The 144179-nt window shown below is 40.9% G+C and overlaps 7 protein-coding genes, 1 long non-coding RNA gene and 2 pseudogenes across 12 annotated transcripts; 7 read left to right on the plus strand and 3 right to left on the minus strand.

Annotated features, from left to right (window-relative positions):
- Window positions 1-6333: 6333 nt before the first annotated feature.
- On the minus strand, window positions 6334-7831 carry LOC131307665 (amino acid transporter AVT3B). Its single transcript, XM_058334295.1, has one exon. The coding sequence runs from the start codon at window positions 7682-7684 to the stop codon at window positions 6371-6373; it is 1314 nt and encodes a 437-aa protein (XP_058190278.1). The 5' UTR covers window positions 7685-7831; the 3' UTR covers window positions 6334-6370.
- A 1295-nt stretch (window positions 7832-9126) lies between these two features.
- On the plus strand, window positions 9127-22393 carry LOC131306303 (alpha-1,3-mannosyl-glycoprotein 2-beta-N-acetylglucosaminyltransferase). Of its 3 annotated transcripts, none has more exons than XM_058332455.1 (19): window positions 9129-9427; window positions 10597-10647; window positions 12027-12114; window positions 14374-14436; window positions 16223-16257; window positions 16410-16486; window positions 16579-16624; window positions 16790-16852; window positions 19095-19161; window positions 19244-19312; window positions 19407-19476; window positions 19580-19641; window positions 20077-20166; window positions 20263-20357; window positions 20862-20924; window positions 21026-21091; window positions 21159-21329; window positions 21748-21870; window positions 22001-22393. In XM_058332455.1, exons 1-18 carry the CDS (start codon window positions 9359-9361, stop codon window positions 21856-21858), a joined length of 1356 nt encoding a protein of 451 aa, XP_058188438.1. In that variant the 5' UTR covers window positions 9129-9358; the 3' UTR covers window positions 21859-21870; window positions 22001-22393. The 3 variants fall into 3 exon arrangements, with proteins under 3 accessions (XP_058188440.1, XP_058188438.1, XP_058188439.1); XM_058332456.1 differs by having other exon boundaries at window positions 9133-9427; window positions 21026-21064; window positions 22001-22359; XM_058332457.1 differs by lacking the exon at window positions 10597-10647 and having other exon boundaries at window positions 9127-9427.
- A 423-nt stretch (window positions 22394-22816) lies between these two features.
- Window positions 22817-35415, minus strand: LOC131306302 (protein NUCLEOLAR COMPLEX ASSOCIATED 4). Its single transcript, XM_058332454.1, has 15 exons — window positions 34841-35415; window positions 34630-34722; window positions 34428-34501; window positions 33358-33419; window positions 33157-33208; window positions 32602-32702; window positions 31400-31491; window positions 31112-31213; window positions 30233-30291; window positions 29973-30147; window positions 29077-29250; window positions 28109-28250; window positions 23660-23717; window positions 23409-23514; window positions 22817-23263 (listed from the first exon to the last, which is right to left on the minus strand). The coding sequence occupies exons 1-15, from the start codon at window positions 35261-35263 to the stop codon at window positions 23063-23065; spliced, it is 1914 nt and encodes a 637-aa protein (XP_058188437.1). The 5' UTR covers window positions 35264-35415; the 3' UTR covers window positions 22817-23062.
- A 7487-nt stretch (window positions 35416-42902) lies between these two features.
- Window positions 42903-43669, plus strand: LOC131307842 (uncharacterized). Its single transcript, XR_009194238.1, has 2 exons — window positions 42903-42968; window positions 43361-43669. It is a non-coding gene; the product is annotated as an uncharacterized LOC131307842 (long non-coding RNA).
- Window positions 43670-48296: 4627 nt separating this feature from the next.
- LOC131307837 (calcium-dependent protein kinase 5) lies at window positions 48297-55309 on the plus strand. Of its 2 annotated transcripts, none has more exons than XM_058334548.1 (9): window positions 48297-48513; window positions 48900-49739; window positions 50130-50273; window positions 50359-50511; window positions 51199-51314; window positions 52259-52426; window positions 53124-53348; window positions 54277-54422; window positions 54856-55309. In XM_058334548.1, the coding sequence occupies exons 2-8, from the start codon at window positions 48968-48970 to the stop codon at window positions 54397-54399; spliced, it is 1701 nt and encodes a 566-aa protein (XP_058190531.1). In that variant the 5' UTR covers window positions 48297-48513; window positions 48900-48967; the 3' UTR covers window positions 54400-54422; window positions 54856-55309. The 2 variants fall into 2 exon arrangements, with proteins under 2 accessions (XP_058190531.1, XP_058190530.1); XM_058334547.1 differs by having other exon boundaries at window positions 48346-48513; window positions 54277-54439.
- Window positions 55310-68822: 13513 nt separating this feature from the next.
- Window positions 68823-98006, plus strand: LOC131307841 (CMP-sialic acid transporter 4-like; annotated as a pseudogene).
- LOC131309073 (small nucleolar RNA snoR100) lies at window positions 72217-72313 on the plus strand (annotated as a pseudogene).
- A 3527-nt stretch (window positions 98007-101533) lies between the features above and the next one.
- On the plus strand, window positions 101534-104114 carry LOC131307833 (pentatricopeptide repeat-containing protein At2g03880, mitochondrial). Its single transcript, XM_058334542.1, has one exon. The coding sequence runs from the start codon at window positions 101671-101673 to the stop codon at window positions 103771-103773; it is 2103 nt and encodes a 700-aa protein (XP_058190525.1). The 5' UTR covers window positions 101534-101670; the 3' UTR covers window positions 103774-104114.
- A 158-nt stretch (window positions 104115-104272) lies between these two features.
- Window positions 104273-109212, minus strand: LOC131307839 (uncharacterized). Of its 2 annotated transcripts, none has more exons than XM_058334552.1 (4): window positions 108212-109212; window positions 107336-107473; window positions 105468-105707; window positions 104273-104758 (listed from the first exon to the last, which is right to left on the minus strand). In XM_058334552.1, exons 1-4 carry the CDS (start codon window positions 109145-109147, stop codon window positions 104645-104647), a joined length of 1428 nt encoding a protein of 475 aa, XP_058190535.1. In that variant the 5' UTR covers window positions 109148-109212; the 3' UTR covers window positions 104273-104644. The 2 variants fall into 2 exon arrangements, with proteins under 2 accessions (XP_058190535.1, XP_058190534.1); XM_058334551.1 differs by having other exon boundaries at window positions 105468-105716; window positions 108212-109198.
- A 10734-nt stretch (window positions 109213-119946) lies between these two features.
- Window positions 119947-123836, plus strand: LOC131307840 (uncharacterized). The gene is made up of 2 exons (XM_058334553.1): window positions 119947-120655; window positions 123186-123836. Exons 1-2 carry the CDS (start codon window positions 120144-120146, stop codon window positions 123367-123369), a joined length of 696 nt encoding a protein of 231 aa, XP_058190536.1. The 5' UTR covers window positions 119947-120143; the 3' UTR covers window positions 123370-123836.
- The last annotated feature ends 20343 nt before the right edge of the window (window positions 123837-144179 follow it).

The following is a 144179-nucleotide window of genomic DNA, read 5'->3' on the forward strand; positions in this document are numbered from 1 at the left end:
TCGGATTTGGCTACGGTTTCTTCCAACTTGGCCATTTTGGCGACCAAAGCGGCCATTTCCGGGCTTGGAGCGGGATTCTCAACCAGTGGTTCCTCTTGGCCAGCGGCTCCTTGCTCACGCCTTTCACCTCCTTCCCCTCCTGCTACCAGGGGAAGTCGCTCCTCGATTAGGGTTTGGAGATTGGCCATAGAGGCGTCGGCCTGGTCGGCTCTCTGTTGCATGATGGCCAAGTTGCGCTGCAGGTCGGCTAGGACGGTTGCAAGATTCGGAGGTGGGATATCCGCCATGGTTAGTACCTCTGTTTTAACAAGCTTGGGAGATGCTGGCGGAGATGGAGTAGACGGAGGGGACTCGTGCGGAGTAGTCGGTGGCGAATCCTCTCGTGACACAGTGCAGGCCAGAGCTTCCGTTGCGGCTGACTGAAAGACGAACCCCAAATCAGATCCTCAAACAGACTCGACGGACGGTCCCAAGTAGGTTTGGCTCTTGATTCTGGAATTCTGCTTTGACATCGGCATGACTAGACGGCAAAGTATAAGAGCTCAGTGACAGCCTGCAGTCATTTTATTTGAAAGAATAGACGGGAATTGAAAAATGATCATGCCAACGTCGTCAGTGTCCTCCTAGACTTCTAGAACTAGGGTGAGTCTGCTTCGCGCCACTCGGACAATTGCCATGGAATCCTCGGATTTTCTTTTCGACGGTGTATCCTTGATTGAATCGAATGTTACTAAGGGATGCCAAGACGGCCTAAGTCTTTGACTTCCTCCCCTCTCGAGGTTTCAAAGTTTGATTTTGGAACAACTCGGTGTAGATGTCATGATACCGTAACCGAAATGGCGTAAACAGCACTGTGCCGGAGCCTGGTGTAAGTGATTAGCACTTTTAACCCGAGCGGTGTAAGCATCATGCCATTCTCTCCGTTGTTCCTAGTTTTTCGGTTTGAAACCTCGAGGGGGTTTGAGACAAGGACTTAGGAAGTATCGATTTCCCGAAGTCTCATTTAAGGATTTGAAAATTCTGGTAACGTGCAACATCGAGATGCACGACTCGTCATCGGTCCAAGGCAAACGCCGAGTGGGCGCAAGACAGACTCGACAAAAGACATCCTAAAAGCCGCCCTAGCATGCTCCTACGCAAAACGATCATGAATGTATGTACAAGCATGCGGTAGGGAAAGCAGTAACACATATGGGGTTAGAAACACGTAATCCTACCCTGCGGGTTCCTGTCTTATGTTGAAAGGTTCTAATGCATTGTACGCGCTGTAGAGGCCGGTTTTGGCTTAAAGGGGTTCCTCTGACTAGAGCCGCGATATACCTCCCATTGCAACGCGTAGAGCAAAGCAAAGGTCGAACGGTAGTACGACTCATCATCGTCCAAGGTTGTTGGGCATTCGAGGACCCCGGGCTTCAGTAAACTGTGCCGGTTACCCAAAACACCTCAACGGGACTGACCAACCATCGATACGAACGGAGAACGCCGAAGAATGATTAAATGAGAGAGGGATGCAACGCTTTTGAAAACGAATGCCTTTTGAAGCTTGGCTCACTTTTGTTAATTGATACTCGTAAAAAAAACTACATAAGAGAACAATAGTAAAAGCCCCAGTTCAGATTGGTCGGATGCTGAGATCCTGTTACGTTACCATTCCGTTCTTCAGTAGCGCGGAGCGTACTGTTTTGACAAGCTTTTTGAGAATTGTTCAATTATGTATTAATCGCCAAATATCAATCAACGCAATGTCCCCAGCGGAGTCGCCACTGTGGGCACGCGCCCCGAAAATCGCTCGATCTTTGGGTGCCCTTTTTAAAGACTGGGCGCGGCCCTCTTTGGAAAAAGCGCGGCGAAACGCCTCGATTCAGAGTCGCCACTCGGGTTTTAGCGGTGAAAGCACCCAAGGAACCGAACTCGAAAACGTTTTTGCCACGTTTGTTTGATTTTGAAAAGGCGTAGACCGGTCCGTCGTCACCTTCGATATCTGAGGTTCGGGAGCCAGGTTACGAGAGGGGAAGGGTTTTATGGCACCCCTCTCGCCCAATCCGGAGATCGGTCTCTACTCAGGCAGTTTATAAAGCATTTGCATTTGTCTCTCATTTTATCATTTTTTAGCCAGTTAGGGCGGGGGAACAGTTAATGGGGGCGAAAGCGATAACAAATTGCAGTTTATGTGACAAAATGCCTATGAATGATTTGATTGCGATGCTAAGTATAGATTGAGAACAAGCACTGAGCATCCCGAGCAAACTGCAGTACGCTGTCACAAGGTGACGTGAGCAGATTCTGCCAGCATGCACTGGTCGAGCCACTGCATGGTGATACAACCTGCGCACGCCACATATAAACTGGCGTACTCCACTTGTTGGATCTCTCAGTCTTTGTTTGCAACCCTCTGGGCTCTGGAAAAGGACCAGCGCACACCCAGGGCAAACCACGCAGTTTAATATAGCAGAATATACACAGTCACAGACAAAACGAATGGCTTTAGGCCATGAAAGAAAGCAGAACACCCCAAAACAGTGTGGGACAAAAGATAGGCCTAGCTTTCGCTTCAGATGCAAGGGCCAGTCACTGGACCCAGAAGCCTACTGCCGTACGCCAGTATATTACTGCCGTACGCCACTTTGCCTTTGATTCCAGTGTTTGGCTTTGCATCATCTGGGTTCTGGAACATGACCAGAAGGATCCCAGAGGCCTTTACATGACAGAGATGAAAAAGATAGGATATTACCACTAAACAGTTCTAAATATGGAAAGCAGTAAACCGGTTATTAGCATGCTAAGGTGATCGACAGAAAGATAAAACAAAAGGAATGACGATCCATGATCCCCACGCCAGTTGTGCTCATACTGCCATGACTGGCGTACGACATGTAGGAACTGGCGTGCGCCAAGTATCGTCGCATACGATTGTTGTATTTTTACCAGTTCAAGGCCAGGACTAGTATTGTTTACCAGCCTGGGCCTTGCTGGTTCCCCTCAGGGGCCGAAAACAGAAAGGAATGCAAAGGTGGTATACCTTTTGGGTGTTGAAGTTTGAAGGTGGTTTAGAGCCTAGAGGTTGAAGATGGATGTTGTATGGTGACTGGATATCAGTGGAGGTATGTGGAAGTGGGCTTCTTTCCTTTCTCTTTCAATGGAAGAAGAAGAGAGAAAGCAAGAAAGGAGGAAGAAGAGAGAACTTCTCTTCTTAATGAGGCTAACCCCTTGCAAATGAATGCAAGGGGGGTATTTATAGAGGGGGAGTGACTGAGATCAGTCTGGTCTAAGGCCTTGTTTGGCTGTTTAAGGTAAGGTTGGAGCCTCCCATGCATTAAATGCATGGGACTTGCCTTGATGGGGGGTGTAGGAGAGAGGGGGAGCGGGCCTGGCCGATATAATCATCAGGGACATTGTGGCCGACGTCAGGGTGGCACAAAAGTCCCGCCCAAGTTGCTGAATAAAGTTGATTTGACTGGGTTTGACTGGCGTGCGCCACTATTAACTGGCGTGCGCCAGTAAAAGATGGGCCACTGGTCGATGACTGACACGTGGCAGGTGACTGGCGTACGCCTCCAAGACACTGGCGTATGCCAATTGGGTTTTGCTAGGGCTGTTTGGCTCTGGTTTGAAGGGTTTGAAAGGTGTTTTGAGAGAGGTTCGGGACGCTCAAAGCTCAACCACACCTTTGTCCTTAAACTGTTTTCGACTAAGATCATCATTGGGGAAATAAAAGATCGACAAATGACATTATCCGGACGGTCCAGAATGGGGTGTCTACACTGCGCTTTCTCCATGCTATGTCACGGAACAAAATGTATGTTTTACTGATACTTATGATCATCATATCTTGCCAGTATAGTGGACAGCCATATAAATATAGGCAAAAAGATAATTCCTAATGCAGTATCCTTCAAGTATAACATTACAAATCAGAAACTCAGATGGCTGTTGATTCATTTGAATAGGTACTCACAAACATTCACTTAGAATTCTCACTAAACTTGTTCAAATTCAACACGAATAAGAAGGATAGCTTCACAAAAAAAACTATTGACCAAGATAGCAGGTCAACTCATGGTGATTGTTTGTGTCTTCCTCACATTGAAACTATGGCTTCAAATCCCCAAAAGCATCAACATAGGACTCTACACGTATTTGCGTCTTGTAGGGAAGAGAAACTATTGCACCACACATAAACTCACAGAGACCACCCCCTCCACCACCACACCAAGAAGAAAATTTCATGCATTTCCACATGCATCATTAGTTCTGTACTCTTAAGTAGTACAATCAGGATAGTCCGTAATAATATATTGATGCACTTTAAAAGCTGCTCATATAGACAATATTGTTTCTATTGTGTTGTAATTAAAATGTGTTCACGCCTTTCTGTCAATCATTGGCTTAGTCTTCTCTCTCTCTTAGTCTCTTTCCTCCAAGAGCGAAACAAATTAAAGATTTGTCCTCCAAATTTCTGATCTCTCTACCTAAAATGACAGCTGATAATTGGGACCCTAGCCATTAATCCAAAAGTTCCTACGTCAAGTGGATAAAGTTTGGGATTGAAAGGCCTCACCATATAGATGTCAATTAGTTTTCAGCATGAGAAAATAGAAAAGACTGCAGCTTGCAGCCCTCCCTTCTATTTAAGCCATAACAAGAATCATCATTTGCTGTTCCTCTTCATTGGCATATCTAGAGAAACTACTGACCAAGAACCTAAATTGCTTAATGCATGTTAACCTTTCTTCATGCCAACAGGAATGGCTTCAGTTTTCACTTTTCACCCTCTTGGAAACTATGGCGTCGAATCTCCACAAACATCAAATATAAAGTAGGCGCCAAATGTGTTCCAATGTGCATCAATTCAATTCATTCTTTGTTATAAATGTCATTTGCATGTTTCCACTGTTTTATCAGCTATTTCAATTTTCAGATCTTAGTCGTGCCAACTTTTTTCTGTTTTATGTTTCTACCATACTTTGTTCATGCTACGTGATGGAACCAAATGCATGTTATACTGATACCTACAGTTGTCATATTTTGGCAGTACAGTGGACAACCAGGACTAAAAGATCATTCCTACTGCAGGACCCTTCAAGTATAACATATTGACATTACTAATTAGAAAATCAAGAGGCTATTGAATAGGTATCTACTATCTACAGAACAACACTTAGAATTGTCACAAACTCGTTCTTATTCCACATGAATATGAAGGTTTGCTTCACACAAAGAAACTATTGACCAAGACAGCTGGCACATCGCGGTGATCGTTTGTGTCTTCCTCGCATTGAAACTATGGTGTCAAATCTCCACAAGCATCAACGAATGACTCTACACATATGTGCATCTCATGGTGAAGATGAACTATTGCACCACATAGACACACCATCACAATGACCACCACCACCACTCCTAGAATAAAATTTCATGCATTCCCCTACGTATCATTAGTTATGTACTCTCATTTGGATGGGGTATTGAGAAGGGTTATTAGTTTTCCCCCTCCTAAAGTTATATACTCTCATTTGGATGGGGTATTGAGTAGGGGTATTAGTTTTCCCCCCCCTTAAGACTGTGGGCTCAGGTTTACAACCTGGTTTGGCAACCCAAAAACGCAGGAGTATTAGGTTTCCCCCCTATTCTCTTGTACCGACTAATACACCCTGCGGGGGGATTATTTATGGGTGGATTTTGGGGTGTTATTAGTTAATACCCCCGGATAAGGCCGAAATAATACCCCATCCTCCATTTCAACTACAAAACAACCTTATCCCCCCATTTTATCCCTCATCCAAACCAAGTACTATTTTATCCCCCCATTTTTAATACCTCATCTAAACTAACTACTATTTAATCCCCCCTCCATAAACATCACATCAATGTGGGTCATCCCTTATTAACCAATACCCCCTACTATTTTATCCCCTTCATAAATAATATCCCTAATCCTTATCCCGCATCCAAACGAGCACTTAAGTAGTACAATCATAAAGATAGCACTACCTACTATGGTTTGATGCACTTTAAATGCTGATCATATATTGATAATACTTCTTCAATTATGTCGTAATTAAAATGTGTTCCCGCCTTTCCGTAAAATAATAGACATTTCCTACTTCCATCATTTCATGCTATGAGATAGGGCAAAGTATATGCCAATGTCCATTCTTAGGGAAATCCTACTTTCACAACATGGTGGAAAACCACGAGTATTACTTTAACGCATCATCTTTAAATTCAGCATACACAATAGAAACCTGAGAAGGCCATTGAAAAGCTAAGAAAGAATTTATTTTTCTCCAATTCATTTACAAATAACAACAATGAATTAAAGAATACTCCACATTGGACCATGACAACCCACCTGTATTGAATCTCAAAATCATACCTTCACGGAGACAATTTCTAATAAGGAAGACCAAGTACCTGTAGCCCCAAGAACAGCTCCAAGAATAATAATGCCCATGTCCAAATAGAGTCCTTTCCACCCCATCTCATTCTTGAATGCAAGAAAATGGAACAAAGCAGGCAAAACAAAACCTAATGCACAACATATGCTACTCCCCACCAGCGACATGAAATCAGCGAAATTGGGGACAGAAAGAGCCACAAAACTGATCACCAAAACCAGCATCCATCTCATCCACAAGCAATACCTCCCATCCCAATACCTTCTCTCCATCACCTCATAAACTGGGTTCATCATCAACGGGAGGGTGAAGAACAAATTTATACAGAGGCCCAGTTGAACCAAAGTACTGAGCAATCCTTTTCCCAAGTTACCCGTGATTATATCTCTTGTGTCGTCACCGAAAGCAAAGTAACCCAGTGCTCCAAATGATCCATACAACACTGCAATGAACAACATGGTCAATCCCAATGTTTTTCCAAATTTCTTCTTGTCCTTCATCTCTGATTCTAGCGGTAAAACTAAGCCAACCCCTTCGAACGAGAACACAGCCACTCCCAAACCATAAAAGAAAGCAGAGAAACCCGTGAAGGCCTCAACAGCTGGCCTTTGCTTCACAACCGTCAACACCTCCTCAACCATCACAATCCCCATTGCCCCCACGTCGACAATGTCAGCAAATATACTCAGGGGGGCTAAAAGGGTCAAACTCGGGATTGCATTTAACCCTAATTGGAATGGGAAAACACCCCAAATGTAAAAGCTTTTGGCAGTGAATCCCCATATTTTGGGGGAGAGTCTTACATTGGGTGATGAATTGAAGAGAGAGGCTAAGGTGTTACCGATGAAAATGAGGTAGCCTATGCAGAATCCAGTTTGGGAGAGGACGACCATGAAATCGACGGTGAATCTGCCAATGGGGCCACAAACGGCAAAACCCAGGTCACCGAAGGAGGTGATGGTGATGTTTGAAGAAGAGTCCTCGAGTTTTTTGCGGGTGTGGATGAGGAGCATCATGCAATGGCAGGTTAGGGCGGCGACGGCGGAGATCATGAGGAGAGAGGTGAACCATCCGCATTTCATGAAGGTGTAGGGGAGGCCCAAAACGCCGGCGCCCACGATGGCGATGAAGACATTGGCGAATGCTTTTGATTGAGAGGAAAGAGGCGGTGGCGGTTGTTGTTTGGGAGACTTTCCCTGTAGAAGAAGAGGGGTGTCTTCTGTTGGGATGATACCGCCATCTGAGGATGTAGAAGCCGATTTTTTGTTGTTCATTAATCCCGTCATCTCCTCCCCTCCCCTCCCCTCCGAATTGATCTTTGATTCTGATATTAGTACTCAGTAGATAGATATAGGAGGAGCCGCGAAATAATAGGAGTTCAAATTTGCAGGAGGGACGTCGTAATGGAAAACTAAAATTAATAGTACTAGTAGTACTAAAAGATGCTTAATGTGGTAATTTGCTTTGCCCAGCCCGTGTTCATTTAAGCTCAATCTCCCCCTGTAACCAAACTTCGTTATTAGGAGTAAACACCCATTTTTGTGGCATTGGTTTTTGCATGTATTTCTCTTTTCCGCATACATATTGACCTCTTCTTTTGCTCTTCGTTTCGTTTGTTTGGATATTCTGCCAACATATTTTTTTCGTGGAAATTAAAGAAACATCTTCTCATGATCAATCAAATACTGTACTTTAAATAAAAGGAGTTTTATCAATTTAGAAAAAAATTAACGCATGGAGCTAACCTAAGTTATACTATTAAGAACCATTCCGATTTTGGCCTTCAGTCCGGCTTTTGTTGTCCACGTTCTGCGCAGTTTCAAAGTTAAATAAAAATATATAAACTATTCCTTAAAGAATACATGTGTATATTAAAAGTAACATTTCATTCCGTAACCAAGCAATGTCAATTTATGTTCTCCAACGCCACTAACTCTTTTGTATGCTCTTTACGTGTAATCTCATTCGGATCGGGACACTTTGTTAGGAGTACTCCAAACAACTATACCAAAATGTATGTATATATATACACACACACATACACAGAGTCCGGATCCCATAATTAAACGTGTTTTTTTATGGGTCTTGCTATTGAAAGCTCACTAAATTTCCATTAAGCTAAATAAAATGACAAAAAGCACCAACTCCACTACATTTTTAACACATTGTTTTATAAACTTTTATACATTTTTCAACTTTAACAAAAGTTGTATGAGCTCTTTTTTAGCATTTTTTTTACAAGCAATTTAATAATAACCTTATTTGAATTACATGAAACATGATATAAATTCGCAATTAACCACAATCGATATTTGCTTCTAAAAAGATTTGACAAACCAAGAGTAATGCTTTAGGTGTTTCCTATAGTCCTGCTAATCTGCTATACGTACCAACCATGAGTATATCGGTGAGGTATAGTGATGGGAATATAGGGTCCTTTCGGGATCTCACACGAATGGTAAGAGTAGTTCAATAATTTAAAAAAAAAATTTGAATGGATCCTCAGGAGTTGAGTTTTGTTCACTATACCCTCCTTCTTATTGGTGTTGAAATGATGTGAATCTCACCACAAAATAATATATGCTTACCAAAAAATATATTGCATGATAAGCATGACATCACTTTGTGGTGTGATCCAAACCATTTTAACCAATAAAAAAAAGATCATTTTCACCTCTCTTTTTTTAAAGAATGTGAACAAAATTTCACCCATCCTTTCCAGAGATGGTACTCGGGTCTGGTCAATTGAAGACTTGGGAGGGAAGTGTTTATTCTTAGCGTGAAGTCGTCGAAAACACAAGACTAGTACTTGTATGAGATTGCGGACTCAATCGGCGCGATCAGTCTCCGTTGAAATTAACCCAAGCCGGTTGCACTCCACAACATAAGTATATAACAAAATCTTGATACTATCATCCTTTGAAACTTTCGATCCACACTCAACCAGTAGAAAAAACAAAATGGTCAAATGGTCATGCGATTTCCGATACCTTCTTCTCGTTGCGGCGGTTGCATTCATCTACATCCAGGTCACACGTCTTCTTCTTCTTCTTCTTCTTCTGCTTTCTTTCTTTCATCCCGTTTGATTGCTTTTATTCTTCTCCTTTTAGGTGGTTTAAAGCCCTAGTAGTATAATACAAACTCCTACAGGTGTGTCGTTTTGTGAGATGCATACATATAAATTGAATCTGTTTATCATACTCAAAATTATGTACCATGGAGTGGTGATTGGTGATCGCTTGCGTAAACATCCTAAAAAATAGTCAACTGGAGTATGTAGCAGAGATAGAAAAGCCAAGACAAATTTGGGTTGTCTATTCAAGATTTGAATGAAATTATTTTTGCGTTTGGGAGCAATTGAATTCACACCTTGGAGTTGGAGTTGGTTCGATATTCTGGCCATACGCTACTCCCTTCTAAAGAATGCAGCTTTACACGGCTTGCGAATCTTACTATGCATTTCTCTGGAGTATCTGACTTAGTCCCATTCATAATTTTTGTGTGGATTCAGAATGATGCACAACACTTCATTTTATCCCGACATGTTCCAACATGGTCCTTGCAGACTTATAGCTTCCCATTTTCCATTATCAAATTTAGTCCATGGTCCTTGCAATTCAATATTATTCGCCATATCATTGTTGCATATTCCTGATAGCATGCAAGGGCAGCTCCACCATATGTTTAGGGGGTCCAACCGAACCCCCTGGATTTAAAAAATGCACTAAAATTTTGTATTTTTTTCATATAATTAAATTTCTGGTTTGTATTGTCGGCACTAAATAATTCTTCCATAGCCAAAGTAATTTAAATCTACTTAATTTTGTGAGTAAGTTGATAATATTGCTCAACAAAACAAAATAAACTAGGCCCAATAAATTTTCGACCACAATAAATTTGTTTATTTTATGTAGAGCTATCCACAAATTTTCTTTACATTTTTGTAACCACTAAACTAAAATCTTGGAGCCGCCCTTGATAGCATGACTTGTTGGTTTGTACTTTATGTTTGCATAATTCACTTGTGTAGTTGTGTGAGATTGTTTCATTGTGCATAAGCTAAGTAAATGTGTTTTTCCCCCTTTGCCTAAAGTCTTATTTTCTTGAATTAAAGGAATCAATTACATTTTTGGCTGTTATTGCTGAGCATTGCAACTTGTTTTTTCACTCTTCCTTTATTCCTACACTTCTTCTTCAGATGCGGCTTTTTGCTACACAATCAGAATACGCTGATCGGCTTGCTGCTGCAGTACGTATTGCCAATTACACTTCAAGCACAGCATTTTGCGTTGACCATTAACACTTTCAATTGCATGAGAATAGATATTGGATATATTTATGATGTTGTTATAGATCTCTTATCACTAGTTTCATATCATTCAAAAAACTCGCTACAACTTGAATTTACCAGCAAATTTTATTGCTTTTATATTCCTTGGCTCCTTGCTTGGTTTAGTACGACATTGTCATTAGTACCCCTTTACAAACTGAAGGGTGCTGCATTTCTCATTGTCCGAACTAGGTTTGGTTTTGCTTTTGCAACTCCATTTCCTTGTTGAATTTATCTTGGTTGTACTGTTGTTTGCATACAAGATTATGTTGTCATCCATGTGTGACTTCGATATTAGGTTAGTGCTTTAGGTGTTTGTGTAGTAAGAAGATGGTTATTAGTTTTGTGTATCATCAAGATAAATAGTCCTAGTCGACTAGACTAAATGAATGGCAATATCAGTATACGTTGCAAAAAAGAGCATGGATGGAGTAATCTTAGTACTGTACATGACTACATTTTCCAAAAGGCCTAGTAGTGCATAATTCTTGTCCAGGAGCCCTAGATGGTATAGGTCGTGTTTCCCAAAAGCTAGTAAATACCAGTACGTCCGGAAAAATATCATTCTTTCTGAAGTTGCTTATTCAAAGTCCATAGAGAAAAAAAGACAAACTTGTCTGAACCAAGGTTGTCAAACCAGGATACCTGTCGTGCATCATTTTCAGACTTTTTCTTATTTTACGAATTGTATTGGGATTTTTATCGCGTAGCATAAGATTCTTTGATAAGATTAAATATGAGTATGGTGCCGTGTATTGAGTCATGCATAATGCATTTTATGGGTATCGCAGAAAAGAGTTACTTGAGCATAAGATATGTATCAGTTTTACCTCTAAACATACCGAATAGGAAGATACGTCTTGTAACATATGTGTGTTGTGAGATTTAGACACAAGATATGTTTAGAGGTATGTATCGATTTTATCTCTGAACGTATCGAATCGAAAGATATGTATCATGACATGTAAGATGAAAACTGTTCTAAACTACAGAACCACAACTTACAAAAGAGGAGGTGAGTTTGTGATTTGGCTTAGGTCTAAGATCAGCATGGCTGGCCCTCGGCTGCTTATGAATTCTTGTCCTCATTTCCACGCAAACCATCTTAAGTCCGTACGTTAGCTTCTTATGAAGCAAAGTTACAGTGCATTTGTTTGAGATATCTAGTGATTACTTTTTGTTCCTTTTTTCGCTGACAGCTTCTAGGTGTCTTGGAATCTGTTAATCTGGCAAATCATCATTTGCAGGCATGCAAGTTGTCATGTCATTTACAGATAACTTATTTATGTTAATGACAGATAGAATCAGAAAACCACTGTACAAGTCAAATGCGGTTACTAATTGATCAAATAAGCATGCAGCGAGGGAGGATTCTAGACTTAGAAGGTATATTTGGGTATGCTTTTGTAGTCTAACTCTCTGATTCAATATCTTGCTTCCACCTGAAGGAAAGAGCTCTAAAAAAGGCAATATGGATCTCCTTCTAAGTAAGCATGTTTTTCTCTACAATACATTATACATCTTGAAGTGGGTATTGAATATTGATAAGCAGGACCTAGCCAATACTTTGACTTGAAATTAAGACTCCTTATTACAAAATTAACCTTTTCACACATCCACCATCCTATTTGTTTCGTCCATCTTTCAAATTTCGGATTTCTCAAAATTCATGTCCACTGCAAAAAGTAACAACATAAATTTCTTTAGTTTTCCAAAAATACTAAACGGTTATGTTATGAGCACTTCTTAAAGCGGGCATAAAGAGGTTATCGTGAATGTTAAATGCTTTTTATGTGAATGTGAGTTCACTAAATAATTTGTGATTGTGGGACAAAGGATGTTTTTCTAGAGATACCCTACATAAAACACTAATGATGTGAAAGTGAATGGAATAGATTTAGTGGAGAACTATGAAGTATCGCTTTAAATGTGAGATAAAACATGACACAATACAGATATGCCGATATGCAAAAATCTAAAAAAGTAGAATACAGATATGACCAAGATACATTTATAGAAAAGTGGTATTATAGTTTTTTTGGGATGATGTTACACAATATGCCTAGGTTGACGAATAGTGATGAATTGATTTAGGAATTTTGATTGAATTTAATAGCCATTAGTCAGACAATGGGGTATAGATAGACATGTGACAATCAGGATTCATCAATTCAAAAAATTATGAAACAATAGGATATTACTTCAAAATCGTATTCTATTCTTGAATAGAAATTAACCATAATATCTGAAAACTAATCTTTTAATTGGACAATTGTTTATTTAATATTCATACCTTTATACTCTTACTTTGTGGTACATGTTAGAGCTTGTTTCACATTGGTTAAGTATCACCTCTAAAAAACTTGTATATGAGCATGGCGGTCTCTCCACACAATGCCAATTGGTTTTGTATGCTTTAACATGGTTTCAGATTAAGCTTTCAGAGACTTCTAGACAAGACTCTCTTGATTGATTCCCCCCGTTATATGTGCCCTTGTGAACCTTGTTTTGCTATGATCCCTATGTTATGGATTCTTTGTTTATCTTTCCACGTGCGAGTCAAATGCCACATGTGCGGGGTGTGTTAGAGACTGTTCCACATTTGTTAATTATTTCCTCCAAAACACCAGTATATTAGCCTGGACAGCCTCTCCACTCATTGTCAATTGGTTTTGAGTTGGATGCTTTAACAGTACAAATGTTAGGATCTCAATTACATAAATGTTTCGATGTGTAACTTAGAGTATCCCATACTTCTTAAAATTTCAAGTTTCGCTATACATGAGAAGTATCAGATACGTATGTGTGAGTATCGGATGAGTATTAGTGTGTCAGTTACGGTACAGATTCAACAACTTCCTTGCAGAAGTATCTATGCCACATAGGTTGAGAAACATGGTTACTGCATTGGTTCTTCATAGGTTTGGATTATTGTACACTTTCTGGGTGCCAAAATTATGTGATGGTACATATATTACCTTCAACGTACTTTAGAGATGTCTATGTGTATATATCGACATAAGTAATGCACAGGGCACAAAGGTCTTGCAAGAAAATCTAAGGGAGATTTCATTGAGCTCAATATTTGATTTGATCGAGATATTGTTATCACCAAGTGTGGGAGAATTTATGCTTTTCTATATACCTAGTAATGAATATATCGGGATATTGAGTTTGGCAAGTGGTAATTTTCACTACAACTGATGGGCCACATTTATGTGAATCATTCATATAACAAATTTAAGTTGCAAAAGAAACATTGGAGTATGATGGACTATGCAGCCATCCTGTCCACTCCTTGAAACCGCCATCAGTTGTGTTTATTGCAGGAAGTTTCTTAAAACAGGTATTCTTATGTATCGACTTTGCCAGTGGTTACTCATTTGATAATCTTGCTTCTACGTTGTACCAATTACTTAAAAACCAATTGCATGGCTTTTACATTGAAACTCATTTCTGTCTTGCTTGTCTACCTTCTTTGTTCCATTTATCTTTTTGCACAATGGGTAAATTAGCAATACAGACCCGTTCAACTTGATCTGCACTTCTAGATTTCATATGGTGCTTCTTTTTATTAGTTGAGAAATAGTTGAGACATCCACTACTTACCTGGCCTCTATATCTAAGACCCTATTGTAATTCCAGAGAAAAGGAAGCTTCAAGACCATGAGTGCAGACAATTGAGAGCTCTTATTGAAGACCTTCAAAGTATGTTCTTATTAATAAAGGCATCTTTCTACCTTTCTATGCTTTTGGTGTAGTTCTTCCTCTTTGCATATAGTGTTCCTAGAACATATTTTTTTTGCAATACATCTTAGTTCAAAATGTGATAGGTGTCATTTTCCTTTGTCATGTTTCTCATGTAGTCTTTTTCCACATTCATCATAATTCCACATTCACATTTTGATTCACAGTTTGCTTCAAGATTCATAGTTTGCTTCAAGATTCATGCAAACATTGTTGCGTATCCATCAGTTAGTCTCTTGTCGGACACTCAATCGATAATGAATCTCTCAATTCACGATTTGCTTCACTATTCAGTTTGCATTGTAGACATATGGAGGTTGTTTGGTAAAGTTTTTGAGGGAGGTTTTTGGGGTAATTAGTGGAGAGAGAGAGAGAGAGAGAGAGAGTGGAGAGAAAACTTATTGGAAACGGTGCTGAGAGAGGGGGTGGTTTTGAGAATCCCATGTGAACAAAGCCATGTTGACTCTGGAAAGTTGGAACTGTCCGATCTGACAGATTCCGAATCCCATTTTACCCCTTTTTGTCATATAAGTGCTAGAATACATCTTCTGGAATTGAGTAGTGTGACAATCACTGATGCCCATGCATAATTTACTTTTCATTACGTTATTAGAGGGTTTAATAAGAACCACCAAGGCTGATTTGATTTTTTACCGGTTTTCTTTTTCAATTAACGAGGTATGTTGACATACATTTTCAAGGATGCTTAAATGAAAAATAACTTGTATCCATGAATAATCGGTTGTTATTTTGGCTGGAAAAAACATAGTTCTTTACAATGTGGGTTGGATTTGATCAATTGGATTCATAAGTTCCACTATTTGTCCTTTTATGTGATAAATCTGTTTCTGGAGAATAAGTATGCGAGACATCTTTTAAGGTGCTTTATGCCTGAACTTAAAGGGTTCACACCTAATAGCATGCAACTTTGAACCGTCTCTTCATCCCAATTTACATGTTAGGTAGGTGGTAAAGGCAACCAGGGAGAGAGAGAGAGAGTATCCTTTTAGGTGATTTTTCTTGGAAATTGTAATGGTGACACCTTTATCTGTGTTTTTCTTTTTGAACGACATAGGTGTAAACCTGACTGCTGGACTAGTCATAGGTTGCTCTTGTTAAACTCTCACCACTTTGCATTTTCATTCTACTAAAGTTTGTCTAGTCTGTCTTGTTAAACGAGACATCTTTTTAATTCTGCCATCTTCCCTTCACCCTGTGTACGAATTTTTTTCTGCACTGTCATAGGACTCATGGACCACCTAGTATGCATTGAGTGAGTGTATACGTGGTTATTTGCAGTTATACTTGCTGAATAGCTTCGCATACAACTGTACATTCTTGGGCCCATTTTCTAACAACTTAAGCTTTTGAGACAATTGGTGACATAAACATGGAATTAGAGCTTTGATTTTTTAGGAGGTCTTAGGTTCAAGTCTCTCTGCTTGCATGCTTATCCCCTTAGCTTTCTATTTCTCTCTATGTTTGGATGTTAGCATTTCCACGTGCCAGATGTGTTTGAAGGCGAGGGAGGTTGGTGAATAACTTGATACACAATATTGGGCTTTTTTTCCCTTTTGCACCATTCTTGATACAAGTTGCTCGGAGGAATAAGTCACAATTTTAGGTGTAGTTAGTCGACACATTTGAAACATGTCAGAATATCAGCCTGATGCAGTAGTTCCTTGCATTTGTATCTGTGTTGTTTTGTGTAAGTATGACATGACAGTTACTAAGCTTTCATGTGCAGGGAAAGGCCTTGAGAAAAGAACTGACAAAGAACAGGTTTGGATAGATTGGTGGTTTTCTCTCTCTCTCTCTCTCCACCCCCAGAGAAGTCATCATATCTAATCCTCTCTCTCTCTCTCTCTCTCCACCCCCAAATTGAGAAGTCATCATATCTAATCATCCATGCATTCTCTTTGCTGAATCATAAGGTTCCAGTGGCAGCAGTCGTGGTTATGGCTTGCAATCGTGCTGACTATCTGGAAAAGACCGTTAAATCTATCCTAAAGTATGTCTCATTATGGATATATTGTACTACTTCTGATTAAGTTGAGCACACTTCAGCTGACTCACTCGTATCAAATTCTTCATGTTATCTAGATACCAACGTTCTGTTGCTTCAAAGTACCCCCTTTTTGTATCCCAGGTACCTATAGTCGTAGGAATTTGTTTAACACTAGGTTGGAGTTGTTTAGTTTGTATAAATGTTACTCTTTGGGCTCAAATCAAGATGGACAAGGGCACAAGGCAACTAAAGCCTCATATTATTATTTTTCTTATGATAGGGATTTTTGCTTGTAACTTTATGTAGGATGGAGAAGATCCTGATGTCAAAAGCAAGGCTTTGAGTTACAATCAGCTAACCTACATGCAGGTAAGTTTTTAATATTCAGCACGGCATGCTGATGTCAAGTAGCATGGTTTTGCAAATTTTTATTGCCCTATGTTTCTGTCTATTAAGTCAATGCCATCAGATTCAGAAGCCATTTTCATTATTTTCTAATCCAATATGTTCCAGTTTGAAGTTTGATCATGAATGCAATTTCTTACCTGTTGGAGTGTGAGTAACTTATTTTTCTCTTCTTGATCAACTTTCTATTTGTATGTGTACAAAAAAGAAAAGATTCTCTTCTGATTGACTATTCTCTATGAAGTAGCTTTCTAGTTTGATGAGCAATTTAGATTGTGATTTGGAAAGTGATATCTTCCTAGCAGTTGTGATCGATAAAAGTGCATAACATAGGATGTTCAGACATATGGTATACTTCCGGGGACTTTTGGTTTAGCTCGTGTATGCACAACCATGCAGCCCCACACTGTGAGCTAGGTGTTGGCCACTCGGGCCCTTTGTGGGCATGTAGACTCAGGGCTTTAAATACCGGCCCTTATGTATCGTATCACTTATTGGTTGTTATGTATCGTGCCACTTATCACCCATTACATGACAGGATTTTGGACCTCTAATACCATTATTTACCTATGTATTGAGTGTTCATGTCAGCCCATATGAGGCCGTATCACTGATACCTTTATGTGTCTGAATGCCCCGATTTAGAACCCAGTGTAGACCACTCACATAAGTCTGACATCTCCCCTAACCCTTACCATAGGTAGAGCATCTGCCTGACTTCTTGTGGTTCACGCATGCAGCGCTGCCGAGCTACATCCCATTGACTTTCACCAGCACAACCGTGGCAAGGAACAGTAGGATCTCTGTTTGAGATCACCTAAGGACATGAGTTGGACGCTAGAGTTGACAGAGGGTGTCATGGCATGGTCCATCTTAAAGCGAGAGTGACTTTGACCAAGAAGTGATTCCTCGAAAAAATGTATAACCTAACAATGCTACTCCTTCTTTCCAGTCATTGCCCAGGGCACTTATCTTACTGACCCATTGCAGAATTGGTAGGTGAGAAACTCAGGTTGTCGAAGCAAGAGGATTGAACAACATTTCCTTTGGCTTAGGGCGATGATACAGTTGAGTTGGTACCACAATTGGACCACCTTGCACAATGGGTTCTCAGTGCATACACAAGGATCTCCTCCCACTGACCTCTCCATCAGGATGAGTGAAAGACTCTCCTATGCCTCTCTCCCTCTCTATCCTAAGATTGCTTTAGATTTCCCTCCATCTCTGGTAGCCTCTGGTCATCTCAGTGCGTACTATCTTCCCAGAGAGCTGTCATAGCCACCTTACTTAAAGAGCCATCAATTGCTAAGCTTTATTTAGTTTTTGTGCCCAGGTTGGTGGAGGGAATTGTCAAAGTGCTAGCTTTGATTTTAAAGGGGACTCTAAAATCAGCAAGTCGTGTGGAAAATTTTCCAGATAACCAAATTTATCGAGGTGACCATTGATCTTCAGTAAATATGGCATGCATAACATTGCTTGCATTCATGTATTCGCTAGTGGGTTGTGGTTGGAGTGCAATGCAAGAAGACACTCTGGTGACGTTGATGCACGCTGAATTTGTCCGAGCCAAATTATCCTTCAGTTGGGGAGTGGGGGATGTTGATCCAATACATTTGAGACCAACTTTTATTTAGTAAAGGTAGAAGTTTAGTTTGAAAAAAGAGGATATATTAGGATGATTCATTGTTGTTTTGATTTTTTACTTCGAGTAGGGTAACATTTTAAGTAAGAGTATGACCAAGTTGGGTTTGGCGGGGTTTCCTTTATGTGTTTAAGAACCTGTTGCTGGCTATATTTAAATGCATGTGGATTTTTGTTTGGTATTGGAAGTTTCCAACTGATATTTCTTAATGGAAGTTTAAGTGAAGCACACATAAATTCATTATTTTTTAATTGTAGCACCAATTGAAGATAAGTTGAGAGAGTATGTGATTTCGTCACAATGAAGACCATTTTGTTGCAGTAGTAGACGAAAGCAAGAGATTATTGTTAATGGAAATGCTAGAGGGAGGGGAAGACCTAAATTGACATTGGATTCTTTGGTGAAAAAAGGAAACCAAACATATAGGCCCTTGAGAAATCTGTAATTGTATACCTGGCTTTAACAGAATGGAAACTGGGCTTAGTTACATTTCAATTGGCTTAAGAGTTATCTAAACATAATGTTAATCAGGCTTCCTTGAATTCTAACTTTAGTTGGTTGCAGCACTTGGATTATGAGCAAGTGCAAACCGAGAGGCCTGGGGAATTGATTGCATATTACAAGATTGCACGTAAGGATTTCCTTTTCCTTAACCATTGTAAGTTTTTCTTCAAGATTGTCCTTGAACCTTGTTTAGATCCTGGTGTTTGTAGGTCATTACAAATGGGCGCTGGATCAATTGTTTAATAAACATAATTTTGATCGAGTTATCATACTTGAAGGTGAAACTACCTTGTTTTTGGCTATCTTTCTTTGTTGCTCTTTCGTTATTGGAATGAATTTCAGTTTGCTGAAATTGAATTTCATGGAATACAGATGATATGGAAATTGCCCCTGATTTCTTCGACTATTTTGAGGCTGCAGCCGCCATCCTTGATAACGATAAGTGAGTCCTTCCTTTGCTGCATTTCAGTATTTGAAGTTCTAATTCAGAGCTCGACAACCTTTAATTTATCATCTCGTATGCTATTGGCATGAATCCACAACAGGTCGATTATGGCTGTTTCTTCATGGAATGACAATGGGCAAAAGCAGTTTGTGCAGGATCCTCGTAAGTTCATTTTGAACTTTTAGCGCTTTATATTTATTCTTCAGGTATAGCTTAAATAGTAGTCCTGTAGTTGCTGGGACATCTGGATTTCTTTTCTCTTCATCAACTCTGTATTTCAACACGTAACTATATGCTTATCCCATACCCTCTTTCTCCAAAATATGAGTCATGTCAGTGTTACTCTGGAATTCTCAGTCTTTCTGAGATAATCGTTGCACTCATCCTTAAGGTATCTATTCAGCACGATGCGTATTTTATGGGCATTGTTCGTTGTTTATGCTTATCTGTTTCTTGACTTATATCTTGAAGCTAATATACTTAACACCAGCAGACTGATGAACATAACTCCCATTGACAAATGTTGCATTTTATGTTGATTATTTCTTGAAAAGTAAACTTGAAAAACTCACTGATATGCTTTATGATACTCTGCAGATGCGCTTTACCGTTCTGATTTTTTCCCTGGACTTGGCTGGATGCTGTCTAAATCTACTTGGGGTGAACTATCTCCAAAGTGGCCGAAAGCATATCCTTTTAGTCTACTGGGTTAAAGTTTGTGGTTGAAATTGCACGTATTCTTTATGCATTTGTTTTGAACATTTTCCTTGACAAAGAAAATCACTTACTGGGATGATTGGTTGAGGTTGAAAGAGAATCACAAAGGTCGACAGTTTATTCGTCCTGAAGTGTGCAGAACGTATAATTTTGGTGAGCATGTACGTATCCTTACCATTCTGCGTCAATGTTTAGAAGAAAATGTATCAGTGTTTGGGAGTATTATATGGAAAATTGCATCCGTGTTTGGAATATAACTTGCTTATCAAAATCCAGGCCTTTACTTAATGTTCGAATTGGAAATTTGGTCTTACACCTTTACATATATGCTTCTGCTATTCTATATCTTTGTGTGTATTCGTCACCACCTCCATGGTTCATTTTGTTGTTGTTGTATAATCGCACACATGGCATCCATGCATCCGCAGACCACCTTGATCTCATTTCCCTTCATCCGTTAAGATTTGTTTTTCCCCCTGTTGATTGGTACCTCCATTTACATTATATAGTCCAAGTATTCGTTTTTCATTTTTGCACTCCTTGCAGTTCCTCTGTTGCTTCTTAAAATATTTCTGGCATTTGACACTAAGTAAAATTCATCATTTCCTCTAGCTGTGTTTTCCATGATACCTAGCTTTTTTGGCCTTGATGTGATGTGCTTGCAGGGTTCTAGTTTTGGCCAATTCTTCAAACAATATCTTGAGCCGATTAAGCTGAATGATGTGAAGGCATGTTGATTATTTCTGTTTCACATTCTTTAAAATGAAAGATCTGGTATTAGTTTGTGAACATGCTTTCCACATTAATGATTTTTTACTTCTGCTGAAAGGTTGATTGGAAGTCTACGAATCTGAGCTACCTAATGGAGGTATATGATACATGGAATGATCACGTGGTGTGAACTCCTTTTTTTTTTTTTTTTTATGGATTTTTGCCATCTTTCAGTTTCTATTTTATTGTAGGACCAGTATGTCACACATTTTGCTGACATGGTTAAGAATGCGAGACCTATCCATGGAACTGATGCCGTTCTGAAGGTATCTAACATAGATGATGATTTGCGCATCCTGTACAAAGATCAGGAAGACTTTGAACGCATTGCACATCAATTTGGCATTTTTGAAGAATGGAAGGTAGTTCAACTCTGCATTCATTTATCTAACTGTCAACCAGTGATTTCATTTGTTTGTTTGTTTTAAATTGGATGTGGGACCATGGCACCTATTTCGCTTCAAATTTTCTACTTCTGCTCTTCTTATATGCAATGTTTCATACTGAATCTCCATTCAGCTATTCCACACTCTTGAAAATGACCAATGACACCTATTTCACTTTAAACTTTCTACTCCTGTAATTTGTAAACAGTATTCTGAAATGTGGTGTTTGTGGGTGAATTACTGAGTGAAGTTACATGTGGACAGAGATTAATGTACCTCGTTAGTGATTCGGTGCAAGTTTCCACCTAGATATGCAGTGTGCCTGATCTGCAAGCAGTTCTCATTTGTGTTTGAAATGATTTGCGCTGAGCCTATTATTTCCTTTTTAACCCAGGATGGTGTGCCAAGAACAGCATACAAAGGAGTTGTTGTGTTCCGATACCAAACCCGCAAACGTGTATTCCTTGTTGGTCCTGTATCTCTTCAACAGCTTGGAATTGAATAAGTCACAATCGAGGTTGGTGATTCCATGCTTTCCGTACTCAATTTTACTTGGTCATATTCTAGAGCCTACATATGCTTATTTTTCTTTTAGATGTTGATGGTGCTAATTGATAACCATGAATTTCATTGCACTTATTCGACAGGTTGAATTCAAAAAAAAAAAAATTTGACAGGTTTTGTTAGAAAAAAAAAACTTCTCAATGTGATTCAAACAGTTTTGCTCTGAAAACACGGAGGAAAGTCGTACACATGAATGAAGTTTGATAACAAGTTGGGTTCGAGATACAGAGCTGGCCGTATTTGCTATTGTTCAAGTTCCTTGACAAGCATGGATTGTCATTTTGGCACATGAAACACCGTATTGTAATAGATGAAGTTAATACCGAAAGGAAAATATGCATGATTTGGATAAATACGAGACATTTTTGTAGATTTTGGAAATTACTACGCTAGTTCCTGTTGACTACTCGTTCTTCGATTACATGAATTAACATTTCTACAACTCATACTTCAGTTTCGATACTACCAATTCAAGATCTCTTGTACTCAGGCTTGTATGATGTTAATTCTCAATGATATACCTCCCTTTTTTTTCCGATCGAGGTTGAACTGGAGCCTACGTTGCTCATTTCATTAGCAATTGTCGGATGCTTGAATAACAATCTCCCGATCAGATTACACTCAACTGATTCTGGTAACTAGTTACAACTGTTTGCTGGGTGTCGGTCATGCTAACTTGACATATATCCCTTAGGCAGACCATTATGACACTTAAAATTGAGAGAACCTAGTATTAATTACTTGAGATTCTATATCTTTTTGAGGGGGGCATGAAAGATTGCTACTTTTTTGTAAATAGTAAATTTATTGGGATGCCACCCGTATACAAAGAAAGCAAAGAATAAAAGGCCAAAAAGCCAACAATGCGAAAAAGAAAAGAAAAAGAGAGACCAATCATCTTCATTCTTATCCTCACAGAACAGGAATAAATTTATGGATTTCAAGAGTATTCAGCACTTTTGAACAACTTTCGCCGAAATTGACTGCAAAGGAGTTTCTGCTCTCTCGTTTGAAAGGGGGGAAAAACATTGCGCGGAAATATGGGAATTGTTAACATATAAGTAAACACCTTCCAAGCAGAAACAAGGAACTACAGACACGTACAATCAGTCAAAACTTGATAACAAAAGAGGCCAGCACTTGCCTCATGAACACTCTATTCGCTGTCGTTTTGCCAAAGCATGATCATGGTCTTCAGCTATGTCGACATTTATGTTGCTACCATTAACCGAGTTGTCAATTTGTTCATAGTTGAAAATCCAGCCAGGAAAATCAGACTCTGAGAACAAAGAGGTGGGAATTGCCTTGTAGAATGCAAGTGGTACCTGTTTTACCCTCCGTTTAATCTGCAAAGGAGTAACAGATAGCAAAAAATGACAAGACTAACATATCCACCACATGGGACTGTAACATTAATCCATGACACGAATGGAAAGCATAGCTCAATAAATCAAAGTTTTGGTGTGCGAGAGGGCAACAAGCAAAATATACCTCCTCTCTAAATATTGTTGCATATGAACCAGAACTGAAATCTTTAACTGCAAGTTCAGTTGTCTTCCTTCTCACTGTCAAATCATTCTCGAGCGATAAAACAAATCTAAGAGAAGAAAGTAGACATTGTCAAAAAAAGGAAGAGCTAGACAAGATAATGAGAGAAAAAAATTCGAACAAATGCATGTGTGTGCCTGAGAGAGAGAGAGAGAGAGAGAGAGAGAGAGAGAGAGATGGACGAAAGCATGCACCTTGAGACAGGCGGGCAGTAATGGTGACGGAGTGTATCGATCTCCCAAAGAGAACTTCCTGTCCAAATGTTGTCAATTCTTATTAGTACTGAAAACTGAATCCCCTAGAACGATATTTACATTCTACGTGTATGCCCTACTCACAAACCAAACTGACTTAAACGGTATCCTAAGTCAGTTTAGGTCTTCCTCTTCCCCTAGCCCGACTATCCACTACTATCATGTCACTCTTCTTAACTCTACAGTAAATATGTTCAAACCACCTTAATCTATTTTTTCTCAACTTATCCGTTATAGGTATAACTCCTACCGTCATCCACCTCAACATCCTCATTTCACCAACACTCATCTTACTCACTTGTTGCTTCTTAATAAGCCAACACTCCATCCCATATAGCATCACTGCCCCACACACAGAAGCCCAAATTAAACTTGAAGAGTATCGACCAGTCACCAGACCAATACGGCCTTTTTGGTCATGAGAGGATTAAATGTGCTCAGATAACCCTGCACATTCTTGACTTGGATTGCACAATTTGGTTTCCCAAAAAAGGTCCGGACTATCAATCCGGTGGGATTGCTAATACCCCAATTTGGGGGTATTGCTAATACCATCTTGGAGATGATATTGATAATCCCATCCCATCCTCTCCTCATTATCAATCCCTTCTCATTACCAATCTCTTCTATCAATCCAATCCCATCTCAAACAAACATAATATTAATAATCCCATCATCGAATCTCATCCCAAACATACTCATTATCAATCCCTTCTCATTACCAATCCCAATCTTAATCTCATCTCCTTACGAATCCCATCCATCTATCACCGTTATCAAACGGGGCCTCAAGGATCAACAAAACTCTTGTTCTAGCTACATTATTTATTGCCCTTCTTGACTATGCAAACAGATTGATTTCCAACTTAGAAGTACGAATGGGAAGAGGCGACAATTTAAGGTAGCAGATTAAAAAAAGTGCTTGCCTTCAACATTTCATCTGTTTGAAGCACCAAGGAAGGAGGTTTGATGATCCAAAAAAAAAAGAAAAGGAAGGAGGTTTCAAAACTCAGACAGAAGCATGAAGTGCACGTCTATATATTCAAGCTTTTTTTTTGTAATTTATATTCATGATGTACTTTCACTATGTCAATTCCCACTTAACTTTCGTTTTACAAAGGGCTTACATGGAGTTGCCTGCCGACAATAAATCAGACTGAGTTTCTCTGGGTTCAAAACCATCCTGGTTAAGTTTGGGGGTCTTATCACCTAAGAATCACAGAATGCCAAAACAGAACCATCAAACTTCTCTATAAGAACATATTTTGATGCAGTAGGATTTAGGGGTATTGTTGTCATTTTAGTGTCTTTAGTGTGTGTAGGGTTTTGAGTCTTTAAATAGGTAAGTTGTCTCTCATTTTGGTAGCTTTTGATTATTAAGAATATTGAATATATTGATTGAGACATAGTCTCTCCCTCTACCCTTTGGGGTTTATGCCCTTGAATGGGATTTTGTTCCTTATTTTAAATCCTTGATTCCCCTTTGATATTTTAATTGCATAATTTGGCATCAGAGCTTCTAGGCTCGATCCCCACCGTTCAACTCGCCGGAAACCTAAACCTCGCCGGAGTCTCGCCAGAACCCTTGCACACTTCAAACCCCTTCGAAATCCATAGATCTAACCTTTTCCAACCTATTTCAGCCTTCAATCAAACCCTAAACCTTCGAATCAACCTATTTTCACCTAAATCAACACACCCAAGCTCCGAAAACCCTAATAGCACCTATTCGACATGTTCTTACCCTAAATCGGACCTCTACCCAACAAATCGAGCCAGTTTCGAGCCTATATTGTCATGCCAGTCGTGATTTCGAGCAGAGCTGCTCTCGAACATCACGTGTAACCTCGTAGCTACGTAGCCGAGCCTATTTCGGGGCCTTTTCTCTTCAATTCCAACTCTAAGACTCGATTTCATGCTTCATGGGGCCAGATTCAGTGATTTCGGACTGATTTCAACCCATTTTTGCTGATTTCGGACCAGATCTGAGTGGGTAAGTGTCGAATCTTTACTTTCTTTGCTTGGTGGTTGCTAGATTGCTCCGTGGTGGTCGATTTGAGTGTGATTACTGTTGATCAAGTGTTTTGGGGTTGTTTTTGTTGAAATTGGTGGCTGAGTTGACTGGGTTTTCATTATTTGGGGTTGATTTGCTTGTTTGGAGTTGATTGTTGGTGTTGTAATGGATTATCGAGCTAGAGGTAGACGAGGAGGTAGAGGCTTTGAGGTGAACAATGGTGATGGCTTTGAGTATGAAAATGATTGCAATTCGAAAGATAATCGGAATGAGATTAAAGAGTTGAGTGAACAAGTTGCTACCTTGTATGATAAGGTGCGACGTTTCCAATGTCCGACCGAAAGGAAGGATTCCATTGCATTGGAAATTCGTTATGGTGCCCCGCATTGGGGTAGAGCAAATTTGGTTGGATTTGAATACACATCGGTGAACGATGTTGATAATGAACTTCCCAAGTTTTGTGGAAGCCCACTAGAGTTCATTGGTTGGTTGAACACCATTGAGAGTGTTTTCGAAAATTGTTGTGTAACCGAAGAAAAGAAGGTGAAATTGGTATCTACTTGCCTTAAGGGAAGAGCTTCTGATTGGTGGACAAAACTCAAAGTTAGTCGACAAAGGAGAAGCAAATAAAAGATTAGGGAATGGGGTAAAATGAAGAACAAGCTCAAGAAGGAATTCTAACATTTCAATCAACATCCCAATGTCGATTCCTTGACTAGTTTTGGTAGAGCAAGTCCTTAGGGGCTGTCCCAACTGAAAATAAATCTTTAATCGGCATGTTGGAGGCTATAAATCCATCACCTAACGGAGTATTCAAATGCTTCAAGCTTGGAGAACCATTTCTTGAGTTGAAAGTGGGTGAAAAGGCTTGTGAGCCCGTTCTTGATGCTCTCTTTGTCGATGAGGTGAAAGAACCAAGTGGTAATGATGATTATGAGTACACTAATGTTCCAATCTATGATGAGTATCCAAGTGAGGATATTCATGTTTCTATCTTTGATGAACCCTCGCATGAAGATGTTGAGGATGATCCCGTCTATGGGGCTAGAGGTGATTTAGATGGCGTTCCCATATATGACAAGTTTGAATAAGAATTTGGTGAGGATGAAGAGAAAGGAGGACTTATCCTACAGATCAATGAGTCTTTCTTGACACCTTTTGAAGATAGTGGGCAAGTTTTGGAGGCAAGCCATGACGTAGAGGAAAGTTATGACTTAGAGATTGATGATTACTTCCAACACCTGTCTTCCAAGTTATCGATAGAACAAGAGATGCAAGATGCACAAATTTGTGTTGTGGTTGTGCTCGAACAAGTTCCAAAGTTGCCGAAAGAGGGTGTAGACTACTTGGTGCTTGAAGATCCTTTGGGTATGGTTTTAACTCGAGCAAGCCTTGGGTATGAAGTGAGGTTGGACTTTTAGATGATTTTGATTCTTGGTGCGCGTTGGGAACAAGAGTCATGGCCTATTACTTTGATGTGTTTCTACACAAGAGGCATGCCAAGTGGGTGATCTATTTGCACATAAGGATGGACGCGGTGGATGTACACAAACGAAAGCTCGTATTGAAGATGGGTTATTGCATGAAGGTGACGTGGATCAAAGAAATGCAGCCACATGCCTACCTCGGAGCTGCATAATAAATACTTCTATAGTTCTATGTTTTCTTTGATTTAGTTGTCTTGAGCCTTGTTGTCCAACTTGAGTACAAGTTGTTTTCTTTAGAGGGGGTGTATGATGCAGTTGGATTTAGGGGTATTGTTGTCATTTTAGTGTCTTTAGTGTGTGTAGGGTTTTGAGTCTATAAATAGGTAAGTTGTCTCTCATTTTGGTAGCTTTTGATTATTAAGAATATTGAATATATTGATTGAGACATAGTTTCTCTCTCTACCCATTGGGGTTTATCCCCTTAAATGGGATTTTGTTCCTTTCTTTAAATCTTTGATTCCCCTTTGATATTTTGACTGCATCATATTTGCAGTTGCTTATGGTGTGAAAAAGAGAAGAGAGGCCATGACGAATAGTATCAAAGTGGTTGACCTGCCGCAAACGATACCTGAGAATTCCTCCCTATATAGTGGTTGGAGATGATACAACAAAGGGAAAGAAATCTGTAAGGGATGCCAGAAGGATGTATTGACCTGAATTTCAACAATGCTTGACTTGAAAGATGGCATGTGTTTGCCAAAAAAAAAATAGAGCACATGTTAAACATAGAAACCTAGGCAGGGTCTCTGTGCGTTTGTGTGCAGGTTTCATGGTGGTGCTGGTGGCTTGGAGGTAGGGGGAAGGAAGTCATTCACGCTTTTTTTTTAATAAGAAAGTCATTCGCGTTGATCATGAATGTTTGTAGAAGAATTTGAAGTAGAAACTTACTCATTGCATTAGTTTTTACAGGATCTGTCTCCTCATTGTTAAAATGGTCAATGCCTGGTTCTCTACTGCTAGTACTAGAGTCCTCTTGTTCACCATCCTTCTCCGCTTTTGAATCATCCCTAGTAATTCCATCACCATCCTCCTGCACAAGTATCATAATTCCCATGTTCTCATATAGTAGATATTGTTGATGCAGTAGAAGGGTATACAAAATGTTTAGTTTCAACTCTTGTGAATGCTCCACAATGCACATCAATCTGAAACGATATTCAAATGCTCTGTAGATATTGGAAAAATGCATGGTCCAATCTAACTGCAACAGATGTGAAGAAACTAAGCTGTTGTAAAACACGAAAAATCATTTAGTTGACATATAGGTCTTTATATTTGGCCGAAAAACCTGGGACAACATACAAGCCGGCAGGCTCTCTCTCGTAAAGCCAAAGACCCGTGGAAAGAAATTCAATATTGATTGGAAAAGTCTACAAATAGGTAAAATGAATTCCAGGTTAATTTTGCCCATTCTACAAAAAGTGTTACAGTATAGCCAAGCTGCCAAGGCACCATAAGGCAGTTGTTAAGCATCGACACACGCATTTGAAAGGGATGATGGGAAAAGGAGTTAAACTTTTTTTCTACCTAACCCGAATGTAATCCCATTCAGAAAATTTAGAATTTTTCCAGTCTAAAATGTTCCCACATTGATTGTCACTTGTCACTCAAAATGCAAGTTATCCAATGGAAATCCTAGAGAGAGAGAGAGAAAGAGAAGGAGGAGGAGAGAGCAAGGGAGTCACAGCTTATGATGGCAGCACATAAACATGATATCAAGGCCGTTCATTCACATGCATACCGTAAACATGATATCAAGGCCGTTTTCCAAAGATGCCAAAGACGAATTATGTTGATGCAAAAAGTTAAGATGTGCATTGTCCCCATAAATAAGAGTTCATGATGTAAGTGGCTACCCGATGGACCAAACAGTTGATTGATGGATGTCTCCGGAGAAGGTTGTGAATTAATGCAATAATGACCAATGCTCCTGAGGGAGGGACTGAAAGTGACAGGCTGCTCAATTTCTTAGCAAAAGCAGCAGCCAAGTATGCTGGAAGGAGTGGTGATTTCAGGCATGAATCAAGAAGCTGCAAAGTACATCACAGAAGTTAGAAACTCAGCATTCAGCCAAAACACTATATACTAACTCTTCCAAAAGGCAAACTTTCTTTTTTTCAATTTTCCGTGCTTTCCTCTATGCATGTGGATTACATCCAGGTCGGGACTGCAATTTCACGGCACTCTGATGCACTGTCAAGCAATGACATATCAACTTGGAGAGAAGAGAGAAGGAAATAAGCAATATACACTTTCACCTTACATTTTGTCAACTTCAAGTAATCCAGTGACAGGTTAACCAACATTTTCTATGAAACATGATTATGGCAAGACTTTGTTGTAACGTGTTTAAGGCGAACATACCCTCCAAAACCATTCCACAAACCAGGTTCCTTTAGTTAATATTGATGAACATAATGCAGGTCATTTCTCTTACACTTCAAGTTAAGCCAAAAGTATTTTTGAAAAAACGAAACCCAGTTCTTTCTTAGAGTTGGATGTGAAACCTACATATATACATATATATAAAAGGGCACATACATGCAAACACACACATGTGCACATATATATATTCCAAAGGGCTAACAAAAGGGGATCAAAACTTTTATTGACCATAAAATTGGGGAAAAAATTATCCCAAAAGAAACATGTAAGAAGTCACATTTGCACTAGACTGCTGATTGATGAAACAGGAGACCCGAAAATGGCCTATAAGCACCCAAAACAATTTATAAAACCAATGAAAGGTCACCTCAAAAAATTTTGCCCGGTGCTTCGTCATAAAGATGGAGGGCGCCAATAGTGCATAAAGCTTTTCATAGAAGTTAGGATACTCAAGACCATGCTGTGTCATAAGAATGTACAGGCTGCTTAGAGCCATGACACTGATAACACCGCCAATATCATAGGATCTTGTCAGAAAATCACTGCATATTGTCAGTTAACGAATAACATGTGAGTATACAATAGATCAGAAGACTATCAAATAAACGCTCTTGCATGGGGCCTCACCATAGTAGAATAGGATTTGACAATTGAGGAATAACTGCCTGATGAAGAGTAACAAGAACCTGAGCATCAGAAAATAGGCACAGAGGATAGGCAATCTCGTTAGCAAGTTGAGGAAAAGGCCACATGAAATAGGTAATTCACATGAATATAAAAGAAACACGAAAAGCGATACACGTTGAACATGAGTTTAGTTGGAATGAAGGATAATAGAGTAAGTGACCACATGTTTTAATTGGTAGGATAGGACCATTGAAGATACGGGGAGAGAAAATAAGCTAAGGAGGTTTGGTCAAACACAACGGAGACCTGTAGATGTAATCGTTAAACAGCGCGATAAGGATAATATAAATAGCAAGTAGCAACGCTTGGCGGGGAGACCCAAATTAACACAGGATGCGGAATGTAAAAGGAGTTAGTAAATTTAATGGATACTATAGCCCTTGATAAAGCAAAATGCAAAAAAGGATTCATGCAAGCCAACCCGAATTGATTGGTAACCGAGGCTTCTTTTGGTTTGGCTGAATATGAAGTTTTGAAAGAGTTAGATGGACCTCAATGAGATGCAAGGAAAAATGTTATTCAAAACTAACAATAACACAAAGCAATTTAAAGTTCACTGATATCTGAAGAATCTACTAATACTACTATAGATTCAGTTCAATATAAAACGTTTCATAAGAAACTGTAAAACGGTGTCGACTTGCTCACAAATTTACATCTGCCTCCAACATAAAGAAGCAGAGGAAACGGTTGGAAAGTCACAATCTACATATTCAGTTAGGAAAAAACCATACACCAAGTTCAGTTGGATTCAAACACTAATGAAAATTAGAAGACTATATAGATCCAGAGGCGAGAGAAGTTATTTTCATGGTTTACCTCCTTGTACACGTCAAGAGGGAGCGGTGACCTAAGAAGGGATATCCAAGCTTTAGTAAACTTTATCTTCATCTTTTTGGCAATTATAGCCACCGACAATACCTAATGACAATACCATCCTTATACATAAGTGCTAAAAAATAGACAACAAATCTTCATACATGAACACGGCAAAACATGTACATGAGGCAAAAAAAAGACAATTCGTAAGGAATTAGGTCCACTTGTCTGCAGTTATAAGTGATGGGAGAAGCAAAAAAGAGAAAATCTAATGATTGCACAATATACATTATTGCTAGACTTGTCTGTCTTGTGCTGCTTATCTTCTGCCTTTCGACGATTACAATCCTCCTTGAGATCACCAACTTTAATGAAAACTCCTAAGGAATCAAGAAACAGACATAAGAAGCTTTTTTTACAGAATTCGTCACAAAAAGAAAAACAAATCTGGTTCACTAGAAAATTAGAAGGAAAATTTAGAAGCATAAAGAACAAGAACCGTGAACTGAAACCAAAAAAAAAAGGAAAAGAAAGAAAAGTGAACTTGTTGTGTGCAACATAAACATAAGTTCACAGAAAATAATGTAAGCTTCCGATTTCAGAAAGGGAAGCATGAAATGGTAGAAGCAAAAAGAGAGGTAAAACTTAAGGCATGAGGCTGAAACCCTCATAATCAAGTAAATTTCATAGCTATGCCACATATGCTGGCATTGTTTACTCATGCATTGACGGGCATAGCATGCACGCGAGCACCCATTTTCTTGTCTGCATGCATGCACATTCAAATGTGTGTGCAACTCCGCTTGTCTGTATATGTTCAACAGTCACCGTTATTTGGCAATCAACTAATGATTTGTTCGCTTATAGTTCAATTAAATATTACGAAAAAAAGCTTGGAAGAAAAGACAATCCAGAAACAGTAGTTTCAAAAGCGTCTCATTTCTGGAGAGAGCCAAGACATTCCCCAAAGGCCTTGAAGTGTTGCATGCCCACAATAACAACAATTTGAGGCACCTGTATTTAGTCCCATTTGGTTTACATTGCTTATTTGCTTAAAATAAAAGCAATAAGCAAGATGAAAATAAGCAACTCAGTTTGAAAATTGCTGCTTATTTGCTTATTCTGTGTGTGGGTTTTCTATTTTTCTTGCTAAGCAATTAAGCATTTAAGATCCATCAAACGAGCTTATTGCTTATTTTAGGCAAATATACAAGAAAAGAAAAACAAAACAGACCCTTATTATGCAAATATCAAATTGAAGAAGCATCAAATCTTATCTGCACTTTGTTCAGGGTCTTCAGGGAGGTAAAGGACATGAAAAGTGAAATCATCTTCCCATCGAGTTACGAGCTATATGCCAGAACTTAATGATTTGATGCATTGTAATTATGTTTAATGAAAAGTTAGCTGAATCAATGGGAGTTGGAGAATAAATTAGAAAATGGAATGAGCATTAGAAGCTTCTATGTCAAAGAGAAGTGGGGAGTCACCTAATCCGTTCCACATCTCATAATCAGCTTTCTCGTCCATGCCTTCAAGAGAGGGGATGTGTGATAAAATATAATACATCCTGTAAGTAGTGAGCTCTACACTGCAATAAAACAGAAATTCAGATTGCACTACACATAGCTCGCGAAAACATAATTTGAAAAGGACATATCCATTAACAAAGTAAATTGGACATATTTTTATTGTATTTAACAGCCGAACAGAAAGAACTGTCTTCACTAATTGTCACCACGTTAATTTGTACATGCTGAAGTCAGCCGAGCATGTGCAAGTCTTTTGACAGCCAAGCACTATGTTCAAGTCTTTTTTATGTTGTCGAGACATGATTACCCAATCATTTTCAGGTCTTTTGACTGCTAAGCACTATTGTTTGCATAATACCACAGTGATACAGGCTTCCTCATCATATACCATCTTGGGAAACTAAGCATCATGTGATCTATTCCGCACCAAAAGTTGTGACAAAGCAAAGGAGAGAAAAGATCAAAACCGGTTAATCAGCAATGCAAGTGACATTTACGCAAGTAGACACTGACCTTGTTCTTGAATGACTTCTGTTACCGCCATCAGCACTCACAATATTATTGTCTAGTCAGGGAGCGAAGCACACATTTGTTAGTAATGTAAGGAGAAAGTAACAACTAACAAGAAATAATATTAGGGGAAACAAAGACCTATAAAAGGAAGTCATCCCCACATCTAAAAGTTGTAACAGAATGAACAAGCAGAATACATACCAGAAGTATCTATTGCCTCTAGCATTCGAGTCAGCTTTTCCACAGTGATGTAAGTAAAATACCTGCACCAGGAAGATGCAAGGTTTCCATCAACGATTTGGCATTTCAAATAGGGGCACAATATCCTCTACTACTTGTGATCGACACCAGTTCAACTGAACAGCAAAGAGAAGCCTAACATGGGACAGAACACACAAATCTGGTCCCCCTAGAGCACTTTACATATATAATTGTAAACGTAGGTATTTGTATACACGTATCTCAAGATCAAGAAAAATAGAAAGAGAACAAAATCATCTCATCGGAGCATGGAACCAAATCATCAAACAGAGGCATCTTTCCAAATCATCCAATCGGAGCATGGAATCAAGCCTGTAAAACAGAGTTGCTTGGACATTGGATGCTACTTTGTCTTTCCCATTGTAAACAACAAGTTCAGAGATGAATTCTACTGAATAAAAAAGAAAGCTAAACTAAGTGCAAAAGAGATAAGCCTAACAGGAGACAGAATACACAGATTGTGTCACTCAATAGCTCTTTATATGTATGCTTACATACATGTATGTATGTGGTGTGCACATATATATGTATATGTAAAATATATACATAAGATACAATATTCTCACATGCAACTAATCTAAGCATGGAAATAAGCTTGTAAAACAGAGTTGCTCGAGCATTGCATGCTACTTTGTCTTTGCCATGTGTAGAAAAAAGTCTAGGCACGGGTCTACAGGATTTTTATTGCATTCATACGAGGGTGTACTTGTGATAACACAGAGTCCTCTCTGTAAAATTTGCACTTTGAAGTTTGATAATCGAGTTTAAATTTATACAAATAAAGGTGTATCCTCACAGTAGAGGCTACACAATGCTAATGGTAGAGATAACAATCTAGCCATTAAGCCGATCAAAAAAATAACAATCTAAGCCATCAATAATCCTCCATAGGCTCTCCCAGAATGAAAAGAACAAGATTGTCTCGTAAATTGCACAATGTATTTTGATATACCACCGGCCTAAAGAAGAAGAAGAACGCTATAACAACTCAACAAAAGGTGTGTTCATACCGGATATCAATGTACTTGAAATACTTTGATGCAAGCAAGTCTAACACAACATCAATCCCTATTGCTGAGTGAACCTGGAAACAGAACCAAGATGAAAATTTAAGAATGGCATCCGACAACGATAAAAGCAAAGAAATACACAAAATTTCAGCTGAGCTGGGCTGTACCATTAAGTGAGGAAAAAAAATACACATCAACTTACAATGCTCTGAATGAACCTGTGGTATATGGCGGAGTGAAACCTTCCCCCATTACCCACCTTTACAAACTCCATTATCGTGTCCAAAACAACTTCCTAACAAAACGAATGCAAAAAAAATAACCGTATAATTGCCGCATAAAACGAGAAACCAATTAAAGAAGGTAAATTGAAGGGAGCGAAGAGCTGGAAAAGAGCAAAAGAAACATATTACTCTAAGAGCTTCGTCGGAGTGAGGAGAAGCGGAAATATCGAGAAGAGAATTGACAAGGTCATCAAACTTGGAGCGGAGCCAAGTGAGGTAGATGAAATCGGGGTCGTGTTGGGCTTGGGAAGAGGTGGTGGAGGAGGAGGAGGAGGAGGAGGAAGGAAGTTGTGGTAGGAGAGGAATGAAGAAAGACTGGAGGGAAAGAAGGGCTTCGAGGGCGTAGTGAGGAGGGGAAGAAGAGGAAGAGGAAACGAAGGTGAGGAGGATAGGAAGGTTGTTGATGTGAGCCCTGGAAGAAAGGAGCTGGTGTCCTAGGGTTTTGAGGTCCGACATACGGTATTTCTCACTCTTCCTCTTCTTTTTCTCCTCCTCCTCCTCCTTCTTCTTCTTCTTCTTCTCTGATGATACTAGTTCCACAACGGAAGCCATGGTTTTGGCCGTCGACGCAGCTGCTGCTGCGATGATACTACTATTACTACAGTAGAACTACAAAAATGCCGTCTCGACGACGGCGCGCAAGGAAGTTGGAGTTATAGTTTACGTGCTTTTGGATCTGTTTGGCAAGCTAGTAAACGTATCTTCTTGTACCGGAATAAAGGATCTCGTACCTTAGTAGGAGTAAAACCGTGCCCGCCTTATTCCTTTTTTTTTTTTTTTTTTCATAAACAAAAACGCCCACAGGGCTTTCCATTCTTCCTTTATTAGGGCAAAGAGAAAACAATTGTTGTGTGACCCCTCGAAACCGGGGTCCCTCCACTCTAGTGCCCAATTCCAAAGGCACTACACCCTCTAGTCCTTAATTTGCACCGTCTAAAAATATTTTTAACGATTTAAATTTTAAATATTATCCTACATGTATAAGATACTTACCTTACATGTAAAATAATTTAGATCATTGATTGTCCAACGGAAGACAAAGAATTGAACACTATAGGGTGTGTATTGTGCAGTGTCAAGGCACTACTACGGCCTTGGATTCGTGACCTCTCACCTCATTGACTTTTAGACAATGCTGCAACTTCAGTTAAAAGAAAAACGTGGTGACATGTCTTGCAACTCATGAAAATTTAAGACATTACCATCATTTAAACAACTTATATAAGAAAAAGATCATGCTATCGGAACTCAGAAGTCCATTGGGCTTTTATAAGATAAACAAAATGACCAAAAAAAAAAAATCAATACACTTTTTGTACACTTTCACATATTGCATTACATTTTTTCAACCTTTAAAAAAAAAAAAAAGGTTCCCTGAACTCTTTTTAGCAATTTTGATAAGAAAAAATTACATATCCTGGAAATCAAGTGCTTGATGGTATTCCTATTGACGTGTGGAAAAGTCTAAGTGACTTGGAGGTGACTTGGTTAACGAAATTGTTCAACAAGATTATTATGACTAGGAAGATACCCGACAAATGGAGAAAAAGCACCTTATTACCTATCTATAAGAATAAAGGGAATACTCAAAGCTGCAACAACTATAAAGGTATTAAATTGATGAGTTATATGATGAAATTGTGAGAAAGAGTTATTGAGTATCGTTTGAGGATGGTGACTATGGCGTTAGAAAAATAGTTTGGGTTCATGCCTGAAAGATCAACCATGAAAGCTATCTACCTATTAAGGAGATTGGTAGAAAAATACAGAGCAAAGAAAAAGGATCTCCATATGATTTTCATAGATTTAGAAAAAGTTTATGATGGGGTGCCTAGAAACATCATATGATGGGTTCTGGTGAGAAAATGAGTGACCAAAGGGTATATCGAGGTGACTAGAGACATGTATAAATGTGCAGTTACTACCATTAGATCACTAGTAGGGGAAACAAGTGAATTTTCAATCACCGTAAGATTACATCAAGGGTCAGCCCTGAACCCGTACCTCTTTGCCTTGGTATGGATTAATTGATTGGACAATTTCAAGAGGATATTCCATGGTGTATGATGTTTGCAGATGACATTGTCCTCGTAGATGAAAACCGCTAGAGGTGTTAATACAAAAGTAAAAATTTTGAGGGAAGCATTAGAGTCAAAGGGTTTTCGAATAAGTAGGAGTAAAACTGAGTATATAGTGTGCAAGTTTAGTGGTACCAGTAGTGCGCATGAAGAAAGAGTGATAATCTAAGACCAGGGAGATACCAAAAAGTGATCATTTTAGGTATTTAGCCTCAATTATTAATAGAAATGAAGAGATTGCTGATGATATAACTCATAGGATTCAAGTGGGGTGGCTCAAGTGAAGAAGTGCTACTGGTGTACTATGTGACAAGAGGGTATCCACAAAATTGAAGAAAAAATTCTATAAAACTGTCATAAAACCAGCGATGCTTTATGAGATAGAATATTGGCCTATTAAGAAATAACATGTGAACAAGATGAGTGTAGCGAAAATGAGAATGTTGAGGTGGGTGTGTGATAAGGCTAGACGATACATGATTAGAAATGAAACAGTTAGTGAGATGGTAGTTGTAGCACCTATAGAGAAGAAATTGAGGGAAAATAGGTTAAGGTGGTTTGGGCATATCTACGGTAGACCAAAAGATGCAGTAGTTAAGAGAGCGGATAAGATAGCTCTAAGTAGCAATGATACGGGGAGGGATAGACCTAAATTGACATTAAATGTTATTATACGCAAAGATATGAGTATAATGGGTTTGTGTAAATAAGTGGTCATTAACAGAGTTCAATGGAAAAAACGGATTCATGTAGTCGACCCCAAGTGATTGAGACGTAAGACTCGATTTGGTTTGGTTTGATTTGGTTCGGAAGCAAGTGCCAAAGCCTTTTCTCATCCTCGAAGCAAATACTAAAGCATTTTTCTCAAGATGACATAAAATGTGAATTAAGAAACAAGTGTATTTTTATTATAAAGCTCAACAAAACTATTGAATCTTGTATAGTCACATTTGAATTCCTTTTAGTTTACGTAGATTAATCAAGATTCCTCACAGCATGAGATTTGAGCTAGTCATTGTAGGGCAAGGCATCGACTATAATCAGATGATAATCCAACTTGCAATTCGTAAGATTGATCAGTGTGGACGTGGGTAATTCCATGTGCTCGGTGGGTTAACAGTATAGTGTGTGGGTCAACAATAGAATGTTAATGCCTAAGGCTATCCAAAATGGTATAATCAAAAGTAATAGATTTCTAAAGTTAAAAATATTGGTACAAAATATATTTCACAATAGTATAATCAAACTTGGCAACCTCCTTAGAAATAATCAAATTTTAGGTTTTGGATAACAAAAACTAGAGAAAATTTCAAAATGACACATGAATTTTGCACCAAATGTTACAGAGACACATGAACTTAAGTTTATTTCAATTAAATACATATACTAACAAAACCCTCAAATTTAGACCGCCGCCGTTATACTCGGTTCAAAAAATTACTGACGCGGCATCTCTTACCCGTTTAAGTGGCCTCATTGCACATGTTTTCAAAAGGGAATGATGCACCCAAACCAAACCCCTCTCTTTACCTCACGTTTTGAAGAAAAAATGACCTTAACCTAATTTATGAGTTTTAACCTAAATTAGGTTAAGGTCAATTTTTGAATAAAGACGAAAAAATAAGTTACTTAACTTTTCAATGCAAACCCACCCTGAGAATTCTACCATGAAGACCCGAATGAAACCCTAACTTTTTCTTCTTTCTGCTTGGGACCACAAGGAAAAGATAAAAATAATGGGTAACGTGATGGGTTTTTCTTGGGTGCATCGTCCCCTATTGGAAACATGTGCAATGGGGTAACTTAAATGGGTTAGAGATGTCATGGCAGCAATTTTTGGGATAGAGTGGACGGAGTATAACGGCAGGGATCTAAATTTGGGAATTTTGTTAATACAGGTGTTTAATTGAAATAAACTTAAGTTTATGTGGCTCTGTGACATTTGGTGCAAAGTTCAGGTGCCATCTTGAAATTTTCCCCAAAAACTAACAATCTTTTTCCAATAATCAAATTAGTAGAGCCTACATATTCTCAATCAAATATAGCAATCATTACATAAAAACGTTCTCTCTCTTTCCTTTTCCTCTCTCTTTCTTTTTCAACGACATTTTCAAAAGAGAAAAAGTTTACTAAAAAATTATTTTTAACTATTTTTATTCAGAAACATACAATTCTTTTTTTGAAAAACTGTATTGTTGTTAAAACTATTTTTTTTAAACTTTTATTATATAAACACTATTTTTTCAAAAGCTGTAGTTACCCATAAATAGTTTTTTAAAATTTATAATAAATTATTTTTATTACTTTCAAAATTATTTTAGAAAAACTATTTTCTATATTCAGAGATTTTAATTTTCTATAGTTTGAAAAAGGTGATGTGGCAAATTTTGGTTATCCAATTTTGATTATGCCATTGTGGATCTCTACATTGCTAATGTTAGCAATATCTTAAATGGAACAACTTTTGATTATCCATTTTTGATTATGTCATTGTAGATAGCCTAAGGAAAGGCCCGTTACCAATATTGGAAATGACAATTCAAGGAACATTCGTTTTTGGAAGCAACTAAAAAGGGTGGAGGAGGGAGCAACCGGTTATAGCAATCAAGCTCACATGGGCTTGGCCGTAAGAATTTTAGACTCGTGGCGGACTTCATGAGAGACTAATCACTCCATAAGTTTCTACATCCCCACCAAAGACTGGCTTTGGTTGGAACCGAAGGAAAGTGAGAGAAAATAAAGGAAAGTTAAAATTTTCCTCTCCAATTGTTTGGATTAGAGAGAAAGAGGAGATAAAATAAAGAATTTAAATTTTGTGAATAGTTCTCTCATTTTCTTTTCCCTCATTTACCATCATTTTCCAAAGTTTCACAGCCTGATTTAGAAAAGAGGACAAGGTTGGAAGGGGGTATCATTTGCAGGACACAAACCATGCACGTCTTGCCCAAATCACTTTTGGGAAAAAAAGTCATTAGCCACAAAAATGTAAAAACCAAATATTGCAGTCTGATCAAATCCAGATCCGAATTGAACCTTTTACCCAGAGTCAATTAGTCAACAAAATCATCTTCAGAGGATTTGACCTCATCGACATCCTAAATTTTACTCCCCAGAAGTGTCCCATGTTAATATGAAGGTAGCGGATGGCAAATGACAAGTGCTAGGTACTCCAACTGCCTCTATTTAATTGTCCATTATGGTTTTGCATATATTTTTAACGATTTTTATCTCTCGATGTATATTGCTAAAAATATACAATATGAATCTTGTTTAGTAGATCTCAATTTTTTCTATAAGACAATGATTTCATAAACATAGAACATGTTCGGATCATCACACACACACGCACGATATACGAGTATAAACAGTAAAGAAATCAACACAGAGATATACGTGATTTCTCAAAATCGGGTACGTCCACGGGAGCGAGAGCGACTGCTGTTTTTTATTATCACAGTATGGAATAGGGTTTACAACATAGAGTATTTATACATATTCTATTCTAACCCTAACCGAATTTTGCTTATATCCCAAAAATACCCGTGTACGATACCGTACCATATCGCGGGGGGTTACGCTCTCCACACCCCCCAATTACAAAACGCCTAGGCCTTTGGCCCAGTCTACTTTTATTGGATCATCGGCGATGGGCTAGATGTCGTCACTCCGCTCCGCTCGTTGCGCTTCGCTTCATTCGTTCCACTTCGCTACACTTCGGCATATGGCCTTCTTTCTAAAACTCCTTAGTATCTCTTCATACTTAACGTATGATGTCACGCCCTCGATTTTATACATAAATAAATAATTCATTTCGATAAAAGATCTTCGTGTAGCATAAATAGTACCCAAAAGATTTCTCATTCACTTAACTTTACAAACAAATCCCCAAATTTAAAGATTTACAACTTTGGCACTCTGGCCCCAAATAATCTTAAGTACGAGTACGGATAAGTTGATAAGTTACGAACGGTTTTATCAAAGAAATTTTTGGAATGAATAGTTATAGACCCATTTTTATCAAATGAAAGTCAATTACAAATATGTTTAAGTAACTAATGAGGTTAGCTTCAAAAAAGGTCTTCATGTCCAAGCACACGAATACACGCAGTCTATTGTCCGGCATTTTGTCCTGAAAAGAAAGATTAGGTTGAGCTACACTAGTCTAATAGGAAAATCTTTACCAATTTTATATGCAAATATGATGATAGGGGCAAAGAAAGAAGACAAGAGGATATGACTCAATCGATGAAAAGCAATCAACTATGGGTATGTAAATCATTCATTACGATCATTCCGAGTCATAGTATCATCGCATTAAACCATATAGTTCATAAGACATAAACATCTCTAACAATCCCGACACGAGACACTATCCCAAAATCTCCACTGACTGTATTTCCACCCTTTGCGTTACAGTACAACATCTCGAGGGTTACCGTATTGCCACCCCTTGAGTTACGGTTAACCCTAACAACTCAGACCATCGTATTACCACCCCTTGCATTACGAAATCCACTTGAGTCTCTGTATTACCACCTCCTGCGTTACGAGACTCCCTATACCAACTTCCGACCCACGCAACTACTATCCTATTCAATATGCGAGAATAGACCTTCCTATGGTCACACTCGTTCATGAGACTCCATGCGGTATGCCAACAATATCACATTTATACCACAAACATACTCAAGATACGTGTAATACCCGCCCCGGATATTTCGGTATTTCAATTACTTTTAATTGAACTATATGTTTTGGAGGTTAAAAACCGTAAGCGATAGAACTTGCGAGGGTCTTATAGGTGATTTGCGATTAAAACATAAGTTAACAATAGATCTCGCTTGCACACGATAATCTTTATATAGGTTTACAAATATCCTAGGGAGATATTTCTCCCCATTTTTCTCTCGTACGTGTATATATATATATATATATATATATATATATATATATAAAGAGAGAGAGAGAGAGAGAGAGAGAGACGGTTGGGAATAGGAGAAGAGAAAGAGGAGAAAAATTCTAGTCTTTTTTTCACGAAATTATTCAAGGTATCTAGAAAACTTGTTAATTTCTGATATTTTTACTAAAGGTTCAATAATGTATCTATTGTATTGTGTTAAATTTTCAGAATTTTCTGAGAAGTATGGAAAAAGATAAAAATTGTAAACCAAGCTGTGGTCGGATTCTTGTTTTTGAGCAGACAGCTTATAGAGCTACGTCTTTCATCAATTTTTTTATGATTAAACGATCCTCTTGGTTATGGGTCCTTTTGAGTTTGAAAGATTGATAAATTGGTGATGTTTTTGCATTGGAATTACTAAAAAGTATTAAGTATTCGATTTTTTATGAACTTTCGAACACAAACTATTCTGCTGGAAATTGTGTTCCTCTGCTCATAATTTTTGAGTTCGAGGGTGATTTTGACTAGGTTTCTTTATTGTGAAAAATCAGGAAAAAATCAGGGATGAATTTTGATGAGTGATTATGGTATGTACCAAATTTGGGGTTTATTAGATTCATATTCTAGGTGGCGGAATTTATAAGTTGGTGTGATCCTGCTGGATTTTGTATTTGTGGCTCCGACACGTATTGGGAAAAACAGTCATATCTTTTAGCTCGGGTAATGAGTTTGCACACCGATTTTTGATTTGGAAACTAGACTCGTATGCCTTTCGGAATATGTAGGGTTTGTGGCTTGTTTTGTCATAGGTTAAATCAATTTTTGGTTTGAAGTTGGTGGACGTTCAAAATCTGTAATTTTGGACAGTTGTGTGAGTAATTTCGGACGAGCATAACTTTGTCGTCTGGACTCTATGTTGGGCAAAATTTATATCAAAATTCATGTATCGGAAGTGTACTTTCTGACGGTGGTGGTCTCATGAACTAGTTCTAAACCTATTAAAGGTTATGATCATTCTAAGATAGATTGGTCGTGAAATATGTTATCTTTTTGGAGAATTGGGTGGTGTTTGAGTTTCACACCGTGGGACACTTTTAGGTATTGAGTTGGACATATTTTGTATCCATTAGACATTATTTAGCTTCTTGTTAGCTTTATAACCTTGTGCAAAGTATTTGTTGAATTCGTAACTAATATGAGTTAACTTGTGACTAGGTAAAGAGCCGGTCATTCGGGAGGTACCGAAATCTTAGTTTGGCATACTTCGGTCGACACAAAGGTGAGTGTGTTTGATATGGTTATGTTTAATAAGGTATTACATGGTGGTGATTGTATATCATGCTAATTGGGATTTAGCTAATGATATGTGTTTGTTGGGTGTTGATTGTACTTGCTAAAGGATTGTGGAGTGAGTTACACCATATCGTGGGTCATGCCGTCTAATTAACGGTGAATGGGAATGTGGTGTGCGGGGCACAATACCTTGGGTACACGGGATATGACAGACGTGCCACTGTATGTTGGTGTTTATACATGTGGTTATACAATTGAATACTTATGTTGAGTTTTGTGTAGTTTACATTCAAGTGAGATATTCCTTCGGGCTCTGTGGTATTTTATTGAATGTATTATATATCTCACACACTCTGATTTTTCTTTTTGGATTGCCAGGTCATAGGTGATCGTAGAGTTGGTCCACTACCGGTCGGCATTTTGGGAACACTTGGATTAGTATCGAGTGTTGGTGTTTTTGGGTCGAGTTGGTTGTAATGGGTCAAACTCTAATTTTTGTTAAACTCATTTTGTGACTAAGGTTGTCAAGTACTTTATGATTTCAAGTTTTTAATTATGTGAAGAACTATGTTAATGTTTAATTACTTATGTTGGGATAAGAGGCAACAACTTATGTACTATGTAAGTTCGTAAAATTGTTGACACCTTGTTTATGTTAAAGTTAAGTCTTCCGCTAGGGTTTTACTCTGTTTTGTGTATGGTTTGTCATTTAGTTGTTGTTCTTTTGTGTGGAATGCCACGTAATCGTGTCGGTGCGGGCCCACTTCGGGTGTCATTCCGGGGCGGGGTGTGACAATACGGTTTTAATCAAATAACCTATTATTCGTTCTTTACCAATGGGAGGCCAACGGAACAAAGATATCATTGAATAGTCATAGGAAGTAGATTGGACATGCTTGAGATAGTTTAGGAGGTCTCACAAAGGTGTTAGAAGTGTCAGGGGCTCAAAACAATCAACGAGGGATCAACAAAGTTCAAAACTATTTTCTGAGTCCTTGTTACCGGTACCTCAAAAAATAGGTATCGGTACCAAACCAATCAAGTGAGCAATCAGAGATCATGGTAACAGTACCTCAAAAAGTAGGTATCGGTACCAATGCATTACAGCAGACGATTTGCAGATTTTTGACAGATTTCGATAAGGCAATAAACAATGGCCAAGAACCAACTTTTACACCAAAATCAACACATATACATATAAAAGAGAAGAAGAAATCTCTACCTCGAGTCAAGAAGCAAAATCCAATGAATTTTGAATGAGCCCTAGCTCCAAGGGCGAAACCGAGCAAAATACTTTCTCCTCCGAACTTGAACAAACACAACCCGAGGCTTAAAATACTTAAGGAGGTTGAATTTATGGTGGATCTTGATGATTTTGGAGCTTGGGGGTGAAAGAGAGTGAGAGGCGGTGGAGAGAGAAAGAGGCCGGTGAAGAGGAGAGAGAGAGCCGAGAGATTGAAATGGAAGAAAATAATCTCCTACACATATTCACCCCTTTTTATACCCATATATCTATATATTACACTCACACTCCCTTAATCTTCTATTCATTCACTTCAATCCTCAACTCAATTAATCACTAAATAAACCATACTTTCTCAATTAGTCATTTAATAATTTTTTTTTTCAAAAATTAAAATTATCCGGGTCTCTACATATGAGCCACAATTCTAACAAAATATAATATATATCAAGAGATGTAAACTCTTGAAAATGCATGCAAAATTGTAATAGACAATTAAATAGGGTTGGAGAGAGTATATTTTCGGGCAAAATTTCACTGTTCTCCCCTGAGGTTTCTGACAAGTGCAAAGACATCCCCTGAGGCTTCTAAAATGATACTGCCCTCTCTTGCTTTTGCTGACAATGCTCGTATTTCCCCCTCCTGTTAACTTACTAGGGATGCCAATAACTTTAACAGTCAAATGACTAAAACACCTTTATACCAAAGGCATTCAAGTAGGCATTTGACTACTGATTTTTATGAACTTAACCATTGATTAAGAACTTAAACTCAAAAAATTGATTTGTACTCCCCTTTTTATATCACAACGCATAATATTAATGTAACAAGTAGGGATTTTTCGCACTTTCCTTAGGTTTTATAAGTTTCAAATTTTTGTTTACGCTTAGTGTTCTCATAGAATACTTTGTTTAATCTTTACTAGTATTAGTTTTATTTTGTATTTTTTGCTTTGACACATGGTTTAACTAAAAAAAATATTTAGGAAGAACGAGGATGACTGAATTGTGATGCAAATGGTTATCCCGAAATCAGCTTTTCCTAAATGGCAATATTAGGTCCAATACAACTAATTTTTTTACGTGATATGAAAAAATAAGGGATGCGGGGATATGGAAAATCAGAGCCAGCCTTGACTTCTTAGGGGTTTAAAGCAAAAATTTAAAATGAGACTATTTTGTTGGACTATTGTATAGGGTAAAAAAGTAGGAGGAACCCATAAAATCCAAAAAATATTGAAGGCTTGAAGCGGCTACAACATAGACTTTAGCTTATGATGGCTTTGTGGATAATCATTGCTACTTTTTCCGTTACTTTTTTAGAGTCCAGTATTCTATTTTGGGCTGTCTCTTAATAAGTGTCCATTTTGTAAAGTTAATGGGTAAAAGTTTGTTCATTTTCTATTTTGCCCCTAAAAAGTATATTTCATTTTGAAAAGTTAGTGAGTAAAAGTGTAATGATGATATCTCCATAGAGGGTAAATAAGGAAAGTGAAGGTAAAAGCTGATGTGAAATGTGTAATGATGATGTCTTAGACTGGTTAGATTGGGCATGGTGTGCAGGGTTAAGCCCCCTGTCAGATGCCGCCATCTCTGGTTGAGCCTCTTCTTGGTGCCTTGTTCCGCTGTAGTAGCTGATCAGCTTCACCTTGGCCGAATTGCCATGCTGTTAGTTCTCTGTGATGGTCTATCACATGATCGTTTGTGATCATGACTCTTCATTTCATTTCCTAACTTGGCGGGATGTGCCAAATAATAGTTAAGGTTCATGTAATCATTACTACCCGTTTCACTTCAAAGGATTCACCTGTTGTACTATCTATCCTTATTAATGGATAGTGCAACAGGGGTAAGATTCCAAAATATATGAAAATTTTGTTATTCCGATTAGTCTACCTTACTCTCCATGCGGGTCGTGCATGGGTTACTGCAATTTTTTTTCAGTCTTCTTCTTTTTCTCTTGGGGTATGCCCCTTGTAGGCTTTTTTAATTTCAAGCTAAATTACCCCAAAAAAAAAAATTGATGATGTCTTTTTAATAAATTGAAGTTACAAAGCAGGATACTTAAAAAGGGACGGAGAGAGTACAATTTTAGGATTTTTTTTGGGGTAAGTAACTTTAGGTATTTTTTGATGTGTCTGAATCGTTCTATTTTTGAAGGAGATTTTTCTTAAAGCGGTTAAATGAGGAGAAGTATAAGTTAAATTATTATTTTTGTTTTTTTTTTTTGGGGAGATATTCAAACTTCATGCGATGTCTTCTTTTAATATATTCATCTTCATAACTTTTGATCCCGCAACAGTATTCTTTTTCATGTTAATGTCGCATATGACATTTATAAATTGTTTTAAATATGTTTTTTGAAGAGAGTTTTAAATTTAATCCAAGCACGAGATATTTTAGAAATAAATAGTGGCCAATCAAGTGTTGGAGAATTTGATCATAGGTACCAGTATTACATAGCACATAAATAGTTTAATTTATTTTTCCAAGTAAATTACTAACCGGTAGCGGTGATTAATGGAGGGCAAAATAGATATGTTAGAATTGAAGAATGGTGATGTCATCATGAATCTACAACTTGGGAATACTATATTAGTATTGTCAGCAAAAGCAAGGGAAGACAACGTCATTTCAAAAACCTCATAGAGATCCTTGCACTTAACCTTATATTTTTCTGTTTTCTAGCCCCAAATTTCCTAATGCCCATTGACAACTGACAAGAGATTAATTAATACTCCCGTAGTAGGTTGGTTATATATTTCTGGTGGCATGAAATTTGGGATTAGATTAGTCAGGGGACAGTTTGGGCACCATGCAAATCCGATGGCTCTCGTCTCTCTCAACAGAAACACACACTATGAATGAATGAATAATTAAAGATTGATGACAAATTGCACTCCGAGATTTGCTCTCTCCCTCCAACTCCAACACAAAAAATATAAAAAAAAAGAAAAGAAAAGAAATAAAAAAACAATTACGTACTACAGTAAAACAGAACAAAAGACAAATTGAAATTTGGAGGTCCCCAAAATAAGCAGTGTCGTACTTTATAGACCTCCTCTTCCCATGTACTCGTATTTCAGAGCATCTCCAGCATTGACCCATTTTAAGACTCAAATTTAAAAATGGGGCAAAAATCATAAAAATCTCTCTCCAATCTTTGACCTAAACCCTTCCCCATTTTGGATTTTACCCATTTTTTTGCCCAAACCTGAGACAACTTTTGCCTTGACCAATTTCTCCAACGGCTAGTTAGAGAGAGAGAGAAAGAGGGAGATGTGTAAAATTTGGGTTTGATAGTTGGAGAAGTGTCTACCCAAAATGGATTTTTACCCAATATTTGACTCAAATTTGAGAAAAAATATGGATGAAGGCTGGAGATGCTCTCAATGATCACTTGCTTGCTAGTATTATTACATGAAGGTGGGAAAAATAATACAGCAAGTATTCCATAAATTGTCTTCTGGACAATCATGCAATTGAAAAGTTGTGATGAGGTAGGTGGTTTATGATCAAAAAAAAAGAAGAAGGTAGGTGGTCAGAAATTCATTCCTAAAAGCCGCCTTATTATAGTTATATATGAGAGAGAGGGAGAGAGATGGTTATTTCTCCAGTAATGCTACACGCACAGCAAATGTGCACAGATTTTATGCACAGATTTTTTGTGCAGCCCATTACGGGTCCCACACAAATAATCTGAGTCGTTCATTAAATGTAAAACATTTTTTCAAGGGCCCTTTCTAAAAATCAGCTAAATCCGATACTCATAGATGCTTGATTCAATCATTTAACTTTTCATTCGAATCTCAGGATAAAGAAAAGTTAAATGATTGAATCAAACACTATAGATATCGGATTGAGCAGATTTTTTGCGGGGGCCCTTGAAAAAATGTTTTACATTTAATGAACGGCTTGGATTATTTTTGTGGGACCCGTAGTGGGCCCCACAAAAAATCTGTGCACAAAATCTGTGCACATTTGCTGTGCATGTAGCATTACTGTTCTCTTATTTCTCGGCAACGCGATCTATATAGTAGTAGTAGTCAAAAGGGAAAAGCATGGCAAAATTATTATTATTAATACTAAATAATAATAGTAATAATAATAATAATAATAAACATAACTCAGAGGCCTCGTGAATTCAGATTATTATTAACGAATATGGAGGTGGAGCACTTTTTGCTTGTCGTCGTCCATTATTATCTTCTCCTTGTTCTTCATCGGCACCCTCAAACGTGATCTCCGCGACATCAATAACCACCGTCCTTCATTCACCCGACCCGCTGGTACTTTACTGGATCTATATCTCTTTCGCTTCTTTTTCCCTTGCACCATTTCCTTACTAAATCAAAGTTTGCTTTCTTTGTATTTTCATGTCTTCTTCCTTTCTTTCTGTTCCTTCTTCATTTATCCTACGATTACAATTCCCTTGTTGTACTAACATTTTTTCGATGAATCTTCATCTGCAATATTTTCTGCTTATATTTCATGTTTTATCACACCGATCTGATACCTCTAAATATAGATACTTCATTCATTCGATTTGCAAACATTGAAAAGAAGAAAACAAAAAGAATTTTATACCTGTTTTGTTTCTGGTTTTTAAATTCAGGCGTTATTTTTTCGTTTTTATTTTTGTTCTGAAATTCTTGTAATTGATGTGCAAACACAGAATGAGAGTGGAGCTCTGAAGTACATATATAGAGGAAAAAGGGGCGGGTGGGAAATTGTGGTTGTTTCATGGGCAACACATGCCGTGGTTCTTTTGGAGCGAAAGATTTTCAGGGCTACAGCCAGCCCGAAGACCAGTCCATTTCCAAGCACAACACATCTTCTAGCCACTCTAATTATTCTGACATTTCCCCCACCAGCTTCAACTCTCAACAGATCATCTCTCAGGAATTCTCCAAGGACAACCCCAAGAAAACCAACAATATTACCAATCCCCCTCTTGTTAGTTTCCCTAAAGACGGTATTATGAAGCGTAGCAACGATAACCAGGCTTATTACGTATTGGGTCATAAGACTGCCAACATCCGCGATCTCTACACTTTGGGTCGTAAATTAGGACAAGGACAATTCGGTATTACTTATTTATGCACCGAGATTTCCACGAGCATCGAATACGCATGTAAATCTATCTCGAAGAGAAAGTTGATTTCCAAGGAAGATGTGGAGGATGTTAGGAGGGAGATTCAGATAATGCACCATTTGGCAGGTCACAAGAATATTGTAACCATTAAGGGCGCCTATGAGGACCCTTTATACGTTCATATTGTGATGGAGCTTTGTGGTGGGGGTGAATTGTTTGACAGGATTATTCAGAGGGGACATTACAGCGAGAGGAAGGCTGCTGAATTGACAAAGATTATCGTTGGGGTTGTTGAGGCTTGCCATTCACTTGGGGTTATGCATAGAGATCTAAAGCCTGAGAATTTCTTGTTGGTTAACAAGGATGATGATTTCTCTCTCAAAGCCATTGACTTTGGACTTTCAGTTTTCTTCAAGCCAGGTAAATTCATAGAAAAAAATGTTACCTACCATTATTAAACTGAAAGCATATCAATTAACCGAACCAAAAGAAACTTGTGCTCTATCACATTTTAAATTCCTTAGTTGCATGAGTGCTATATTCCTTGGTTAGCATTGTCCATTTTCACTGGTATCCTTGAGGTCTTGTTGAATTTATTCGTGCATGCCTATTGGATGTTAAAAGCATACCATTTTCAAGTAAGACTGGACAGCCTTCTTCTTTCAAGTCAAATCTACTATCCCCAGATTGTAAAGAAAACATTACGTCAATTATGTGGTGTCCTTCTACAATTTTAGCTCTGAGTTTAGTGTTCTTTTTAACACACCGAGTTTTATTCTTGTAACCATATCTTTCTTGCTGCTTCTTCAGGTCAGGTTTTCACTGATGTGGTTGGGAGCCCATATTATGTTGCTCCTGAAGTGCTTTTGAAGCATTATGGTCCAGAAGCAGATGTCTGGACAGCAGGTGTCATACTATATATACTGCTAAGTGGTGTACCACCCTTTTGGGCAGGTATGAGTGGTTTGTTACCCTGTACGGACACTGTTGTTTCATTCTGCTTCCAATGTACTAAAATTTTATTATCCTTGGAGTTCAGAAACACAACAAGGGATATTTGATGCGGTTCTGAAGGGACACATTGACTTTGCATCAGATCCATGGCCCGTTATATCTGTCAGTGCTAAGGATCTAATACAGAAGATGTTATGTTCTCGACCTTCAGAACGGTTAACTGCTCATGAAGTAATGTGTATGTTCACTTTCCTTGCAATTTATGTTGAGCTATTATTTTGACCTTCTAATTTCGATTATATATGGAAGTTGAGCACTTTTCCGGTAGTTGCCTCAGGATTTGGTACTCCATCCGACCCATAGTTTTTGTCCCGATTGGGATTCCATGCCTTTTTCGAATAAAAAAATGCATTTCCATTTTTTTTAAAACATTGTTACACTGTTCAAAAGATCTCATTGATAAATTTTAAACGGTGAAAAAAATAAATAAAATATAATTTCCAGAAATGCATTTTTTTGGGTTTGAAAATGGCCCAGAATCCCAAGCAGGACAAATTAGGGAACGGAGGTCGTATGAAAAGCTGAGCAACAATCAGAACATTTTAGTGAGTACCTTTAGAGGGACCATCATAAGGAGCGTGATTGCTTAAGGATTGATAATCAGTTAATCACCTTTGAGTTTATGCTTAAATGACACCTTGTGGTGAAATAGCTGATGCAATCTCCGCAAAATCTATTAAAGGGTGTCATTTGCACTAAAGTTGTTTGCAGTTGGCAAAGCCCAGACCCCCTCATCATTGTTAAAAGAAAATCTCCAACCGAAAAGAGAACGAAATCAACTTCCTGAATAAATAAAGGTTTATAAATAGATCACTTCTAAATCTTCAATAATCTTCTTCTGATTACCTTTTTCCGGCATCAATAGGCCATCCTTGGATTTGTGAAAACGGAGTTGCTCCTGATAGAGCTCTGGATCCAGCTGTACTTTCGCGTCTCAAACTGTTCTCTGCAATGAATAAGTTAAAGAAGATGGCTTTACGGGTATGTCTGACAATACATAGTCTGTTCTTTGTTGCTTGTTGGTAATTTCTACCATTTGGGAGGTGGAATGCTAGTATCAGCCCCTGTTATTCTTCGCTGATGTCTCTCTAACCTACTTTGGACACTCAGCAGACTTCGCCATGTCTTAAAATGTGCAGGACGAGTTTAGCTTGCACAGTGCACACTATGATTGGGAATCCATATCTAATTCTTCTTTTTGTCATCTGGCGTGTAGCACATTTATAGTCCCATTACATGTATTTTTTCTGAAGTAAGTAAAAACCGTGCTATTTCTAAAATCTTGGATAAGTTTCTGTGGTAATGACAGATGCTTGTGAGAATGCAACAATGTGTGCGTGTCCAAACATCATGCATCTTGTTTAGTTAGGGGATCCAACTAAGTAATTATTGAGGTATTTGAAATCACCCATTTGTTTTTGCCTTGTGTACGAACCCAAAAGATGCTGCACTCCCCAAGCTTCTGATGTTTTGGATGATGTACTCTTTGACATGGTTGTGTATTCCGTGTTTCATTTGATAAGAGGTTTACTTTGTTGTCGAACAAACCTGCTCATCTCTAAGCGTGCTGGCTATATCTTTGTCAGCAGCAGCATTCTGTTTTCTCTTTTTGTGTGGTGTTATCTTAGTTCTGTGTACATTGAGAGCCAAATGTAGTGATTACCCAAAAAAGAGAGCATCAAATGGTGGCTTCTACAATTTACTTGTTTAGTTGTTAACACATTTTTATTGGTAAGGAGTCGCTTACATGTTTGCACACATAAAATATTTGATTTCTTCTGCTTGGGCTTTTCAGTCACGAATTTTGATCTTTCTAAAAACTGGAAGCATGAACCCATGTATGGAACTGTTAAAAGGAATTTAGTCTTTGAACTATGAAAGCAAGTAACAAAAAGTCCAACTTTTTGCCTGTTTTGTGTCATCAGGTAATTGCTGAAAGCCTATCTGAGGAAGAGATTGCCGGTTTGAGAGAGATGTTTAAGGCAATGGATACTGATAATAGTGGTGCCATCACATTTGATGAACTTAAAGCTGGTTTGAGAAGATATGGCTCTACCTTAAAGGACATAGAAATACGTGATCTCATGGATGCGGTAAGACAGTTGTTGCCTAGTATATTTGGTTTCTTTGCTCAATCTTTGGCATGGATCTGTTGTTCCTTCTTTCTTATCTTATTTTATTACAAGATTAGATGTTGAGTCACAGTAATGAAGTGCATAGCCTTAAGCTAACCCTCGCCATATAGGGTGACGGAAGCTGAATCATTTTATTGTGTTTCCAACAATTTTTGTTGTATACTTTGTCTGATGATGTTCTATGATGATTGAGTGAATTAGGAGCACATGCTGCAATAATGTGGTACAATGATCGGCTCTTTCTTGTATAACAGTAATTAACGCGATTAAGATCTTCTGTTAGGTATTGGATAATTGTATGGGGAAATTGGGAATGATTTTCGGATTATGATGAATTTTTAGGTAGTGGAGCCAGTTTTGGTCGCATTTTAGTAAGATCATGCCCATCTGCCTGACTGCCTCCCTAGACAGTTTTTTATGCTAAAAAGCATTGTGTAGCTAGAAAGTGAACATATATTGCTCTCCTTCCTGATGATGGTACAGCCAACATGATAGGCATCCCCATCTTTAAGTTCTTAAACTTGCCTTTCCTAGTCTGTAAATTCCCTTGAGGATTTTCGATATGAGGGGACTTTGACCAATGAGGTCACTGTGCTTGTTCTTTGTTGCACGTTATACCTTTTCTTTATAACTGAGCTGTCATAGTTGTGTCCAGGCTGATGTGGACAACAGTGGGACCATTGATTATGGGGAATTCGTGGCTGCAACAGTTCACCTTAATAAACTAGAACGGGAGGAACATCTAGTGGCAGCATTTCAATACTTTGACAAGGATGGAAGCGGTTATATTACAGTTGATGAGCTCCAGCAGGCCTGTGTGGAACATAACATGACCGACGTTTTTCTTGAAGATATTATTCGAGAAGTTGATCAAGATAATGTAAGTCCACATCTCTTGAGGAAGGGATCATTTTTTTGGTAACTGAGAACCTTATTAGAAAACACTGTCAAGAGGAAAACCCTCCAATATAACAGAGCAAAAAACCTATTTATGGCTAAGAAACAATTGCAGGAACCTTATACATAACTACAAAGAAATCATCCTATTGAGTAAAGATACAAATACGGAATATATGCCAGTCGACATTCCTACTTTGGGTAGCTTTAATTCTCACTTCAGGTTTGCAATGACAGAGTCAGGGGATCTTAGAATGCCCTCAAAAATTCTGTTGTTCCTTTCTTACCAAATGAAATAGACCATAGCAGCTAGAGCAAGCCTTCTGAGAATATTAGGAAAACCTTTCTTTTTTGTAACTGGAACAGAACCGAGCAGCTTTCTGGACCAAAGAGTAGGACCAGCAGGGATACAACTCAGCTTAGGAACATTGTTCCAGACTTGCTTAGAAAAGGAGCGCTCAAAAAAGCAGATGATCCAAAGCTTCACCATTCAGTTTGCAGAGGATCAAAGAGGAGTACTAAACAGCACACGTTTTTGTGAGGAGGGAATCATGTTCCTGTTATCTTGTATGAAGATATAGAAAACTGTTGCGAAGCTGTTCAAGAAGTACTAAACAGCACACCTTATGTCTGTTTCATTTAGGCTAAAATTTGTCGTGAAACTAAACTAGATTGACCAGACGGATCGTTGGATGTACTTTTAACATCTTTCCACACATCTTTCAACAACACGTTATTGCAGGTTTCAAACGTGTGTGACTCGTTTGTACGTTGCTTGCAAACAACTCGATATCTTGTATTGCACAAAATTGCATAATTATAAGACACCAAACATGTACATAATCATAGGGTCGGCCAATTGAGTTTCATCTTTGCTGAACTTTTGGATTCTGATTGAGGTATTCTTTCAGGATGGAAGAATTGATTATCAGGAATTCGTTGCTATGATGCAGAAGGGCAATGCGGGAATCGGAAGACGAACAATGCGTAACAGCCTGAATTTGAGCATGAGAGATGCACCAGGAGCTCATTAGCTTCTAGTTTTAGAAACCAGTTGGTACTTTTCAGCCATATGTAATTCAATCATCTGATTATCGGTTTTTTTAATGAAAGAGAAAAAACAATCCTGGCTGATTTCAGTAAAAATTACAGAGTCCTTGAATCAAAAACCTGATTGAGGACAAAGTTCAATGAGTTGAGTGTAACTTAGAGCACCATCAGGGGAACTGTGAAGGTGGTTTTGTTTCTCATAAATCTTTGCTTTGTTCTCACGTAGTTGAATTTGTGCTAAAAGAGCTTAAAGAAAGTTTGTCTGTTGAGTCTTGGAAGACAAGACCGGGAGCATTTTGCCATGGTTCACCAACTAATCAATTTCTCTGCATAAGTTTAATGTGTTCTCGGTTGGGGATAGTATTTGCACTTCTGCTTTAACTGCCAGTCAGTACTGTGAATTGGCGTGCAAAATCTCATAGATTCTTACTCATTTGCAGGGAAAGAAGGGAGATGACCTATTTGCGGATTCTCCCCTGCACATGTGCCCGCCATCACATGAGATTTGAGGGAGGTTAAGTTGAAGTAGAGTATAACTACTGGAGAATTGGGGTGAGCAGCTGAAAGCTTAAAAGTGATACAGCTGTTCGAGGTGCCTAGGTCATTATGTGTACAAGGTTTTGTGCTTATATATTTTTCGGAAGGAAGAGGTGGGGTTCCAAAAGGAGGTTTTGTGGCGTTTTCATGACACCAGAATTTTTTTTACATGTTTTCCTACTACCCAAGTGAGATTGTGAATTTGGAACTGTTCGCAGAGTTGTGTAATTATACTTGACGTACAATGAGTTCAATTCTATGAGTTGGGTTGGGAAGAAGGTAGTATAGAATCTCATGTCATTATATGAGAAAAAACAATCATATGCAGACTACCACCTATTTCTTTGTTGTGACCAATTGCTAGACGGTTGTCGGTTAATTCGGACTTGAGTTATGGGATAACGGCACATGCCTGGGGCTCATAAAGAGTTAAGTAAGCCGAGTACAAGTTCGTTTTCGCAAGTTCGTTTTCGCACGTAGGTTTTGAGATTGGGCTGTCCCATAAACAAGCATAGTTTGAATATTTTTTGCAGCTTTCAAACAAAGCTCTGGTAAGCTACTATTAATCGGTTTGTTTAGGTATGATGTTTTAAAAATTCAAAATACTCCGATATCGTTTGTGGTTGCTCGATTGAAGCTTGTCTAAGAACCACTTACCGAGTCAAACTTGATTATATTGTTTATAATAAAACGCGTTAAGTGTTTGTTCAGATGATGTACCGGTGAAGTAGTGATGCGCGCATTCTCTTCTTTTTCTTTTTGACAATTTTAAACCAAAGTTGACCAAATGTACTAGCGTGTGTCAACGACACTTGGTAGGTGAACTTACCCCTTTGTTTTTTTGAGATTTTTTAATTTGCGGTAGGCATGGTTAGATTGGAGTAATCATAGTATTATTTACACGAAAAAAAGAAGGATTATCCAAGGGAGTAGTAATAATTATACTACATGGCATGCACTCACTAAAATAAGTGTAAAATTTCCATGTTTATTTTGCTTGATTGATGATGATAATCTTCATTCTCCACTGACTCACGTTCGCCTCGCCGGTAAGGAAACGCCCAAGTTATCTTCATCCCATCTGATCTGGAGGTATTGGGCGGATGCCGGGTGTTTGTCTATTTTCTCGTTTGCAGTCGACGAATCGACTAAGAGTTGTTGCGTGTGTGTTTGCTGGAATGTGGGTGTCTGTGGTGGTGGAGTTTGGTTTCTTGCCGTATTTCAGAACTTCTCTGAAAGCAAACTTAATGAAGTGAATGGAGATGAAAGAAGAACAACAAAATGAACTTTATTATTCTTCGAGGTAGAAGTCGACCGATGGTGAGAACACAATCGAACAGACAGTTACGTTACAAGCTACTCCTAGAGCAAGAAATGTAAAGTACAGATAAAAGTAGAAGCCTTTGGGCGATTGATTGGGGGCTCTAAATATCTTCTGTTCTTGTATTTATAGGCTGTCTTCGAGTTGAAATACTTGAAATTCAAACCAAATGGAATTCCCTCCTTTGATTTGAATTGAGTGGTTACTTCCATACTTCCTTATCTTGCTCCACTATCTGCACGGGGCGGTTACTTCTCCATGATCTCACACGTTCCCAATGTTGTAATTTCTTCAACTGCCTGCCTGCATTAATTGTCTTGTCTACTATCTGTATGTAACTCATGCTCTGAAACGTGTTCCGGAGTTGAATATTAACCGTCGATCAGTCCATTTGATTTTCCTTAACAGGCTTCACATTGCATTTACATTAATTAGTCTAAAACGTGCTGACACGTGTAACATTTTGACCCAATCGATCATATTAGACTAAATTACTAAATTATGGTGTAAACAATGCCCCCTATTTACCTGAGTTAAAGATTAACTTGGGTAAATAATCCCTTAGTAACTCACCGCCTATATAAAGCAGAGTACTTCAAATTTTAGGGCACGAATTTGAGTTTCTTCTATACCAAAACCTTGAAACAACTCTCACACCAAATCCCTGAAACAGCTTTCAAACCCAAATGGCACCGAAATCCAAATTGAAGGTTTCTAGCGATCCAGTTGAAGATCCGACTACCGAGTCGGTAATGGAGGACTCCTTCCGATTTCCTGAGTCGTACCGAAATGGGGCTGATCAGAACACCCAAGTCCTGATTCCCGACGATAACGTCAGCTCTCACTGTATATTGGGTCCAGCTTTTTCGTCAACTCTTCCGAATAGCCTTCCAGAAGTTTACCCTGTGGTGGAACGTGATCCTCTTCTCCTACAACTTCCAATGCTTGAATGGTCAGGCTGGGGTAAGAACACTTGCCTTTGTTCCTGGCCTTATACCGTCGAAATGGGATGGGTAGACTGGGTAAGGCGTATGATGAAGTTTCTTTTCGAAGATTGGAAGACAATGGGAATTCGTGAGACAATCGAACTCTCACAATTTCCCTTAGAAATGAACTCTGAACTCCTAGCCGCTGCAGCTTGTTTCTGGTCCAAATCATCCAATACCCTAGTTCTGCATTGTGGTTTATTATCTCCAACAGTCTTGGATATTTCCCATTTGACCGGCCTTCCTTCCTTAGGCCGTGAGGTAAATGCTCTACTTTCTCCCGATTCATATGATCCCCCATTTATTGTTCCATCATCTGGGGTTAGTTACTCAAAATGGTTAAAGATTCACTATAAAGCCAAAGCATCTGGACCTTGCTTTCATGAGAAAGTCGCATTTTATCTATTTTGGATTTGTAGATTTCTTATGGCAGTTCCTGGGCTCAGGGTTACCAAAGAGTATCTCAATTTGGCCGTTCTAGGATCCCTGTATAAGGGCCTGTTTACCTTTGTTGACAAGAAGATAGCAGACTCTTATGGTGGTCCCTTTTGAATTTTTCAAGCTTGGTTATATGCATATTTTCCTCAGCTGAAACTTAAGCTAAATAATCCTCTTCGATCAGATGAAACCTTGCAAACATGCCGTAGCTATGCTGAACACCTCTTAGGTTTTCTGACTTAAACAGAGGAATCATCATTTCAAAGGTATTTCACTTTCTTCTATGAAGATAACAAAAAGAATTGGCCTATTTTCTATCCATTCGATAAATTCGAATATGCATCTGAAAGATTAAGGCCATGTTTTGAGGACATTCCATCAGCCTCTCCTCAACTTGTAGAGAAAATGACTCATTCCAAGCGGTTATTCTGGGCCAGCATCCTCCTTCCAAGGCTTATCCCAGTCGGTTTTGCCCTGAATAACACTCCTTTTGGAAATTGTAGTTTCAAAAATTATTCTCCCTATCAATTTGCTCGACAATTTGGCCTTTCACAAGGCATTCCCATGCCTTTCGTTCACCCAGACATTGCTGAGATGGCTTCAAGCAGGCCAACGATTAAGGCTAAGGACTCGCAAATGATATCCTTGATGGTTGGCAATTTTCATCATCGTGTGAAAGCTTTTCAATTTATTGACTTCAAGACCAATGGTGTGACCTTGCCTGCTTTTGATGAATGGTGGTCGACTATGAAAGCCCTTTATTTCAGTGCTTCACTTTCGGATTGCCTGTACAGGCTTGATCCAGAATACAAATATCTTCAGGACAAGGCTGGTAAGCAAAGCTATTCATTGGTTTTTAATTCAATTAGTTATTCTTCTACTAACATTGTGACATTGTTTCCTTGACAGAGGTAACAGCTCGACTGCCTGATGAACCTTCCAAGGCCGTTGTGCCTCATGCAGGAGCAGTCATTCCCATATCATCTGTACCAAGTGGGAATACCAGGAAAAGGAAAGCCGAATCAATCAAGGACTCTGAAACTGGGCCACGAACGCAGACTCTCAGAATCAAGTCAAGCGTGAACCAGAAAGTTTCTAAAAGTCCTTCCATTGATAGATCCAAAAGACAGGTCGATGAAGTCTCTACCCCCACGAAGCAATTGACAAGAAAACACACCAAGAAACAGAATTTGAGTGATAAAGGATTGACTCCAAGGGTACGCTTTCACCTTCTTCTTTTCCCTATTGATTCATACTCTTCATAAGCCTTTGTATCCTCAAATTTTCTTTCTTTTACAGAAAGGTAAGGGAACAAAAATTGTGAATGCTTTTGAAGAAATGGAGGAAGATGAAAATTCTTCAAAATCCTCACAAATTCAGAAGTCTTCCTTCTCAGTAGGAGAGACAGTTGACACTGAATTGGCGATTGATCAATATGAGTCTTTCGATACAGCAGTATCAGATCCTTTGGATCAAGCTGATTGGTTACCAAAGTTGCAAGAAAAACTGTTACATCAAGCAAATCCTTTGCTGCAGGACTACAGCTCTTTTCTGCAAATTGGTGAGGGCACGGTTTCGATGCCACTTGATACTGGGCTTGGTGTACATTCCACCCAACAATGCATTGTCACAACAAACCAACCTGCATCAGACTCAGCCAATGCTGTACCAGGGAGGAATACCACTGTTGACCTAACTCCTCAACAAACTCAGAAGATTGATTTGAATCAACAAGGTGACAGTAGGGAGGAATTGGCTTCTCCTCGGATGGCGGATGTACCTAATTCAGAGGCTCCACCAGCACCAATAGAAAAGGAATTGGAAAAGAAGGGACCATCAGAGGGTCCTGTCCAGATTGCCCACATTGCTCAAACCAGTCCTAACAAAGGAAGTGGACAAGGTGCAGAGGATGTAGCCTCTAGTCCTTCTGGTAATCCTTCTGGTAATCAAGTCATATCACCAACAGATGTGAATAATCCTAACCCTGTAAGTATTCCAAGGGTTCTTGCTTTAAATACATCCCCCCGTTCAGTGAACAAAGCTGCAACAAATCCTGTAGGCATGGAGGATTCGGCTTAGGCTAAGTCTTCAAGTGATTCATTAGACCATCTGATGGAAGAAATAGAGTCGACTTCTCAAGCCTTTCGATCTCCAACTGAGGTCTCTGAATCCAGTAGTTCCTTCTTTTTTCTCCAATTTAGTGAGGAAACTCAAAAAGAAATTCAAGTTTTCTTTGACTTCTTGCAATTTCCTTTTGAAGAACTGATGACAGTGAAGTCTACAGAATTCAGTGCCTGTGTTGAATCTTTGTCTCAAAGGCATGTCTTCCCCCTCAGGGAACAAATCATTTTGGAAAACTATGCATCATCACTGGGTGATAACATTAGCCTTTTCCGGTATTACCAGAAAGAGATAAGTCAAAAGCAGGAGTTGATTGGTAACCTTTCCAACCTGACGGTTAAGTTATCGAAAATGCATACTTATGCTTCGACTTTGAAGTCGAGACTTGTGGCCATTGATCAGGAAGAACGGGAATTGTTACATCGACTGGGTCAACTGCAATCTGAGAAAGAGCATCTTCTGGTAACAGCAAGCCAACTTGACAAGGACTTCAAACGTTTAGCAGAAGAAGGCAAAGGAGTTTCAGTTCATGTTTCTGTCGCTCGTGAAGACTTGCAAAGGAACAGGATTAAATGTGATGAACTTGTAATTAAATGGGAAGCTTTTAAGTCTTCCTTTCTTCATGGGTAACTTTAGTTTTACAGTCATCGACTAGTTTTGTCAGTACAAAATTGTAAGTACTATTTGTTTATTACCTAGTTTATTACCTATCAGCAGGTGGCATGCCAAAAACCATGAATGGCAATCGAACTAGTGTTAGGCCTTCAATAGCCCTTCTCTTACTTTTGTTTGGAATGACTATCCTTTTAACAAATTTTTGTGAATGTCCAAATTAAGGAATAAATCCACATAATTGGTTCGTATCCCTTTTACAAATGTAATTCACACGATCAAAACCTTTGATCCCTATATATCCGGATCGTGGGCGCCTATAATCATGGCATTACCACGTCATGATTCATGGCGACGTTTCCCTTCTACTTTTAGGGAACATGCATAGTAATTAATGACGGTTAAGTACAACAAATGATGCCGTTCTGTAGTAAACTAGCCGCCTTACCTTGGGAAACAACACTTGAGTGCCCACTAACCCTATCAGTTGTCACGTATCTTAATTTCCCTCGGGGCAACTGCCCACAACCCACGTCTTTAGACCTTCTTTGGTCTATAAATACCAACACTGAGTACAAGATCAAGCACTTGTGTTTCTACGCAATGGCTAACAACAGCTCTTCTACTCCTCTTTCTGCCCAAATCACCCCTGCTCACATCAAGCAGTTAGCCACTGAACTCTCGTGGGCACTCATGGAAGACCACAACGAGTGTAAACGAAGGATTCAGGCTATCCACGATCGAGTGGAGGGTATGGCACTTCGCATGGAGAAGATGGAGTCTGCCATTAAACTCGTGGTGGCAAACTGGGACACCATCGACTACAAGCCTCCTCCAATCGATCCTGCTGACATCAGGTCCTCCGTGGCTGGCACCTCTGGTCAGTGGAAAGAATAGCCTAAAGAATAGGCCTTCTTTCGTGGGGAAGTCCTGGTGTTTTTCTTTTAGATCTCGCTTGAGATCTTTTCTTTTGTAGTTTGGTCCCCACAGGGGTCTTTTCTTTTTAGGTTCCCGTTTTGGGTTCCTTTTTTTTTTGTTTTGTTAGATCCTTCTTGGGATCTTTTTTTGTTTATGGACTGCCTCTTGTAATGCTGCCTTATCCATGGGCAGCTTTTGACTATGGAATGAAATATTTTGTTTTAACTCATGTTTTCCCACATAGATGGAAAATAATGCTTTAAATATTTACCATTAATGGTCCTTTCGTGAAGAACCCCTTCGATTGATTCTAAATGATATGCACCTCCACGTAAGATTTGAGCAATACGGAAAGGACCTTCCCAATTTGGAGACCATTTCCCAAATCTTCCTTTTTTCTTTTTTGAATCTATTGGGAGAATTGTTTTCCAAACTAAGTCTCCGACTGCAAAAGATTTTTGTTTCACTCTTTTGTTGTAAGCCCTTTCCACTCTTTTCTTTTGGACTTGAATTTGGTTTAGGGCATGTAACCTTTTTTCTTCCAATCCATCGATGTCCAAATACATTGCTTCTTCATATTGCAAGTCTGGATCATAATGACGTGCCACCCTTAACGATTGAACATTGATTTCGACTGGCAAAACTGCCGCGTGCCCGTAAACTAATTTGAACGGAGTTACCCTACTACTCTCTCTTTGTGATGTTCTATATGCCCACAAAACTCTGGGCAACAGATCATGCCATTCTCTTGGGTTATCATCGATTACCTTTGCCAATGTGTTCTTTATAATTTTGTTAGTCGATTCGACTTGCCCATTAGCTTGGGCATAGTACGGAGTGGAATTTAAGATTTGTATTCCATACTTTTGTGCATACTGGACAACTTCTCTACCATTGAATATAGATGCTTGATCAACAGTAATGGTTTCCGGAATCCCAAATCTACATAAAAGATATTCCTCAATAAAATCAATCACTTGTTTCTGTGAAACACCTTTTAAAGGTATTGCCTCTGTCCACTTTGTGAAATAATCAGTTGCCACTACAACAAATTGGTGCTGCAATGAAGATGCTGGGTGGATTTCTCCTATCATATCGATCGCCCAACCTTTGAACGGCCAAGGTTTAATAATCGATTGCAATTGATGAGCAGGTATCCTTTGGATAGGTCCATGCTTTTGACATTGTTGGCAACTTTTAGCATACTGAATGCAATCAGCTCGAATGGTTGGCCAATAATATCCGTGTCTCTTAATTAACCATCTCATTTTATCACCGGCTTGATGGGCACCACAGGTTCCTTCGTGGACCTCTCCCATGATTCTCATCGATTGGTCTTTGCTGATACACAACAATAGTAGGCCATCAGAAGTTCTTCTATACAAATCCCGTCCTAGCAGAACATAATTAACGGACCTGCATTTGACAATCCTTTCTGCTTTCTCATTAGGATTTGTCAAATAATTCTTTATTGGAACCATCCAATCATCAGAAACATCAATTACCAATACATCCAATTGATTCTTCTCCCTCTCCATTGAGAAGGGTAAAAACCTTTTTTGAATTCTGATTATTTTCTCCGTGTCCCCTTCAGGAATTTCAACTCCTGAGGCTGCTTGGGCCATTTGATTGGCTTCACTATTTTGAAGTCTCAAAATATGCTAAAAACGTATCTCATCAAAGTTTTGAGCAAGACATCAAACTTTTTCAAGCTGCAAACTCAACAAGGGGTGATTGCACTTATAATGCCCTGTAACTTGTCGAATGATCAACTGTGAATCCCCAGAGACTTTCAAATGTCGTATATTCAAATCTTTTGCTATTTCCAAGCCTATGATTAAGGCTTCGTATTCTGCTTGATTATTTGTCAGAACTCTATTCTCGTCGAGTTGGAAAGAAAACTGCAACATTTCTCCTTTTGAAGATGTCAAGACAACACCTGCCCCAACTCCATTGTCTGTTTTTGAACCATCAAAAGATAATTGCCAAGGTCTAAGCTCCAAAAAATGCACCTCGAAGGTATCCTCTTCCAAAGATAGATTTGGATGCTCAGATAGGAAATCGGCCAAAGCTTGTCCTTTCACGGCCTTTTGAGGCACGTATTCAAAGTCATACTCGATTAAGGCTAATATCCATTTCCCTTGCCTTTCCCTCAAAATGGGCCTAGACAAGATGTACTTTATTATATCTGTTTGGGAAATAATATTTACCCTAGCTGGCTAAAGGTAATGCCTCAATTTAATTGCTGAAAAATATAATGCTAAACAAATCTTTTCAACGCATGAATATCTACCCTCACAATCATTTAACCTTCTGCTTAGGTAGTAAATTGATTGCTCTCGGCCTTGTTCATTATCCTGAGCTAACAGACTTGCAATTGAATGGTGTGTCGCTGATATGTATAGCTTCAATGGCTTTCCATTTATTGGAGGCATCAGAACAGGAGGTGTTACCAATGATTGTTTTAAAATATCAAAAGCTTTCTAATGCTCTTGTTCCCATTTGAAATCCTTTTCTGACTTCAATTTTAACAACGGGGAGAATGCCATTGTTTTCCCAGATAGATTGGCAATAAATCTTCGAAGGAAATTAATCTTTCCCAAGAACTGTTGGAGCTCTTCTTTATTGGTTGGGGCTTGTGCTTTCAAGATAGCATCAGCTTTAGGTTTATCAACCTCGATTCCTTTTTGATGCACCAAGAATCCCAAAAAGTGTCCTGCTGTAACACCAAATGCACATTTTAAGGGATTCATTTTTAAATTGTAACGCCTCATCCTTTCTAAAGTTTGTTCAAGATGATGTAAGTGCTCATCGATTGAATTTGACTTCACAACAACGTCATCTATATAAACCTCCAAAATTTTATGTAGAAAATCATGAAAAATCAAATTCATAACTCTTTGATAGGTTGCTCTTGCGTTTTTTAATCCGAAAGCCATAACCACCCATTCGAATGCTCCTATGTATCCAGGACATCTAAATGCTATTTTATGTGTATCTTCTTCTGCGATATACACTTGATTGTAACTGTGGGCACACGCCCCGGAAAATTTTTTATTTGTAAAATTGGGCGCGGCCCCTTTTCGGAAAAGCGCGACGAAACGCTTCGATTCAGAGTCGCCACTCGGGTTTTAGCGGTGAAAGCACCCAAGGAACCGAACTCGAAAACGTTTGCCACATTTGTTTGATTTTGAAAAAGGCTTGTAGATTGGACCGTCGTCACCTTCGATATCTGAGGTTCGGAAGCCAGGTTATGAGAAGGGAAGGGTTTTATGGCACCCTGTGGGCACGCGCCCCAGAAATTTTCGTTTACAAGAATTGGGCGCGGCCCTTTTTCGGAAAGCACAGCGAAACGCTTCGATTCAGAGTCGCCACTCGGATTTTAGCGGTGAAAGCACCCAAGGAACCGAACTCGAAAACGTTTGCTACGTTTGTTTGATTTTGAAAAAGGCTTGTGGACTGGACCGTCGTCACCTTCGATATCTGAGGTTCGGGAGCCAGGTTACGAGAGGGGAAGGGTTTTATGGCACCCCTCTCGCCCAATCCGGAGATCGGTCTCTACTCGGGCATTTCTTTGTAAAACGTTTGCATTTTTCTCTCATTTGATCATTTTTTTTTCTTTTTAGCCAGTTAGGGAGGGGGAACAGTTAATGGGGATTAAAACTGTAACAAGTTGCAGTTATGTGATAAAATGCTTTATGGATGACTTGCTTGCAATGATAAATATAGATTGAGAACAAGCACCGAGTAACCCGAACAAGTTGGAGCACGTTGCCCTGAAGGGACATGAACAGGATCCATACCAGCATGCACTGGCCGAACCAATGCATGCTGATAAGACCTGCGCACGCCACAACCCAACTGGCGTACTCCACTTATCAGATTTCATAGTCTTTGTTTGCAATCCTCTGGGCTCTGGAAAGGGACCAGCGCACACCCAGGGCAAACCACACAGTTAATAGAGCGGAATATACATAGTTACAAACAAATGAAATGGCTTGAAGCCATAAAAATAGACAGGAAACCCCCTAAATAGAGTGGGGACATAAAAGAGACCAAGATTAAGCTAAGATGCAAGGGCCAGCCACTGGGTCCTGGATAGCACTGCCGTACGCCAGTCTTATAAGACCGTACACCAGTTCACCTTTGATCTAGTACTTGGCTTTTGCATCTTCTGGGCTCTGGAACACGACCAGAAGGATCCCATAGGCCTTTTGAATAGACAAAGAGTGAGCAATAACTACCACATCTAAACAGTTCTAAGTATACAGAAAGCAGTAAACTGGTTATTTAGCATGCAAGGGTGATTGACAGGAAGATAAAGTACCAAAATTGACGATCCATGATCCCCACGCCAGTAGTGCTCATACTGCCATGACTGGCGTACGCATAGGAGTATTGGCGTGTGCCATATTTCATCCCATACGATTGTTGTATTTTACCAGTTTAAGGCCAAGACTAGTATTGTTTACTAGCCTGGGCCTTACTGGTTCCCCTCAGGAGTCGAAAACAGAAAAGAATGCAAAGGTGATATACCTTTTTGTGTTGAAGTTTGAAGGTGGTATTGAGATTGAGGGTTGAAGATGGAGGTTTAGAAGGTGATTGGATATCAGTAGGATGTATGGAAGTGGGTTGTCTTGCTTTCTCTTTCAATGGAAAAGGAGAAATAGAGAGCAAGAAGAGAGAAGAAGGAAGATGGCTCTTCTTAATATGGCTAACCCCTTGCAAATGAATGCAATGGGGGTATTTATAGAGGAGAGAGGGCCTGAGATCAGGGCTGATCAGCTGGGGTTAAGGGCTTGTTTGGCTAGTTGGAACAACAATGGAGCCTCCCATGCATTAAATGCATGGGACTTGCCTTGATGGGGGGTGTAGGAGAGAGAGGGAGCGCCTCTGCCGAGAGTAATCATCAGGGATACTGTGGCCGACGTCAGGGTGGCCACCAAAGTCTCGTCCATGTGGCTGAATAAAGTTGATTTGACTGGGCCTGACTGGCGTGCGCCAGTAATAACTGGGTCAACGGTCGATGACTGACACGTGACAGCTAATTGGCGTACGTCATCAAGGTACTGGCGTAAGCCAGTTGGGTTTTGATGGGGCCGTTTGGCTCTGGTTTGAAGGGTTTGAAATGGGTTTGATAGAGGTTCGGGACGCTCAAAGCTCAAACACCATTATCCTCGGATTGTTCTCGACTATAATCATCATTGGGGCAACAAAAGACCGTAAATAAACTAATTTGGAAAATCCAAAATAGGGTGTCTACACACCCCTCTCGCCCAATCCGGAGATCGGTCTCTATTCGGGCATTTCTTTGTAAAACGTTTGCATTTTTCTCTCATTTGATCATTTTTAGCCAGTTAGGGCGGGGGAAACAGTTAATGGGGGTTAAAACTGTAACAAGTTGTGATTATGTGACAAAATGCTTATGGATGATTTACTTGCAATAGTAAATATAGATTGAGAACAAGCACTGAGAGCAGCCTGAATAAGTTGGAGTACGCTGCCCCAGAGGGTCGTGAATAGGCCCCGTATCAGCGTGCACTGGTCCAACCAGTGCACGTAGGTAGGACCTGCGCACGCCACAATTAGACTGGCGTACTCCACTCATTAGGTTCCACAGTCCTTGTTTGCAATCCTCTGGGCTCTGGAAAGGGACCAGTGCACACTCAGGACAAACCACACAGTTAAAAGAGCAGAATATACATAGTTACAGACAGATGAAATGGCTTCAAGCCACGACAGAAAACGGAATACCCCAAAAACAGTGTGGGGACAGAAAATAGGCCAAGATTAAACTAAGATGCAAGGGCCGGCCACTGGATCCTGGGGAAAACTGTCGTACGCCAGTTGTAGACAACCGTGCGCCAGTTTGACCCTAATCCAGTGCTTGGCTTTGCATCATCTGGGCTCTGGAACATGACCAGAAGGATCCCAGAGGCCTCGTACTGACCACTATTTCCATTATTTGACACAGCTGGCATAGTATGGTACGTGTAATTGCCATGATTTGGCAAAGTTTGTGCAGTGCTGTATATGTGCTTATCATTGTTCATAACATGGACTCCTGTGAAACCATTCTGAGGATTCTGACCAGGACTCAGACTATTATTTTGACCATTCCCACTACTGTTTCCAACTTCATATATAGATGGAACATTCTGATAAAAACTGGTTGGCTTTATTGTGGATCGTAGAATAGTTGGGCCTACAAATGGTCCACTATGCACATTCATATTCGAATCAAATGTTGGGTTTGAATATACCTGTTGAGGGGCTTGTCTAGGCAAATCACCAAATTACAACTGTTTGTGGACTACACCATTCGCATCAACATCTATGATAGATGGGGGTGTAACTACCCTTCTCATTAGGGTAATCAATTCCTGTGCTGCTTCGTCTTCTGTGTTAGACAAAACCTGTGCCAACTGCTTGGAAAGGCTCTGTATATCCGTTGGTGCACTCAAGCCATTCCCTTGGCTATTCTCTGGCATCCTTTGTTCAGGATGTATCACATCGTTTTGGGTTTCCAAGCCTTCATTCTGAGGCTCTGTTGATCGGTCGTCTTGCTTTCTTGTTGCTGGTGCCATAACTTCCAAATTAGTAAGAGCCCTCTTTCTAGCGCCAAAATTGTTTGTCTATTTTCTCGTTTGCAGTCGACGAATCGAGTAAGAGTTGTTGCATGTGTGTTTGCTGGAATGTGGGTGTTTGTGGTGGTGGAGTTTGGTTCATTGCCGTATTTCAGGACTTCTCTGGAAGTAAACTTAATGAAGTGAATGGAGATGAAAGAAGAACAACAAAATGAATTTTATTATTCTTCGAGGTAGAAGTCGATCGACGGTGAGAACACAATCGAACAGACAGTTACGTTACAAGCTACTTCTAGAGCAAAAAATGTAAAGTACAGATAAAAGTAGAAGCCTTTGGGCAATTGATTGGGGGTTCTAAATATCTTTTGTTCTTGTATTTATAGGCTGTCTTCGACTTGAAATACTTGAAATTCAAACCAGATGGAATTCCCTCCTTTGATTTGAATTGAGTGGTTACTTCCATACTTCCTTATCTTGCTCCACTATCTACACGAGGCGGTTACTTCTCCATGATCTCACACGTTCCCAATGTTGTAATTGCTTCAGCTGCCTGCCTGCATTAATTGTCTTGTCCACGATCTGTATGTAACTCATGCTCTGAAACGTGTTTCAGAGTTGAATATTAACCGTCGATCAGTCCATTTGATTTTCCTTAACAGGCTTCATATTGCATTTACATTAATTAGTCTAAAACATGCTGACACGTGTAACATTTTGACCCAATCGATCATATTAGACTAAATTACTAAATTATGGTGTAAACACCGGAATGGCTGTTTGTTGATCTAGAAATGATCCTTCCAATCCAGGCCCAGGCCCAAGCCCAGGCCCACTCTCACCAAAACAAAACAAAACAAAACAAAAGTCTCAAGTTATCGGCTATACAGGTAACATGTTGGCATGACAGTAAAAAAGCGCACAAAAGCTATTGCTCCCTATCAACTTCAAACGGGAATCCAGAGAGAGAGAGATCCGGTCGGGGGACGAAGAAGCTCAAAGCTGCTGATTCGCCCCTATGGAGTATCGGAAAATTAAAGATCAGGTCTTTTTGCTACTGTGTTTTCTAAGCTGTTTTATTACGGCAATCAATCAACCTGTGTCTTATTTGGCTTGGCTTCCCATTATGTTAATTTCTCTCTGCATTTCCATTTCGCTTATCCGAAATCTCATGTGGTTCCCTATCCCTCCTGCATCCACCCCAATTCCACACTGTTTTGAGTCATTTTCCATTTTTTCAATGTTTAGGTTAACCTTGCCCAAAAAGAAAGGAAAAAAAGAAAGAAAGAAGCTGTGCAATAATTTCTGCGGATGCCGTACTTTTGGTTCACTGTATCACTACTACTGCTGAAGGTTGCTACCGATTCGTTCTTCTTTTCATTTACTTGAAACTTAGGTGCATGAACATGCCGGAATGTTAAATTTCCCTTGCTCTTTTGGTAATTTGGATATGGGGCCTTGATGTTTGTTTTAAGCATATTTAACTTGCCTTCCTTTTCAGGCCGATTCTTTTGAGCATATTTAACTTGCACATTTGTTTCCACCAATTCGTTGACGTGTGAGATTTTTAGGATAAAGACGGGGATGCAATTGACGTCGATATAGAAAACTTACGAGGAAAAGCATTTTCAGGTGGTATGTTTTCATTAGAAGCCAACCTTAAACTTAATGCCCGTTCAGTTATTTATCTTAAGAACTATTGACCTTGCAGTTCCTGTTAGTAATGTGGCAAGCTTAGGAAGCAGCTCTAGTGAACGATTGAAGTGGAAGCGCAAGTAAGACCTGTTAGACTATTTTAAGTTTTGGTTTGACCTAACTTTATTACTTATTATTTTCGAATGCAGGATTCTTAACAAGTATAAAATTATGACCACAAACTTTTTCCAGTTTTTGGTCATATTTTTCACTTTTTAAAAAATTCCTCTCTTCGGGATGAATAAACCCACCCTAAATGAAACATATCTATTTGCTGGAACAGAAAAGTATATTCATTGACCTTTTTTCTTGTTTGTTGTAGGTCAATTGTTACGCTTGCATTGACTGTTCTTACGAGTTCACAGGCGATACTTATTGTCTGGTCCAAGAGAGCTGGAAAGTACGAGTACAGTGTTACTACTGCTAATTCTTGGTGAGGAAATGATATCATCCATTGGAGATGATTCTAAGGACATGAAGTGAATTACCAATTTTTATTTTCGGATAGAATAGTTATAGATCAAATGTCCTAGTTTTGAAAATTGATCTTCAGCTTCACTGTTGTGGAACTAGGTAGAGGCTTTGAAATGTGCATTATCACTTGCTGGCTTGGTAAGAATATGGAGGAGTGAAGGTGTTACTGATGATAACAGGTCATTTGTCTCTTCTCTTCTTTTCTCTCTCTTTCCTCCTGTGGGCAGCGTGCCCTTGGAATTTCTGGATTCCAAAATGCAAGGGCCCAGATCGAGGGAGCGCGAGCGGGGAAGCAAGCGCTCGCAAAATACAGAGTCGCCACTCGGGTTTTGAAGGTCCGACACCCAAAGAACCGTATTTCGAAGCACTTGTTGCGCTGTTTGATTTGAAAAAGTTAAGGAACCAGTCCGTCATAACCATATCTGGGTTCGGGAGCCAGGTTACGAGAGGGGAAGGGTTTTATGGCACCCCTTTCGCCCAATCCGGAGATCGGTCTCTACTTAGGCATTTGCGAAAATATTTGTTTGCGATTCTGTTTGATTAATCAATTCTTTAGCCATTTAGGGCGGAGGAACAGTTTAAGGGATTAAAGCTGTAACATGTTTGCAGGATGTGAATGATAGCATGGATGAACAGTTAGTATAGGATGAGAACAGACTGCTGTGGGAGTTTAAACAAACTGGGAGGCTCCTATTTTGGAGTGACGTGCGTAGGAAGAAACCAGCATTCACTGAATGTGTCAATGCATGCTGTTTACTCCTGAGCGCACAACTCCAAGACACGCGCGCGCCGGTGAGCTCAAACCCACAGCTCTTATTCTCAAACCATCTGGGCTCTGGAAGAACCAGTGCACACCTAGGACAAACCACGCAGTTTATAGGCAGCATAATATACAGTTTAAAAGTTGTAAAGCCTTACAAATTAATAAAACACCCCATAAACAGTGTGGGGACAAAATAATGACCTAAAACTAAGCTACCTGTGCAAGGCCACTCACTGGTCAGAGGCATACTATCGCGTGACGGAGCCAGTCTGGCGTGCGAGGATGCGCCCTGGCGCTCTGTCGCGCGACGGAGTGAGTCTGGCACGCGATGGTGCGCCCTGGCACGGACCAGTGTTTGGTTTACACATTTCTGGGTTCCAGAACAGGTCCAGAATGATCCCAGGGGTACTCCAAAACAGAAGACATGCAAATTGAACTACGGCTAGCAATTTCTAACAAAGGAAAGCAGTAAACTGGTTATTAACATGCTCAACAGAGTGATCTATACACAAAATAAAGCACAAAACAGTAGGACACCAATCCCCACGCGGTCCATCGCATGCTGCACCGGAGTGTCGCGCGAGAGAGTGGGACCATCGCGCGCTGGTTCCTACCATGATGGTTTTTGAAACCTTGCCAGCTTTAGGACCAGAACTGGTATTGATTACCAGTCTTGGCCTTGCTAGCCCCCCTCAGGGATCAGAACAGAAAATAGAACAAAGGTAAGCTATACCTTTGGTTTTTGAGTTTGAAAGGTGTTGAGCTTTGATGTGTTTGAGGCTTGATTGAGGTGTTTAAGTGTTTTGAGGAATGTGAATTTGGAAGAAAAGCACTTAGAGCTTGTGCTTAGCCTTTCAATTTTTTGGAACCCCTTGAATGAAAGACCCATGGGGGTATAAATAGGGAGAGGGGGTGAATCTGGTTGGAAACAGAGGAGTTTAGCCAGTCCATGAGGCCTGGCTGAGGTTGCATTGGTGGCCAACTGTCCTCCTTCAGAAAGGTTGGTGGTAGGTTGAACCGTCGCGCGATGGTGCGCCCTGGCGCACTGTCGCGCGATGGAGTGAGTCGGGCGCGCGATGGTGCGCCCCGGCGTGGGATCGTTGCGCCCTGGCGCGCATCAGTAAGGTTTTTGGTTTTTGAAGTGGCTTAGGCTAGGTTAGGTTCAAGGGTTTTGCAAACACTCAAAGCTCAAACACGCTATCATTCCCGGGGTGTTCTTGATCCATTTCATCATCAGGGAATCAAAAACCGTAAGTAAACTAATCTGGAAGCCCAGATTGAGGTGTCTACACCTCCTCCATCCCACCCTCCTCCATTGGTGCTTTTCCTACACTTTAGTCTTTCAGAATTTTCAATGAAGGAAGCATGGTAATGTGCACATAAATTGACTTGGGTCTCTAGACTTGCCCTTTCGGCTTTGATTTGGGGGCATGGTTCTGCAGCAAAACAGCTATAGGGGGGCCATTGTTTCAGTGGTAATTTGAGAGCAGCCACTTTGTGCATATTGCCAGAGGTTAGGTCTGTCTCCAATCCTCCCACGCCCATACCCCCAATGGTTGGGGACTACACGGGTTCTGTTGTTATTGTTGTTGTTGTTAGTCTTTCAGAATTTGTAAGTTAACTTTCGCTAAGATTTGTTCTTATGCATGTCTTGGTACTATTAGGTTGAGTACAACATTGGATGAAGTTAGTGTTTACCCGATACCTGCAGCACTTTACCGCATAAAAAATTTGCTTCAGGTAAGCATGTAGGTCCTTCCTTTTTCATGCCAAGGAGGGCTTTGGTCTTCGTGCTTTCTGAAACCTGAAATTTTTCCGGCAGTATTACATCTTTGCTTATGTGGATGCCCCGGGTTATCAGATATTGAAGAACCTGAATATTATCAGTACTGGTGTGTTGTACCGAATTATTCTTAAGAAGAAGTAAGTCCTTGTGCTGTTTTGTGTAGGATTTAAGGTGTTTGTAGAAAAGATGGAGGGGAAGATGTTGAACAATTATGTTTTTCTGTCTCTTTAGTTTAACTTTCCACTATGACATTATTTTTACCCTTGGTAATCGACAATGAGCTACTTTTCCAACTACCAGTGCAGTTTGGCCCGACCCAAACTGACTTGGTTGATAACAGTGACCCTAATACCATCTGGACATGACCAGATCTAGCTAACGCTTTTGGGACAGACTATGCATACAATACAAATACTCATTTATCAAGGCATAAGCTAGAACTCATTACGCAATGGTGGCCATGACTAAAATTGGAGAACAGAAGGTTCCAAGAGCTTATCTATTTACCCTTAACAAGAAATAAACTCACCTACAAATCCTAATCGGCGTCAAGGTTTACCTAAATAGAAACACCTAAATGAACAGGACATTGAGACTTTATTTGATATTGTGCTTTAAGTTTTATTTTCTCTCAGGTTAAGCGAGATCCAGTGGGCTGCTTTCATTCTATTATGTGCAGGGTGCACTAGTGCGCAACTGAATCCTTCGTAAGAGCAATCCTTACCATCTTCTAATTGTGTTCCTAAGGGATTTCCAAATTTGCTTAGTTCAAAGTGTACTAAATGTTACCAACACAGTTTGTTCTAGCTTTTTTGGTACGTTAGCGCTGATAATTCTTTTTACGGCTGTTGTTCGATGGCATAATTAGGTAGCATATAGGTTGCAATTTGAAAGAAATGATATACACCTAGCTTGTGGCTTAATGATGATTGAAAAACCTTGAACTACTGTTCAGCTTATACCTAAAGCTTTCCTTTATGACTTGGAATATATTTGTTCTTTTATTTACTTGCTCTATAGTTTCGGATTGTTTTATCATTGAGCATTTGGTTTTGTGTCTTTATTTGCCCTTTCTTACAAACTTGATTGTTTGTGCAGTTCTGATCGAGTTCTTCAAACTCCTTTTCAAGGTTGGGTGATGGCCATTGTGAGTTTTTGATATTTTGAAGCTTCATCCACTAAATTAAAGAGAAAAGCCTGATTATTATTTCTTCATACTAGTTTTCAAAGTCTGTAATCGCTATGCAGGTCATGGCGCTTCTAAGTGGTTTTGCAGGAGTTTATACAGAGGTAAATCCTATATGCGTCCTGCTCTTCTTTTATTTCGTGCTGCTGGTCATGATTAAAGAATGATTAAGCGCTCAAATGAATTTCTCAGCCAAGCATATATGAACATGATTTTACTCTCAACTGATTACCTTAGTCTTGTTATTACGCTTGCTTTTTGTACTCTGCAGGCACTAATTAAAAAGCGTCCTTCAAGGAACATAAATGTGCAGAACTTCTGGTTATACGTGTTTGGAATGGGCTTCAATGCTATTGCAATACTGATTCAAGATTTTGATGCTGTCATGAACAAGTAATTTCCAGAATGGTTTTTACTTCTTATTCTGGTCTTGTATTTGACTATGATAGCCGCGCCAAAGTTCTGATTTCACCTTCAGCAAGTATTGGGTTAAACATTGTTTATTTTAAAAGCTTTACAGCATGGAATCCTATGATTGAAGTATATTGAGGTTTTTTGGGTGATAATTGGGATCCTTATCATTCAGAGGGCAACTTATTAGCCTTTCTTTATGCTTTGAGGTACTTCAAGACTTTAATTTGGACTTCACTGCCATGAAACTTCTAGAGAGGACTGGAACAAAAACTAAGTGGTGAATTATAAGGTGGTGGATTATAATGTGGAGAGAGGATGGTAGTTGTTCTCTCTCTGTTCACTCGTGTTTATAAGTTAGCAGGTTCTATACATTTTTGACATGTTTATCTATAATAACGATATTGTTAACCAGTCTAGGTCTCTGTAACAGTAATTATGTGAAGTAGTGTTTAGTTTTACGTTTTTCATGAGTAACTCATTTGTTTTACAGGGGGTTCTTCCATGGATACTCATTAATTACAACTCCCATGATTATTAACCATGCACTAAGGTAAGAACTATGGGTTGATATCATCCCTGATAGGTTGTTGTAGACACCCCGATCTGACTTCCCGACGTTTTACTTCGTTCTTCGGTTTCTTGATTCCCCGATGATGAATCAGGTCGAAAACAGTCTCGAGAACTTGGAATGGCTTGAGTTTGGCATGTGAGGAACCCATTCTTAGCCCTTAAACCCTTGAATCAGAACCTAGACCTTGGGTTTGAATGTCGCGCGACACACTGGGATCCTCGCGCGATGGTCCATTTGCCAGGTGGTGGTCAAAGTCAAAGCTTTGACCATTGACCCTCGCGGGGTTGGCTGGACCCTCGCGCGATGCTCTCACTATCTCGCGCGATGGTCAACACCTGTCATTTTCACCCGGATTGCGTGGTGGTCAGGGGGCTACAGGCCTATGTGACCCCGTTTTCGTCGGCTGAACAGCGTTCTGGGGGGCTCCCCTTGCACCACCTCACCCCCCATTCTCCCATCACCTTTGCCACCCCACTTCTCCACCAAGTGATTCTAACCAGCCTTGTTGGCCGGTTACAAGGCCTTGGCTAGCCACCAACTAACCCCTTTTTCTATAAATACCCCCCCCATGTTTCATTGCAAAGGGTTACCAATTTCTCTCCAAGAAAGAAGAAGGCAAACTCAAGCACAAACATCTCACACCCCACTCACTCCCACATAATCACCCTCCAAATCTCACCATCTCATCATTCAAGCCATCTCCAAGACACTCAAGCAAAGGTATAATATCTTTCTGCTCACTGTTCGAACCCCTGAGGGGGGCTGGCAGGGTCAAGGCTGGTAATCGATACCAGTTCTGGCCCTAAAGCTAGCAGGGTTTCAAGAGCTGTTACCTGGGACACCCTCGCGCGATGGTCCCATATACTCGCGCGACACTTCTGTCTGCGTGAGATTGGACCACGTGGGGAAGGGACCCTGGTCTTTAAGTTTATTATTGTGTTCATAGTCTTTTTAAAGTCTTTTAAGGAGCTTTAGCTCACTGCTTTGCTGTTTTGCATGTTGAAAATCATTGTTTAGCTTAGTTTATAACACCTCTTGGTTTGGAATGCTCTTGGGATGCTCCTGAACATGTCTCAGAGCCCTAAGTATGCAAAGCAATTCCTGGAAGTCCAGTCTGAACAATCGCGCGCCTGTATCACTCTGTCGCGCGATGGTTCTCTGTCTTCCAGGGACTGCCCTTGCATGAGCAGCTTGGCCTTGGCCTCTGTTTAGACACCCCCACTGTTTAGGGGTCGTGTTTTCATAATATTTCCATCTGTTTGCTGTAATATTGTTTACTTTCAAGTACTTATAAACTGCTTGGTTTGCACCTGGGTGAGCACTGGTCCTTCCAGAGCCCAGAAGGGGGTGAAATTCAAACCATTGGTGAAGCGTCAATACTCGCGCGAGTATATGGTTGTGTCGCGCGACGGTTTGCTTGCATGCAGATGAAATCACGCATGCAAGCTGGCTGTTTGTTCGTGCCAAAATCATACACAGTGCTGCCTTGATGTATGATCGACGTTTTGAACTTCATTCCATTTATTACTTGTCATCTCACTAATCCATGCCATATCTTATCACATCCTGCAAACATGTTACAGTATTAATCCCCGATTAACTGTTCCCCCGCCCTAATCGGCTAAAAATTGATTAATCAAAACAGAATCGCAAACAAACATTTTCGCAAATGCCTAAGTAGAGACCGATCTCCGGATTGGGCGAGAGGGGTGTCATAAAACCCTTCCCCTCTCGTAACCTGGCTCCCGAACCCAGATATGGTTATGACGGACTGGTTTCTTAAACTTTTTTAAATCAAAAAGCGAGGCAAGTGCTTCTCGAAATACGGTTCCTTGGGTGTCGGACCTTCAAAACCTGAGTGGCGACTCTGTATTTTGCAAGCGCTTGCTTCCCCGCTCGCGCTCCCTCGACTCGGGCCCCACGCGTCTCGGAATTCGAAAATTCCGAAAAGGGCACGCATGCCCACAGTGGCGACTCTGTTGGGGATCGAACCAATATTGGTCTATGCTTAGATTTTAATACACTTGAGAACAGTCCCACAAAAGTTTGTCAAAACGGTGAGCTTCGCGCTGCCGAAGGTTGGAGTGGTGATTTAACGGGACCTCGTGTCCGGCCAAATCAATCTGGGACTCTTCCGATCGTTCTCTTGTGTAGTTTCTTCTAAAGCATTGACTAAATAAAGTGAGCCGAATTTGAAAATGGGCATTTGCGAATTTGCGATTCTATTTCATTAAATCAATCTTTAGCATTCTCATTTGCATCGATGTGGGATAAGCCTCGTTGGATCGTTTTGGCAATCCGGCACGGTTTACCGGAGCCCGGGGACCCCGAATGACCAACAACCTCCGACGATGATAGGTCATTCTACCGTTCGACTGTTGCTCAGCGATTACGCGGGCAGCGGGAGGTATATCTTGACTTTAGTCCGAGGAACCCGTTACGAGCCAAAACCAGCCTTTTGCATGTACAAAGCACTAGAACTCTCCAAAATAGGACAGGTACCTGTAGGGTAAGATCTACTTGCATCTAACCCCCATATACTGTCTACGTGTTACTGCTTTCCCTATCGCATGCACTGTACATACATACCGCTTTGCGTAGGGGCATGTTTAGGGCGGCTTCTAGGTTGTCTCTCTTTCGAGTCTGTGTTATGTTTATTAGGACGCTGCTAGGTCCGATGAAGAGTCATGCATCTTTGCGGTGCGTGTTATTAGATTTTCAAAAGTCCTAGGATCAACGAGACTTTGGGAAATCAAAACTTTCTAAGTCCTTGTCTATATCCCAATTGAAGTTTCAAACAGAAAATAAGGAACGACGAAGAGAATGCCGTGATGCTCACACCACCCTGGTTATCGTGCGCAGCACGTACACCGCTCAGGTTATGGCACTGTGTTGCCTACGCCGCCTCGGTTAAGGTATCACGTCATCCACCCCAAGTTATTCCAAGTTCAAAGTTGAAACTTCAAGAACGGAAAAGTCAAAGGCTTAGACTATTTTCGACGTCTCTTAGTATTATTCGATTCAAACGAGGATACACTCTCGAAAAGAAATCCGAGGATTTTGGCAGCGTCCGAACATCATGAGACAGACTCGTCTATAGTCTTAGAGTCTAAGGGCGACACTGACGACGATGGCTGCATTATCACTAAAAAGTCTTTTGTTTAGAGTAAGGTTGCTGCAGGGCCCTTATTGAATATTTTCTTACAGCAAAGCAAAGCAGAATTCTGAACCATTGCGCCACCAAGGAAAGTATCGAGGCAGAAAGCCAAACCCACTTGGGAACGTCTGCATCAGAATTCCGTTCAAAGGCTAGTCAGGTTGCAAGCTCAGTCAGTCACAACGGAAGACTCTCCGTGCTCCCTGTTGGCCGCTTTACGATCAGGATCACCGTCAGTTCTCCAGGAAATTGAGTCTCCGGCGTCACCAACCTCCCCGTCCTCGTCAAGTTCATCCGGAACCTCCATTATGGCAGATCATCCGCAACCACTGAGTCTCGAAACCATGGTCATGAACATCCAGAACAGCATCGCCACCATGCAGCAAAGGGGTGCTCAGACTGATGCAAATCTCACTAGGCTCAATGACCTTATCAACACTCGTCTTCCGCCAGCTGCAAAAGTGGGAGGCGAGGTCGATGAGGACGACCATGCGGAACCAATCTTTGTTGAAGACCCTAACCATGCAGGGCGGATCATAATTCAGCCCAACCCGAGAGAGGCTCACCCGGAGGCTGCGAATCTGAACCTCGCTGTGGCAAGACCCGTTTTGGATCCTAACATGACTGCTCTCATGGCAAAGATCGTCAAGCTGGAGGAATCTGTGTCCAAGTCTGAAAAGATCAGCGCCGGGGGAATTGATTTAGATCGCCTCTGCTTGTATCCTAATGCTAAGCTCCCCGACAAGTTCAAAATGCCTGATCTCGCCAAGTTTGATGGGAGTGGCGACCCGAAGACTCATCCTATGGCTATCATGCCGCCATGAAACTCTTGGCTGTTGAACCCGAGGCCATGTCCCAGCTTTTCCCACAGACTCTCTCTGGGCCTGCCTTTCACTGGTTTTTGTCGCTCGACATCGCTAAAAGAAGGACGTGGGAAGACATCGGTGCTGCGTTTATTTCGCAGTATAGTTACAACTCCCAGCTCAAGATGACAACCCGAGAACTTGAGTCCACGAAAATGGAAGCTAAGGAATCCTTCGCGGATTTTGTCAAAAGATGGAGGACGAAGGCTGCTCAGATGACCGATCGCCCGAGTGAGAGAGATCAGCTCCGAATCATCTCTCGCAATCTTCAGCCTGATTATGCTAGGCATTTGGTTCTTGTCCAAGCCTCCTCGAACTTTGATACTTTCTTCGAATCTGGTATGGCCATCGAAGATGCGCTGCAAAGTGGGATTCTGTCGAGAGGGGAGCCTTCTAACCCTTCGAAACCAAAGCCTCGCGTCTACTCGGGGAACACCAATGCGTTGTTTGGCAGTGGGGGATCTTCCAACACAGCAACCAGCGGCACTAACGCCTCCTCTTCCAATACCGCCAATCGCATCGCCAAGATTAACCAGGTGCAAACCCCTCAAAATAACCGACCCCGCACTCAGCCCCGCAGTTTCTCTGCGTTTGAAGCTCCATTGTCTTCCGTTATGGAGAAGTTAATCCAGTCAGGGCATCTGAAACCCCTTGACCCGACTCCTCTGCCTAAGAACCCTTCACCCAACTTCAAAGCTAACCTTTATTGTGCCTACCACCAAGGGGCTGGTCATCTTATGGACTCCTATTTCCGTCTCCGACATGCGATTCAGGATCTTATAGATGAAGGGACTCTCCACGCTCCACCTCCACCTACTCAAAAACCAAACATCCTTTCCAACTCCCTACCAAAGCATAATCCTGCTCCCCGTATCAACCAAATATCCATCAGCTCCACTTATATCAACCCTAGCTCCATTATATTTAACCCCACCGACCATATAACCTCAACAGACCAACCCAGGCCGGTCGTGCCCATGCCTTCTCAGCCCGAAGCCGAGATCTTCTACATCCATCTTGAAGGACAGTCGTCCAATCCTAATGTGCCCCTCGCACGCCTGCAGAATGGAGCGTTTGTGTTCAACGCTTCCATCAGCGACCTGTTTCACCAGTCCATCCCTTCCGTGCAGCTCAGCTCTGCTTCTTCCTTGGACAGCCCGTATTTTGATATGACAGATCCAAACTCCTCTCCGAGTTTGATAAGCCGTTTTAGGTCTGCTGTCCCTCTTCTACCGGAACGGCAGGTTGACATGCAAGCAGTGGGATGGGCTATTGCCGATAATGATGATTATGCAGCCCCCATAATCAATGAATGGACGGAGCTAGAGTTAGACGGTTTCCCCCAGAACCCCGAATATGTCTCATTTAACCATGCTTGGTATGACGCCTGGATGGCTAATTATGAGGCAGACATGCTTGACCTTTTGGATGGATTCTCTTTGAACATGCTTTTTCAACAGCCTGAACCCGTTCTGCCTGAGGAGGAGTACTATTGGGATCCCGAGCCCGCGTGGCAGTTTCCATTAGAGTTTGACCTCAATCCTCTTCAAGGATACGCTCTGCCCAATCATGAGATTCAATTCATAGAAGAGGGTCTCGTTCAGGAGGAAACTCGCGTCTTGGGAGAATGCTTTCTCCTTTTTACTCTTGACAGGCTGGTTGACTCTGTAACTAACACTGAGTACGATCCTACATTTTACATCATTAGCGAGGAACTCTCGCGCCCCGCACCACCTTATCCGACCGAGGAAGATCACAGCATTATGGTTACGGACCTTGTTCCGCCAGCAGATCTTTGGGATGTTGATGATGTGGTTAATATCCAAGTTGGGTCCGAGGTTTGGACTGTCAACCGCTCTCTTGCCGATGGGGGACTCTGGGACGTCCCATTCATTGCTAACACGGAGCCCATTGGGGAGGCTGTAGTTGTTAAGGATCCAGATTTCTGGGAGTCGCTGTTGTGGAACGATTTAGCTGAAGACCTCGATCTAGGCATGGAAGCACCTATAGCCCCACCGCCATCTGACAAAGGAAAACGCAAATTGGGGGAAGTCCCTGCTGATCTTTGGGATGACCGTCAAGACCTTCAAGCGATACCCTCTTTAGAGAACGTTCTCAACGTTACGAGGAGTGGATGAATTTTTCAGCCTTCCAATCTTCAGGCTGGGAGCTCGTCCGACTCTTCTAACAAAAGGAACGAACCTTCTGCATTCTCAAGGTCTGCACTGTTTGAGGTACCTCCTAGCTCCCCGAATGAGGACATGATTCAGAGGCAGCTGGAGCGGATTCCTGCTGCTATATCACTCTGGGGACTAATCTGTTCCTCCCGCGAACATCATCAGAAGTTCTGCCATACTCTCTCTCGCCTTGAGATCCAACCGGATGTCACACCTGAAGCAATGATATCTATAATTCTCCCGCCTACTTCTAGGCACACCGTGGTCTTCACCGACAAGGATCTACCGATCGAAGGGGTTGATCACAATCGCCCCTTGCACATCACTGTTAAGTGTAAAGGGCTCTGGATTCCCACTGTTCTGATCGACAACGGATCGGCAATCAATGTTTGCCCGTTGAGAGTGGCTTACCGTTTGGGACTAGCCAAGAAAGACTTTGCACCTTCCAATCTGGCTGTTAAGGCATACGACAGCACTCGTCGCGTGGTCGAGGGCACGCTCGTGCTCAAACTTGACGCTGAGGGATTTGAGATGGATGTTGAGTTCCATGTGGTCGACATCCTCGCCACCTTTAATCTTCTGCTGGGAAGGCCGTGGCTTCACAGATCTGACATCATGGCTGTACCGTCTACTCTTCATCAGAAAGTTATGTTGGGACTCCCTACCGGTACTTTGACTATCTGCGGGGACTCGGGCATTCGCCCGCTTAAGGAAGATGGCACACCTGTTTTGGGGATTGCACACGGCGAGGAAGACGTTGATCTCGGGGGTTTCTCTTTCGACACTTTTGGTTCGATTTTGGCTATCAACGTGGATGGGGACTTCATCATAAGCTCTGTTGCCTTAGACATCATGAGGAGGATGTCCTATTTACCTGGTCTTGGTCTTGGGATTCACCAACAAGGGATCCCGGAGTTCCCTGCCTTTCCTTCCTGCGAGGGCCGCTTTGGTTTGGGGTACTCCTCCTCTACCAAGGATGCCAAAAGAAGGGAATGCACGGGAAAACCTCGATCTCTCTATGGTGAGCCCGACAGCTACTTTGTGCGCGAAGTGGGGAATGATGTCTACACCGGGCAACCCGAGCCTTTTGTCGATTCAGTCACTGGGGAGTTGCTGCCTGGGTTTGAGATTTTCGCTGATGACACTTGGTCCTCCAGTGATGAAGAACCAGTAAGGGCGGAATTCAAAAGGAAGCTTAGTCAGCCCAAGCTAAAGACTGATTGGCTGGTGTCTTTTGATCAAGGGAGCTTGGAGCAGCTGTTTTATGAGTTCTCCCAGGTGGGTTTGGCCAAGGAAGCTGAAGAGGCCGAGGTGTTCATGCTCGGTTCCGACGACCTCGAGGATCCCCTCTCCCTCATCACAGAAGCAAAGGGTAGCCTTAAAAATTGCATTTTCAAACCACGCCTTACTTGCATTGATGATGTATCAGAGTCTGACACTGAGTCTGTTGAGTCATTTGAGTCTAAGTCTAGCTCTGAGTCGGAGTTTGTGCCTCTTGGCCCTCCACGTCATGGCTTTTACTTTGAGTTTGATTCCCTTGTACTTGGCGACCCTGCAGGGTCTTATGAAATGAAGGAATCCTCTTCTGACTACTTGAATGATCTTTATATAAACTGTGTCGACCCCGACGATGAAGGGATAGATTTCGATGGGGACATTCCCAAGGAAATCCATGCCCTCATCGAAAGGGAAGACGAAAGGCATGCTCAGCCGTTAAAAGAAGAAATAGTCTTAATAAACTTGAAAGACGAGAATGATCCCTGAATGGTTCAAGTGGGCTCCACTTTATCCCCAGAGGAGCATCACGATTTCAAAGAACTACTCTCAGAGTTCAGTGACGTCTTTGCGTGGTCCCATCGAGACATGCCCGGTATCGACCCAGAAATAGTGGAGCATCGAATCCCCTTGCTTCCAAATGCCAAACCCGTGAAGCAAAAACTGAGGCGAATGAGGCCGGATTGGGTGCAGAAGATCAAGGAAGAGGTCACTAAGCAGATCGACGCCGGTTTTCTTATGGTTTCTCAATACCCCACATGGGTTGCCAACATTGTTCCAGTTCCTAAAAAGAATGGACAAATTCGAGTGTGTGTGGACTTCAGGGATTTGAACAAGGCAAGCCCCAAGGACGATTTTCCCCTGCCACATATCGATGTACTGGTTGACAATACGGCGGGCCATGCCCTGCTTTCATTCATGGATGGTTTCTCCGGATATAACCAGATTCTTATGGCGCCAGAAGACCGTGAGAAGACGACTTTCATCATTGAATGGGGGACTTATTGTTACTTGGTCATGCCGTTTGGTTTGAAAAATGCTGGTCCTACCTACAAGAGAGCCGCTACGACCATTCTGCACGACATGATGCACAAAGAGGTTGAGGTCTACGTAGACGACATGATTGCTAAGTCAAAAACTCGGGAAGGGCATGTTCCTGTATTGAGGAAGTTTTTCGAGAGGCTCCGAAAATTCCGCATGCGTCTCAATCCACAGAAATGCACCTTTGGGGTCACAGCAGGTAAGATGCTCGGTTTCATGATCACTTCGCGTGGGATCGAGGTCGATCCATCCAAGATCAAAGCGGTGCTTGAAATGAAGCCACCAGAGACTGAAAGGGGAGTGCGAAGCTTTTTAGGGAAAATTCAGTTTATCAGCAGATTCATCGCCAAGTTAACCTTAACTTGCGAGCCGATGTTTCGTCAACTCAAGAAGGACACCCCGTTTGTATGGTCGGACAGATGTCAGGCGGCCTTTATGTCCATTCAGAGCTATCTGCAAAACCCGCCTGTCTTAATGCCACCAGTGCCCGGAAAGCCCTTGATTCTATACCTATCCGTGAGTTCTACATCCATGGGATGCTTGCTAGCTCAAGAGGGTGACCAGGGAGTTGAGAAGGCCGTTTATTACTTAAGTAAGAAAATGGTTGGGTCTGAAGAGCGCTACACCGCTTTGGAAAAAACGTGTTGGGCTTTGGTTTGGGCCTCTAAGAAGTTGAGACACTACATGCTGGCTTACCCAGTGAAATTGATTTCTCGAATGGATCCACTCAAGTATCTGTTTGAGAAACCGGCTCTCACTGGTAAGTTAGCACGCTGGTTGCTCTTTCTGGCAGAATTCGATCTCGAATACGTCACGAGGAAGTCGGTAAAGGGGCGAGCCATTGCTGAGTTTTTGGCTGATCACCCTGTGGATGGACCGGAAGATGCAGATTTCGTGTTCCCAGATGAGGAAGTGCTAACAGTTGTCGAAGACGTTTGGACTCTTTACTTCGATGGGGCGGCCAATCAGAAAGGATTTGGGATCGGGGTTTTGCTAGTCGCCCCCGATGGTTCTCATATTCCGCTTGCATTCAAACTTAACTTCGACGTTACAAACAACCAAGCTGAATATGAGGCTTGTATCGTGGGAATGGAGGCTGCACTCACACTCGGCGTTGAGCGGCTCGAAGTTATCGGAGACTCCAATCTTGTTGTATCTCAGGCCAATGGGGACTGGAAAGTACGTGAAGAGGGGTTGAAACCTTATCATCAGGATTTGGAGGGGCTAATTCCTCGCTTTAACAAAGTGACTTTCACCCACATCACCCGTTTGAAGAACCGGTTTGCCGATGCCCTCACGACCTTGGCTTCCATGGTCGAATTACCTTTGGGAGTCAAACTCCGCCCAGTCTTAATCGAACAGCGGGACCGCCCCGCTTATCAATACGTCAACGCCATCGATGATGTTGATGATGGCCTACCCTGGTACCATGACATATGGAACTTCGTCGAGAGTGGTTCGTATCCGGCCGAGGCCTCCAAAAAGGATCAGACTGCATTGCGGAGAATAGCTGCCCAGTACGTCATTTGTGGGGGAAAGTTATACAGGAGATCTCATTGTGGGATGCACAAGCTCTGTGTCAACGGGACTGAGGCCGTCAGAATCATGGAAGAGATCCACGAGGGGGTCTGTGGCCCTCATATGAGCGGCGTCATGCTGGCCAGGAAAATCTTGCGTCAAGGCTATTTCTAGTCTACTATGGAATCTCAGTGCGTGGATTATGTGCGGCGATGTCACAAATGCCAAATTCATGCTAACCTAATGCATGTTCGGCCCTCTAACCTATTTGGCATGGCTTCGCCTTGGCCTTTCTCTGTATGGGGCATCGATGTCATCGGCATGGTCAGACCATCCGCATCAAATGGACATAGGTTCATCCTCGTGGCCACAGATTATTTTACTAAATGGGTGGAGGCCGAATCTTATAAAACCCTAACGGCGGTTCAAGTCGCTCACTTCATCAGGAAAAACATCATCTACCGATATGGGGTTCCGCAAGCGTTCGTATCAGACAATGGGAGTCATTTCAAAGGCAGGGTCCTGGAGCTCTTCGAAGAATTCAAGATCCAAGTCCATCACTCAACGGTCTATCGTCCCCAAACAAATGGTGCGGTTGAAGCGGCCAACAAAAATGTCGAGACAATCATCAAGAAGTCTGCGGAGTCCGCCAGGGACTGGCACGAGCAACTGCCTTTAGCTTTTTGGGGTTATCGAACGTCGATTCGAACGTCAACGGGGGCAACCCCCTATTCCTTGGTCTACGGGATGGAAGCAGTTCTCCCTATAGAGCTTGAGGTGCCGTCTTTGAGGATCATGGTGGAATCGGAACTCTCAGAATCTGAATGGCTCAGTGGGAGATTTGTTGAACTCATGCTTTTCGATGAAAGGAGGCTTCGGGCCCTGTATCATGTTCAGGGGTATCAGTGGAGAATCGCCCGAGCGTTCAACAAAAAAGTGAAGTCTAGAGACTTGGTCGAAGGAGACATGGTCACAAAAGAGATTCGGGTACCAGTTTTTGACCCCCGCGGCAAATTTCGACCTAAACGTTCCGGACCTTACATCATCAAGACCATCCTTTCTGGGGAAGCGGCTCAGCTCATTGATCTCGACGGCAACGAATTCAGCTCTCTGGTTAACCTGGATCAACTCAAACGATACTATCCCTGAGAGAAGCTCGTTGGGCCGAAAACCACAAGGGTGGGCGGTTCCAAGCAAAAATTAGAGCAAGCTTGCTAGACCGAAAACCTGAGAAGGCGGTTTAGGCAAAAATAAATAGGCATCAATCAAAGCTCGCTAGGCTGAAAACCCGAAGTGGCAGCACTAGGCAAAATTTAGAGCGTAAAAGGAGAGCTAAAATACTCGAGTGAACCCTAGCCTGAACTACGTGCTGACCTGATTCTCTGAAAAGGGATACGTAGGCAACCTCTCTGTGAGATTCGGTCACAATCCATCAACTTGATCCACGGTTTCCCATTACCAGAAGTTGACTCGATACTTGGGTGACACGGCGGTTCAACACTTGGATCAAAAGGGGAAAACTCTCGAACTTTCATTTTTATTCAAATTATAGCTTCTATTACACAGGCTGAGCAGTCTTAAAAAGAGTAAGCATAAAAACAGAATAAAGTGCTCGAGGCCTTAACAGGCTCACGGTTCATTCTAGATCATCAAGGTCCGTCAGGAGTCAGTTGTTGTTTTGTCTGCTTGTGATTTCCCTTCTTAGCCATGTTTGATATCGATGCGTAAGTTCCGTACTGAAGTCTGGGTCAACTCCTCCGAGTTGCCGCAGGCCCCAGTCGTGCTCATACCCCCTCAGATTCTGGGCAGTGAAAGCAGGGACTTGGAAATCTTCAATCCCAGCTCGGTGGAGTCCTTGGCTCATCCCTAGTTGACGAAGGATACGTCCAGGGATGTAGAACGTGAAGGCGGTCAGCCCAGCTATCACTACTCTCTCGAAACTTGCAGAACTCAAAGTCATGTCTGGAATGTTTAAAGCTTCATGCCGCCATGTGATCTCGTTCGGTAGCATTTCTCTCATAAATGCGCACCATTGATGCACAGTCATTTCCGGATAGATCATACCCCACTGATGCATTCGACCGGGCAGATGACGCCAATTTGCTTCCGGTGCTGTGAGTAATCCCAATTTGTCGGATAGCCAGAGTTGCAAGAGTAAAACAAGTGAGAAGTTACATAAAGCTTGAGAGAAAAGACAAGTAAGGAGCTTCGATATAGCCTTAGCTGAGAGATGAGGTAAAAACAGAACGTGTGAAAGCCGGAAAAAGGTGAGCTGAGTGAGAACTAAGCTAACCTGCAGTAGTAGTGGACTACCGCCGAACACGTCTGTTTGGCCGGAAGAAACCAAATCCAAACCTATGAGTGTCTCTGCCAGAACCAGTGGTACCACATTTCTCCGGGCGCCCATTTGAGCGGCGACGCTCACCAGCATGGGGTTGACTTGCCCATTTGGAGATACCAGTAAATAAGCAGCCAGCACGCCGATTGCCAGGGCAAATCGACGTCGAGCCTGCACGGCTATATTCTCTACGTCCCCTTCTGGCCCATACCACTCCATTAGGCGCATAATGTTGATTTGCCCTCCAGTTAGCAAACTTTCGGCCGCTCCTCTAGTAATATCAAGACTTGACTGTAAGAGCTTTGGCATGCTCTTCCTATAAGGCGGCACGACAATCACGCTCGAGGCAGCTCCTTGGAGGTATGCTTGGAATTCCTCCACGGTTGGGCACAGCTCGTTAATCCCAAACCTGAACACGTGAACCTCTGGATCCCAGAATTGTAGGGCTGCCCTCAGAAACTCGGGACGGACCCTCACATTGCGAAGGAAACGGAATGCGGCCAGCCCGTGAAACTGAAATGACAGCCAATCTCCAGCAACAAAGGCCGTGAGCCATGGGCTAATCAAGGCCGGAAGATTATTTGCCATTCTGCTTCTCGTGGGACTCTCAAACTGTGGGAGGAATGCCTTTCATTTGCAGAATATTGGCCTCTTTATAGGCAGAATGCATAGAGTGTCGTCCATTTCCAGTGCAAACATCCATGCCATGTGGCATTTTCTTCTTCAAAGTGAGGGCACCTCTGCACTGCCCCCCCCTCTGAAGTACTCTGAGCAGTTAAAGGTTGATGACGAGGCTTGGACGTCCAAAAATTTGAGATGGTCAAATAAAGGTGGCCTGGCACGGCCCAACCATCGCGCGACGGTCTCATTACATCGCGCGAGTGAGAAATATCCACTCCGTCGCGCGACATACTCACTCCCTCGCGCGATGGTTCAGCCTGCATTTTGACAGATTGCACCAGCTACTGTCCAATTTTGGTCGCTTCCTGTTCCAAGGGTTCTTTTGCAACTTTTATGGTTCCAGCAAGTCACTATGAGCTTATGCAACCATATCCAAGCATCGGATTCAAGATATTGCGTTTAACGAGGTTTTCGAGCCCTCAGTGGCCCGTTTCAAGGCCAAATGAGCATTTCGGGAGTTTGAAACTCGATCCGGAGGGTCGTGTCCTTTTCTCTCAGGCCGTACGGGTCATGATGACCTAATATGACTATACGGAGGTGTCGGTTTCAGTCCGGGACATAATAGAGTCATGTTTTCCCATCTCGTGTCCCTTTTGTGTCCTTCGTAAGGTTTTTGGGCAATTTTGCGTTTCGGGAGGTGTTTCTCGAATCCGTCGGCTCTCGTAGGTCATTTTGTATATACATGACCTCACGGAAGCGTCCCTTTTATCCGAGTTAGAATATTCTGGGTTTTGGCTTTTAAATGTCCAATATTCCATTCCCTCGTATCCTCGTATCCTGACCGTATCCTTGGGTACATTTTCGTTTTTCTCTGAGTTAGTTCTGTCTGTACGTATGTGTGCGTTTGTGAACAGTCTCGGTACATTATCAATGCAAGCATCGTATTAGTGGCAAGCGTTTATTTATTCTAAGTTCATTGCAAGAGTAAAATGAACTGAAAATGCAAATTTTATAGCTAATCCATATCTATCCATGTCAAAGTAAGGAAGACTACTGTGCGTGCGGTGCTTCGGCCGCTCGAAGTCATCATGTCAGCTCGGGCACACTCGCCCATCAAATCCAAAAGGCACACAGGCCCCAAAAACATGTATCATGTATCAAGGAAGGCACTCCGGCCTTCCACCTATCTACGCGGGCGCGCAGGCCCAAAAAGCAAAAATCAAAGATGTGGAAAGAGAAATGAGGCTTCTTAGTAGCCCTCACTCCTCTCCGAACCAATTGCCATCTCCGTCGTCGTCGTCGTCTCTCTCTCTAGGATCCTGTCTAAAACCAGGATCGTCGGCTGAGTCGTCCGAGCCGCTGCTGTCAGGCGCCTCCTCGTCCTCCTCTTCTTCTTCTCCCTCCTCTTCCTCTTCTTCCTCAGAATCCTCGGGCAGGATCAGCCGCTTCTTGCGGACCGGCTCGTCTTGCGAGGGCCTTTGGCGCATCTTCAATTGATATCTCTCCTCTGCGCGCGCCACGGCCTCTCAGGCCGCCTCCTCGCTCGCAACGGGTGGCTGTATGCCCCGCGTCTGTGGTCTAGTAGTAGGTGGATCCTGCTTGCTAGCTTCTTCTGTGGAGGCTCTCTCGCGCTCTTCCTCCTAGGAGCCGCCCGTCCCTGAGTCTGCATTGTAAAATTTTGCACATTTAGTATATGTTCTATGTATTGTATGTTTGCAGGCAGGTACAATCAATTTCAAAGTTGACGGCAATTAAAGTATACTATGTATCGAGCAAAGCATGCATATATCAAGTACCGAATGCAGGAATGTATCGTTTCTCTGAAGGATATACCTGAGATCTTTGAGCTGCCGGTGGTGGGTAGCGCAAGTCCAAAGGCAGGCCACTTGCCGCCCGCCTTATCACGTTTTCCAATGCGAGCATACGCCGAACGGCTTCGTTCGCCCACTCATTGGGCACCTGCAAGGATAACTTGAACATAAGTAATGGAGCAATATTTCAAGACTTTATGGAAGTACAATAATGAAGGGTACAATGTCTTACCGGCACGGTGACAGGCGCTGGCTCAACTCTGGCAGGAACTAAGTGTAGCTCGGCCGGATTACCCTGAGAATCCACCACAGCTATATGCCATGTCAACTCTGGTGGCCCACCCCTCACAGGTCCACTCGGACCCCGCCTCGCGCGACTCTCACCACTGCTCTGCCTCGCAGTGACGGCTCTCCTCTCCTCAGCAGCTCCGCGGGCTTGACTCCGGACCTCCCTGAACTCTCGTACTCTCAATGGCCCCGCCAAACGCTCCCTCTGGTAGACTGCATAGTCCATGCCGGGACGCAGATAGCGTGTCAAGTCGGTGTCAGGCCGCGTGAAGACCTCTAGTTCGGCCAACGTGTACTCCCCTGTGTGTGAGGCCCGTGGTGGAAGCGGTCCGGGCACCTGGAACCCTGCATGGCCAAGTGATTGGCGTGTCACTCGGTCACCCAAGTACCACTGCCAACCAAAAGCCGACTCCAGCAGCACTCTGCTCGCCGTCACGGCCCTGCTCCTGGCCAAGTACTCAGGCTCTGACTCTGCCACTTTCCAAGGATCCCACTCTACCTGCGCAAGCAAGCAATGCAAACATTGGTCAGTGACAGCATTAAAGCAATAAAAGGGATGCATATTTCTATTCGATAAAGTCGTGTCATACCTGTGAGGGTCGGAGCTCGTCTAGGTATATCCTGAAGCCGTTCAGGTCGCCTCGCCCTCTTTTCTCTCCCATATTCTTCTTGCTCCAGATATGAGCACGTGGGAGGATCCCCAAGTCCAAGCTCTTTGTCACTGGACGGCACATGTTCAGAACTTCATAGGCCCAGAGCTGCACAGTTGTCAAAAGTTCAAATCATTAGTACAATGCAGGAATATTTTTGAGCAGTTTATGTATTCAAACAGATAAGTACATAATGGAAAGTGTACTTTACTCTATTATGATCATACCTCCCAAATCCGCCAGTAGCCAGCAGTGCTCATCTCAGTCCTCGACGAGTCCTCCATGAAACCATAAGCTGCACCAAGCGCAGCTCCTCCCCAGTCAAAACGTGAGGCCGTCCTCAGATCCCTCAGTGCAGGCAAGTACGATAGGTGGACCTTGCTGCGCCTGTTCGGATACAGGGTGGCACCAAAAAGGTACAACAGGTACGCCCGGGCCATCTGCTCCGCCTCCTGCTCGGTCGACACCTCCTTTGCAAGGTATCGGGTGAACTGTCCATATCTCGCCATCCCTTCCTCAACCTTGGGCACCTCTCCCAAGAACCACTCCAGGGCCGCCTCGTCCTCCTGAATGCCCGAGTCAAACGGGATGGGGTCGCCTCCAACCCTCAAACCAGTGATCGCTGCAAAGTCCGTGGGCGTCACTGTCATCTCCCCGAGCGGCAGGTGGAAGGTGTTGGTGGTATCCCTCCACCTCTCTGCAAGCGCAACCAAGACCGCGTGGTCATTCTTGGCCCGAGTCAGGGTCTGTATGAACTCCCCAAAACCTGCCATATCCACCAACTGCCTCACCCTCTCCGGCAAACCCTGGTACAACGCCAAGGAGCTACAGGCGCCCCCGAAACCCCGAATGTCCCTCTGTCTCGCTCTCTCCTGCATTAGACACGGGAACAAGAAACAGGGGATATATCAGCATGTGAGGCTTTCATTCTCAAGTTCTAGGTAATCAATACAACTTGGCAGTAGATGGTTGGTTCAAGTTATTATGTCTCATGCATGGCATTCAACGTGAACCATAGTGTCATTATTTGGATCTACTTCAAAGGATTACACTACGTTCCTCGGCACTTAAGCACATGCATTGTATTGAATTTGCAATCACGAAAGGAAATGGAGGAATTTCAAAAATTTACCTCAGCCCAGCTGCTCGAAATGTGCGTATCAAACCCTCTGCCTCTGACACTGCTGTCACCCTGGGTCCCTACCCCCTCGCTCCAACCCGCTCCTCGGCCTCCGCATCTCTCAAAACCTCCTCCTCAGCGGCCCTCGCCCTCTCGGCCCTCGCCGTGGCCTCTGAAGCGGCTATCACCCGCTCTCGCTCCTCTCGAGCCTCTAACACGGCAGCCCCAATCATGGGATCCTCTTCCAGAAGCCGGGCTAATCTCTCGTCACTCAGGAACTCCGCAAGATCCTGTCTTGTGATCGGCCTGTGGTCCGATGACGTAGCCCCCGGCCGAAACAGTACCTCCTCCTCAGGAACCTCCGTGGCCTCCTCCTCCTCCTCGGCTGCCACGCCCTTGCCCTTCGCCGGGTCCCGCGGCGGGGTCTCACTTGGCCCGGTGCCATCACCACTACCGCCGGTATCTCTACCAAAACCACCACCAATCACCACCGAGCCTTCTACTGCCATGCTCGGATCCAACGGCTGAACAACAAGACCCACGGCCCCGACCTCCTCCGTCGCGCGACGGTCTGACTGCGTCGTGCGATGATCGCCTTCGCTACCAGTTTCCAGCATGCGGCCTTGTTTGCCATCACCGCCGCCCGCTACCTCTGCACTGGTGTCTACAACAACCCCCATTGCCGGCCGATCCTCTATTTCGACCACCATTGGTCTTCCCTCGTCCTCCGGACGATCAACTACTTCCCCGCTACCCCGAGTAACGCCGTGATCAGCCATGGATGATGATACGCACGTGGGTTTACTTGGTTTTTGGACGAAATCAAGGGTTGGAGAGGGAGAGTTTGAGAGAGAATAGCGTTGGAGGGAGTTCGAAACTGCTGTGAGCGGTTTTCGAACGTCCCCGTCGATTGTATGGGAGAAAACAGATCCGGGCCGGGTCTGGGCTCTTAACAGACCCAAGCCTGAACAGGTAACCCTCGCGCGACGAAGTGACTATGTCGCGCGATGGTTTGGTTGAACCTCCAGGCCCAATGCAGCTTCTGGACAGGCCCAATCATGCTTATCCACCCTTAAGAGCCCATAGGTTCTCACTTAGGCGCTGCAACAATTTTGGGGTTTATCGTGAGTTGATAACTTTTAATATCCAAGGCGCATTTATATCCCCAGCAGTGGTTTGCCCGCGTAAAGTCCGATTCAAATCAGCGACGATCTATCCGTCCGATTATCAAATCAGCGACGATCCATCCGTCCAATTTCAAATCAGCAACGATCCATCCGTCCAATTTCAATCAGCGACGATCCATCCGTCCAATTTCAATCAGCGACGATCCATCCGTCCGATTATCAATCAGCGACGATCCATCCGTCCTAATTCGAATCAGCGACGATCCATCCGTCCAATTTCAAATCAGCGACGATCTATCCGTCCGATTATTAATCAGCGACGATCCATTCGTCCAATTTCAAATCAGCAACGATCCATCCGTCCAATTTCAATCAGCGACGATCCATCCGTCCGATTTCAATCAGCGACGATCTATCTGTCCGATTATCCAATCAGCGACGATCCATCCGTCCGATTATCAATCAGCGACGATCTATCCGTCCAATTTCAATCAGAGACGATCCATCCGTCCAATTTCAATCAGCGACGATCCATCCGTCCGATTATCAATCAGCGACGATCCATCCGTCCTAATTCGAATCAGCGACGATCCATCCGTCCGATTATCAATCAACGACGATCTATCCGTCCAAATTCGGATCAGCAATCAATCTGCTCACCGATCCGTTGGTGCACGGTATTTGTATATACTTGTTTGCACTTTTCGTTTAAATCGGCTTTCGGGTGGATTGGATGGGTGTCTAGAAATCTTTGACGTTACCCGCACCAGCTAATGGTGCTCCGCGTGCCGTCAATGAGGGACTACTGTAGACACCCCGATCTGACTTCCCGATCGTTTTACTTCGTTCTTCGGTTTCTTGATTCCCCGATGATGAATCAGGTTGAAAACAGTCTCGAGAACTTGGAATGGCTTGAGTTTGGCATGTGAGGAACCCATTCTTAGCCCTTAAACCCTTGAATCAGAACCTAGACCTTGGGTTTGAATGTCGCGCGACATACTGGGATCCTCGCGCGATGGTCCATTTGCCAGGTGGTGGTCAAAGTCAAAGCTTTGACCATTGACCCTCGCGGGGTTGGCTGGACCCTCGCACGATGCTCTCACTATCTCGCGCGATGGTCAACACCTGTCATTTTCACCCGGATTGCGTGGTGGTTAGGGGGCTACAGGCCTATGTGACCCCGTTTTCGTCGGCTGAACAGCGTTCTGGGGGGCTCCCCTTGCACCACCTCACCCCCCATTCTCCCATCACCTTTGCCACCCCACTTCTCCACCAAGTGATTCTAACCAGCCTTGTTGGCTGGTTACAAGGCCTTGGCTAGCCACCAACTAACCCCTTTTTCTATAAATACCCCCCCCATGTTTCATTGCAAAGGGTTACCAATTTCTCTCCAAGAAAGAAGAAGGCAAACTCAAGCACAAACATCTCACACCCCACTCACTCCCACATAATCACCCTCCAAATCTCACCATCTCATCATTCAAGCCATCTCCAAGACACTCAAGCAAAGGTATAATATCTTTCTGCTCACTGTTCGAACCCCTGAGGGGGGCTGGCAGGGTCAAGGCTAGTAATCGATACCAGTTCTGGCCCTAAAGCTAGCAGGGTTTCAAGAGCTGTTACCTGGGACACCCTCGCGCGATGGTCCCATATACTCGCGCGACACTTCTGTCTGCGTGAGATTGGACCACGTGGGGAAGGGACCCTGGTCTTTAAGTTTATTATTGTGTTCATAGTCTTTTTAAAGTCTTTTAAGGAGCTTTAGCTCACTGCTTTGCTGTTTTGCATGTTGAAAATCATTGTTTAGCTTAGTTTATAACACCTCTTGGTTTGGAATGCTCTTGGGATGCTCCTGAACATGTCTCAGAGCCCTAAGTATGCAAAGCAATTCCTGGAAGTCCAGTCTGAACAATCGCGCGCCTGTATCACTCTGTCGCGCGATGGTTCTCTGTCTTCCAGGGACTGCCCTTGCATGAGCAGCTTGGCCTTGGCCTCTGTTTAGACACCCCCACTGTTTAGGGGTCGTGTTTTCATAATATTTCCATCTGTTTGCTGTAATATTGTTTACTTTCAAGTACTTATAAACTGCTTGGTTTGCACCTGGGTGAGCACTGGTCCTTCCAGAGCCCAGAAGGGGGTGAAATTCAAACCATTGGTGAAGCGTCAATACTCGCGCGAGTATATGGTTGTGTCGCGCGACGGTTTGCTTGCATGCAGATGAAATCACGCATGCAAGCTGGCTGTTTGTTCGTGCCAAAATCATACACAGTGCTGCCTTGATGTATGATCGACGTTTTGAACTTCATTCCATTTATTACTTGTCATCTCACTAATCCATGCCATATCTTATCACATCCTGCAAACATGTTACAGTATTAATCCCCGATTAACTGTTCCCCCGCCCTAATCGGCTAAAAATTGATTAATCAAAACAGAATCGCAAACAAACATTTTCGCAAATGCCTAAGTAGAGACCGATCTCCGGATTGGGCGAGAGGGGTGTCATAAAACCCTTCCCCTCTCGTAACCTGGCTCCCGAACCCAGATATGGTTATGACGGACTGGTTCCTTAAACTTTTTTAAATCAAAAAGCGCGGCAAGTGCTTTTTGAAATACGGTTCCTTGGGTGTCAGACCTTCAAAACCCGAGTGGCGACTCTGTATTTTGCGAGCGCTTGCTTCCCCGCTCGCGCTCCCTCGACCCGGGCCCCACGCGTCTCGGAATCCGGAAATTCCGAAATGGGCACGCATGCCCACAGTTGTTATCTTGCTAGTTCAGAATTCATTTTTGAAGGAGATTCACATCCTTTTCTGGCCTAGGAATACCCCAAATTTGAAAATTTTGTAGATGATTATAATCTCGCTTCAGATTTTGTCAGCTCACATTTAGATGGGATTTCAAAGTGTTTTGGTTGCATTGTTGGCAAATGTTTATGACCCTGTGCAAAGCATGGGATTATAAGACAAATACTGGGCCAAGAATGGAAAAATGGCACCATTTCGTAGACGTATTTGTGGTTTAGAGATCAAGTGGCTGTTGTGGGGAACTGATTCATTTATGCTTGTATTATTGAATTTGAGGAAACATTAATGTGGTTTAAGAACATTTAATTGGACTGATGGGGATCCGTAGTACTTGTGGAGACTGCAAAATACCATCAGACCATCAGAAATTATTCTTCACAAAGTGGAAACTAATGGCAGGTTTACACATGTTGTTGAATATCTAATTTTTTCTGGTATGTTTCCTTGTGTGTTGTTAATTGTGCAGTATATGCTGATATGTTATTATCCCCATGTAAACTAATTTGTTATGCATGCAGTGGCATTGCTGTATCAATGGTCATGAAGTATGCTGACAATATTGTGAAGGTGAGGATTTTCAATATCCTAGTCTGGATCAATTTTTTTCTGCATGCATTTTTCTGCAGAGTCATGCTTGGGCATGTACGGTCATACTTTATGGACAATAAAAGGAAGTTGAATGTATTGGCTGGAAGGGATAGCTTTTTTCACTTCAGTTTCATGTACCAATCAATGCTTTCCTTCCACAATATTGGCTTCCTGGGTTCCTATAAATTTACAGTGTGCGTTATTTGTCCTGTCTAAAAAATGATTGTATTCTTCGTGCGGACAGCAACGCTTGATGGGATTTTTCCTTGAGAGTATAAATCCGGGTGTAGTACACACCCATAGATAAGCCAATTAGGGCACTTTGATGCTGCAGCTTTGGCTTCATGTGGTGCGGTGCATATGGGAAAGGTAGAGGGAAAGGCGGAAGAACCAAATTTCGTTCTCCGTGGTTGCAGGATGGTAGATACCTCTCTAGAAGGGTTCATGGACTTTGTTGATAGCGTAGGTTTCTTTTCCTTAGCGTAGGTTTCTTTTCCTTCTATCTTTTGTTGTTTGGAGTCTTGGGCAGTCCCCCTCCTCCTTGTTGAACTATAGCGGCCTTGTACATGATTGTTTTGTGGACTTTGTTGATAGCTAGAGCACCTCAAAACCAATTTTATCAGTGTCGTAGCATGTGGAAAACAAGTGGAAGATTTTGTCCAATAGTTATCCATGTTTTCATATGCTAAAACAAGTGGTAGAGTGGGATTCATGTTACACAGAAAAAATTAACTAGCATAGCTGTATAGCGCGACATATATGTCTTTTTTTAAGCTAAGAAGGGTAAGGGTGTCCAGGGCTTCGGCCCGACTAATCCCTCGTGTATATGTCTTCCCCTCCCTACATATACTAGGTAATTACTGCACCTAAGCCTTGAGGGTAGCAACCTAAAGGGAGAGTGAGAACCGAGAAGTAGAATTAAACAGTTGTCCATCCCTTGAGATTGGAACCCAAGACGTCTGTAATAAAGTCCTTGGTTATTCTTACAGATGAGAACATACTTGCATACCCATGTTGCATCGGTTGCTGTTTCCTGCTTTATGTTCAGACTAGTGTAGGTTCTTGTAGCAATGAATTAAATCTTACAGTGTTTGTCTGCTCAATCTGAACTCTCAGGTCATCCATGTTTCAGATCTTCAAATACAAGGGATTCATTGTTTTGGCACACCTTATGTGTTCTATAACTATGGTACTCTTATGTAGCTCCACTGAATCTTACAGGTGTATTCTACTTCAGTGGCAAGCTGACTGCTGTTGTTTCTGTGTTTCTATTTGGGTTTCATCTCTCGCTCCCCTTTTTCCTTGGCACCACGTAAGTAGTGCTAGATTTATGTCCATGCGTTTTGCTTAGTTGGTTCAGTGGATTTCTGGCATGAAGTTTGATGCTTGTTCATTTGTACCCTTGTGGCCTGCAACTGCCATGTCAGATGTATAGTCTGGGACTAACTATCTTTTTTTTACTGTGAACCAGCGTTGTGTCTGTTTCGATATATCTACACTCCATCGGGACGATGCAAAGATAGTAATGACTTGCTTTGGTTCTCGGCCAAATTGTGTGGTCAATGGAGGAGCTAATATTTTATCTGTTGCGCTTTTCGTACTGATTATCTTGTGTTCACCAGTTCAAATCAGCAGTGTAGGATGTGCCTGATTTTTCTGTAATAGGTGCTCATACTGGATAACATTCTTTTTGTAGCATTGACTATCCAATATTGAAAAGTCATACGTAGTTATGTTACTACTTGTATGTATAAGACCTTGTGCAGTTTTCCTTCCTATAATGTTGAGTTGAGATGTCAATTATCATTGTGTTGGTCTCACTTCATATATTATTGGCAATGCGTGCCATGTCTCACTTTACAAGCAAGAAGCTTTCAATTCTGCGCATTTTTAAGATTGCTTCATAGCTTGCAAGCTGCAATTCCTTTCCTACTTAGGAGGACCAACAACAAGAACTGATGAACTCTTCCCGCCCTGTCTTACACGGTGAAATTTTTTTCTTCCCCATTTGGGCAAATTAAGTAGGAGGACATATTATAAGAGTTTTTGTTATAATAAGGACAAATATTTTTCTGAAAAGTCTAAAGGACATTCTGTCCATGATTTACAAAAAAAACCCTCCCAAGGTTGACCAGCATTGACCGTTGTTGACCTAGGTTAACCAGCGTTGAAAGTGCCTAAAACTTTAGGGTATTCTATATATGAAAGTGCCCAAAACTCTAGAGTACCCTATGAAAGTGCAACAAGATTGAAAAACATGAAAAAAGACATTTTGTGTTAGCCAAACAAGGCTCTTGTCTCATTGAAGACAATTTAAATGAAAAAAGACAATTTTTTGTGTTAGCCAAACAAAGTCCTTGTCACATTAAAGAAAATTTTGTTTTTTCACGAACTCTAAACTCTACAATATTTTTATTAATAAAAAATTAAAACCCAATCCCCCTTCCAGTCCCCTTTTTGGATTTGATTTGGTCTCAATCCTAAATATTTTCTACCGAAGCTAGATGGCTCGGTTACCTTACTTCAGGACTTTTTTGCCCCATGTTCCCCTCCACAGCAAATGTAAAACTGAAACCACTCCTCTCTCTCTCTCTCTCTCTCTCTCTCTCTCTCAACCACTGTCACCAACACCTCTCTCTCGCTCTCCCTCCACCGATGGAGCAGCGCCTACCACGGCCGCCGTCTCCTCTCCAACTAGAATTCGCGTTTTTGCGGCCGTCGGATAAGTCAACGATTTCGGCAGAGTTGCCGCCGTCTCCTCTCCGACGAGAATTCGCGTTCTTTGACGGCGAATCGAGAAGGTAATCTGAAAACATATCTAGCTGCTGCTCTGCAACGACCCTATCTTTGCGACTTTCCTCATTGTGCTCTTCATCCTCAGGATTACGCACCCAATTGAACCGTTCGCTTGCACGCCGCCATTCCTTGAAACGGAATATGAAATCTTTGAAGCAAATGAAGAGGTATGAATGACTGGATTGATTGCTACGAAAAGTGGTATCTTCGAATTGGTTCCTGATAATCAATCGGATAGAAAAGGGGGTGGTGATGATGGGCAGTGGAGTGCTCAAGATGATGGGCTTCGGCCGATCGACGGCAGGGGTGATTGATTGATGCAGCGGTGGTGATCGATGTCATACGTTTATATTTCTCCGTATGGCCGGAGCTGCGAAATTTGCAGATTTAACAAAAATTGGACATGGCGCCTTCAGTGGTGAGTTTTTATTCTTTTTTTTTTTTTTTTTTTTTCACGGAAGAATGAATGATTTTATTAAGACAAAGAGCGATCCGAGGACCGAAAATCATCACGGGCAATCAGAAATGAATACAAATTGAGATCTTCTTTGTGCTCTGTTCGTAGGTAGAGTAAAGACGCACAGAGCTTAACAATCTAATTCATACGTTTTTTTTTTTTTTTAAATTTTTGTTCGTGTGGATTGTTCATGATAACTGTGTATTTTTCTATGAGAACTGTGTATTGTCTATGAGAACTGTCTATGAGAACTATGAGAACTGTGATTTTTTTTTTGAAATGTGTATTTTCTATGAGACCTGTGTATTTTTCTAAGAGAGAATTGTGTATTTTCAATGAGAACTGTAAATTTTTCTATGAGAATTGTGTATTTTAGTATGTGGTGAAAGTGTGTATTTTCTAGTTTACATCGCCAGTTCTTATAGACAATGGTATTTTTCTATGAGAACTGTGTATTTTTTTATAAGAATTGTATATTTTCTATGAGAACTGTATATTATCTATAAGAATTGTGTATTTTCTATAGAAAATGTATATTTTATATGAGAACTGTTTATTTTCCTATGAGAACTATTGTCCATGAGAACGGAGAATTCTCATAGGATTGGCTATGAGAATTGTCGGTTCACAGGGTATTTTTGTCCGAAATAATATGGGCCAGGAATTGATTCTAAAAATATAAATTTTACTAAAAATGAACATGTACACAAAAAGTAAAAAAAAAAAAGGACAAAATAGTAAAAATACATAAAAAGTAAAAAAAAAAAAAAAGACTGAAATAAAGAAGAAATATTTTTGGTAGGACTATTTGAAGTCCAAGCCTAAAAAACAGGGCCGGTCTCTAAATTTCCCTTTTATTAATAGACTCTACACATCACAGAAACTTAGGTTGAACTAAAGTTCATATGAGGTTGTTTCATTTGGATTTTAGACTAATATGTTGTTTTCTTTTTTCCTTTTTTCTCAAATTTTTTGCAAATCCACGATGTAAGGCTGCAAACATAACAAAAGAGAGTATGTATGTATCTGCAGGTGGGGAAGTGGCACAACCTGTTGGAAAAATTGTAGATTTGTTTGAATATTTGGTGCGCCTAAATATGAACAAATTCCATTTTAAGTGTGAATGAGAATTGAAGAAGCCAAGAGACGCGCGTGCGCGCTGTCACCGAATACTTAAACTTGACCTGGGCCGCGACCAAGACTCAGGATTCGTGGGCATGCGACGCGTGGTTCGAGATCTATGATCTGGTCTAGGTTGGTGTGAAATTGATTGTGCTTTATTGGGTCTGAATAGTTCATGTATGGATGGTCCAGTTATGGGATTAGTTATGTGCGGCTAATTGTGGAGTTAGCTGAATCAGGTTTTTCTCTAGAATTGAATACTCCAAATTCAATTTCCCATATTGAATATTCCGTATTGAATTCTGTAATAAATTCAAAGGCTTCCCCTATTGAATTCTGTATTGATTGAATTGGCTCCTCCTGAATCTACATAAAGGAGTCCTGCTCCTTTGTTTCAACACCAACAACACAAGCTCTTCTCGGATAAAAAAACCAAAAAAACAACACAAGCTCTTCTGCTTCTTCTTCTTCTTTTTGAGAGAGAGAGAGTATAGATGCAGGTTGGTTCGACGGACAGTCTACGGCGTTGCTTCGGCGGCTGAGTAGTAACCGAGTCAACCTTAGGAAACAAACACCGACACAACCTCTAGCACTGATGAGGCGGCGAATTTGTCTTAAAGACACCGTGGAGTAACACGGGTCTCGGTTTGTAATTTCTTGTTCCTTACTTACCGTTTATGTTTATGTTTTATATCCTATAATTCGTTTCACGTAAATTCTGTTCAAATTGTTAATTCCAGAAAATAGTAAATTCGATTATTGTTTTTCCGCACTGTTTTTCCTACACAACCAAGGTTCTGAATACATATGGTATCAGTTATATTCTTGATACGGTGGTGTAATACCGAGTAACGATTTGAATTGCTCGTTATAAATAAATATTCATTAATAAGCATAATATATGTAATAATTTTATCCTCCATTTATATAACCAAACCGACAATTTAAATAAGAACGGAATGGTGCTCTCTCTCGCAGTCGCCGGTATATGAACGGAGGAGGAGGTCCAAAGTGCGACATCTTCTTCTTCAAGTTAATTAGTTAGATAAGATATTCTCTGGCACGCCAAAATCCAGTACTGTCAGTGCCAAATGAAATGAAAGCCCCTTCTCTTCTTCCTCCCCGGTTGAAACGCATCCTCCTCCCAATCCCATCCTCTTCATCGTCATCCTCATTCAAACTGCTGCCACTTCTACCTCATACTACTTCTTCTCCTTCTCCTCCTCCTCCTCGACAACCACAACCACTGCTGCTACGTTCCCGTCCCTACTCTCTCACTGCCACCTCCACGGGCGCCACTGCCGATTCTTGCAATATGCTCAGTAGTCCGACAGATGAGTACCGTAGTAATGCGACATCAAATTCCTCTCCTCTAGCACGAGTCAAAATAATAATTGAGGAGTTCACCAAGTTCTGCTATCAAAGAGACCTCGCCAGGGCCATGAATGCCCTGGATTCCATGCAAAACCACAACTTATGGGCCGATTCCGTCACTTATTCCGAGCTCCTCAAGTGTTGTTTGTCTCGCAGTGCCGTCCATCAAGCCAGGCTCGTCCACAAGCACCTTTTCTCACGAGGTCACCAACCCAAAACGTTCTTGGTTAACATCCTCCTCAACATGTACCTCAAATTCAATCTCCTCGATGAAGCACAAGCGCTGTTTGATCAAATGACCGACAAAAATGTTGTCTCCTGGACAACCATGATAGCTGCCTATACTAACGCCATGCTCAATGACAAGGCCTTGGAATTCTTGATTCTAATGCTTAGAGACGGCGTCAGGCCTAACATGTTCACTTACTCTTCTGTTTTGAGAGCTTGCCACGGGTTACCCAACCTAAGACAGCTCCACTCTTGTATTATCAAGACTGGGTTAGACTCTGATGTCTTCGTCCGGAGTGCTCTTATTGATATTTACTCTAAATGGGGCGAATCCCATAATGCCTGTCACATTTTTTATGAGATGGTAACTGGCGATGCGATTGTTTGGAACTCAATTATCGGGAGTTTCGCGCAGAACACCGACGGTCATGAGGCTTTGAATCTTTTCAAGAGGATGAAACAAGCAGGTTTTTGGGCTGATCAAGCCACGCTAACTAGTGTATTGCGAGCCTGCACTGGTTTAGCTCTTTTGGAACTGGGGAGACAAGCCCATGTACATGTAATCAAGTTCAAACAAGATCTTATCCTTAACAACGCTCTTCTTGATATGTATTGCAAGTGTGGCAGTTTGGAAGATGCCAACTCTACTTTTACTCGGATGGTAAATAAGGATGTCATCTCTTGGAGCACCATGATCACAGGTTTAGCACAAAATGGTTTCAGTCGCGGAGCGCTGGAACTGTTTGAATTGATGAAAGCTTCAGGGACCAAACCGAACTATATTACAATCGTTGGGGTTCTGTTTGCCTGCAGCCATGCAGGGCTTGTAGAGGACGGGCAATACTACTTTCGATCGATGAAGACATGTTTTGGGATTGATCCTGGAAGAGAGCACTACGGCTGTATGGTTGATCTCCTTGGTAGGGCTGGGAAGCTTGACGAAGCAGTTAAGCTTATCAATCAAATGGGATATGAACCGGATGCCGTGACGTGGAGAGCTTTACTTGGTGCTTGTAGGGTACACCGTGATACGGATCTCGCTATATATTCTGCCAAGAAGATTCTAAACCTCGAGCCTAACAATGCAGGAACATACATACTTTTGTCCAATATTTATGCAAACTCTCAAAGGTGGGAAGATGTTGCAGTACTGAGGACGACCATGAGGGACCGAGGAGTGAGGAAGGAACCAGGTTGCAGCTGGATTGAAGTAGATAAACAGATCCATGCTTTCATAATAGGTGATGACTCACACCCTCAAATCAAAGCGATTAGCACGGAGCTGAACCAGTTGATTTGGAAATTAAAGGAACTGGGTTATGCTCCACAGACAGATTTCGTCTTGCAAGATGTTGAAGGGGAACAGAAGGAAGACTCGCTCTCATATCACAGTGAGAAACTAGCAATTGTTTTCGGTATGATGAGTTTGCAAAGGGAAAGAACGATTAGGATAAGAAAAAACCTCAGGATCTGCGGCGACTGTCATGTTTTTGCCAAACTCGTAGCGAATATTGAGCACCGGAACATTGTTATTAGGGATCCAATCCGTTATCATCATTTCAGTAATGGAGTTTGCTCCTGTGGGGATTATTGGTAGCAGTCTAGCAGAATGAGGCTGAGCATTCCAGGCCTTTGCTGATCAAATCTGCTATGCATGAATTTGACCAATATGATCACTCTCAACCCAACTATACAATCATGTATCTATAATCATCAGAACCATAATCATCTACCCTGTTAGTGTTAAAATAGCAAGGATCTAGTATTGATCACCCAAAGAGAAGCTGGTCAGTTTCTTGAAGGCTTTTTCTGATAGGCTCCTTGCGAACTATTCTTTGATAATGTGAACAAGAACAATGAGCTATACTCAAATAAATCAATGGCCGTATGTGTATTCAATTGCTACTTTCAGCCACTCTCTCAAATTATTAAAGCAAATCCCTGATAATCTGTTCTTGTTTACTGACTAATACAATATCCAACTTGCTGTTTTGGTCTATCAGATAATACTTCAAATCCATCAATGGCCTTCACCTCAGCCACTGACCATTGTTGAGTATCAAAGAGAACACCTAATACTCTGCATAGTCACAGACTCATATCAAAACAGTAGTCAACAATTTATTAAGCAACAAAGCGAAGAGCAATGTTACACAGCCCGTATCATATCTACAAAGCACAACTCATTTTTCCATGGAGTAAGATACGAGGAGTGATTGTATCAGGTCTAAGGGCACTGCAAAATGCAAAGCAATATCCAAAGACTAATAAAAATTAAGTTTATTGTACATGGTTGCCACTTATACATGACAAATCACCCCAATGGGGCTGTGGCAATCGGCAAACCCATAGCTCCTGAAGTTTATGAGTCGGTCAAACATGCAATTCCTGGCTTCCATGTCTGGTAGAATTGGCAGAAGCTGATGCCAAGAATTTTGTTTCATGGATGGGAGAGGCATGCCATGTTTTCACAACTCTTCTCTAGAAGCTCCATCTTTCATATCTCCAATGTAAGATGCATAAGCGCTAATTATTGACTCATATATATCAATTCCTTTCAGGTACTCATCCTTGCTCAGAAACTGCAAAAGAAAGAAAATACAAATCTCCGACATTTAGGTTGCATGGGGTGAGAAGCAAGTTAACACTTTGTTTTACATTAAAAAAATCAGATCTTAGTTATTCACCTTTCCAACTAATCTACTTTGGCAAGGGAAGCTGTAACGTTGGTTGTGATTGGAAAGGATTTAAACTATGACAAGTTTCCAACCAGCGGTAGCATATAGGGAGGGACGAGAGGTTGGTGTGGTGGCTGGGTGTGGATAGGGAGTGACGGGGGAGAAGGGAGGAGGGCGATAGCAGCTGCTCTTGCTCTTCTTTTATTTCTTGGTTAGGGTTAGGATGTGGCTAGGGCCATTAGGGATTTCAGATTGTTTGAAGGAAGATGGAGAAAATGCGTACAAATGTCTTATTGCATTCCAATTTGACTTGTGAGTTGTGACTTAATATCTTTTCCAAAAAGACAAAGTCTCAGAAAAGGCGTGCAATCTTGTTAATCGCAAGGGAATACTATACGAAGGGAAAGTGCAAAATGGATGTTGACTAGATCCGCTCAGGCCAATCCTACACTTAAGTACATAACTAAACTAGCAGGCATTATAGTAAACACACGAGACCAATGAACCTTTGGCCTTGCAGTTGTGCATATGGATGCATATAAATATTCAAAGGCACAAGCAAATGAACACAGTCGACGAAACTACTAACAAAAACATAGGATAAGATGATCACCTCATTGTGATCATGAAGCAGAATTGGAGTGTTTGCCATTGGCGAAAAACCAATCGCCGGCAAGCCTCGTTCTCGGAAATAGCGAGCATCTGTGGCAGCAGGAAATATCTCAGGCTTTCCTATCTTTCCATTGGCTTTCTTGACGGCTCCTTCTAACAGTGCCCACCATGGATTAGAACTGTCGGTAGCTGAGAGGATTGGCTTCCCAAATTTGTCATAAACAGAAGCCTTCTGCTTAAACTGCCCAAGCTTCAAATTATATTAGAGGACGTGGAATTGTAAAAATCAACTCAATGCCTTGAAAATTCATGAAATCTTTAGGGTGCATATCCATTTACACGTCAATAACTCTGAAAACCAGAATTTAAAAGATTGAAGTAAATGGGATCTCTTAAATATGATTCATACGCCCTTACCAGACTACCAGTAAATGAACCAGAATGGAGACTCCGGCGCAGCAATAGTTTTAACAGCCGAGGGACAAACAAAGTACCTTATATGCATCCTTTTCTGGATCACAAGCCTTTTTCAGCCACTTAGAACACCCTGACACAACGGTACCCAAAAATGAAAAAGCACAAGTACCCTCATTCTATTCTCTTTTAGGTCAGGTAGGAAGCGTCAAGCTTAGGGGGCGCATTGAATTTGAGTAGTAGAAGAAAATTATGTTACATGAAGTCTTCTAAACACATGAGTTCTGTGTCGGACACTTGATACTTGAAAGTGGGATGGGATATGTTTCCGAAGCCGTGACACATGCGGATGGACATTCCCCCGCAAGCATTTCTGGTCATTGAGCTACTATATGACTATGTATAGAACTCCAATACCATGGATGGAATGCTTCATGGAACTTTTTGGACACCATTTTTCCCAAGCAAATAAGGAAGTATACTGCAAAACGAATGTTTTCCCGTTTCCCTGTCTATTCAACCTTGCCACACTAATGACTCAACAATCAATCTTGCACTACTTAAACATGGTTTCAATATTTTAACCGTAACAAAAGATTTCCTTTCTAGCACTGAATATCAGACACCTTCCATGTCCGAGATGAATGCTTTTGAAACCCTCCCCAACCCTTAACCCACCTGTTGGAGTTGCACAAATAGTTAGGACCAAACACTGAGAATAATAGCGTTTTGACGGCCTGAGAAACATATGAAAGTCCAGAGATCAAAGAGTTTCAGCTTTTTCTTTTTGGTAAGACACTAATTTCTTCTTAATGGCTCATATCTTCTCATTTTGATTCTCTAAATTTACGCTAAAACACAAATGCAAAAGGAAAGAAACATCTAAAATCTCATGTGTTCCATCTCGATCTGACACCTGATACATTTATGCTTCAGCTGCTGCTTCCACTGGTTCCGTGTAAAAAGTACCACTCTGGCAACTGACCGATTGGCGTCTATGTCCAATCAATGGTTCTGCTCCTGTATTTTCCACTGCTACCCCAGCTATTTGCGCTTGCACCATCAACTAGGTATGTCCGAATCCTAAAATTGCTATACAAGTCTCCTTGAAGAACAAAGTCTAACGTAAAGAAAGAAAGAGTGGGCTTCTAAATGCTCTGCTTAGATTGGCATGGCTTCTCCGTTTGCTGGTTGAGGCTCGGCCTAATAAGGGGTAGGGCCGTAGGGGTCTCGAGGCAAGTTCATAAACAAAACAAACTATTTCCTTCTCACCACTAATCAGGGCTCAAAATAAGTTATTCAATATAGCTTGCTTTTCTGTGCAGCGCCAAAATCGTAGTCCGACGGAAGATAAAACAAGGATATACCAGAAAAGAATTCCCAGTGAAAAGGCAGAATATTTAGGATTCTCCTACGGCAAACTTGGTTTCGAAAATAAGAGAATGATATAGCTACCTCAAAAGTCATATTACGTGAAACTGGTGCCCATTCTTCAGCAATTCGTCTCTCCAGGGATGCTGGATCAGCGGTTGGTGGTACTCGAATGTCAAAACCTGCTTCCGCTTCAGATGGCTGCAGATTCATGACGAAACCCTGATGGGGAGAAAAAGAGTTTTTGTGGGTCATTTCATATTACCAAAAACACATCCATCACTGCAATGACTCCAATTTCCACGTTACACGGACTCTAATGTTGTCCTTCTATTGTTTTATTGATAAGTGTTGTCCTTAAATTTATATACTTTTTGCACAATTTTACAACATGAGTGAAGTATCCCTTTCATCATATAAAACACGATTTTATCACATACCTACCGATATACCAATTGAGCTGATTTTTTACAAGGCCCCATAAATAAATATTTTTAAATTTATGGATATTATTTTGTATTTTTGTGGGGTCCGGAGTGGGCCCACGTAGGCGTGTGGCAGACTTGTGCGGTGACCATAGACTTAATGAAACTATAATAATTGCACAATAGACGTCTTCCATTACAGACAACAGATCTCACTTCTCAGTTGAGATGACAGATACTCATAAGCGAACAAGCAATTAACTGGACTGAATCTCTAAACTTCTAAGTAAATGACAGCAACAATATTCAACACGAAAAAACAAGGCTAGAATATCACCAGGCAAGGCAATGCAACTACTAATAATGTAGCCAAGACATCATCAGACATGTTAATAGACCACATAGCAGCGCAGAAGAGGGCATGTTGTTCCGAATTGCATACGATTTTGAAAATTCAGGAAGCAAGGTGTTATAGATAAGAGTAGATATGAATCAAAGCAATTAACAGAATTGAGAGAGAGAGAGAGAGGTTTACAGAGGGAGAAGGGGTGCCAGCTTTTAGAAAGACTGTATTAACAGAAACAACCTCTCCTTCAGCCTTGAGGCCAGCCTTAACCAGATCAAATTGAGCAGCGCGAAACCTCCTAATGATCTCGATGCTCTTCAACAGATTCTCCAAAGCAGAGTTGTCATAAAGCTTAGAGCCATGCCCAGGAGCACCAGAAGCCTTTATGACCAGCCACCAAGGGCATCTCTCCCCATAGAACACCCTGTAATTCTGGTTTGGAGAGGCCAGACCTTCATCCAGCACTATGCCTACATTCATCTTGTTAAAAATATCGGAATCTGCCAACTTCTCAGCACCATCGTGGCCGCCGATTTCCTCGTCGGGGACAAAGGACAAGTAGACAGTGCGGGTGGGCTCGAAGCCGGAGTTCTTCAATTTGCGGATAGCCTCCAGGTACTGTAATCCCACGCACTTCATGTCCTGCGATCCCCTGGCGTAGATACGGCCGTCGTGGTCGTTGAGATGAGCGTCGAAAGGAGGGTGGGACCACTTGTGATGCTCAGCGGGAACAACGTCAGTGTGGGAATTGAGAAGGATGGAAGGGAGATGGGGGTTCTTACCAGGCCATTTGAGGAGGACGAGGGGTTTTCCATCGACGAAATCTAGGCTCTGGGATTCGAGAGAGAGGGATTTGGCCTGAGAGAGAATGAAATCGGCTGCTTCCTGATAATTAGGGTTGGGATGGGCCGTGTTGATTTGCAGGTATTGTTGAAATCTTGATATGATCAGCTGTTGGGACGGCGACGGCGACGCGGCCACAACCAAGGAGGAGGAGGAGGACGACGACGAAATTAGGGAGAGGAAGCAGCAGAAGTAAAAATTGAGGAAACCGAGTCTGTCTGTGGAAGTGGAAGTGGAAGTGGAAGAGGTCCCCTTGCTGCTGCTGCTTATCTCCACCGCCATGGGGTTTCGTCTGTCTGTGGAACTGAAAGTGAAGACTTGACTGTATGAGTCACACTACCCCGTTTGGCTTACTTAGGCTCCGTTCCGGAACGCAATATAAGTACTTATTTTTTAAGAAAGCAATTTTAAGTTAAAAAATAATCACTTTGCTTGGATGGACTTTTTGAGAGTAACTCTCAACTCTCGGCACAGTTTTCAATAAATCTTTCTCTCTATCTCTCTCCACTCATTACCACTCCAACTCTCAAAAATAACTTTCTAAAATCTAAACCAAACAAAGTGAATGTGTTTACGCAAATAATTTTTCTACTAATATGGATCTTGTTTGATAGATCTTATCGAGACATTTTATACGGTGTAAAAGAAATCAAAAAATTATTTTTTATTTACATTATTTTTTAATTTAAAAATGTAAAATAAGTATTTATTTTTTAAAAATGTGTTCTGAAATGGAGCATTATACTAGTTGATTGACTATTTTTTACCACATTCGTTCCAATTGGTTCGTTAATTACGAAAATTTTAGGGATTTTTTATCAACCCAAAGTCTTTGATTTAAGAGAGTGTTCAATTTTTTTTACAAACATTCTAGAGCACTGATAGAAATGAAATACCCTTCCATGTGTGGTTTATTTATTACACTGCCATAGAATTGTAATAAAGAAGAATTAGTAAGATTTACTTCTGATTTGTTTAAAAATGCTCAAACCAATTATAGTACAATAAAAAAAGAAATTCTTTCTATTGTTAAATGCATAAATAAATTTCAAGATGATTTACTCAATCAACAATTTTTAATCAGAGTTGATTGCAGTGCAACTAAACAAGTGTTGAAACAGGATATTAAAAATCTTGCTTCAAAACAAATTTTTGCTCGTTGGCAGTCCGAATTATCTGCATTTGATTTTGAAATTGAATACATTAAGGGAGAAAATAATTCTCTTCCTGATTTCCTTACCCGTGAATTTTTGCAGGGATGAATCACAATAATTTTGTTTTGCAAAAATATGGAACTGATGATGATGAAGACTGGGATATGGAATTTCTCCAGTTGACAATTGACAGGCTTCAATTGGAGCTAACATTATTATCTACTGCTTAATTTTGCAGAATGAATAGACCACCAGATAGAGGACGTGGTCGAGGAAATTCTTCTCGTAGCAGGGGTCGTCCAAAGGTGACCCAGGCAGAAGTAGAAGCCTACTTAAAGGCTCAGAGATTGCAATATCCATCTCTGCAAGAGGCTAATTTCGCCTCACCATCATCACCCTCGATGGCGGAGGTCGTTCAAATTGAAGAAATCTTCAGAACCTCAGAAATGACTGAGACAATTATGATCCTGGAATTTCAGGATGAACAATTCAAAGATGATCCTTGGGAAATTAGGTCCCGATACATGGATATAATGGGATATCCAGTTCCTGAAGGAAAATATCGTTTTTGCTATGAACAAATGTTAATTCAGACAGGATCAGTGGAATTTAGCCACACCTACGAAAAAATGGATCAAAAGAATGGTCCAATCAGTTATAGCAAAGCCATAATAAAGATCAAAAGGAACAGCAAATGCAGTCTTATACCGATCAGATTCCTGTATTTGAATCTGCCAATATCCTGATTTTAAATCAAATTTAGAAAAAATAACTGCCTTATTCAGTCGATCCAACAAGTCTTTTTTATTAGAAATAAGACACTTAATCCACATTAAAACTTCATTTAATGGTTTATAATTAATAACCAATCTAAGAACACCTCGTTCCTTTTCAGCGTTTTTATTAACGTAGAAAGCTGTGCAACTCCAAGGAGAATAGCTTTTTCTAATTAATTGTTTTTGAAATAAACTATCAATTTCATTTTGACATAATTTCAAATATTCTTGTTTCATTTGAGAAGGTCTAACCTTTGTAGGAATTCTTTTTTCATTAAAATTCTTCTCATAAGGTAATGAAACAACATACTGTTTTCGATCCTAAAAAGCATTTGGAATATCACTACAAATTTTTTTTTTAAAATTCTCTTCTATTTGAGAAATTTTCTCTTTAAAAAAGGGTTTTTGTAAAACCTCTTCAATATTCATTATTTGAATCTCTTTTTTGAGAAAATTTATTTGTTTATCTTTATGAGAAATTTTTCTCATTATATCATTGATTTCTTTGTAAACAGGTGGAGAGACGAATTCAAAAAATATCTCGTGCTCACCTATTTGAGCAGTTATTCCAGTCGTGCTGGTCTTCATGTGAAGCAACATTGATAAAAAAGGAGTTCCAAGGATTAACTCCTGTTGAAGATTCCTAATACATAGAAATGTTGTTTCTAAACAAACTCACTTATTACAAATGTAAACATTATTGAGTTTGTATTTAATTATCATTTTCTCTCCACTGGCATTAGTGAGACTTTGAGAAGTTTTCTCAAAATATTGGGTTGGAATAATTCCTTCTTGGATACAATTCATATCCGCACCACTATCAACCAAAGCAATAATATTGTTGATAGTGTATTCCTTATGGATTACCAAATTAACCTTAATATGCCATTTTTGGTAAACCACTTTATTTATGGAATTCAAATAGGCCAAATCATCAACCTTGCTTGATTCGCCTCTATTTTCTAAGACAACTAATCTTGTCTTTATATCATAAAATTCTTGAGCAGCTTTGCTCTGAAAAGTCTTCAATGACCGAATCTCGGCCTTCAGAGTATTAATTTCACTCTTTAGATCAGGAATTGTAATAGGTTTAAAATTATCTACCTGTTCTAAACGATCAAGAATAATTTTCAAACTATAATTTTCACTAGGAAGTTGGGGTTTTTCTTCCTCTTCTTCTTTCATTGAAGATATACAAGTTTCTATTACCTTCATCTTAAGTTGAGGATCATCAATTTGATCAATAATTTCTAAAAGACCCTGCTGTTTCTCAGTTAGAACATTCATACTGAGACCATTCATTTTTACTATTGCCTTCCAATAATCATCAGAAGTCGAACATTCAATACCATTACAATTGCAATCATTAGTGATTTCCTCCTCTTCTGAGATGGAAGAGGTATCTTCATTTTCAGAGAGATCATTAATTTGTTCTTCTGAATCAGAATCACTAGAATCAATTAAAAGTTTGTAAAGGGTCTGTTTTAACCCTTCATCTAATTGAAGTTCTTCTAATTTCTTTTTGGTCTTGCATTTGTTTGCATAATGACCTATTCTGCCACATTTATAACATTTGGCAGAGACCTTCTTTTTACCCTCATTTTTCTGCTTTCTAGCAGTATTTTAAAGATTTTTTGAGCTTGATGGCTCATCTCTATCCTTATGCTTCTTTTTCCCATATTTTTTTTTAGAATATTTTCGAGTAGTCTTATTACTACTCTTATTCTTATGAGGTTTAGAATACTGGGGAAGATCATAACCAAATTGGTCACAAAATTGTCCTAACTCCTGTTTACCGGTTAGGTTCTGCTTTTTCAATTGATTATGCAACTTTATGTCATTACACAAAGTCAATCCTTCCTAAATAATTATGGCTATAAGCTGGCCATAGGTGTACCTATTATAATCAATAGTTAGACCATTATTTTGGTCACGCAACTTCTTTCTGATTTTCTCAGCAAAGAAATAAGGTAAACCATCAACAAATTTTGACTTCCAATGCTCACTATTAGCATCAATTCTCTGCATAACTTTTGCAAGAAACACATCTTTATACCAACGAAAATGAGTTAACGTTGAACATTTTAAATTTTGAAGTAGCTCTCTACTTCTTTCTCGTTGGTTATCCCAATGACCAACAAAATGTAAAATAATTGACTGGACAAGAGTGTAGACAGCATCTTGTTTTATTGTGCCAGTCTCAGTTGTTTTAACTGCATTCAAAATTTCTTGTCTTTGGTCTGTGGTTAAAATATTATCCCACCAACCTTTAAGCATACCAGTGAATCCAACTGTGATCCAACCGGCGACTTCCTTATCCTCATTTTTATTATTAGTACAAATTGTGCTATACATCATCATTTGATGTGCAACACCAAAAATTTGATATTCAGTCATACCATCTATGTTCCATTCATAGATAGTCCTGCCACTATAAGACATTTGTTTTTGAAAACCAGATTCTTCATAAAGCATATCTTATGGAGTAGGTCTAGGATAATAATATCTATCTGCTCCACTATAAGAAAATTTTTTGGAATATTGAATTTTATTAATAGTCTCATGTTGAGACTGGAGAAAAGAATTTTCTAATTCTACCACATCCTGAGAAGACATCTCCTGGTCGTGGTCATCAGAGATAGCATTAAGGGTTAATCCCTTAAATCTCATTTGTAATTCTTTAAGTAAATCAGAATTTTTATTAGGGTTTGTGAGATTAAACCCAGTTATTGGTAATGGTGGCCGAATATTGGAGGGTGAAATCTCATCCTCTTTATTTCCGGTCTTAGGACTTATAACTCTAATATCTTCTCTTGTTTGAGCTATTTGCTCTTCCATTCTGACCAATTGGTCTCCGATGGTATTAAGACAAGCATTAGTATGATTATTCTGTTTATAAATTTTACCATTTGGATCTGTGCTTGTAGGTCTAACAAAAGCAGTAGTTTCCAAAGGTTGATCAGACTCAGAATTGCCCTCAATAGACAAAGGTATAGTTGGAGGATGAACTGCACGAATCACAGTTCCCGTCATAGACCTCCAATTCCTATGATAATCTTGTATAACATTTATGGATCTATCACATTCAAGCCAATACCTTCCATAAAACCATTGAGTGAAAGGTATAATTTTTTGTTGGCTTTCAAGGCAATCATAAAATTCATTCTTGAATTTTTGTAATTGACCAGAATTATATTTATTGAAATACCAACTCCTAAACTCTTGATATTTTGGGAGTTGAAATTCTGCATTAATTTCTTTCCTAAGTTCAGCCCCTATTATCATTATTAAGACTAAACGCCATTTCACTAGCAGTAGGTGATTCTACTGTGTTATTTTGGTGAGTATAAACTCCATGAGGTATTTGGTTTTGGGACAATCTTATCCCAATCAAATTGTCATCTTCCACAGGATGGTGTGATTCTGGAATCTCTGATGTCGAATGTCGACTAGTAGTTGGTATGCTAACTCTATATGGAGTTTGATTATTTCGAGAACTCAAACTTCTCGCATAATTACCGGCCTGAGAATTTCTAAAATTTAAGAAAATCGTGCCATCATTATCTTGAACTATTTGTTCAATTGTATTACTAATGGGTCTAGGAGGAACCGCATTAGGCATAGTCCAACTATCAGGGAAGGTAATTTCTTCCCAATTAATCAACCTATTTGTTGCAACATTTGATGCCAACATATTAGATTCTATTAAAACAGTTCTATCTGTAGGGCGCATCATTCGTACCCTGGGATTCATAGTATTCATAACTTTGTAATAAATTCTATAAATTACAGCAATAACTTCGGATCCAGGCAAGAAATCATAACCTCTAGTCTGGATTCTACAATTGAAAGCTTCTCCTAAATTTCTATCAGTAAGAGATAGAGATAAATCAGGGAAAGCATTAAAATAGACAGGACCATGACTTAAGCTAGTCTCAATTGCCCCAATAATTGAGGATCTCCAATTATTACACCTTCCATCATGCAAAGTGACTTGTAAACAGGTGTCCATTCCTAGTAATGTTAAAGGTTTAAGGGCGATTTGCACTAAACCTATATGAACATACCTATAATTTTGCATGTGTGCAAGTAGATCAGTGCGATCCATAAGATTAATTATCTTATCATTCAATTCCAGGCTTTCTGTTCTTTCAACAGTTTTAATTGCCATGCCACTTTTTAATTCAAACATTCCATGTCTGTATATAACAGAATGACGAACCGGAGGAATTGTCCAGTGATTTAATTGTTCTTGCACATTAGCATATTCTATTAATTCAGAATTTTTAATTCTTTCATTATCAGAATGAAATAGCCTTCTCATGTTGAGATGGGTGTGTTAGTGCTTACATATTCCATTATAACATAATCCAGCCTCTTTTTTTTTTTTTTTAAATGAAAGGGAACATCCCTGATAGCACGTCTGTCAACGATTTACCGGAGCAATAGGCCAAATCACCCTTCTCGGGTCCTCATGGCCGGACAAATCCAAACGCGACTTGGGTGACGTCCCACTACCTTGAATGTTTTCTTACATTTAAGTTTTCACAAAATGATTACAAAAACATTTTATTTGAAGTAAAGGCTTCATCATGTTATCATGTCTTATGTTTGCACTAACACCTGAAATTAAGCCATATGGCTCTGATACCAAATGTGTACTGAAATGAAAACAATACAAAGGATCGGAAAAGAACTAACCTTTTTATTAAGGGAAAGAGACTGCAAATATTACAAGGGGGAGAGAGAGACCGAGAGCTTGGTTTTTACAGAGAGAGAGGGCAAAACCAAAAACCTGCCTGAACAAAAGCAAACGCGTCCTTTATATAGAGGACTCTACAGGAAAAGAAATAATTACAATACAACTGTACAACTGTGGAAATAATTGATACACAACCTTTCCACCTAAAACTTACTCTATTATTGAGTAACTTTGAAAACACTCCATAATTGAGTCTTTCACCGAAAGTTAAATTGTACTCTATTATTGAGTACCCTTTGATTTGAAGCTAAGCATCCATTATTGATCCCGCTTATCTTTTCCTTTTCGAGTTTGGGTGGTAACAATTTCCACCATACTGTCCCAACAGTCTCCCAATGTGGGCTCATGCTGATCTTCTTCATAGGGGTCTTAGGATTCCCCAGCAAGACAAGCAAAAGGATTATTATCACCCTCATTACTGGTGGCTGATGTCATGGATGCATCATCGGAAGCTTGATTTACCGATTGTAAAAATTGATCTTTCATATAATCCATTGTTTTAATAACAATTTCTTCATCTGTCAGGGATGGATTTTTGGCCCTAATTCGAGCCGAGATTTCCAAAAACGGATTCTTGATTGAGGGTTTTTCCCTCTGCTGAACCTGCTTGGCTAGCTCTTGATTCTTCAATTTTATTATTGACAGCTGCTCCTCAATTTGGAGCCCTTTCCACCATTTGTGCTGGTAGAATCGTTCTAGAATTGGAAAACCAAAATTGTCTTTGGCAACTTGAATATCCCATCTCCAGATCCATGGGATTCCGCAACATGCCATAGCTTGAAGGAATAATTTTCCTTTTAGGATATTGGGTCCCCATAATTGAGACTGAAGTTTCATGAAGGACTCTATTTCCTCCTGTAAATCTTGTGGAAGATAATCCGGTTGTGGCCCAAATTTGTTCCACCAAGATATAAACCAATTTGGAAATTCATTTTGTCCAACAGATTTTGGACATATTTTAAAAGACCAAGAGTGCTTCTTCTTGGGATTTTGATAATAAAATGCTTTGGTCCAAGCCTCAATATAATCTCAATAATTATATTGGACTGTGGATGTTCCATGCTCATTTTTCATAGTCAAAATTCTTGACTTTTGTGGGTGAATTCCCCATTTATGAACTGAAATTACCATCTTTATTATGGCTTTGCTATAACTGATTGCAAGGTATTTTGCTCTAACCGACAAATAGGAAACTTGATTATCTTCGGACCAAGTCCAACGGGTACTCATTAATCCACACAAATAGGGTAGAAAGGCCTTTATTTTTTCTCCCCGATTGGAGAGTAGTGTTGATTTATGGCATCGCAATTTTGCTAGAAAGGCTAAACTTGTAGCTTTAAAACCAAAAGGCTAAGGGAACTTGTAGCTTCACACTTGTTCAAAGTTTCAGAAGAGAGAGTCCTGTCAACTGTTCATTCACATGTTGTGTAAGTTTTGTGCATCATGATCCTTGTGTGACTATGAAATCTCAATATTTTACTGCATAATATATCAAGAAATCGCAATATTTTTTTGCATAATGCAGTATCTCAAGATTTGAGCTCTTATGACTAATACATTTAAAATATGAAGACGTCTCCATATAGAGTCAGCCTCTCAAGGCCTTCTCCTTCATTAAGATTTGCAGCAAAGTACAACTACTTCCATACATAGCTTCCGCAAAGCATGCACCCCTGCGAGAACTTTACAACGGAAGTGAGAATTTTGTGTTGGAAAGGAGTGAGAATTTTATTGAGTGGAGTACTATAAAAAAAAAAAATGGCCAAAGGTCCTTGAAGGAAAGTTTTGTTTTAGTTGTTATCAGTTGTCGTTGTATTGCTTGCTCTATAATTAGATTATCTATAGATGTCGTATGACAGATATTAATGAATTGGTTTGGTCCTCCGATTAACAAAAAAAAAAATGTCAATGGCATAAAAATCGTGTTTTGCCGTTGGTCTAAGTTAGTAATACTCTCTCCGTCCCATTTTATTTGTCCCCTTTTTTGAATTTGTAATGTCCCAAGTCGTTTGTCCAATTTGAAATTGACTCAGGTAAGTTTCATTAATGCCCCTCTCTTTTAAAAGTATTACGCATGGAAAAATATACTCTCTCATTTAATGCTAAAAAGTAAGGGGTATTTTTGAAAAAACCAAGTTTTTCAAGCATAATCATTATATTCCCTAGAAAAGTTAGAATCTCAAAGAGGGACAAATAAAAGAGTTTTTAAATATCCATCCTTTTTCGAAGGGCACCGTAACTATTCATCCTCGTCATTTTGAACGGTTATGTTTTCATCCCCAAATATAAATAAATCCAAAAATGCCCTTTTTGCACTATTTACTTGTTTTCTTTATACTATATATATGCATAGAAATTTGGGACTAAATTATAAATTGAAGGTCCTCCATCATTATTTTCGGATACAGCATGTAACAAAATCCCTTAGATTAAGCTTACCATTATCATCCCAAATCGTTTGAAATCCCTGAGATTAAGCTTACCATTATCGGATTAAAAAAAAACAAAAAGCTTTATCATTATCATCCTCTCGACCATCCCAATTGCCCATCCTATTGGCCAGGGCAACCCACTCTCGGTGGCCTCCGTCCCCATCCTCTTGGCATAAATCACTCCCGCTGCCGGCCTCCATCGCCCATCCTCTCGGCATAAACCACTCCCCCCATCGGTTTCCATCGCCCATCCTCGTCGGCCTCCATCACCATTTCCCCGTCGGCCTTCGTTGTCCATCCTCTCAGCATAAACCACTCTCGCCGCCGCCGACAGGCCAAGAACGCCATTGTTGATGTCGTTTCTTAATTGAACGTAAAGAGAGCCAAGTATAAGGCGAACCGGCCTGCCATTTCCTCAAAAATCAAGGCGAAGAAGTGAGATTTTTCATTCTTTTTGATCTGGAACAATCGTGTGGCTCATGCATAATTATTAACATTCATTTAGATTGTGAACTCTACTGCAACAGAGGTATCCTAAGAAATAGTAGGAAAAGGGGTTGGATTTGGGCTTCTATTTCATTTTTTAATCTTCTCTCTGACAATTTGAATTCATGGTGTATTTTTTTTTATTTGGTACACATTCATGGTGTCCGTATTTTGAATAGTGTAATTTTTGTCTTCATGTATTCATGTTGTATTTTATGATCATGGTGCATTTTTCAACTCAAATTATTTTTTTCATGAGTCATGATTGTTTTGGTTCAATTCAATATTTCATGAGTACTCATTTAATTTTTGGGAAAATTTGTCATAAAAATAGATGGTGTGATTGAATGGATGCGTAGAATGTTTGTGACAGTGAAATTATGAAAAACTTGCCATGATTATTCATGGTGAATTCACAGATATGTGATCATGTTATAAAATTTGATTTTCATGGAATTTGGTTTCAAATTTTGGAATCCTCTTTTGCAGAATTAACCATGAAAAACATGGTCAGTTTGAATATTGTCTACGTTTCGAAATATTTTTATAATAATTTTGCAAAAATAATTCATGAAAAACACGGTCGATTCCACCATGTTTCAAAAGGCTTCATGATATTACTTGGTCAATATGAAAAAAATAAATATGATTTTCGAATTTAAATCGGTGAGATTTAGTTATTAAGAATTTTTTAAATATTGAAATCTTCTTTTGTAATTATCTTCCGTAATTATTGTGGTTGAATCCCAATAAATTAGGAAATGGTTGAATCCCATTAAATGAATAAATGGTTAAATTCCACTAATTTAGGAAGGACATACACACACACATATGGATATCTTATTATAAGGGTAAGATAGGTAATTCACTATCTAAAAGGTTGAAAACATAACCGTTCAAAATGATCAGGATGAATATTTACGTGGAATGAGATCTGAAGATGAATATTTAAGCCCCCACAAATAAATTGGGACGGAGAGAGTATTTTATAATGTAAAAAGTTTAAACTTCAGAAAACAAAACCAAAAAAAAAAAGGAAAAAGCATTGATCGTATGATTCACTTCCCCGCCTCCGCCTAATGTACATGTATACTTCATATTTGATTGGTTGTCAACAACAATTAATGAATGAATTTCCTCCATGAAAAGAGCAATAAAATGTAATACGTTTATGACTTTTCCACCGCCTTTGCGAATTTCCTACTACTTTCTTTTTTCTTTTCTTTTCTTTTTTTTGTTTTCTCTCTTTGCACAGTCTTTTTTTCCCCCAATTGTAATAAATTGCACCAGCGTCAAATATATCCGTTTGGTTTAACATTTTGAGAGTTACTTTTAACTCTCGACACAATTTTCAATAAATCTTTCTCTCTATTTTTTTCCACTCATTATCATTCTAACTCTCAAAAATAATTTTTTAAAATGTAAACCAAACAAAGAAACCTTTCCAAAACAAACTCCCCTCCGGCCTCGACTCCCTCTATTTGAGAACTTGTCATGATCGAAATTCATCTCTCTCTCTCTCACTCTCTCTCTCTCTGAGATGGAACTTGTTTGTTTGTACACTTCTTGTCCAACATTACAACCACTCCATCCATCATTTAGTAGTAGTACTATTTGATTCCTTCCTCCTTTTGTTCTCCTATTGGCACGTATACGCATTACTAGTGTATGATGGATGCACACAAAATTACCATGAGTGGAGAAACAAATACGAAGCAGAAGCAGCAATTAGGAATGAGGAGAGACCTCAGAGACAGAATCTCAGAGATGGACAAGGCTCCGTCTCCGGCTCCTCCTATGGAAGATTGTATGAGGGAATGTATGCGAAAATTGGGTCTATGGTACACTCGTACCTTCAAGCCCTTCATGACTCACGAAGAACTTGAACCTATCATGGCCTCTCTTGGCTTCGTACCCCTTCCCTCCTATATTGACTCATCCCTCAACGGAGCCGGAGCCGTCTGGAGGGACTATGCCTATTCTGCCTATTATTCTCCACGAGGAGGAGGAGAGTGGCGGCGTTCCATTACTGATTTTCCTGAACAACAACGCCCACCACCAAGACCCCGCCTTCCCTACCCCAGGATCGACGGCCTCCACATCTACACCTACACCGCTTTCTTGGATGCCCTCAACTTCTACCTCCGCATGACCGACATCTCTGATCTCTTTCACATTCGGTACCTTCCCTTTTTTTTGTTTTGTTTTCCCCTCCTTCCTTCCTTCCTTTTCAACTCTTGTACGCAATTAATATACCTACCTACCGTCTACTATTTCAATTTGGTACTAGTAGTAAAGTGGAGTATATTCTTTTGCCGCAAAAAAGGCAAATTTATTGATACTGGATAGCCGAATTACTCTACAGCACTTCTTTCCTTTATTTGATTATTAGTATCTCTGCAGTTAATGATTCATTGGATGGATGGCTGAATGCATGTATGTATGGTCAATTGATTGAGACTCCTGCTATTTTGACTCTGGCCCTACACTTTGTTGGCTACACTATATGGTTTTCTACTATATTTGTTATTAGCTTACTTGGAGGCCAGGCAAGCTTAAGTTTCCCATATTTCCAGTACCTAACTACTTTTGTTCCAAAAAACAGCCTTTCTTTCCTTGATTTTTGAGAACCAAGATCATATTTTCATTCCCCCACCCCCCCCCCCCCCCCCCCCCCCCCCCCCCCGCTTATTGATTGTCAATAAGAGGAGATAAATCCAATCCAGTGGCAAATTTTCTTTTATAGTAAAGAAAAGAACTGGCAAACATTGTTTTGAAAAAGTCACCCAATATGGAAAAACAGGAATAGTACATTCAAGGAGATAAAAATTGATGGCGAAACAAGCGCAAAGTTCAAATCAGTTACTGCCTTTTAGGCTTTTAGCTATAGATTGACTATACATATAGGAGGATGTAACATACCTATAAAAGTAGCACTCAACTAGTGGATTGCCACAAACTTGCAATTATTCATTATTGGGAAAAAAGCACAGCCTGTTTTTGGACACATCATTGGTACTTTTTGTCATAGATTGCATTTCCATTCTTTTTCTTTGTTTGGTTAAGTCTGATTATGGTTGTTCTCCTTTGATGTCTACAAATATTTACGATGCGTTTTTGTGTTTTATTTTTGCCATGTTTCTGATATGCATTCTCAATGCAGTTCAGCTTCTCAATTATGTCCCCATACACACGAGACAGATTGAGATCATTTTCATACTTGCTCCACAACCACTCACTCATCCTTCTAAAATTTGATATCGTCAAGTGTCTGATAGAAGCTCCACATCCAGTGGCACAATCTAGCTATTGCTTTACGTGACCTTGGTAGACTAACGTAGCTCTAGCTTCAGTTAATAAGTAGCACAGAAGCATACTTGATAGATGTTATGGTCACATAAATATGACAGAACTAAAGTGAGATTCCCACATCTCCTATAAGATAAAGTTATTAGGAGCCATTTCGGTATTAATTGATAATGTGTTTGGTGAGCTTTTTTTGTTCTCTTTTTCTCTAAACATTCACATGATAAGAAAATTAAGTTGTACTTTAGATTATCGGTAGACATGCTAATCCTTGTTTTGAAGGCATCTGTGTAAGAGTATTAAAAGAGTGAGACCACGAGAGACCCTTGCAATATGTGTTGTATGTTCTTTATGGCTTTTCTCATCTGTGGCATTTTAAAATACAATATGAGTGGTCAATACTTAGAAGAGTGGCCTGGATAATTATGAATCTATCTACTACTTCATTGTACAGTTTGTACCCCATTTCCGTGAATGATGGGATAATCTTTACCAACATGACAGTTCCAAAGTCATCGGCTTATAACTAATTATGTTAAACCCAATACAAACGTTTTCTATTTGAGACTGGTGTCAAACTGATTGATTTGTTTAAGTCTCCATTAATTTCCCTAGGACTGCTATGTGTTAAGTCCAGAAGATCGTTCATGTCAATGGTGTTTGTTAGCTTTTTCTGGCTTGATTCCAAATGATCTGTTTCAATCCCTTCTGTGGCTACTGTGTTCTTTATATTGATTCTTGACTGCCAAGCATCAGCAAGTGTATTGGTACAAAGATGTTGACGTAACATATACGATGAGAAACAGTCTCATATAAAGTTATGTCCTCGTGTGTGTGCTTTAAACACAGTTGATCGAATCCATCCAATATGTTATCGAGTCCATTTTTTGTGTAGCATCTGTGGGGAGGCTGCTTCCTTTTGCACATTTTGAATGCTTGGTGTTTTTTAGAACTTGATGAACTGTTATGTATCCTGTTATAATCAATCCTAATTGAAGGCTCCATAATTTAGCAAGTCTTTATGCCTCCCCACTCAGTAGTAATTTTATTTGATGTGTATGTGAGATCCAAGATCTAAAACGCCATTACTAGGTGGATTTTGCATTTTAGCTTGGAAGCTAATTCATACTGTTGTTTGATTAGCATAAGTCCAGTTCCTGGTGGTTGAAAACCCCCTAAACCTGGAACAGGAAAAGGGACTAAGTGAGCAGAGAAAGTCACAATTGCTAACATCCTTGTTTCTAATAATGTTATTAGCTAAATGATTTTGGGTGGTTTCAGGCTAAATAATGTTATTAAGTGAGCTGGTCCCTACTTTCGGATGTATATGCTAGATTTGCTGCTATTATATCAGATGTCTTGGGCTTTATATGTACTTCATGCTTTATTTCACTCTCATTTCAGGGGGATGCCACTCCACAAAGTACATGACAGGAGCAAGTTGTGGCGTCGTATGGAAGAAGATGATAGTGTGTTTGTTTATAGAGAGGGGACGCTGGATCAAGTGGCATACGCTTCTGATCACAAGAACAAGAATGACTTGACCACTGTCAGCAAAGGGTGCAATTCGATGCTTATCCGGAGTTAGGGCACTAGCTCACCCACATGCTGCATTGTTCCGTTGAAAGATATCATAGTGTAATCATCATCGTAATTGGAACAGGTTTAACTCTGTTACAATGGCGCCTAAATAACCTCACTAGATATACATGCATATGCCCCTATTTTCGGTGACAGTTTTGTAATAGTGGAAGGACTTCATTGTTTCTGATACATCACATTCCAATTTCTTCCCGATATCTTCCAAGAAAAAGTTGGAAATGGATCCTAAAGTTTAAACATAAAGCTCAATATGGAACCCGCTAGATCAAACTGGAAGACCTATCTGCCAAGCAGTCACAAAACTTGACTACATCACTTGATTGGCTTGCTTGTGACTATTTTTTTTTATCAGAAACATATGCCCGCAGGCTTGCTTGTGACTATTTTACTTCAATATTGTCTTGAAACAGAGATCTGGACGGCTATCCAATCAACAGTAAATATGTGGTGGACCTGAGTTTGTTTGATATTGGGATCCATTCGGCCTAAATATGTTTTTTGGTATTTTTGTTTGTATTTTCTGAATTTGTGTTCAATTCATATAATTTGTAGGGAGGTATTCCCGAACAGGTGCAAAATGAGCCCGAGCACGGTCAACAAAGGGTCAACGCACTGTGGACCACTGATATGAGAAGTCAATGGTCCAGAAAGGTTGTACGATTCTCGGTACAATAACATGAGACGTTATTGGACCAGATACAAGGAAAGTGACATGTGATGCCACTGTTCAGATACATTGTTCGGCAAGAGAAAAGCCGAACAGAAGGAGAGCTCCTTAGAAAGGATATGGTCCAAATTGTTTCCTTAGGACCAGTTACATGTGAAGTAACTGGTCCAGACCATTTGTTCGGCTATGAGACGGCCGAACAAGGAAAGAGGTCCTGTCAGATGATGAAATAGAGGGAACATTCCGGAAGAGTCCAGAAACAGTGGTATTCCGTTAAGGAATAAGATCCCGAGAATATAGGGTCTGAGAAAGATACCCAATGAGAATGGGATGTTCGGTCAGTAATGGAAAAGAATCCTGAAAGGACTCTTTTCCATAAATTGATAAAGGAAACGAGAATCCTTGATATCCTGGGTTTCCTATACGAGTTGGGAATCCTATGGCAATAGGGATGCTTGGGCACCAAGCATCCGAATGTCTATATAAACAGAGCAAGCCTAGAGGTAAAAGGTACGCAATACACTGCAATCTTATTGCTTTCCTACTGATAATTAGGGTTTGATCATTAGTACGAAATACTAACAAAGGCATCGGAGGGCCTTTGCCACGAGAGGCAAAGGTGCGCTCACTCCTTGTCTGTTTTGCAGGATAAGGGTTTCTCTGACGAATTAGGGTTACGTTCAAGAGGCACGTGGAGCCGCTGCATTCCAGTGCTGTTCAAAGCACTACTTGAATTTATCCACCTACAATTGGCGCCGTCTGTGGGAATCGAAAGAGTTCCCTTTGAAATACGACCATGGTGGAAGTAGAGCCAGCAACGCCACACAACCCAAAGGATGTGTTAGTTGGAGGAGGGAATAAGTCACCACCCGGGGCTCCGAGAAAGCCCGAAGGAGGACACAAAAGGACCACGAGTAAGGGCCAGCCCCTTACTACCCACGGCAACTCCAGGAATAGAGATGGAGAGACGGCATCGAAGTCCACGAGAAGGACTAAATCCCATCAAGGGGATGAATCGATTGCACACTCCAGAAGTGTATACCGTAGCGAAGACGTTCTTGACAAAAAGAGACAAGAAATTGAGGAATATGCTCATTTAATCAAAAAATGAGAACATGAAATCAGAGAACTAGAAAGAATCAGAGAACATCCGGAAGACTCTGGACATCCATTTCAGTACGTGATACTTAAACAGAACGCAAGTACGAAATACTTGTATGATGTTCCAAGGTACGTGAAACTTAAAGTGTGAAAACACTTGTGTGGAACTTAAAATGTGAGAACACTTGTGTGGAATTTAAAGACCACGAAATATCCAAGTACAAGAAACTTAACATTGCATACGAATACATGCATACAAGCATACGAATATATGCACAAACAGTCCACAGCATACAAAAATATGCACAAACTTGGAAAGCATACGAATATATGCATAAAGTACGTGACACTTTAGCCGATTTAAAGTACGAAACAACTTACATAAGTACGAAATACTTAAACTTTTCACAAAACATCCATGATAGAAATATGTGGAACAAGTATCTTGACAGGAATCATTCAAAACACAGATATAAAGAAAGGCAGAGCTCATTCATCTTCAGTGAGATCTTGCACAGAAGAAGGAGCAATTACAGGAGCTACTGGTGCAATCACATCATCAGTGGAAATTTCCTCTCCACGTTGACCATCACTGACTTCCTTTTGGCCAGGATTGGTCATATCAATCTGAGGCTCCACTTCAGAAACAGGTTGCTCAGCAGACACGTTCACCACCTGCTCATCATTCATCTCTTCTGCAATATCCTCCTCTTGACTGGCAGCACTGGGTAGTTCAATATTGGTCCAGAGAGGAGATGATTCTGGAATCTCAGCTTTGGCAAGGCAAGCTGTCCAAGAAGCCACCCAGACTTGGTCTTGTATCCCAGGCATTTGGCTTGTGTAACTTTCCGTGGCCACCTTGATCCCTTCGTTGTATCCCTTCTCAAATGTAGCTTTGGTTTCATTCTGACTCGCCTCGAGTTCCTTCAGCGTCTGATTTAGGCTGTCCTCAGTCCCCTTCAGTTGTCCCTTTAAACCATCAGCCACTCCCAAGGCTTGGTTTCTTTCTCTCTCAAGCCTGATGATGGTGCGTTGAAGCTTGTTGTTCTCACCGACCAGTTTGGCACGTTGGGGCTCAGATTGGCTGAGTTTTTGAGCCATGGCCACCATTTTTTGCATCACCTGGAAACGTTCAAAACAGTTAAACAAACGCTATGGTATACTATGGTTTACAAAAGTGAAATTTTACCTTGGCATTGTGAGACATGAATGAGTTTAGAAGGTTGTCAGGCGAGCTCGCCACCTCCTTCTGCATATCTCCTGGCAGCAGAAAAGCTTGAGACAAGGCAAGGGCAGTGCCTTCTGACTCAACACTGTCCCGAGCAGTGATAGCTCGGTTCCCGTGTGAGAATGGAGGAGCCCAGAGGGGAGCAGGTGATGAGGAGGATGTAGGGGGTCTTTCTTGAGTTTCCTCCACTCGTTGACGTTTCTCACGGTGAAGGGCTTCAATCTCTTCAAGGGAAAATCCTAGGGGAGCATCTGTTTGAGTTTGAGGGCGACGACCACGACCTTGAACACTTTGGCCCCGACCACGACCTCGACCAGGAATGGTGAGGAGGCTGCCCAAGTCAATCGGCCGGTTCATCTCTGAAGTTGAGAAGGTACGGCCGCTGGAAGACGAGTTGGATGTCGAACTGGAAGCTTCCTCAGCAAGAGGGATTGGTTCGTCAGAGATCGGAGGTGTCCGAGAACGCCTTTCTTCTTGTTCGGGAACTGGTCTTGAAGGGCCAGCTATTGCAGGGGTATCAGCTGCTCGGGTTCGCCGATCAATAAACCCACCGTATGAAGCTTTGTAGCTGAGAAGCACTTGAGCTGCTCTTGCTCGGCCTGCAAGGTATGTCCCTTCGCCGTTGAATGCAAGTACTCGTCTGATATCAGCTACGTGAACTTGTGGGGTTATGATGTTATAACCACGGTTGATATTTGATGCTGAAACAAAGCACAAGTAATTAGAAGCACGAAAAAGCTCTCCCTATGAAAAAGGACAACACATATGAAATTAGGGAAAAGCACTAACGTGGGCTCCCGAATATGTGAGGGGCATGAAAACCAATCACTTGGTCGTCCTCATCTCTGGGTTCGAAGTTGCCCGTAACGATCAGAAAGTCATCATCATCCCCTCGAGCAGAGTCAGGGAGTTCAAGGACTAGCTTTTTTCTAGAATCCCTACTTTTTAGATAATAAGTAAGGGCATCCCCAGTTCTGGAAATACTGTATAGATGGTGAATATCATACAGGCCTAGCGAAGTCCCTAACATTTGGTTTAAGGTATTTATGCCCATAACTACCCTGAAGAAATTAGCAGAAACCTGCATTGGCGAAAGCCTGTAATACGCTAAGACTTGGCGGAGCAGAGGGGCTAGGGGAAACCTAACTCCGCCTTCAACGACGGCTACTACTGGAATATGAAGGGTGTCAAAATCGAAGCTTTCACGAATGGCATCCTCAGGAGCCAAAACGGTAGCTACGTTGTCAGGAATCCCATATCGAGATCTAAAACTAGCCATGGTTTGAGGAGTATTACAATGTCTACGAAATCTCCCCATTACCAGAAAACCTTTTGGGGTTCTTTGAAGTATAAAGAAAGGGGACGATGAAACCCTAACGAAAGATTGTGAACAATCTACCAAGAGAAAAAGAGCAGTAAGGAGAGGAATGATGACTTACGAAAAATAGTCGATTGAATCCCTAAAAGCAGAAAGGAGGAGGTCTTGAAATGATGAACAGAGCTTCAATGGCGGGTAAACCTTGAAATCGCCTCTTTCTGCTGAGGAAGTCTAAGAGAGAGATTGAGATTTTTGAAAATGGGACGAAAACCCAAAAATACCCCAAAAGTGGGTGGCGTACGTGAAACGTCATCCCAGACGCCGTTTGAGCGTTCCGTTTTCCCATAAACACGTCTGTTCGTATTTAATGAAACGCAATACGATGATCGACGCGTGTAAAGGTTAGGGCTAAAAGCCTGTGACGGCCACAAGAAAAGATGATTTTTTCTTAAGCAAAGTGATGAAACATTGCACCAATATGTGAAATAGGGTGCAGAAACAAAGTGAATTTGTTCGGTTAAAAGCTTTACTCGTCATCTGAGTAAAATATAAACGAGCAAAGCTGGGGAGCAATTGTAGGGAGGTATTCCCGAACAGGTGCAAAATGAGCCCGAGCACGGTCAACAAAGGGTCAACGCACTGTGGACCACTGATATGAGAAGTCAATGGTCCAGAGAGGTTGTACGATTCTCGGTACAATAACATGAGACGTTATTGGACCAGATACAAGGAAAGTGACATGTGATGCCACTGTTCAGATACATTGTTCGGCAAGAGAAAAGCCGAACAGAAGGAGAGCTCCTTAGAAAGGATATGGTCCAAATTGTTTCCTTAGGACCAGTTACATGTGAAGTAACTGGTCCAGACCATTTGTTCGGCTATGAGACGGCCGAACAAGGAAAGAGGTCCTGTCAGATGATGAAATAGAGGGAACATTCCGGAAGAGTCCAGAAACAGTGGTATTCTGTTAAGGAATAAGATCCCGAGAATATAGGGTCTGAGAAAGATACCCAATGAGAATGGGATGTTCGGTCAGTAATGGAAAAGAATCCTGAAAGGACTCTTTTCCATAAATTGATAAAGGAAACGAGAATCCTTGATATCCTGGGTTTCCTATACGAGTTGGGAATCCTATGGCAATAGGGATGCTTGGGCACCAAGCATCCGAATGTCTATATAAACAGAGCAAGCCTAGAGGTAAAAGGTACGCAATACACTGCAATCTTATTGCTTTCCTACTGATAATTAGGGTTTGATCATTAGTACGAAATACTAACAAAGGCATCAGAGGGCCTTTGCCACGAGAGGCAAAGGTGCGCTCACTCCTTGTCTGTTTTGCAGGATAAGGGTTTCTCTGACGAATTAGGGTTACGTTCAAGAGGCACGTGGAGCCGCTGCATTCCAGTGCTGTTCAAAGCACTACTTGAATTTATCCACCTACATAATTTTTTTAGGTTAATCATTCGACTCAATAAAAAGAGTAAAAAAATCTGAAGCAATATGTTGGAAAGACGTTTCTTGGCTGCTTTGAATGCTTTTCATATCGAATGCATACAAAGTGGAGCAAACATGCCAAGAAGAGATTAAATTCATTAGCAAGTAGTTATGGAGGCAGATTTTTACACCTTCACTGATGATGGAATATATTTCTTCATTGCCGGTTTAGAAGACGCAGTTCTCCAATAATTGTTCCTCTCTTTGCGAGCCAATGCACTGTTAGCAACTCTCTGGCCAGTGGGATTGACCGGGATGCACTTTGATTGTCAAATCAGTTTCTTCTCAAGGCAAAGCTCTAGATGAGACTCACCTGTTCGAGAACACTTGTAGTAAAGAGAAAAAAGTGGAAAAGAGGCACATTATCGCTTATAGAGAGTGTCTATCTAGATTCCCGTTTCAGTTTCGGAAAAAAAAAATTTTTAAAAAGAAGATAATTTCAAGTTCAAAAATTATATATTTACGTAAATAAATTTCCTACCAATATGGATCCTATTTGATAGATCTCATTGAGATCTTTTAAACGGTGAAAAAAATTTATAAAATTATTTCTTATTTTCATTATATTTAAATTTAAAATTATCTTATTTTTAAAAAAAGATGATTTAGAAAAAAACGGAACGGGCTAACCACCCTCAGGCTCGTTACCTCTTTGTTAACAATAGTCAAGGGCATCATTAGATCTTTGCGTGTATGTGGCTCGGGACATGGGCATGAACCTTGATTGGTTAATGTGTCTTAAAAGTGATCATTTCGGAGGTACACACCGTTTTGATTGGTAACTACTCCTACTAGGGTGAACACAAAAATATACGTGGTTCTGCTTGAGTATAAAATAAGAACGTACTTTACGGGAAAAAAACAAGATGATTCACTATAAACGGGAAGAGAAACAAAGAGCCGATTATATCCGTAACTCTCAATGAAGCACCAAACAAATATTTAGGGAAAAATCTGTGGTGGAATCTAAAAGGGAGACACAAACCCTTGGTGAAACCCTAAGAGATGAATAAAACCCTAATATCTAAGCCCTTGAACAAAAAAATCATAACCCTAAGAACCCCCAAAGTCTCTATTTATAGGAAAACACTAAGTAAACCTAAACCAAATAGGAATAGGAATCCTAGTCAATTTAAGAATTCTAATCAATTTTCAACAAATCTCCACATTGACTTGAATTCCATCGAACTCAACACTATATGCAATCCTCTCATTCAATCGCTCATCTCTCCCAAAAGCCCCCCACGGGGCAATCACCAACGGCACAAACGAGCAAGGCTCAACCACACCTGCTTGACCTTGTACACACGACTCAGGAATCCCAGTCGCACATGCCTCCAAATTGAGCTTGCATCTTCCAACGGACACCTCTCACCCAACGCATCCCTCCCGGATACACACGAAGATCTGCTCAAACTCCCCACGGAGTTAATTACCGACTCCATCACGGAGTTAAAAACCCAACACTGAGTCAACCTCGAATTCACCGATGAAGAACCCAAAGATGTAGTACCCACAATCGTACTACCATCAAGCACATAGAGGTTATTCGATTTTCGACCTTTCATCAAAACACGAGCACCCTTCGAAACCCTCAAGACTCCACCTTCAGCAGTATGCTTCCAACCCAAAGAGATAAGATTCCTCTTCAAATCTGGTACATGTCGAACACCAAACAACGTCCTCACAAACCCATCATATATTCTAACTTTAATTGTTCCAATCCCAACAATTCTACAAGGCATGTTATTCCCCCTAAGAACTGTACCACAGCTGACCAATTCATAAGTATCGAACCAATCTTTTTTCGGACACATGTGGTAAGAACATCTAGAATCCAGAATTCATTCGGTATTTGAACAAACATCACCAACATTTACAGAAAGAGCAAAAAGTGAATCATCGGAATCATCTTCAACAATATCAACAACACCTTTCTCTTCAAACTTGTCCTTTTTTTTTCAGCCTAGGACAATTTTTCACCATGTACCTGTATTTCCTGCAGTAAAAATACTTTACTTCCTGATTTGTGAAACGAGAGCTAGAAACCCCTCTACTGCCATTATCTCTCTCAGAAGTTCTTCCTTGCACCATTAAACCCTGAGCATCAAAATCACCACCATCATCGGATACTTTTTTCCTCAATTCTTTCGAATACAAACTAGACTTAACGTCCTCCATGGAAATCGTGTCCCTCCCATACTAAGGTAGTAACAAAGTGTTCATAAGATGCAGGAAAAGAACACAAAACAATAAGGGCCTGATCTTCATCATTAATCACAACATCAATATTTTTTAAATTCATAATAATTCGATTTAACTCATCTAGATGGTCTTTTACATGCGTACCTTCCCTCATACGAAACATATAAAGGCGCTGCTTCAAAAACAACCGGTTAGTAAGAGATTTCGTCATTGCTTTCCAACTTCAACCAAATACCGGTAGTCGTATCCTCCTCTTCGACCTCGCGAAGCACATCATCGGCTAAACACAACTAAATTAAACTGAGTGCCTTCGTATTGAGATCCTCAAACACACTATCTTGCATATCAGCAGGCTTCTTTGATTTTTCCAATAAAGTCTTGTGTAATCCTTGTTAAACAAGTAAAGCCTTCATCTTAATATGCCATAAACTGAAGGTAGTACTCTGCCCATTGAACTTCGCAATTTCGAAACGAGTTGCCATTGAAATGATCACCAATTGCACATCGGAAAACGAAAGCCTCGGATTAAAAACCCGGTGCTCTGATACCAATTTGTTGTGCTAAAAACGAAATTGAGAATATAACAAATCAACAAGCAATAAATAAGAACACAAAGATATATGTGGTTTCGCTCAAGAACAAAGCAAGAACATACTCCACGGGAAAAAAATCAAGAGGATGCACTATAAATGGGGAGAGAAAACAAAGAGCCGGCTATACCCATAATTCTCAATAAAGCACCAAACAGATATTTAGGGACAAATCTCTAGTGGAAGCCAAAAGGAGACACGAACCCTTGGTGGAACCCTAAGAGATGAATAAAATCATAATATCTAAGCCATTGTACAAAAGAACCATTATCCTAAGAACCCCCAAGGTGTCTATTTATAGGAAAGCACTAAATAAACCTAAACCGAATAGGAATAGGAATCCTAGTCAATTTACGAATTCTAGTCAATTTCCAACAGCTCATTCTCTATTTTTCACATTCGTGATGTCCTTTGCCTTGTTGGACTGAGTGGTGGTATCATCTTTCTCTGGGCTACTGTCGGAAACATTGGATGCCAAGGTACTCTTCTCAGCTTGGATTTGGTATGAGGGGTCAATGTCACATCCTCAGCCCTTCATTTCTATGCCGGTCTGACAACTGGTCCTCGGTCTCTTCTCGGGGACACCATCTTGTCGATCATCTGCGAACTTGTTCTCGATCAACCATCTTCTGGCCGATTGGATTGTGGCCGAGTAATCCCTCATTTACTTCTTTTGTCTCAATCCCTTTTAAGTTTCTTTGACTTTTTTTGAACACATCCTCATAAATGTAACAGATTAAGCTCCCTGCCTCCAAATAAGTCTTTTTCTCTTGAAGATAACAAGGAAAAGCTTAGTTCTTGTTTCTCCTCTCATATTATCAAGCAACACCAGTGGACGAGTAGGAAATAGTGAAAGGCCCTGCTCATAGGAAGTGGTAAGGGGAATTTCTTTTTCAAATTTTTTTGGGTGGGCAAGAGGGGATTTTTTTTTCTCTAGAAGATATAATATTAGTAGGTTAGTTAATTTAGATTACTACGAGGGGTATCGACGTTGTTCCATCAACTCGAATCCAGAACCTCCCAGCACCTAAGTATTGGTACATGACCGAGGGGTATCGATCAATTTGATGATTTTGTTCGTTTTGGTGTGGGTATAGTTTTGTAAACAAGGCCTTTTGGTGAAGCTTTAGCCTGATTAGAATTAGTCTACTTGTTGTTCAAAAAATAGAAAAATGGTCTACTTGGTCTAAAGGCTGATTCTAACTGGTCTACTGCTTTAGGCTTTGGGCCCTTGGGCCGTGCAATTTAACGGTTTTCCCATGATGGACTACTCCTGTCTCCTTTATTATGTGCATAGAGAAAGAGTTCTTGATATGCACGCCAATCACAAGATTCACACAATGTTCTCCTTTTTTGCAAACGTTGGACTGGACAGACAGACAAACATGGTGCCGCTTTCCTAGAAGAGGTGCCAACAACATATCATTATTCCAAGGTTGACTCGGTTTCCACTCAGCCGCCGGAGTACTGCCGTAAATTGTCTGTCGAACCAATTTGTGTCTATACTTTCTCTCACTCGAAAAGAACAATTGTATTGCAGAACAAGTAGTAGAGAATCTCTAGATGATTTTCGGTGTCTTGAAATAAAGGAACCGAACTCCTTTATATAATCGAGGAGGAACATTCTCATTGAATACCCCATTCAATAGGGCCAATTCAATATTCATATTGAATATATAAAAAATTGTTGTAAGGTCCATTTTAGGGTTTTATAACATGCCCAGTCCACCTCATATTTCCAAAACACCTCTAGTCCAGCCCATTCTTTTTGTTAAAGCCTCGGGTCCAGCTTCACTTTTTGATTGGACAAAATTGCCCTTTCTTTTAAGTTTAAATGTTATCCCTGCAATTATTACTTCACAGCCACTACCATCGAATCTCTCTCCTCCTCCACCATGGCCACCACAACTCTCCTCCTCTCACTTATTTCTCTCTCTCTTTCTCCACTCCCTCCCCACCGACGCCGTCCTCAACGCCACTATAACGCACCTCCTCATCACCACTCATCACCACCTTGCACCACCGATCACCGAGCCCACCACCTCCTCACCACCATCCACGAACCTTATCAGCACCGCCAAGCACCATCGGATCATCACTGCCGTGCTCACAATCATCACAACCGAGCTCCATGCGGCTCTGACCAGCCACCGCGGAGTCCCGCCGGACACCGCCTTGAGATTCCATAAGCACCACAGTGATCTGCGGCCCCCATATACTCTAACCCGAGCCTTAATTCGCATGTTGAGGTAGTTTTTCGGCAACCCGTAACTTAATCTACGTTTTAGACTGTAAATTTGCACTTTTAGACTACAAATTTGTTAAATGAACACCAACGCCAAAGAAAATTTAGATTGCAAATTTGCACTTTTAGACTACAAATAAAGGCACTTTTGTAACGCCCCTCAATTTTGGTCAATAAAATTTTTCGTTAAATATTTGAATTTTATTTAAATTACTTATTTTCTCTTGAGTGGCTATAGGATTTCTTGTTTTCATCGTAGTTAGATTTTTGGTGTAACAAACTCCGATTTTTCATTCAATAAAAATCTCGTTGTTATTCGAAATTTCTTAATTTCTCGATGATTTTCTTATTTGATTCCTAGTAGTTCGTATCACTGTATTCCTCGACTAGAAACCCTAATTACACTTTAGCCCCTCGAGAATCGTTTTTTGAACTTTAAGCCCTACTTAGCAAGCCTAGTTAGCTTCTAACCGGCTTGATGGAGTAACCAAACTAGGAAGTCACCTAGTTACTTATCCCTAACCATAGATGGACCGTTTTGCCCATCTTGAACATTTTGAACCTTTTGAACCCTAGACCAGTAATGGTTTAATTGTTTTCTTTTATTGTTTTAGTTTTATTCTTTATCCATTGGACGATAAATGTTAGGGGAATTATTATCCATTGGATAAAAGAAACCCATTTCTTTATATTAAAAGGATTTTGAAAGATTTAAACAAAGTACTATGATTGACATTTATAATTATTTTGAAAAGTACTTTTCAATTAATTTACTAATAAAAGTACCCTAGTAACTATGGACCATTGGACAATAACCGTTAGGGTAATCTTTACCCATTGGACAAAAGCCTTTTCTTTATTTTATTTGGTAAGTACATATATATATATATATATAATTATTGTCTTTCACTGGAAAAGAAAGCGGGTCAGAATAGGGAAATGGGGTGATTCTGATTTTTTGCGTCTATCCAACCAAGCCAAGAGTTTCAATCTTTGAATTGAGGGTTCATCTTGTAATACTTATCTGACCTTCTTAATTGTAAGAATTTATGGAATCAATCATGAATTTTCTAGGATAGTATTAAAGATATCATCGAAAACTCACGGCAGCTTGCCAAACAAAGGCTAAGAGAAAAAAAAGCACAGGTATGACTGGCATAACATCTACAATTGGATATATATATATATATATATATATATATATATATCACATGTGTATTTTCAAAAAGGACATGTAGTCTTTTTCAAAAACTTAGTTTAGTATTTAAAAGTACTCGTACCTTATTATCCTTTGGATAATAACCGTTAGGGATTTTATTATCCATTGGGTAATAGGTTCATCTTCCAACTAAGTACTTATCCCCTTAAAATAATATTTTGTTAAGATTCCTGGAAGTACAAAAGTACATTATTATATTAATTAAAGTACTTGTACCTTTTAATTGTTTATTGGGAGAATCTTGACCCTTTTAGCCCTAGTATATATTTGTACATATGTATATATGTATATAAGTACTTGGATGATGTAATTTGCCTTAGTACACTTGTACCCATTTATTTGTTTATTAAGAAAATCTTAGCCTTTTAAACTCCTTTGATCTTTAGTACAAAAAGTACCTATAGTTTATTTGTATTCTTGCATGTTAATACATACATATATATATATATATATATATATATATACATAGCTAGTACAAGAGAGGAGAGAGAGAGGAGAGAGCCGTGAGAGAGAGAGAGAGGAGAGAGGGCGAGAGAGAGAAAGAGGGAGAGGGAGAGAGAGAGAAGGAAAGAGGAAGGAAGAAGAAGAAAGATTTGATGTGTACTTTGACATTAGTCTTCCAAAGTACTTCAAATCTTTGGTGATCTCTTTTCCTAGCCAAATCTTAACCCACTTGTCCTCCTTTGTACATCTTTCAATTGTTTAACCAAAGAATCTTGTACCAATGTCTCCTCCTTTCCAACAAATCTCCCATAGTCCAATCCAAGGACTAAACTAGCCTTGTAAGCTACCACATTAGACCCAAGTCTATTTTGCCTAATGACAACCTATGATGGGCCATAACCCTAGCCTTTATTAGCCTAAGATTTGACTACAAACTAGACCTAGGTTTTCATTACCTAGATTCACCTAAAAAGCCTAATGATCTTATTTGATTTCATAGCCTTACACCTAAGATTTTGCCTAAGATATGTTTGGACAAAGCATGGCATGACATGTGATGTGGTTTGACAACTTAATGGAACAAATCCATGGAGGATTTGGAGAGAGAGAGGGCCGGCCATAGAGAGAGGGGAAGAGCCAAAAGTTTTGCCTATAAATAGCACCCCATACTTCTCATTCAACTCACACCTTCACCTAGCAACTTCTCTCTCTAGAAATTCCATAAGTTCTTGCTTTCAAAGTTCTAGTTTTCTTATGTTCTTGAGTGTTCTTGAGAGAAACCACCAAACCACTTTCAAAACCACCTTTAGATCTTTTAAAGTAGCTTAGTTAAGTTAGGAAGTTGTTTCTAGGAAAAGAAAGTACAACTCTTTTCCTTTCGAAGCAAACCGACGCCGTTACGCCGCCAAAATCCAAAACCATAGACCGAATCTTTATAACCGACTACTACCGCCAAGAAGCAAGGTAGGATATCCTTATCTTCCATCCCAAGTAGTTATCTTTACCTATTTTCCCAAATATAGTCTTGTACCCAATTATAAGTTCGTTAGGAAGAAACTTTTATCATGTCATTTAAAGTAGATAATGTTATCTTTGTTGAAAGTATATGAAATGCATGATGTTTGTTATTAAGTGATTCAAGCATGTCAAGTAGTTTTAAAATGGATGATCTTGTTAGTTTGAATAGTATAATGAATGATATCGTATGTGAAAAGTCTCACCGCGGAGTCTATGCATGAGAAACGAGACACGAAAATCAAGAAAGTAGAAACATGACACCTAGGGTGTGGATAATGATGAGATGTGTTTTGAAACCGCAATGTGGCCGGACTTGGTAGCCCATTGTGTGTATGGAAGCCCACGATGTGGCCGGACATGGTAGCCCATCGTGTGGATTGTGAAAACCGCAACGTGGCCGGACTTGGTAGCCTGTTGTGTGTATGAAAACTCGTAATGTGGCCGGACTTGGTAGCCCATTGTGAAGATTGCCAATGCGGCCGGACGTGGTAGCCTCATTGGTAATATGGCTTGGTTATCCGCGGAGAGGAGCCAATACAAGTTTTGTGTGCCAATGGGAACCCGGCGCGGCGGAACCATTGTGAGGATACTCGGGAGACCGGCGTGGCGGAACCGAGGTTGGGTGTGTAGCTTGGTTATCCGCGGTACGGAGCCAATGCAAATTGTGTGAGTTAAACAAATGGTTTTTGAAAAGATGAATTGGTATGTGAAAATGTTGACACGGTCTACGATGAGTTGCGTAGGAGAAACTCGGAGAATCTTGGACACCAACGATAGTTATATAGCGATTGCGGATGTGTTATTAATGTTATCTTTTGTAGCTGTGTATACACATATCATGTGGAAATCGATGTGATGTTATAATCTGTTGTTTGTTAGTTATGGGTTAGCGGGTATAGGATTTTTCTATTGAGCTTTCGGAGCTCACGGTGTTGCCTTTTTGGTGACCCTGACATATTATATCGGTGGCGACGCTGGTATAATGTGTCAGACTTTGTAGATGATCAATGTGAGCCGTACACCTTGGAGGCCTTTGGAGCTGAAGAGCTGGCTCAGATGGAGGAGCAGGCGAAGCTGTAGTTAGGAACCTTAGTTCCCTTCCTTTTGTAATAAAAGTACTCCTTTTAAGTTTCTGTTGTAATAAAGAGCTTGACTCAGTTTATTTTCAATAAAATTACTTATTTAACGCCCAGACTCCATTTGATTTTATGAATAAAATGTCTTTTTAACGTACCCAAAATTCGGGGCGTTGCAACTTTTGTAAACTTTGCAGTCTAAAAGTGCAAATTTGCAGTCTACACACAAATTTGAGAATGTTCTCAAATTATTTTCTTAAACCACTAACGCCAATGAGACATCAGAAAAGCAAGTGTGACCCCAAAAGGAATGTGAATTACCAAAGAAGATGTGGCGATGGTGGAGTGATGGCGGCGGCGTGGTAGCGGCGGCGGTGGTATTGGTGATTCACCTTCCTTTAGAAGTGGACTGGGTGGGTTAGAAACATGCTATAGTGGACCTATCGAAAATTCTCCCTTGAATACAGGGAATTGAATATGGGGAATTCAATTTCTGGAGAAAAACTGCTATAGTCATTAATCCAGCAATTGATTCCATAGTCAAATCGTGGGTGTAGGGGGATGAAAATAATTGATGCTTCAAATCACCTGGATTGCAACGGCTTATTCTTGCCTTTTCACCGGAACCCTAATTCGTCGTCTGAACCCTAATCTGCAAAATAGACAGGGGGTGAGTGCACCTCTGCCTCTCGTGACAAAGGCCCTCCGATGCCAAAGTTAGTATCACGTACTAATAGTCGAATCCTAATTATCAGTAGGAAAGCAGTAAGAATGCAATATATTGTGTACCTTTTTCTTCTAGGTTTACCTCATATTTATAGATTTGCGTATGCTTGTTGCCCAAGCATCCCTGTTGCCATAGGATTCCCATCTCGTATAGGAAACCCAGGATATCAAGGATTCTCATTTCCCTTATCAGTTTATTAGAAAAGAGTCCGTTTAGGATTCTTTTCCATTACTGGCCGAACTGTAGACACCCCAATCTGGGCTTCCAGATTAGTTTACTTATGGTTTTTGATTCCCCAATGATGAAATGGATCAAGAACACCCCGGGAATGATAGCGTGTTTGAGCTTTGAGTGTTTGCAAAACCCTTGAACCTAACCTAGCCTAAGCCACTTCAAAAACCAAAAACCCTGCTGGTCCGCGCCAGGGCGCATCATCGCGCGCCCGACTCACTCCATTGCGCGATCCTGCGCCGGGGCGCACCATCGCGCGCCTGACTCACTCCATCGCGCGACAGAGCGCCAGGGCGCACCATCGCTCGACAGACTGACTCCGTCGCGCGACGGTCCAACCTACCACCAATCTTTCTGAAGGAAGACAGTTGGCCACCAATGCAACTTCAGCCAGACCTCGTGGACTGGCTGAACTCCTCTGTTTGCACCAACCAGATTCACCTCCATCCTTCTCTATATATATCCCCCTTTGTTTCTCTTTCAATGGGTTCAAGAATTTCAAAAGAGTACACCTTGGGTCACCATCCTCCATTTTCACACTTCAACCATTCAAGAACAAAGCTTGTTCTTCCTCCTCCAATCATTCATCCAAGCAAACAACCTCTCACTCAAAGCTCAATCTCTTTCGGACTCAATCTAGCCTTCAAACATCAAAGCTCAAGCACTCTTTCAAACTCAATTTAGGTATAGCTTACCCACTGTTTTCTGTTCTGATCCCTGAGGGGGGCTGGCAGGGCCAAGGCTGGTAATCAATACCAGTTCTGGTCCTAAAGCTGGCAAGGTTTCAAAAACCGTTATGGTAGGAACCAGCGCGCGATGGTCCCACTCTCTCGCTCCAGTGATGCATGCGATGGACCGCGTGGGGATTGGTGTCCTACTATTTCATGCTTTATTTTGTATATAGATCACTGTTAAGCATGTTAAAAACCAGTTTACTGCTTTCCTTTGTTAGAAATTGCTAGCCGTAGTTCAATCTGCATGTCTTCTGTTTTGGAGTACCCCTGGGATCATTCTGGACCTGTCCCAGAACCCAGAAATGTGTAAACCAAACACTGATCCGCGCCAGACTCACTCCGTCGCGCAACAGAGCGCCAGGGCGCATCCTCGCGCACCAGACTGGCTCCGTCGCGCGATAGTATGCCTCTGACCAGTGAGTGGCCTTGCACGGGTAGCTTAGTTTTAGGTCATTATTTTGTCCCCACACTGTTTATGGGGTGTTTTATTAATTTGTAGGGCTTTACAACCTTTAAACTGTATATTATGCTGCCTATAAACTGCGTGGTTTGTCCTGGGTGTGCACTGGTCCTTCCAGAGCCCAGATGGGTTGAGAATAAGAGCTGTGGGTTTGAGCTCACCGGCGTGCGCGTGTCTTGGAGTTGTGCGCGCAGGAGTGAACAGCATGTAGTGACTTGTTCAGTGCATGCTGGCTTCTTCCTGCGCACGTCATTCCAAAACAGGGGCCTTCCAGTTTGTTTAAACTCCCACAGCAGTCTGTTCTCATCCTATACTAACTGCTCATCCATGCTATCTATCACATCCTGCAAACATGTTACAGTTTTAATCCCCGATTAACTGTTCCCCCGCCCTAATTGGCTAAAGAATTGATTAATCAAAAAGAATCGCAAACAAACATCTTTCGCAAATGCCTAAGTAGAGACCGATCTCCGGATTGGGCGAGAGGGGTGCCATAAAACCCTTCCCCTCTCGTAACCTGGCTCCCGAACCCAGATATGGTTATGACGGACTGGTTCCTTAACTTTTTCAAATCAAACAGCGCGACAAGTGCTTCGAAATACGGTTCCTTGGGTGTCGGACCTTCAAACCCGAGTGGCGACTCTGTATTTTGCGAGCGCTTGCTTCCCCGCTCGCGCTCCCTCGATCTGGGCCCTTGCGTTTCGGAATCCGGAAATTTCGAAGGGCACGCTGCCCACACGAACATCCCATTCTCATTGGGTATCTTTCTTAGATCCTATATTCTCGGGATCTTTTTTCCTTATGGGACATGACTACTCTAGAATCTTCCAAAGTATTCTCTCTGCTTCTACCTTTAATTGGAGCTCTTCCCTTGTTCGGCCATCTCATGGCCGAATAGACGGCTTGGACCAGTCATTTCACATGTAACTGGTCCTTTTATCATTTATTTGGACCAACGAGCTCACATGCCTTTTGTCTTGACTAGCTGAACAGACTGCATGGATCAATGACTTCCCATATCATTGGTCCATATCGCTGTTCACCGTACTGCCCGGCAATAAGTCCTGTCTTATTTACCACGTGCTTTCAAATATCATGTGTTCGGCAACTATAAGTATCTGTTCGGGAATACCTCCCTACAATTGCTCCCCAGCTTCATATACATGCCACAATTCAGGGGCTATATATGAAGCTTCTAGAACGGAATGTTTAGACCAAACTCTTTTGATCCCGTACGGTTATTGTTTTTAACACTTCATTGATGCCTTTTGGCGCCTCTGTCATTATACCATTTCGGGGTAATGACTCCACGTGGCACGTCTCGTATGCTTATCATTAATTTCGAACTGACGTTCAATGAAACGGCGTCAGAACGGTATTTGCTTTCCGTTACTTTTTAAGTAACGGTGTGAGACGTTTCATCTCCGTCCCTGGCACTTAAACCCCAAAGAGGATACTTTTGGATCTTTTCACCAAAACTTTAAACTCCTTCTTTCTCTCTTTAAAACCAGGCGAAAATATCCCGCCATCCGCCATCGCCGCCACCTGCAACTCGCTCGTGTCACAGGAATCTTTTGATTTAAACTCGTAAGATCTCTATTTCTTCTGCCTAGGTTTCCACACTAACATTTCTCCCTCGCTCCATTAGTTTCCATCTGAGATCTCATTCTCAGATTTTGGGTCATTTCTAGGGTTTCAGTCGCGCCCATTGTCAGTTTTACTTTTCCTTCGAGTATACTCATGGCGGATGAACATGATCCAAAACCCAGTAAATTTAGGAAGCTCTGCGACACCCCTGCTGCCATGGCGACATTCAGAACAGAATATGGCATTCCTGATAACGTAGGACTCGAACTCGCCCCTCTAGGAGCAGATAGGGATGGTGGCTCATGGGATAGAATGTGTATCCCTATTATGGCCATTGTCGAAGGTGGAGTCTGATTTCCCCTTCATCCACTACTTCGTCAGATCCTAAACTGGTACCATCTCACCCCTATGCAAGTATCAACAAATGTTTTTAGGCTGATAATGGGAGTAGTTGCTTTGAATAGGATTCTGGGGACCCAGCTAGGAATTTGGGATATTCAGTGGTGGTACAGCATTGTACTAAACCCTGAATACAATACCTACTATTTCAAAGTGAGAAGGGCAGAAAAGCGTCTCGTGCTAAACCTGCCAGACTCTGCTCGGGGTCATGAGATTGATTTCCTTTACGTTACCGGAGCCTTTGAGCCACTAGGAGAGGATGGTCAGGTGGTGGGCCTCCATTGCCCCCACATATGGGGATACCCACGTATGCTTCTCATTTTTTGATCTTTGCAATTTTTCGTTTACTGCTTTCTCGTAGCTTTTCTATGTGTCTAATTTTGGTTTTTCAATTTCGATCTTGCAGCTGAAAACGCTAACAGGCGTCCTAGACGTGTACCAAGCAACGTCCGAACAGAGGACATCAACAAGATCTTAAAGTATACAGGCGAGCCTGGGACCCGAACAGCAGGTCGGGGTCGTGACGCTGACGTACTGCTGGGATACGACCCTTCGTACAGAGGAGTTATCGACAGGAGACTTGCCCATCCTAGTACCAGTGCTGCCTCTACTTCTATTGCTCCCCAGCCGAGGAACTCGAGACTCTCATTTTGTGTTACTGTTGCTGGTTAACTCGGTGAAGTTCCTGTCTCAGAAGGCGTCCCATTACCCCGCTTGAGACTCCGAAGACCCTCTCAAAGACAGGTCGTTTCTCGTCATCAACCCGAACAGCTAGTATTGAATCGCGACACCAGCCAATCATCCTCTACTGGATATTCTCCTTCTCCTCCAAACTCAGCATGTATGTCTCGTCAACCTTTAAATTTAAGTTCTCTGCTTACCGTCTCAGCCAGAGGGCATGGTACTGGCCGGGCATCCTCTACTGGACTTGCTCCCCCACCACCCCGTCGTACCAGGGGTGATTCTGCTCGATCTTCCTCTTCCCCTCGTGAAGTGGACACTACTGTAGAGGCTAGTGACGTTCATAGAGACAAACGGCCTAGGTCTGATGACCCAACTGGCACTGCCTCTTAAGCAGATACGGAGACTCATCACCCTACTTCACCAATTACCCAAAACCTTCCCCAGACGTGGACTCCTCCATTTACTAGGGGAGACCATCCAGTTCACGTTGGGGACAGTGCTAGTTCATCTGAAACAGCATTTGCCCTGGCTCAAGGGTTGCTGCTCCCTGTTGATTTGCAGAAGGAGTCCTCGTCTCCCCCTGATCGGCTTGTGTCCACTGGTCTCGTCAGTGGAATCAAGGTAATAAAAACTTCTTCTTCGGTGTTTTAAGCCCCATCTTTGTTGTAATAGTTAAAATAAATTTTAACTTACGTTTGGTATTTCTACAATTCATCCAAAAGATGGTCGTATTGGGCCAGAAATTCCAAGAAGCTGAGGCTGAAAGAATTAGGCTTTTAAATGACAACACGAGGTTGCTCCGAACAGTCTCGAGATTAGAGAGGGAGAGAGATAAGGCCAAAACAGATCTTTCTGAAGCTAAAAATAAGCTTGAGACTACTGAAGACAGTTTTAACCAAGCCATAGCTGAGATTGATAGCACAAAAAAGGCTGCATACGAAGATGGCTATCAAAAGGGCTTTGATACCATGACAGCTAGCTATGTGGAGCAGATGTCAGCCATTCAAGACCAGATCTGGGCATCTTGCTGGGAGGCTTGTCTGACGAAGGTGGGGGTTGCCGAGGATTCCCCCCTCTGGGTGGAGAATGATCTTCCAAGCCGCCAAGCAGCAGCCCCCCAAGAGCATGGTTCTCCAACTGATGATGTCGATCAGCAGATCGATGATTTCGCAGCTGCTGATGAAGAAATACAAGTGGAGTCGCAAGATGTTGTCGTGCATTTAGCTGTTCAGGAAGTACCGTTGAGACTTTTGTTCCAGAGGAGATTGCTACTACTGCTGGTGGCTCGGCTGATATTCACCCAGAAGTTCAGAACCTAGACTGAAAGGCAAGCAAGTTTTTTTTGTTTTTGTTGACTCAAACAATATGAC

The sequence above is a fragment of the Rhododendron vialii genome, chromosome 11a (genome assembly GCF_030253575.1).
Source record: "Rhododendron vialii isolate Sample 1 chromosome 11a, ASM3025357v1".
Lineage (NCBI taxonomy): Eukaryota > Viridiplantae > Streptophyta > Magnoliopsida > Ericales > Ericaceae > Rhododendron > Rhododendron vialii.

Coding starts and splice junctions, on each gene's coding strand:
- LOC131307665 (XM_058334295.1), bottom strand. CDS start 7,684: ATGACGGGATTAATGAACAACAAAAAATCGGCTTCTACATCCTCAGAT.
- LOC131306303 (XM_058332455.1), top strand. CDS start 9,359: ATGGTCAAATGGTCATGCGATTTCCGATACCTTCTTCTCGTTGCGGCG. Junction 16,625..16,789: donor ACCCCCTTTTTGTATCCCAG/GTACCTATAGTC, acceptor AACTTTATGTAG/GATGGAGAAGATCCTGATGT. Junction 21,092..21,158: donor ATACATGGAATGATCACGTG/GTGTGAACTCCT, acceptor ATTTTATTGTAG/GACCAGTATGTCACACATTT.
- LOC131306302 (XM_058332454.1), bottom strand. CDS start 35,263: ATGGCTTCCGTTGTGGAACTAGTATCATCAGAGAAGAAGAAGAAGAAG. Junction 31,492..32,601: donor TGAGATGTGGAACGGATTAG/GTGACTCCCCAC, acceptor TTGATTCCTTAG/GAGTTTTCATTAAAGTTGGT. Junction 30,148..30,232: donor TCAAATCCTATTCTACTATG/GTGAGGCCCCAT, acceptor GACAATATGCAG/TGATTTTCTGACAAGATCCT.
- LOC131307837 (XM_058334548.1), top strand. CDS start 48,968: ATGGGCAACACATGCCGTGGTTCTTTTGGAGCGAAAGATTTTCAGGGC. Junction 50,274..50,358: donor TGTACCACCCTTTTGGGCAG/GTATGAGTGGTT, acceptor CTTGGAGTTCAG/AAACACAACAAGGGATATTT. Junction 53,349..54,276: donor GAGAAGTTGATCAAGATAAT/GTAAGTCCACAT, acceptor GTATTCTTTCAG/GATGGAAGAATTGATTATCA.
- LOC131307833 (XM_058334542.1), top strand. CDS start 101,671: ATGAAAGCCCCTTCTCTTCTTCCTCCCCGGTTGAAACGCATCCTCCTC.
- LOC131307839 (XM_058334551.1), bottom strand. CDS start 109,147: ATGGCGGTGGAGATAAGCAGCAGCAGCAAGGGGACCTCTTCCACTTCC. Junction 107,474..108,211: donor CTGGCACCCCTTCTCCCTCT/GTAAACCTCTCT, acceptor TCTCCCCATCAG/GGTTTCGTCATGAATCTGCA. Junction 104,759..105,467: donor TGCTTCATGATCACAATGAG/GTGATCATCTTA, acceptor TTTCTTTTGCAG/TTTCTGAGCAAGGATGAGTA.
- LOC131307840 (XM_058334553.1), top strand. CDS start 120,144: ATGATGGATGCACACAAAATTACCATGAGTGGAGAAACAAATACGAAG. Junction 120,656..123,185: donor TCTGATCTCTTTCACATTCG/GTACCTTCCCTT, acceptor CTCTCATTTCAG/GGGGATGCCACTCCACAAAG.